Source organism: Capra hircus, assembly GCF_001704415.2.
Source record: "Capra hircus breed San Clemente chromosome X unlocalized genomic scaffold, ASM170441v1, whole genome shotgun sequence".
Taxonomy (NCBI): domain Eukaryota; kingdom Metazoa; phylum Chordata; class Mammalia; order Artiodactyla; family Bovidae; genus Capra; species Capra hircus.
The window spans coordinates 38250121-38394299 of NW_017189517.1; the positions used below are offsets into that span (position 1 = coordinate 38250121).

Genomic DNA, 144179 nt, shown 5'->3' on the forward strand with positions numbered 1-144179 from the left:
GCCAGGGGTTTCCCTGGTAGCTCAGCTAGCAAAGGATCTGCCTGCAATATACGAGACCTTGGTTTGATTCCTGGGTGGGAAGATCTGCTGGAGAAGGGATAGGCTAGCCACTCCAGTATTCTTAGGCTTCCCTGATGACTCAGCTAGTAAAGAATCCACCCCTTATGTGGGAGACCTGGGTTCAGTCCCTGGTTGGGGAAGATATCCTGAAGAAGGGAATGGCTACCCACTCCAGTATTCTGGCCTGGAGAATTCCATGGACTGTATAGTCCTTGGGGTTGCAAAGTGTCAGACACAACTGAGCAACTTTCATTTTACTTTCTGAATAGCCAAAAAAAAAAAATCTTGAAAAAGAACAAAATAGAGAATTCCCACTTCCCTATTTAAAAACTTACTAAAAAGCTATAGTAATCACAGTAGTATGTTACTAGCATAAGGATAGCATATAGGTGAACAGGCTTCCCTCATAACTCAGTCAGTAAAGAATCTGCCTGCAATGCAGGAGAAGATCCCCTGGAAAAGGGAAATGGCAATGCACTCCAGTATTGTTGCTTGGAGAATCCCATGGACAGAGGAACCTGTCAGGCCACAGTCCATGGGGTCGCAAGAGTCTGACATGACTTAGTAACTAAACCACTACCAACCACATAGGTTAATAGAATAGAATAGAATTCAGAGTCCAGAGATAAACTCATAAGTCTATGATCAATTTATTTTCAACAAGGGTGTGAAAATGTTTCAATAAGGAGAAAATATGTTCTCCCCAACAAATGGTGCTGAGACATCTGAATATCCACATGCAAAGAAAATTTGGACCCTAGTCTCATACCATATGCAAAAATTAACTCAAAATGGATCAAAGACATAAATGTAAGTACTAAAGCTCCAAAATTCTCAGAAGAAACCATAGGAATAAATCTTCATGATTTTGAACTTGGCAATAAATATTTGATATGACATCAAAAGCATGAATGGCAAAAGAAAAACAATAGGGAAATTAGAATTCTTGGAAATTTTAAACTTTTCTTAATCAAAAGACAGTATTAAGAAAGTAAAAATACACTTGGAGAAGATGTTTGTAAATCATATTTCTAATAAAGGACTTTTATCTAGCGTATATAAAGAATATTTAATAGTCAGCAATATAAAGACAAGTAACTCAAAATAGGCAAAGGATCAGAAAGACTTTCCTCCAAAGCAAATAAGCAAATGGCCAATAAGCATATAAAGAGATGCTCAACAGCATTAGTCACAAAGGAAATGCTAATTAAAACCACGATGAGATACTACTTCATACCCATTTGTATAGCTACAATCAAAAAGACAGTAACAATTGTTGGTAAAGGTGTCAAGAAAGTGGAAACCTCATACATTATTGGTGGGAATGTTAATTGGTGTAACCACTTTGGAAAATATTCTGGAAGTTCTTCAAAAAGTAGAATATAGAGTTACCATTTGGCCTAGCAAATCCAGTCCTAGCTATATACCCCCTAAACTGAAAAACATATGTTAATACAAAAACTGTACACAAATATTAGTATCAGCATTCCTGTAATAACACAGGGTGGAAAGAATATGAATGTCCAACAACTGATGAATGAAGAAACAAAATGTGTTATATTCATACAATGGAATATTATTTGACCATAAAAATGAGCTAAGTGTTGGTTCATGGTATAATATAGATGAACCTTAAAAACACTATAGTAGTGAAAGAGCCAGAAATGAAAGGCCACAGATTGTATGATTCCACTTATATGAAATGTTCAGTATAAGTAAATCTGTAGAGTCAGAAAGTAAATTTGAATTTACCTTGTGCTAGTGCAGGGATGTAGGCTTAGACATGGGTGATGGTGATGGTTAAAAGAGTGAAGGATTTCTTTCTACGCACATAATTTTATTTAATTTTCACATATACCAAATAAGAAAGTATTGCTGTTCACATTCTACAGTTAAGGGATCAAAATAGTGAACAAAATACTGATCAAAATACTGTAACTTGCTCATAGTTACACAGATAGTATAAGTTCCAAAATGGATTGTGATTTTGGTTGTAGAACTCTGAACATACTAAAAGCCATTGAATTAGAAACTTTATTTTTTTGATAGATAGGAAGTAGATTTATTAATATCCTTTGTAAAGAGGTTGCATGGAAATGGGGTGCAAGATGATGGTCATCATCCCAGGTCTCGGATGAATTCCTGGGACAGGCTACTGAGTAAGTGTCCTTGGCTTCATTCAGTAAGGAGTTTCGGATGAGTCATAGTAAACTGAAAGCAAGAAACACATTCCATAGGCAGAATGCAGTCTCTATCAGAAGGTGAGAGCCAAAGTAGACATATTAAATGAGTGAATTGGTTGCTATGTGAATTCTATCTCAGTAAGTCAGTTAGCAAAAAAAGACCAAACCAAACAAACAAAAAAACCCCCAAAGTTTATGCTTAATAAGTGATACTATATTTATTCTTCCAATGAAAAAATCAGAAGATCTGAGTATGCCAGTAACTTTTAAAAGCTCCCCAATTGATTTTAATATGCACTTATAGCCAAGAGGCTCATCATTAAGGGAATGATTGATTATATTCTATGTAAACTCTGATTAAATGAATCAATCAATGGATGTCTGATAGAGGTCAGCTTTGCTTCTGTTGCCTAGAAGGTAGCCACAGTGTATGGAGTAGAGGGAGCAGGAGGTGTTCATTTTATCCAAAGACCCAGCTCTTTCTCAGGCCCCAGAATGATGTGCAGGATATGACCTTGCCAAGCCCTTCCACTACATACCTATCTGCACCTGGACCACAGGACTATGCAAAAGAGACAGGACACATGTCTGAAGATTAGAGCTCCTTTCAAAGAAGGAGTTCTGTCAACACAAAGCACAATATTATTGCATTTTTCTAAAGCTGTGTGAATTTCCACATGCCATCTGCCTGTTATAAGTTCCTGCCTGAAGTTGGTTTGCATTTATGTTGACAGAATCTGAAGGCAAAATTGTCATGTTGTTCCTCAGAATTAGGATTGTGTTGTTTTACCAGTGGTGATTTTTTTTTTATTATTATGAGTTTTACTTTTCTCCCAGGGAGACCCTACATGAGTGAGTCTAATGCATATAAATGAGGGCACTTAGATGCCATCCTTAGCACAAGGTGGTCAGACTGTCAAACTTAATGACTTAATGTAGTGCTAATCAATCCAGCTTGTATAATTTAATAGAGACAATTAAAATGTTGAATAGAGTAAAATATTTTACATTTTGAACCATTTTTATTCTTTATCCACTTTCATTAAACAGAAGTAAAAAGTGTATTGTTGTCATTTTACACTTTTGTTAGCCATGCTTGCTAACAGCAAAGCTATTGGGACAGATACATAGAACTTTTTACCCAGAGATCTCTAAGCAAGCATTACCACTATTGAGCAGTTAAAATTCAGTTACAGTTTGCAGCACACAGTGTCTTTTTTTTTTTTTTTAATCATAGAACAGTTGTGCTTTGTACAGTCACATGTACAGCCAAGACACCTGGGAATTTTCCTGACCCTGGGTTCAGTATGACCCTTTTGGAAGGGACTGAAAGATCTTTACAGCATTCTGTGCCCCAGACAGAAGCCCTGAGGATAGGACTACTCCCCTCCAAATGCCAAGCAGGATCCCAAGTGCTCTGCACAGCACCTGGCATGATCTGACATCTTCCTTTCTCCAGGTCACTCTTTGCTATTTTACTGCTTTATTTCATTAACAGTCATCCTTCACGTCATCTGTTCTTGGGCCCCTTTGCTCTGTTAGGCCTGCAATTCTCACCCACTTGTCCCCAGATCTCATGGTTCCCTTGACCTGTGTCAGTGCATTTTCTTACAACATTCATGGCACAGTTTCGATCTGCTCAGGTTAAAGCAAGATGCAGGGATCTTATTTTACCAAAATTTGTTTCTTAACCGCATGCATGCCCATGCACAAACATGCACACACGAACACACACACACAGCTTTTCCTTTCCATTCTAACCTCTTAATCCTGTAGAGGCATACACTAAGTTTATAGAGGCAACATAGGAAAACTATCTAACTAGTCACAACCTTCAAATTCCAGCCCAAAGTACTACATTCTGTTTTTTTCTTATTTATAATGATATTATTATTTTGAAGTATAGTTGATTTACAATGTTGTGTTAGTGTCATGTGTACAGCACAGTGATTCAGTTATATATATATATATATACATATGTATATAGTTCAGATTCTTTTCACACTAAGTTATTATTAAATATTAAATATAGTTCCCTGTGCTATACAGTAGGTCCTTGTTTACTGTATGTGTAGTAGTGTGTATCTACTAGTCCCAGACTCCTAATTTATCTCTCTCTCCCCCCTCTTTCCCCTTTGGTAACCATAGCTTGTTTTCTATGACTGTGAGCCTGTTTCTGTTTTGTAAATAAGTTCATTTGTATCATTTTTCTTAGATGCGACATCAGTTCAGTTCAGTTCAGTCGCTCAGTCATGTCCGACTCTTTACAACCCCATGAATGGCAGCACGCCAGGCCTCCCTGTCCATCACCAACTCCCAGAGCTCACTCAGACTCACGTCCATTGAGTCTGTGATGCCATCCAGCCATCTCATCCTCCGTCATCCCCTTCTCCTCCTGCCCCCAATCCCTCCCAGCAGCAGAGTCTTTTCCAAGGAGTCAACTCTTTGCATGAGGTGGCCAAAGTATTGGAGTTTCAGCTTTAACATCAGTCCTTCCAATGAACACCCAGGACTGATCTCCTTTAGGATGGACTGGTTGGATCTCCATGGTGTCCAAGGGACTCTCAAGAGTCTTCTCCAACACCACAGTTCAAAAGCATCAATTCTGCAGCACTCAGCTTTCTTTATAGTCCAACTCTCACATCCATACATGACCACTGGAAAAACCATAGCTTTGACTAGACAGACCTTTGTTGACAAAGTAATGTCTCTGCTTTTGAATATGCTATCTAGGTTGGTCATAACTTTCCTTCCAAAGTATAAGCGTCTTTTAATTTCATGGCTGCAATCACCATCTGCAGTGATTCTGGAGCCCCCCAAAATAAAGTCTTGACACTGTTTCTACTGTTTCCCCATCTATTTCCCATGAAGTGATAGGACCGGATGCCATGATTTTTGTTTTCTGAATGTTGAGCTTTAAGCCAACTTTTTCACTCTCCTCTTTCACTTTCATCAAGAGGCTTTTTAGTTCCTCTTCACTTTCTGCCCTAAGGGTGGTGTCATCTGCATATCTGAGGTTATTGATGTTTCTCCTGGCAATCTTGATTCCAGCTTGTGTTTCTTCCAGCCCAGCATTTCTCATGATGTACTCTGCATATAAATTAAATAAGCAGGGTGACAATATACAGCCTTGATGTACTCCTTTTCCTATTTGGAACCAGTCTGTTGTTCCATGTCCAGTTCTAACTGTTGCTGCCTGACCTGCATACAGATTTCTCAAGAGGCAGGTCAGGTGGTCTGGTATTCCCATCTCTTTCAGAATGTTCCACAGTTTATTGTGATCCACACAGTCAAAGGCTTTGGCATAGTCAATAAAGCAGAAATAGATGTTTTTCTGGAACTCTCTTGCTTTTTCCATGATCCAGCGGATGCTGGCAATTTGATCTCTGGTTCCTCTGCCTTTTCTAAAACCAGCTTGAACATCTGGACATTCACGGTTCATGTATTGCTGAAGCCTGGCTTGGAGAATTTTGAGCATTACTTTACTAGCATGTGAGATGAGTGCAATTGTGCAGTAGTTTGAGCATTCTTTGGCATTGCCCTTCTTTGGAATTGAAATGAAAACTGACCTTTTCCAGTCCTGTGGCCACTGCTGAGTTTTCCAAATTTGCTGGCATACAGAGTGAAGTACTTTCACAGCATCATCTTTCAGGATTTGAAATAGCTCACATGTGTCATATCATATGATATAGTGTTCAGTACTATGGAGAGTGCAACTGCCAAAATTAAGAAGGAAGAAACAACAACAGTGGTGGAACACACAGCATAGTAGATGTTCAGCAAGCATTTGCCTAATGGATTTATTTGTTTCACTCAAAGCTCTGACTTACTTAGTGATTCCATACAACCTTGGAGATAGAAAAATGATAAAAAAACTTAAAGCAATAGGCGTTCTCTCAATAGCATATTTTATTTGAATGTTCAGAGAAAAAGGCAGAAGGACAAATGAGCGCTTTCCCCAGTCATCCAGAAGGTTTGTTTTGGACAATATTTGTTATATTCTAGCATGCATCAGAATTGCCTGGAGGGCTTATTAAAACAGATTGCCAAGTGCCACCCTCAGAGTTTCTGATTCACCATATCTGGGATGGTGCATTTCTAACAACTTCCCAGGTGATGCTGATGCTGTGGGTCACAGGGTGACTATCTTAGCTTGCCTGAAAGTGGGGAGTTTTCCAGAACTTTGGACTCTGAGTGCTTAAAACTAGGACAATCCTGGGCACACTTACTGGTTAGGACCAGACTTTGAGAACCATTAATCTTAAAGGTTGTATGGTAACCAGCAAGGTACTTTACATGTTCAGATAATACCAATCTCCCATGATATCTCAAATCTAGACAGCCAAATGCAGTGATTGAGTCAGTCACAGAGGAGACACTTATAATTGGAAATTCGGTGTAAGTGAACTGGTTTCTAAGCCTTCTTCCCCTCCCCACCCATCCTTCGCCCCAGTCCCTGAACTAGAAGAAATCTCTGGTTCAGCTCTTCCCTGCTCTCCAGGTTGAATCTGCTTTGAAGTAGGGGCCCTAGATCCACCCTGGGAGGCACTGTGTAAGTGCAACTCCTGGGTCAGACAGACCTGTGTTCAAATCTGCCACTTCTAAGCCATGCAGCCTTGCTTAAGGCATTCAAGTTTCCTGAGCTTCAGTTTCATGTAGAAAATGAGTATTATTACTAAAACGTCTTCCTCATGGACTTCCCTGGTGGCTCAGACAGTAAAGCCTACAATGTAGGAGACCCAGGTTCTATTCCTGGGTCAGGAAGATCCTATGGAGAAGGAAATGGCAACCCACTCCAGTACTCTTGCCTGGAAAATCCCATGGATAGAGGAGCGTGGTAGGCTACAGTCCATGGGGTCGCAGAGTTGGACACGACTGAGCTACTTCACTTCACTTTCTTCACAGGTATTGTTATGAGAACTGTTGTGAGGATTAAAACGAAGGTAAGAATTAAGCAATATGTATGGCTTTCCTGCTGGTTCAGATGGTAAAGAATCTGTCTACAATGCAGGAGACTCAGGTTCGATCCCTGGGTCAGGAAGATCCCCTGGAGGAGGGCATGATAACCGATTCCATTATTCTTGCCTGGAGAATCCCATGAACAGAGGAGCCTGGCTATAGTTCATGGGTTTGCAAAAATTTGGACATGACTAATTGAGTAACACTTTCACTTTCTTTCATGGTGCCTAGCACATAGTAGGCCCAAAATACATAGGAAGTATAATCATAAAGCTCCCAAGGTCTAAGGCCCATTAATGGATAGTTTATGAACTTGGAAAAGATGGAAAGTTTGCCCTTCCCCAAAGAGCTATAGTCATTGATGTGAGGTACTTTGACTTCATTGTGTGACTTAAAGACCTGAGTCCTCTGAAACATGTACATTACCGTATGTAAAATAGAGGACCAGTTCAAGTTCAATGCAAGAAGCAGGGCACCCAAAACCAGTGTTCTGGGACAACCTAGAGGGATAGGGTGGGGAGGGAGGTTGGAGGGGTGTTCAGGATGGGGGGGGAATGTGTATACCTGTGGCCAATTCATGCTGATGTATGGCAAAAACCATCACAATATTGTAAAGTAAGTATTCTCCAGTTAAAATTAATTAATTTTCAAAAAAAAAAAGAGCTCAGTGAAAGAATAGAAGAGAATGCAAAGATAGAAATTAAGTGGCAAAAAAAATTCAGAGAAAATAAATTTTCTGCTTAAATAGAGACTAAGCAGGTTAATGAATTAAGAATCATTTAAAACGTTTTCAGTTAACAGACTTTCTCCCTACATCTACCTAACCACTCTCAGCCACATTTATAAGTAGGCAAAGTTTGTTTTCCTCACTGGAATCCTGTGCTTGCCCAGGACCACCTTTCACATAGGGCTCAGTCTAGTGGGGTCTCCTACTACTGGCAACTGGTAGCTGCTAAACATCCTACAGTGCATGGGGCTGCCCTCCAACAACAGAATTGTCTGGCCCCAAATGTCAATAATCCCGTAATTAAGAAACTATTTTATGCCTTCAGTACTCAAATTGTTGACAGAGGACCATGTGTTCTACTTTGTAACCTCTGGGCCAATGTCTTCCTAGAACAAGTTTCATCCAAGATTCAGGACCCTTTTAGAAACATTAAACAAACATGAATATACTATGGTCTGGAATTCCAAACATTTTAAGATACAAATCTTGTTAAAATTTTATAAATATTAGCCACATAGAATTCTCATGAGGGTGAAAAGTATTATGGTGGGCAGGTAGTAATACTTTTTTAATATGGTGAAATATATTCAAAGTAAAATTTAACATTTAACCATTTTTAAGTGTACAGTTCAGTGACATTAAGCCCACACTTATTGTTGGAAGCCCTCACCACCATCCATTGCCAGAACTTTTTCATCTTCCCTAACTGAAGCTCCTGCAGGCATGGCTTGGTTTCAAGAATACACGGAAGAACTGTACAAAAAAGATCTTCATGACCCAGATAATCATGATGATGTGATCACTAATCTAGAGCCAGACATCTTGGAATGTGAAGTCAAGTGGGCCTTAGAAAGCATCACTATGAACAAAGCTAGTGGAGGTGACGGAATTCCAGTTGAGCTGTTTCAAATCCTGAAAGATGATGCTGTGAAAGTGCTGCACTCGATATGCCAGCAAATTTGGAAAACTCAGCAGTGGCCACAGGATTGGAAAAGTTCAGTTTTCATTCCAATCCCAAAGAAGGGCAATGCCAAAGAATGCTCAAACTACCGCACAATTGCACTCATCTCACATGCTAGTAAAGTAATGCTCAAAATTCTCCAAGCCAGGCTTCAGCAATACATGAACTGTGAACTCCCTGATGTTCAGGCTGGTTTTAGAAAAGGCAGAGGACCCAGAGATCAAATTACCAACATCCATTGGATCACTGAAAAAGCAAGAGAGTTCCAGAAAAACATCTATTTCTGCTTTATTGACTATGCCAAAGCCTTTGACTGTGTGGACCACAATAAACTGTGGAAAATTCTGAAAGAGATGGGAATACCAGACCACCTGACCTGCCTCTTGAGAAACCTGTATGCAGGTCAGGCAGCAACAGTTAGAACTGGACATGGAACAACAGACTGGTTCCAAATAGGAAAAGGAGTACATCAAGGCTGTATATTGTCACCCTGCTTATTTAACTTATATGCAGAGTACATCATGAGAAACGCTGGACTGGAAGAAACACAGGCTGGAATCAAGATTGCTGGGAGAAATATCAATAACCTCAGATATGCAGATGACACCACCCTTATGGCAGAAAGTGAGGAGGAACTAAAAAGCCTCTTGATGAAGGTGAAAGAGGAGAGTGAAAAAGTTGGCTTAAAGCTCAACATTCAGAAAATGAAGATCATGGCATCCGGTCCTATCACTTCATGGGAAATAGATGGGGAAACAGTGGAAACAGTGTCAGACTTTATTTTGGGGGGCTCCAAAATCACTGCAGATGGTGATTGCAGCCATGAAATTAAAAGACACTTAGTCCTTGGAAGAAAAGTTATGACCAACCTAGACAGTATATTCAAAAGCAGAGACATTACTTTGCCGACTAAGGTCCGTCTAGTCAAGGCTATGGTTTTCCCTGTGGTCATGTATGGATGTGAGAGTTGGACTGTGAAGAAGGCTGAGTGCTGCAGAATTGATGCTTTTGAACTGTGGTGTTGGAGAAGACTCTTGAGAGTCCCTTGGACTTCAAGGAGATCCAACCAGTCCATTCTGAAGGAGATCAGCCCTGGGATTTCTTTGGAAGGAATGATGCTAAAGCTGAAACTCCAGTACTTTGGCCACCTCATGCGAAGAGTTGACTCATTGGAAAAGACTCTGATGCTGGGCGGGATTGAGGGCAGGAGGAGAAGGGGACGACGGAGGATGAGGTGGCTGGATGGCATCACGGACTCGATGGACGTGAGTCTGAGCGAACTTCGGGAGATGGTGATGGACAGGGAGGCCTGGCGTGCTGCCATTCATGGGGTTGTAAAGAGTCGGACACGACTGAGTGACTGAACTGCACCTCTGGGACTCTGTCCCTGTGGAGTTCCAGAAAAACATCTACTTCTGCTTTCTTCTGCTTTATTGACTACGCCAAAGCCTTTGACTGTGTGGATCACAACAAACTGGAAAATTCTTCAAGAGATGGGAATATCAGACCATCTGACCTGACTCTTGAGAAATCTGTATGGAGGTCAAGAAGCAGCAGGTAGAACTGGACATAGAACCACAGATTGGTTCCAAACTGGGAAAGGAGTATGTCAAGGCTGTATATTGTCACCCTGCTTATGTAACTTACATGCAGAGTACATCATGCGAAATGCTGGACTGGATGAAGCACAAGGTGGAATTAAGATTGCTTGGAGAAATATAAATAACCTCAGATATACAGATGACACCACCCTTATGGCAGAAACTGAAGAAGAACAAAAGAGCCTCTTAATGAAAGTGAAAGAGGAGAATGAAAAAATTGGCTTAAAACTCAACATTCAGAAAACAAAGATCATGGCATCCAGTCCCATCACTTCATGGCAAATAGATGGGGAAACAATGGAAACAGTGACAGGCTTTATTTTCTTGGGCTCCAAAATCACTTCAGATGGTGACTGCAGCCATGAAATTAAGAACACTTGCTCCTTTGAAGAAAAGTTATGCCAGACAGCAAAAGAGACACAGATGTAAAAAACAGTCTTTTGGACTTTGTGGGAGAAGCCGAGCATGGGATGATCTGAGAGAATAGCACTAAAACATGTATATTATCATATGTGAAACAGATCGCCAGTTCAGGTTCGATGAATGAGACAGGTTGCTCAGGGTTGGTGCAGTGGGATGACCCTGAGGGATGGGATGGGGAGGGAGGTTGAAGCGGGGTTCAGGATGGGGAACACATGTACACCCATGGCTGATTCATATGAATGTATGGCAAAAACCACTACAATACTGTAAAGAAAGTAGCCTCCAACTAAAATAAATTAATTAATTAAAAAAAAGAAAATATATGACCAAACTGGACAGCATATTAAAAAGCAGAGACATTACCAACAAAGTCTGTCTAGTCAAAGCTACAGTTTTTCCAGTAGTTATATATGGATATGAGAGTTGGACTCTAATGAAAGCTGAGTGCTGAAGAATTGATGCTTTTGAACTGTGGTGTTAGAGCAGACTCTTGAGAGTCCCTTGGGCTGCAAGGAGATCAAATAGTCAGTCCTAAAGGAAACCAGTTCTGAATATTCATTGGAAGGACTGATGTTGAAGCTGAAACTCCAATACTTTGGCCACCTGATGTGAAGAATGGACTCATTTGGAAAAACCCTGATGCTGGGAAAGATTGAAGGCAAGAGGAGAAGGGGACGACAGAGGATGAGATGGTTGGATGGCAGCACTGACTCAATGGACATGAGTTTGAGCAAGCTCCAGGAGTTGGTGATGGACAGGGAGGCCTGATGTGATACAGTCCATGGGGTTGCAAAGAAGCAGACACGACTGAGTGACTGAATTGAGCTGAACTGAAATGAAAGTTTACACCCATTAAACAATAATTCCTTGCTTCCCAGCCCCTCACAACCACTTTTCTACTTTCTGTCTAGAATTTGCCTATTCTAGATTTCTCATATAAGTGGAACCATACAATATTTGTCCTCTTGAAACTGTCTTATTTCACTTATCATAATATTTTCAAAATTCATTCATGTGGTAGCATGTATCATAATTTTCCTCCTTTTAAAGAATGAATAATATTTTTGTGAATATACCACATTTTTAAAAAAATTTAACTCATCTATTGATGAACATTTAGGTTCTTTCCACCCATTGGCTATTGTGAATAATTTTGATATGAACATGGCTATACAAAATATGTTTGAGACCCTATCTTTAATTCTCTTAGATATATACCCAGAAGTAGAATTGCTGGATTTCATAGTGATTCTATTTAATTTTGTAAGGAACTACCATGCTATTTTCCACAGCAGGGGCAGCAGCTCCATTTTACCTTCCCATCAATAGTGCACAGGGTCTTCAATTTCTCCACATTCTTGCCAACACTTGCTATCTGCTGTTGTGTTCTGTTTTTGTTAATCATCTAAGTAGGTATGATGTAATAGTTCATTTAGTTTTGATTTGTAATTCCCTAATGATTTGTTGATGTTGAGCACTTTTTCTTGTGACTTTTGGCCATCTGTGTATCTTCTTTAGTGAAATGTCTATTCAAGTTATTTGCTCATTTTAAATTAGGTTGTTTGTACTTTGTTGTTGTTGTTGTTGAGTTGGAAATGTACAACCACTGAAGCAAAAACATTCTAGGCGTTCTCTGCTTTTCTGGCTTTGTCCCCGGAACACTGGGGTGGACTAGCTCCCTCACCTCTGTTTTTTTCAGTGAAGGCCCAGAAAAAACCTTGGAGAATCTAGACCCTAAGACCTTGCTCTCAGCTCTTGGTTATCTGGTGATAAATTTCACACTAATAATTTCAGGCTAAAAATGGGCTAATAAAAGCTCATAATTGCATTCCAGAGTGTGGTTCTTGGATAAGATGCCCAAAGAAATGAGTTTCACTTGGCGAAATTTCTGGTACCTGGGGAAAATTAACTTTGAGTAGAGCAACTTTCAGTTTTATCTTCACACTGTTTAGGCAACGCTGTACTTCACTTATTTTTAATTTTCACACATTGCATGTCTTTTTTCCAACTCTTTGAACTTCATATGATAGAAAAAACTAATAACCTTTGCATTTGTGCTGAAGAATAGCCAGGTTCATCACAAAGAGCTTGAGGATATGTTTTTATTTAATTTTCTTTACCAACAGATTAAGAATTTGTATACAATGTGATTTTTTGTCCTTTTTAAAAAATGTGTTTAAATTTACTCATGGAAACTGAGGAGGTTTGGGACAGAAGATTGTGTTTCTGCAGCTCAGAAACTCACTCTCCCCAAAATATGCTGGATTCTGTGCATGGGCAGTTAGTAGTTGCTATGCTGGTTTTTAGAGGTGGGACTCTGCCTCATTTGCACACATGATGTCTGTATTTTTTATGAGAGGATTAATCATAGCTATGAGTTCTATTGCTCTTACTGTGTACCAGGTGCTGTTGTAACCTCTTTCTCTCTCAATCTCTCAAATGGCTTGGAATCTATTTCCAGAGCATTCATGGGTCTCTTTCTAGGGTCTGGTCTCCCAAAGGCAGAATATACTGTTAGTGTGTATACATCTAGGCCCCAGAATGATATTGTGGGATGTGTGAGTGAATCTTTCACACTCAGCCTAGAGTTTCCACTTGTATGTACCAGACAGGATAGTGTACTATGCAGACAGGAGTGGGAAGAGAAGGAAGGTAGGCCAGATTTCCTTGTGTTGCCAAATGTTTATGAAGAGTTCTAAGGAGCTCAAGAATTCTTCAAACCTAGACTTCCAGGTTGTTATGTAGGAATATTTATCAAGCTAGGAAGACAAAACATATTTTATTTAACAGTTTGTTAAACTTATTTGGACACATGGTATATAGACCTCCATTTGTACACTTGTCCCCATTCCACACACATGTTGGGAACAGGCTTGTTTAACACTATGGATATGGTGTAACTGGAAGGTTTAAATAGGTTATCAGTGAGGTGCGGTGGTAGTGGTTGGTGAGGGGCAGGGAAGGGAAGGAGGACACATACGTAACAGGCAAAATTATCACTGCTCCTCAGAGCTATGGACTTCCCAGGTGGTGCTAGCGGTAAAGAATCCACCTGCCAAAGCAGGAGACATTTTTTGATCCCTGGGTCAGGAAGATTCCCTGGAGAAAGAAATGGCTACCCACTCTAGTATTCTTGCCTGGAAAATTCCATGGACAGAGGAGCCTGGTGGGCTATAGTCCATGGGGTTGGAAAGAGTTGAATGTAATTGAGCACACACACACGCACACACACACACAGCTATATACGGATAGCTCCAATAAGATGAGTGGTTTAATACAGAGTATTTTTTGTTCTTTTAGTCAGCAATTGAGGGTCACTTTATTTTTTTAATTTATTTTTTAGTTTTTGGCTAAGCTATGTCCTTGTTGCCACACTCCAGCCTTCTCTAGTTTCAGCGAGTGGGGGCTACTCTTCTTTGCAGTGCACATGCTTCTCATTGTGGTGGCTTCTCTCATTGTGGAGCATGGGCTTTAGTAGTTCTGTTGAATGGGCTTTGTTGTTCTGCAATACATGGCATCCTCCTGGACCAGGGATTGAACTCATGTGCCTTGCATTGGCAGTCAGATTCTTAACCACTGGGCCACCAGGGAAGTCCCAGTACATAGAGCTTTGAACCAGACTCTCTGGGTTTTAATCCTGGTTCTACAATTTGTTAGCTCTATAACCTTGAGCAAGTTGCTTTCTCTGTTTCTCAGTTTTCTTATTTGTAAAATGGGGATGATATTTATTGTATCTTCAGTTTAGTTCAGTTCAGTCAGTCAGTCGTGTCCAACTCTTTGTGACCCCATGGACTGCAGCACTCCAGGCCTCCCTGTCCATCACCAGCTTGAAAGGTTGTTGCTGAACCATGAAGAGACTCCAGGATTCTTGGCCTCCGGATGAGAAGTATTCAATCCGGGGCCAGAGACAAGGCTTGATCGCTCAGAGCTTTTGTGTAATAAAGTTTTATTAAAGTATAAAAGAGATAGAGAAACCTTCTGACATAGGCATCAGAAGGGAGCAGAAAGAGTACCCCCCTGCTAGTCTTCAGCTGGATGTTATATAGTCACTGCTGCTGCTGCTAAGTCGCTTCAGTCGTGTCCAACTCTGTGCGACCCCATAGACGGCAGCTCACCAGCCTCCTCCATCCCTGGGATTCTCCAGGCAAGAACACTGGAGTGGGTTGCCATTTTCTTCTCCAATGCATGAAAGTGAAAAGTGAAAGTGAAGTCACTCAGTCGTGGCTGACTCTTTGTGACCCCATGGACTGCAGCCTACCAGGCTCCTCTGTCCATGGGATTTTCCAGGCAAGACTACTGGAGTGGGGTGCCATAGCAGTTTGTTAATGAAAGGAAGGAATGTCTTAAAACTCAGAATGGCACCAGGCCCCTCATCCATAAGATGTATTTTGGGATAATCTTGGCACCAGATAAGTCATCCCAGGCCATAAAATGATTGACTTGAATCTTGCAGAAGGGCAGATTACCATACAAATAGTTTCATTTACATAGATTAGGGGAACAATGTCTGAGTATAACATAATGGTTTGTCAAGTAGGTTCTGAGCCATTAGGCAGAATCGATGTGAAGACAGTCTGGAGTAAATGCATAGTACATTAATATAGCTTAAGACAAACATTTCCATAATAAGAATGCATTGGTTAACTATTTGAGTTAACCTCAGGTGGAACCAGGTGTCATTATGGCAACAAAGTATTTTAAGAGAAACCTCCTTTTAAATTTGTATAGAGAAGGAAAAAAGATGTCACTAGTTTGTTTCCTCATGCCACTTAAGAGAGATAAAAATGTCTGACACTTGCAGCCTATTTCCTCCGTTTGGAGACCCCTGGCCTTCCTGCATGTTACCCTCTCAAGCTCCTGGAGCCTGTTCGAACTCATGTCCATTGAGGTGGTGATGCCATCCAACCATCTCATCCTCTTCTCCCACCTTCTCCTCCAGCCTTCAATCTTTCCCAGCATCAAGGTCTTTTCAAATGAGTCAGTTCTTCAATCAAGTGCCCAAAGTATTGGAGTTTCAGCTTCAGTGTCAGTCCTTCAAATGAACATTAAGGACTGATTTCCTTTAGCATGGACTGGTTGGATCTCTTGCAGTCCAAGGGACTCTCAAGAGTCTTCTCCAACACCACAGTTCAAAAGCATCAATTCTTTAGCACTCAGCTTTCTTTATAGTCCAACTCTCACATTCATACATGACTACTGGAAAATCCATAGCTTTGACTAGAGAGACTTTGTTGGCAATGTATTGTCTCTGCTTTTTAATATGTGGACTAGGTTGGTCATAACTTTTCTTCCAAGAAGCAAGTGTCTTTTAATTTCATGGATACAGTCACAATCTGCAGTGATTTTGGAGTCCCTCAAAATTAAGTCTGTCACTGTTTCCACTGTTTCCTCATCTATTTGCCATGAAGTGATGGGACAGATGCCATAATCTTAGTTTTCTGAATGTTGTTTGTTTTTGTATTTTTTAAAATGTATTTTAATTGGAGGCCAATTACTTTACAATATTGTGTAGCTTTTGCCATACATTCACATGAATCAGCCATGGATGTACATGTGTTCCCCATCCTTAACCTCCCTCCCAGCCCTCTCCCCATCCCATCCCTCAGGGTCATCCCATGCACCAGCCCTGAGCACCCTGTCTCATGCATCGAACCTGGACTGGCAATCTATTTCACATATGATAATATATATGTTTCAATGCTATTCTCTCAAATCAACCCACCCTTGCCTTCTCCCACAGAGTCCAAAAGTCTGTTCTTTACGTCTGTGTCTCTTTCGCTGTCTCGCATAAAGGGTCATCATTACCATCTTTCTAAATTCCATATATATGCATCAATATACTGTATTGGTGTTTTTCTTTCTGACTTACTTCGCTCTGTATAATAGGATCCAGTTTCATCCACCTCATTAGAACTGATTCAAATGCATTCTTTTTAATAGCTGAGTAATATTCTGTTGTATACCACAGCTTTCTGATCCATTCATCTGCCGATGGACATCTAGGTTGCTTCCATGTCCTGGCTATTGTAAACAGTGCTGCAATGAACATTGGGGTAAATGTGTCTCTTTCAATTATGGTTTCCTCAGTGTGTATGCCTAACAGTGGCATTGCTGGGATCGTATGGCAGTTCTATTTCCAGTTTTTAAAGGAATCTCCACGCTGTTCTCCATAGTGACTGTACTAGTTTGCACTCCTACCAACAGTGTAAGAAGGTTCCTTTTTCTCTGCACCCTCTCCAGCTTTTATTGTTTGTAGATTTTTTTAAAGCAGCCATTCTGACTGGCATGAGATGGCACCTCATTGTGGGTTTGATTTGCATTTCTTGTGATGTTGAGCATCTTTTCATGTGTTTGTTAGCCATCTGTATGTCTTCTTTGGAGAAGTGTCTGTTTAGTTCTTTGGCCCATTTTTGATTGGGTAGCTTATTTTTCTGAAACTGAGCTGTAGGAGTTGCTTGTATATTTTTGAGATTAATTCTTTGTCAGTTGCTTCATTTGCTATTATTCTCTCCCATTCTGAAGGCTGTATTTTCATTGTACAAAAGATTTTAAGTTTAATTAGATAGCATTTATTTTTGGTTTTATTTCCATTACTCTGGGAGGTGGGTCATAGAGGATCCTGCTATGATTTACGTCAGAGAGTGTTTTGCCTATGTTTTCCTCTAGGAGTTTTATAGTTTCTGGTATGACATTTAGATCTTTAATCCATTTTGAGTTTATTTTTGTGTATGGTGTTAGAAAGTGTTCTAGTTTCATTCTTTTACAAGTGGTTGACCAATTTTCCCAGCACCACTTGTTAAAGAGATTGTCTTTTCTCCATTGTGTATTCTTGCCTCCTTTGTCAAAGATAAGGTGTCCATAGGTGCATGGATTTATCTCTGGGCTTTCTATTTTGTTCCATTGATCTATATTTCTGTTTTTGTGTCAGTACCATACTGTCTTGATGACTGTTGCTTTGTAGTATAGACTGAAGTCAGGCAGGTTGGTTCCTCCAGTTCCATTCTTCTTTCTCAAGATTGCTTTGGCTGTTCGAGGTTTTTTGTATTTCCATACAAATTGTGAAATTGTTCTAGTTCTCTGAAAAATACTGTTGGTAGCTTGATAGGGATTGCATTGAATCTATGGATTGCTTTGGGTAGTATACTCATTTTCACTATATTGATTCTGGACATGGACATGATATATTTCTCCCTCTATTTGTGTCATCTTTGATTTCTTTCATCAGTGTTTTAAAATGGCAACCCACTTCGGTACTCTTGCCTGGAGAATCCCATGGACAGAGGAGCCTGGTGCATGGGGTTGACAAAGAGTTGGACACAACTGAGTGATTTCACTTTCACTTTCACATATATAGGTCTTTTACTTCTTTAGGTAGATTTATTCCTAAGTATTTTATTCTTTTTGTTGCAATGGTGAATGGAATTGTTTCCTTAATTTCTCTTTCTGTTTTCTCATTGTTAGTCTATAGGAATGCAAGGGATTTCTGTGTGTTAATTTTATATCCTGCAACTTTACTGTATTCATTGATTAGCTCTAGTAATTTTCTGGTGGAGTCTTTAGGGTTTTCTATGTAGAGGATCATGTCATCTGCAAACAGAGTTTTACTTCTTCTTTTAAAATCTAGATTCCTTTTATTTCTTTTTCTTCTCTGATTGCTGTGGTTAAAACTCTCAAGAGTCTTCTCCAACACCACAGTTCAAAAGCATCAATTCTTCTGTGCTCAGCCTTCTTCACAGTCCAACTCTCACATCCATACATGACCACAGGAAAAACCATAGCCTTGACTAGACGGACCTTAGTCGGCAAAGTAATGTCTCTGCTTTTGAATATACTGTCTAGATTGGTCATAACTTTTCTTCCAAGGAGTAAGCGTCTTTTAATTTCATGGCTGCAGTCACCATCTGCAGTGATTTTGGAGCCCCCCAAAATAAGGTCTGACACTGTTTCCACTGTTTCCCCATCTATTTCCCATGAAGTGATGGGACCAGATGCCATGATCTTCGTTTTCTGAATGTTGAGCTTTAAGCCAACTTTTTCACTCTCCCCTTTCACTTTCATAAAGAGGCTTTTTAGTTCCTCTTCACTTTCTGCCATAAGGGTGGTGTCATCTGCATATCTGAGGTTATTGATATTTCTCCCAGCAATCTTGATTCCAGCTTGTGTTTCTTCCAGTCCAGTGTTTCTCATGATGTACTCTGCATATAAGTTAAATAAGCAGGGTGACAATATACAGCCTTGACGTACTCCTTTTCCTATTTGGAACCAGTCTGTTGTTCCATGTCCAGTTCTAACTGTTTCTTCCTGACCTGCATACAGGTTTCTCAAGAGGCAGGTCAGGTGGTCTGGTATTCCCATCTCTTTCAGAATTTTCCACAGTCTATTGTGATCCACACAGTCAAAGGCTTTGGCATAGTCAATAAAGCAGAAATAGATGTTTTTCTGGAACTCTCTTGCTTTTTCCATGATCCAGCAGATGTTGGCAATTTGATCTCTGGTTCGTCTACCTTTTCTAAAACTAGCTTGAACATCAGGGAGTTCATGGTTCACATATTGCTGAAGCCTGGCTTGGAGAATTTTGAGCATTACTTTACTAGCATGTGAGATGAGTGCAATTGTGTGGTAGTTTGAGCATTCTTTTGCATTGCCTTTCTTTGGGATTGGAATGAAAACTGACTTTTCCAGTCCTGTGGCCACTGTTGAGTTTTCCAAACTTGCTGGCATATTGAGTACAGCACTTTCACAGCATCATCTTTCAGGATTTGAAACAGCTCAACTGGAATTCCATCACCTCCACTAGCTTTGTTCGTAGTGATGCTTTCTCAGACCCACTTGACTTCACATTCCAAGAAGTCCTGCTCCTTGTTTGTATTTTAAATAGTTTTCTTCCTGTAGTTGACATCTAATCTTACCACATTTTGATCAGAAATGATGCTTGAGATTATTTCAATTTTTTTGAATTCACCAAGGCTACATGTATGGCCCAGGATGTGATCTATCCCAGAGAAGGTTCCATGTACACTTCAGAAAAAGGTGAAATTCATTGTTTTAGGGTGAAATGTCCTATAGATATCAATTAGGTCTAACTGTAAATTGTATCATTTAAAGTTTGTGTTTCCTTGCTAATTTTCTGTTTAGTTGATCTATCCATAGGTGTGAGTGGGGTATTAAATTCTCCCGCTATTATTATGTTACTGTTAATTTCCCCTTTCATACTTGTTAGCATTTGCCTTATGTATTGAGGTGCTCCTATGTTGGGTGCATATATATTTATAATTGTTATATCTTCTTGGATTGATCCTTTGATCAGTATGTAGTGTCCTTCTTTGTCTCATTTCCCGGCCTTTATTTCAAAGTCTATTTTATCTGATATGAGTATTGCTACTCCTGCTTTCTTTCGGGCTCCATTTGCATGGAATAATTTTTTCCAGCCCTTCATTTTCAGTCTGTATGTGTCCCTGGGTTTGAGGTGGATCTCTTGTAGGCAGCATGTATAGGGGTTTTGTTTTTGTATCCATTCAGCCAGTCTTTGTCTTTTGATTGAGGCATTCAACCCATTGACATTTAATGTAATTATTGATAAATATGGTCCCATTGCCATTTACTTTGTTGATTTGGGTTTGAGTTTATAAACCTTTTCTGTGTTTCCTGTCTAGAGAAGATCCTGTAGCATTTGTTGAAGAGCTGGTTTGGGAGTGCTGAATTCTCTGAGATTTTGCTTGTCTATAATGCTTTTGATTTCTCTTTCATATGTGAATGAGATCCTTGCTGGGTACAGTAATCTGAGTTGTAGGTTTTTCCTCTTTCATCACTTTAAGTATGTCCTGCCATTCCCTCCTGGCCTGAAGAGTTTCTATTGAAAGATCAACCATTATCCTTATGGGGATCCCCTTATGAGTTATTTGTTGCTTTTCCCCTGCTGCTTTTAATATTTGTTCTTTGTGTTTGATCTTCATTAATTTGATAAATATGTGTCTTGGGGTGTTTTGCCTTGGGTTTATCCTGTTTGGGACTCTCTGATTTTCTTGGAGTTGGGTGGCTATTTCCTTCCCGATTTTAGGGAAGTTTTCAACTATTATCTCCTCAAGTATTTTCTAATGGCCTTTCTTTTTGTCTTCTTCTTCTGGGACTCCTACGATTTGAATGCTGGGGCGTTTCACATTGTCCCAGAATTCTCTGAGGTTGTCCTCATTTCTTTTAATTCTCTTTTCTTTTCTCCTCTCTGCTTTATTTATTTCTACCATTCTATCTTCCACCTCACTTATCCTATCTTCTGCCTTTGTTATTCTACTGTTGGTTACCTCCAGAGTGCTTTTGATCTCAGTTACTGCATTATTCATTATTGATTTACTCTTTTTTATTTCTTCTAGGTCCTTGTTAAACTTTTCTTGCATCATCTCAATCCTTGTCTCCAGACTATTTATCTAGAACTCAATTTTGTTTTCAAGATTTTGGATTGTTTTTGCTACCATTATTCTCAATTCTTTTTCAGGTAGGCTCCCTATCTCTTCCTCTTTTGTTTGGTTTGGTAGGCTTTTATCATATTCCTTTACCTGCTGAATATTTCTCTGCCTTTTCATCTTGTTTAGGTTGCTGTGTTTGGGGTGGTCTTTCTGTATGCCAGAAGTTTGTGGTTACTCTTTATTGTGGAGTTTCTTCCCTGTGGGTGGGGTTGGACGAGTGGCTTGTCAAGGTTTCCTGGTTAGGAAAGCTTGCATTGGTGTTCTGGTGGGTGGAGCTGGATATCTTCTCTCTGGAATGCAATGAAGTGTCCAGTAGTGTGTTTTGAGGTGTCTATGGGTTTGGCCGCCTGTATTTTTGTGCTTGTGGTTATGTTCCTGCATTGTTGGAGAATTAGCTTGGTATGTCTTGCTCTGAAACTTCTTGGCTCTTAGGTGGAGCTTGGTTTCATTGTAGGTATGGAGCCTTTGCATGAGCTCTTGTCGATTAATGGTCCCTGGAGTCAGAAATTTTCTGGTGTTCTCAAGTTTTGGATTTAGGCCTCCTGCCTCTGGCTTTCAGTCTTATTGTTACAGTAGCCTCAAGACTTCTTCATCAATACAGCACCGATGATAAAACATCTAGGTTAATGGTGAAAAGATTCTCCACAGTAGGGGACAACCAGAAAGATTCACAGAGTTACATGGAGAAGAGAAGAGGGAGGATGGAGATAGAGGTGACCAGAAGGAGAAGAGCAGGAATCAAAAGGGGATAGAACAATCTAGCCAGTAATCAATTCCCTATTTGCTCTCCACAGTCTTGAACATCCAGAGAGTTTCACAGAGTTCCATAGAGAAGAAAGGAAGGAGGAAGAAGATAGAGGTGACCAGGAGGGGAGGAGGGTGAGTCAAAAGGAGAGAGGCCAGTCTAGCCTGTGATCAGTTCCCTAAGTGTTCTCCACAGCCCGGAACACCCAAAGACATTCACAGAGTTAAGTAGAGAAGAGAAGGGGGAGGGAGGAGATAGAGGTGACCTGGGGAAGAAAAAGGAGAGTCTAAATGGGAGAGAGCAGTGAAGTCAGTAATCACACTCCTAAGTAAAAAAGGGTACCGAAGATTGGATTCTTAAAAAGTACAGAGTTGATAACAAATACCAAAAAGCAAAGATTAAAAATCTAAAGTAGAGGTTATACTCTCAAAAATACAATATTAAAAAAATAAATAAATAAAATTGCAAAAATTATATATATATATATATATATATATATATATATATATAAGAAAATTGCTTTAAAAACAGGGTCTTTTTTGCTATGTAATAATAGGTTTTAAAAATGAAAATTAAAGGAGTAGTAAAGAACTTAAAAATAAAAAAAATAAAAAATGATAATAGTATAATATATCTAGGAATTTCTCTGGAGCTCCTGAGGCCAGTGTGGGGTCAGTTCAGTTTCAGATAATTCCTTGTTCCAGCTTATACTTCTTCTCAAGATCTATAGGTCCCTTCCAATGTAGCCAATGCTAACTACAGGGTTTTAATCTGTTGCACCTGTCACTTCCAAAGCGGTTTCATCTTATTTGTTTATTTTGGCTTCCTCTGTTTGCAAGTCTCTTCAGTATCTAACTTCTTCCCTGACCTAAGGGAGCAAAGGTGGTCATTTATTTAGGCTCTCTTGTTTAATTGTGCTGCCTGGAGGGAGGAACACTGCAAACAAATATCACTAGCATGTGTGGAGTGCTTTCCATGTCTGGGCCACACTGGGTTTGCCTCCGCTCACGGTGTGTGTGCTTTCCTGGTCTACACTGCTCAGGTTCCAGGTTGCTCTGCAGGGAAACTCTCTAAGGCTGTCCCTGGATTGCGTGCACTTCCCAGGTCTAAGCCACTCAGGTTCAGGTTTTCAGGTACTCCACAAAGGCACAGACTCGGTTGGGCCTGCGTTTTGTGCCCTTCTCAGGTCCAAGCAGTTCAGGTGACAAGGTGCTTGGTGAGTGCAGTCTTCCCAGGTGGGACAGTGCATCTTATCACCTGCCCAGTCCCAGCCGCTCGGTTTTCTGGATGCTCAGTGGGAGTGCCATCTCGGGTGTGCTGCATGTCTCTTCTGGAGAGATGATCTCTGGTTGCAACCCTCCTGGTGGATGTCAACCATCCAGGATCCCAGGAAGACTTGGTTAGCAACTAGGAGCCTGCTCGCAGTTTGGTAGCGGATGCCGTCTCCGGGGCCAGGTTTGCCCCTCGCTTTCCAGCTCTGGCTGTTGCCCACCTACCTCCCTGCCTCTGGCAGGGGATGGGCCAGTCTTCAGCCAGCTAGCTCTTCTCTGGTATTCGCTTAGTCCTTTGTTCTGTGAGCGGCCCTGCAGTGCCTTAGGTTAGAGCTTCTTGTGGGAAAGTTCTCTCTCTCTGTCTCTTTCCTCTTTTTTTTTTTTTCCTCTCCCTCTGGATATCCCACCGTTTGGGTTGCTATCTCACGTTAGCTTCCTCAGATTGCCCTCAGGGCATTCAGGCCTGGTTCTTACCCTAAGCAATGCAGCCCGCACCTCCCTGTTCAGCCCCTGCTTGCTGCTAGCCTACACAAGCGTCTGGGCTACTTCTCCGCTAATAGTTGCAGTTAGGTGTGTAATCTGTGGGTTTTATTTATTTTTTCCTCTCGGTTATATTGCCCTCTGAGATTCCAGAACTCCCCACAGACCCACTGGTGAGAGGGTTTCCAGGTGTTTGGAAGCTTCTCCTCTTTTACAACTCCCTCCATGGGACGGGTCTCTGTCCCTAACTCTTTTGCCTCTCTTTTTATCTTTTATATTTTGTCCTACCTCCTTTTGAAGACAATGGGCTGCCTTTCTGGGTGCCTGGTGTCCTCCACCAGCATTCAGAAGTTTTATGTGGTAATTGTTCAGCGTTCAAATGATTTTTTGATGAATTTGTAGGGGAGAAAGTGGTCTCCCCATCCTATTCCTCTACCATCTTAGGACCGCCCCACTGAATGTTAAGTTTTAAGGCAACTTTTTCACTCTTCTCTATTTTATCTCTGCTCTATCTTTTCCACTCTTCTCTATCACTATATTCTATCTTACATGGTACTAAAATGCTTAAAGCAGTGTCTGGCAAATATTGTGTTGTATGTAGGTGTTCTTAAATTTGTTTCCATCTTTGGCTAGCTGTATGTGGTATATAGATGCATGCATACTCAGTTGCTAAGTCGTGTCTTACTTTTTGTGACCCCATGAGCTGTAGCCCACAGGGTTCCTCTGCCCTTGGAATTTCCCAGACAAGAATACTGGAGTGGGTTGCCATTTTCTTCTCCAGGGGATCTTCCTGATCCAGGGATCAAACCCATGTCTCCTGCGTCTCCTACACTGGCAGACAGATTCTTTACCACTGAGCCATTGTGGATGTCATTGTGGTATATAGATATTCTGAGTGAATTCTTAGCCAAAGCATCCCTATTCTTCTGGCACTTTTCCCAGTTCTCAGGACAATATGCACATCCTAGAAGATGAGCAGAGTGGGAAGAGATATTCCTGAGATGAGCTTCTCTGTGAGGTAAGAGGAGTGGAATTTGGCCTGAGGGTTTTCCTCATTCATATTTGGTCTCACAGAGTAGAAGGAATGCCTGGCTGATGATCCTCTGGGGTGGGTGTTTGCCGTGAGAGTCCCTCAGAGGGTAGTCATATCTGCTTGGAAGCCTGGGTAGTCACTTGCCCTGTCATAGACTGAAAACTATGGAATGAACAGCAGTGGTCCCCTATTTCTGACATCTTTTATTATTGACCTGTGCATGTTGGGAATTAGCTTGACAGAGACTGTGGTAGTAGCCACATTCTACTAGTGGGTGTTCAAATAATATGCCACATAGTGCACTCACATAATGTTTTCTAAGGGTCAGAGCCCCTAGGTGATAGTGACTTCAGCCAGCACAAACTTCAGGTTGAAGTGCTTTTTCCTAGGCACTTTATAGATCTCAGGTTGCAGAATCCTGGCTCAGACATCTGCATCAATAAGAGATGACTAGGAAGGATTTATGGACACCTACAGGTACCCCGGGGGTTTCTAGAAATATTCTGCAAAAGGCTGAACTTTCTACATTGAAACAGGTAGAAGCTGAGAGCTATTGTGACTTTGGTAAGAGTATTAATGTGGCCTCATTTGTATTCAGCGATTGACAAAGGCCAAGACATTTGGGTACTAGAAGGATTTTCAGCAGTGGAAAGACTTGGTTAGATTTAAGACTTCAGATACTCTGGAGTTAGTGTAGAAATGGGATAGGAGTTTTGCAGAAGTAGTAGTTAAGAAGGGATTACAGTAGTGTTCTGGTGCTAAGTGATGAGGGATGACATTAAGATAGTGAAAGAAGCAATGAAATGGAGGGGAGAGATTTGAAAAAATAGTTCTGACAGAGACTCAATAGAACATCATGTTTATTTTGATAGAGAAGATAAAGGAGAAGGAGAGGTCAAAGGTAACTCTCCAGGGAAAAGAGAGTTTTGTGAATGAGAGAAGAGGTCAACCAAGTCATTTCCATGATGAAGTCAAGTAAGAAAATAAGTAATACATGTCCACTGAATAGGGGAGAGTAGGAAGTCAATGGACCTCTGGTGCTTTGTATCTAATGGTCCTTTCACTCCTGGCTCTTATTCTTCCTTTATGTTTACTTTGCACGTTCTAAGCCTCATAGTTGTTCTACAAGTTGAGCCTGCCTTCTTGTTTTGACCTTTCCTAAAACCAATCCAGATCTTCACAACACAGATAATCACTCACCTAGAGCCAGACATCCTGGGATTCGAAGTCAAGTGGACCTTAGGAAGCATCACTACGAACAAAGCTAGTGGAGGTGATGGAATTCCAGTTGAGCTATTTCAAATTCTCAAAGATGATGCTGTGAAAGTGCTGCACTCAATATGCCAGCAAATTTGCAAAACTCAGCAGTGGCCACAGGACTGGAAAAGGTCAATTTTCATTTCAATCCCAAAGAAAGGCAATGCCAAAGAATACTCATCTCACATGCTAGGAAAGTAATGCTCAAAATTCTGTAAGCCAGGCTTCAACAGTACATGAACTATGAACTTCCAGATGGTCAAGCTGGATTTAGAAAAGGCAGAGGAACCAGAGATCAAATTGCCAACATTTGTTGGATCATTAAAAAAGCAAGACAATTCCAGAAAAACATCTATTTCTGATTTATTGCCTATGCCAAAGCCTTTGACTATGTGGATCACAACAAACTGGAAAATTCTGAAAGAGATGGGAATACCAGACCACCTTACCTGCCTTCTGAGAAATCTGTATGCAGGTCAAGAAGCAACAGTTAGAACTGGACGTGGAACAACAGACTGGTTCCAAATAGGAAAAGGAGTGCATCAAGGATGTATATTGTCACTCTGTTTATGTAACTTATATGCAGAGTACATCATGAGAAGTGCTGGACTGAATGAAGCACAAGCTGGAATAAAGATTTCCAGAGAAATATAAGTAACCTCAGATATGCAGATGACACCACACTTATGGCAGAAAGCAAAGAACAACTAAAGAGCCTCTTAATGAAAGTGAAAGAAGAGAGTGAAAAAGTTGGCTTAAAACTCAACATTGAGAAAACTAAGATCATGGCATCTGGTCCGATCACTTCATGGCAAATAGATGGAGAAACAATGGAAACAGTGACAGACTTCATTTTTTTGGGGGGGGCGGGGCGCTCCAAAATCACTTCAGATGGTGGCTGCAGCAATGAAGTTAAAAGACACTTGCTCCTTGGAAGAAAAGGACAGGATATTAAAAAGCAGAGATGTTTCTTTGCCACCAAAGGTCCATCTAGTCAAAACTATGGTTTTTCCAGTGATCATGTATGGATGTGAGTTGGACTATAAAGAAACCTCGTGCTGAAGAATTAATGCATTTGAACAATAATGTTGGAGAAGACTCTTGAGAGTCCCTTGAACAGCAAGGATGTCCAACCAGTCCATCCTAAAGAAAATCAGTCCTGAACATTCATTGGAAGGACTGATGTTGAAGCTGAAACTGCAATACTTTGGCCATCTGATGTGAAGAACTGACTCATTTGAAAATAAACTGTGTGAGCAAAGACGCAAATACAAATAAAGGCCACACAAATAACAACAAAAAAAGAAAAGATCCTCATTCTGGGAAAGATTGAAGGTGGGAGGAGAAGGGGGTGACAGAGGATGAGATGGTTGGATGGCAAAACTGACTCAATGGACATGAGTTTGAGCAGGCTACGGGAGTTGGTGGTGAACAGGGAGGTTTGGCATGCTGCAGTCCATGGGGTCATAAAGAGTCAGACACAACTGAGTGACTGAAATGAACTGAACTGAAAGCTAAACTCCCAACTAAAACTTTTCAGCCCTGGGTCCAATTCCTTTAGGACTCCTCACTTGCTGATTTCCAGTAGTCATGTATGGATGTGAGAGTTTGGACCATAAAGAAGACTGAACATTACATTTAATAATCCATATTTCTCTTGACACTTGTCATTAAGAGAGAAATATGGATTATTAACTGTAACAAAAATTACTGAAAATGGGAAAAAGTTTCAAAAGACTGGTTGTCTTCTTGGGCCATTTTGCAGGGTTCATCTTTTCTCTTCACCAAAACGCAAGGAAGTAGCACAAGTGGGTTTGGGAGTAATCAGTCCAAACCAGAGTTTATAGTGGACCTTACAAACCAGAGTTTATAGTGGACCTTAAGGGAGTGACCATTGTGATGGCTTCAAAAGATAAATCCAACAAAAAGAATGTATTTGAGCTGAAAACCCGTCAAGGAACAGAATTGCTGATTCAGTCTGACAGTGACACTGTTATAAATGATTGGTTTAATATTCTCAGTAGTACTATCAGTAATCAGACAGTAGAACCCAATGAAGCAATCAAACAGGAGATACGAGATTCACCAGGAATTGAAAAGCATGATAAAGAAAAGGACCAGAAGGAGCCAAAGAACTTGCTTTCCATGAAAGTATCTATCATAGATTCTTCAGAACAGAAGAAAAACAAGAAAAACTTAAGATTCTTACACAATGCCCCACTTTGCAAGCTGTTCGTGAAAAAGTTTATATTAAAGATCAGGTATTTGGAGCCAGTCTTGCTAATCTGTGTCAGAGAGAGAATAGCACAGTGCCAAATTCTGTGAAATTATGCATATTGAACATGTTGAGCAATATGGGCTGGATGTTGATGGGATTTACAGAGTTAGTGGCAACCTAGCAGTGATCCAGAAGCTGAGGTTTGTAGTCAAGCATGATGAGAAATTGGACTTGAAGGATAGTAAATGGGAAGATATTCATGTTAGCACTGGAGCCCTCAAAATGTTTTTTTGAGAATTACCAGAACCTCTCTTTACACTTAATCACTTTAATGATTTTGTTAATGCAAATAAACAAGAACCACGACAGTGTGTCTCTGCTGTGAAGGACCTGATCAAACAGTTACCAAAGTCAAATCAGGACACAATGCAAATTCTGTTCAGACATCTCAAAAGAGTTATAGAAAATGGAGGGGAAAACCAAATGACCTATCAGAGCATAGCGATTGTTTTTGATCCCACTCTGCTCAAGCCAGAGAAGGAGACTGGTAACATAGTGGCCCACACCGTCTACCAGAATCAAATCATAGAATTAATTCTTCTCGAGAAAAATTCCGTCTTTGGATGCTGACACTTACTGAAGACCACCTGTGAAATAGAAGCTGGATTTCATCAGATTCCAGATCCTCATACCTGAAGTATTTTACGTTTGGACCAAGCAGTGACTCTTTTCTTTTGCACTTTTCTGAGGGACCAGAAGAGAATGGAAGGGACCAGATGTGTGTTATTTGCTGCTTTGTTGCAAGCTGATAAACCTGTGTGTACTTTTGAATTAATTTTATTCTGAATGTTTGCATTTCACACTCTGAATTTCAGTAGAAAAAAACTTGCAATTCTAACCAGTCATATACACTGGATAATTTGGTAGGAATACATTTCTTTTTTCTCCTCAAACTGGATAACATAGAATTTCTTCTCACTATTTGATAGATTCATTACTTGATAGAACAACACTTACAATCAGTTATTTTTAAAATGCTCCTGGGCATTTAACACAAAGTGAAGTATGTCTGTTTTGAAACCTGTGTATATCTTTTCCAGGGTTTCTGCATGCAGCGGCAGTCTGAGTGCTAGGACCCAGTACAACCCAGACAGCATCCCTTGATGAAGGCTGGCTGTCTTCACTGTGTAACACAGCAGCACACTAATAGTACTTAAAACACTGTGATATACTAGAGTTGAATTTAGCATAAGCCAGTCCAGGGCATTTGGGGCTATCTATACTACACTGACTTGTGGCTAGCAATCCTAATTCTCTCTAGTGCCATATTGAGTTCTTGGTATGACCCTGTGGAGAAATGAACTTTCTCTGATGCAAGTTCAGGCTGAAGACTGTCTTTTAGCTTATGTATATAATTGTGTTGTATAGTCTCAGAGTACATTCTAACCTCTTGTTTCTAATCACGATACTGGTAATTCTTCTCCATGAATATTAGGTTTCCTCCAGAAATAGGCCATTATTTGAGGACGTTAACTGTGTGCACTTTTAGATTTTAATTACATTTACAGCAATCACTGTAATGCAAATAGTACTGGAAAAATGCTGAATAGACTTGCTAAATGATAAACGAACTACAAGAGGAAACTTTTAGATTATTTAATATGTACAGAATACATTAGAAAAATGTATTACAGAATTCAAGTTCTGCAGTATGAATAGTGGAAACCCATATGTAAATTAGATGGAGGTCAGATGGAAAATGACATTGCTAAATCTGAGAATTTCTTCTTTACATTACTAGTGTAGATCGGTTTGTATAATAAAACAAGGTTTGGAAGGTTTTGTTACAGAGAGCATGGTCTGCTGAAGATTTTTTTAAATGTATTTTTCTAGATTAAGTGCTATAAATGAAATGTCTAATCCGAATAAAGAAAACTATAAGAGGTTTAGAGATTTTTTTCTGTTGGAAATGTGCATTTTGGTTTTTAATTTTGTTTTCTTTTTGCATTTACTGGCACATTTTTATAATACCTCATTTAAAAACAATCAAGTGAATCTGACATATACTGTGGCAAATATGTCTCCCTCATTTCAACGCCTTTTCTGCTCTCTACCACACCAGTGCCACCCCCACCCCACCCCCTCTACTCTGTTTCTTCATCAGTATTTGAAAGTGAATGGTTTGTAACCAAGACTCTTTTTCTTAGGACTGCATTTACAATTTACAGATTTGTTTTCTTGGGAACAAATATTTTTTGTATGACCTTTCTAAAAATCTCTTGCCTGAGTTTTGTGATAAAAGCATTGTTTGTTGTGATCTTATTAAATTGATAACAAATTAAGCTATTTTACAGCAAAGCTTCAGATTAGGTGCTATAGCAGATTATCTTGGGCAGGGAGAAAAATCCCCCAAATGAGAATGTTTATATTTGCCTAAAGATGTTCATAACAATATATAGTATGCCCTAGGCCTGGCCTGTGCAGTGATTGTATGCCAGGAAAACAATTAGATGTGAATCAGTGATGTTCTCTCTCTTGGTAGTTACAACATATCAAAGATTAAAATTGTCCTGTGTTTCTTGTTTCAAAGTACACATGTGTGTATGTGAAGTCTTAAATGTTTTAATTGTCCATGGCTAATCAGCTTATTGTAATATTGTATGTACAGTGAGATCAATGTCTTGTGTTTTCATCCTCTGTGAATTAAAAATTCTCACTTGTTTTGTCATAACAAAACCAATAATATTTCCCTGTCTTGACAGCTTGATTTTAGTAGAAAATATATTAAAGGTTGAAATTATTTAAAAAAAAAAAAGAAGTCTGAACGTTGAAGAATTGATGCTTTTGAACTGTGCTATTGGAGAAGGCTCTTGAGAGTCCCTTGGACAGCAAGGAGGGCAAACCAGTCAATCTTAAAGGAAATCAACCCTGAATATTCATTGGAAGGACTGATGCTGAAGTCAAAGCTCCAATACTATGGCCACCTGATGCGAAGCACTGACATTAGAAAAGACCCTGATGCTGGGAAAGACTGAAGGCAGGAGGAGAAGGGGAGGACCGAGGATGAGATGGCTGGATGGCATCACTGATTCAGAGGACATGAGTTTGAGCAAGCTCTGGGAGATGGTGAAGGACAGAGAAGCCTGGCATGCTGCAGTCCATGGGGTCACAAAAAGTTGGACATGACTGAGTAATTGAACAATGACAAGGTGACAGAACAGTTGCTCGTCTGGTTCATACTAATGGGATCATATGTATTGTTCCCAGGAATACAAACGTTTCTAAAGGTATCTTAGGGATACTCATTCAACCTGAAGAATTGAATCTATGACTGTGACAGTTTCTAGTTACATAGCATAAGGGGGCATACCTTGTAGAGAGGATTTTAACTCCCTTATAAAAGGAAAATTAAAAAAAAAAGTCTAAAATCATCATGGATTTGCCTCAAGTCACTGAGGAAGAGATGAAGTCATTTTAATATTTCTTCATTCCAGACCACTGCTCCCTCACTCTCCCTAGTTTCCTTGTCCCTAGAACCCTTGCTACCGAGCATCCCCTATCCATCAGTCCCAAGCACAGGCCCTCCTGATGATTGATGTGATTTTGCTTTGGACTCCAGGTAGTGTGTGCTTGACTGTATCTCCTTTGTCATCTTTCGTGTGATGAGTTTTCCATGGTCAGCTTCCAGCACCTTCTCAGGCCTGCTCCGTCTTGCTGCCAAGGAACTACTCTGACTTGCAGATGAATTCCAAAATGTGGTAATTACCTGTGAAAATAAATGGGATAAAGATAGAACAAGTGACAGCTGAAATGTGTTTGCTCCTGTCTGAGGTCTTGGTTTTGTGTGACAGAAGGTGCATATAATGTTAGGTAGACTGTGAAATTCTGGGTAGGAACATTTGCCTTGGAAAGATAATTAGGATTTGGGAAAGCGGCCAAGAGGTGAAAAAGGAAATATATGGCAGCAAACAATGCCGTTTTATGTGGAAAGGGGTCACAGGAAATCTGGCTTTTTAAATACAAAGTTTCAGACTTTAATCATAATAACAAGAGTAACTACTCTGTGCTAAGCACTTTCCCTGCACTATATTTCATTTTATCTTCACAACAACCTGTAAGGCAGGTTCTGATATTATCCCCATTTTACAAATGAAATAATAGAGGCTTGTGGTGGTGTGTGGTTTAGTTGCTAAGTTGTGTCTGAATCAGCTCTTTGTAATCCCATGGACTGTAGCCCGTCAGGCTCCTCTGTCCATGGAATTTCCCAGTCAAGAATACTGGAGTGGGTTGTCATTTCCTTCTCCAAGGGATCTTCCCAACCCAGGGATTGAACCCACATCTCCTGCACTGGTAGGTGGACTCTACTACTGAGCCACCAGGGAAGCCCCAATAGAAACAGGTAAATTAGCTTGCCTGAGAGCACATGGCTAGTAAGATGTAGAGCTGGGAATAATACTCAGGCCAACTTGTCTCCAGAGCTTACCATTTAACCATTTCAGTTCAGTTCAGTTCAGTCGCGCAGTCATGTCCGACTCTTTGAGACCCCATGAACTGCAGCACGCCAGGCCTCCCTGTCCATCACCAACTCCCGGAGTTCACCCAAACTCATGTCCATCAAGTCGGTAATGCCATCCAGCCATCTTATCCTCTGTCGTCCCCTTCTCCTCCTGCCCCCAATCCCTCCCAGCATCACAGTCTTTTCCAATGAGTCTACTCTTCACATGAGGTGGCCAAAGTATTTAACCATTTGCTACTGACCAAACACTATTCTATCCTTCCCTAGTGGCTTAGACGGTAAAGCATCTGCCTGCAATGCAGGAGACCCGGGTTCGATCCCTGGGTTGGGAAGATCCCCTGGAGAAGGAAATGGCAGCCCACTCCAGTATTCTTGCCTGGAAAATCCCATGGACTGCAGAGCCTGGTAGGCTACAGTCCATGGGGTCGCAAGGAGTTGGACATGACTGAGCGATTTCACTTTCACTTTCAAATACTTTCTAAGCACTTTACACGTACTATACCATTGAAGCCTCACAACAGTGCTATGCCATAGCTGCTATTGTTATCTTGACCTTATAGATGAGGAAACAGACACACAAAAGTTGTCTATTTAATAAATGGTGGAGCCAGTTCTCTTGTCCATTACTCCATAAAATGTTTTCCGCACTAAGTGAGGCAAACAGGAAAATCCCAAAGCAAGGAGATGGTATAAACTATGAAAATGAAGAATAGATCATTGAGTGGCCACCATGTAAGTCACAACTAACAGGGAAGAGTGGCAGTAGATGGGTTTGAGAAGTCCACAGGTGGGTTCTTGAGTTAGCCTCTTTTAATCATTAAGTGAGTTATATTAGCCAACTTAATTTTGAGGTGGATCCCAATATTCCATAGCAGCTTCTGAAGAAGTTGACCCATTTGACTAGTTCACTAATATCTGCTATCACGTCTTATGCAAAGTTCAGTTTATGGCTTTGTCCATAATCTTGAGACACAATGGCAGTCAATGAGATTTTGGCAAACATTAATCATATAAGTCTTTCTATGTTACGGTCCAGCTACCTCTCCCATCTCATATGACTTTCTGATTCTGCTCTACCACTGATAGACTTCGAATTCTACAAGTTCACAGTTGCCTGTCTACTCAAAGCCTTGGAAAAGTGTTTGGCACATAGTGGACACTTAACAAATGTTTGTTGAATGATGAGAGGTTCCTAGTATAAATAGAAGAGATGGGATATTAAGAAGAGTTGGAGGAATTTAGCATTGCTAGAAGGAATGCTACTGCCTTTATTTTAGAAGGAAGGATAATAGTAACACTCAAAATAGCAAATTGTTAAATAGGGCTTACCATGTGCCACACAGTATTCCAAACACTTTACACATATTAACTCATTAACTTTTCAAACCTATTAATTAATAATCAATTATTGCTATTGTCAAAATTTTTATAGAAAACAAAAAGCACAGAAAAGCTATGTGATTTCATAAAGTTCATACAGCTCATGAGTGGTAGAGCTTTCCCTTAATGGTGCAAGAACACATACAAGTGTAGGCCAGCCTTTATGTTTATAATCAAGAAGAGTAGAGCAGTTATGTCTAATGGTTTAATTTTTCCCTGTAATTTGCTAAGACAGAAGAAAGAGGATGGAATCAAGGGGTGGAGCTTTGAAGATAATAGAGACAATTCAAAGCGCTCTGTAGAGAGTGGGAAATGGAATTGAACCAAAGACACATCTTAGGGTTACAGGTGGTACTGGGAACATATATGAGGCTGGAGGTCTTGAACACAGTATTGTCTGGTCTTCCTCATGTGTGACTTTGCCTAGCACTTACGGGCCATGATGATAGAGACCTGATTAAAGTGGACAATAGTGTTCATCCTTGATTAAAGTTTTGCCAGATGGTACAATGAAATGTGAGAATGGCAAGAGAGTTTATAATATTGGCAAGAATTATAGAAAAGATGGACTGAGGGACTGAAGCAGTATAAAAAGTGAGGGAAAGAAAAACTAGCTGATTGATTAGGAGAAAGTAAAGAACTCAATGAACTTGAATATGAAAAGCTGAAAGAGAAGTCATTTTGGACAGATAGCAGAATACTGGAGTTAGTGAAATGGAAGGTGAAACAGATTCAAGAATCTTAGGGATTGGTGGAGTGTAGGTCAAGCCAGTGAGAATTCGGAAGTCAAGGAACTATTAGAAGGTGTTGGGTGAACCACCTATATGAATGTTGATATCACTAAGAAAGAAGTTGCTGTATAACAAAGGGAACCCTTTCTGGTGCTCTATGATGACCTGGAGGGGTGGAATGCAGGGAGGGGAGGGAGGCTCAAGAGGGAGGAATATATTTATAATTATGGCTGACTCGTGTTGTGTGGCAGAAACCAACACAACATTGTAAAAATTTTAAAAACAAACAAAAAAGATATTAAATAAAGAAAGATGACAGGATAGCAAGGCTTGGGTTGCAAGGGATGATGCCAAGATCTGATAAGTAAAAAAATTGTTGACAGCTACAGAAAGGAGGAAGAGTTGTTGGTATAGTCAGATGACATAAGCCAAAGAGAGATTTGCAAAAGTAAAGAGCAGTAGAAATAACAATGAGGAGCAAGGGTGATTTCTAGTCCTGGGATGCTTGGGGTGTGAGAAAATAATCAGCTACCACTTCAGAGTGCTGCCAGGGAAGCAGAATCCACCTTTCACAATTTATCTCAGTTCCCGTATACCTAAGGTTTCTCTTCCTCATTCTTCTCTATTTTCATATAATGATTTCTTTCTCTCTGTGGGTGTGTGAGTGTGTGTGTACTGTGCTGTGCTTGCTTACTCAGTCATGTCTGACACTTTGTGAGCCCATGGACTGTAGCCTGCCAGGCTCCTCTGTCCATAGGGATTCTCTGGGCAAGAATACTGGAGTGGGTTGCCATGCCCTCCTCCAGGGGATCTTCCCAACCCAGGGATCGAACCCAGGGCTCCCGCATTGCAGGTGGATTCTTTATCATCTGAGCCACCAGGGAAGCCCACGAATACTGGAGTGGGTAGCCTATACAAGACTAATTAAGACAATAATTGATTTTTTTTTCTGGAGCCACATCATGTGGAGCTTCCTTGCCCAGGGATCGAACCCATACCCCCTGCATTTGAAGTGCAGAGTCTTAACCTCTGAACCAGCAGGGAGTCCTGATTCTTTTTAAAAAATAAGATCTCTAATTCAGATGATAGACTCTCACCCAGTGTAGAAAGTTTCTTCTTTGATGCTGTCCAACAGTTCTTTTTGGAACTCTAGTTAGAGCAGGGTTAGATGAAAAAAGTTTTTGAAAATAATCCCCTCTAAAAGGCCTGGAGGTCTGACAGCTCTCCTCCACCAGCCTGGAGATGTTAGAGAGCTATAGAGAGAGCTCTGTGAGTGGCTAGAAGCAGAACCTGGTCTGTGGTGTGTGTTTCACACAAAGCTGAGCCTCAAGGGGCCCAGTCAGCTGCTGCTTTCAGTACAATCACTTCAAATAAGTTGTTGAGGAGTTAAATGCCTGAGAGTATTTCCTGGCTTAATGGTGGGAAATGAAATCCTCTTATCTTTGGAAAGGCCATCCAGGGTATGATGGATCAGAGGGAGGGAGAGAAAAGAACAGGAGTGAGCCAACTTATATGCCATTCAAGCAGCAGCCCTGCTCTGTTTAGTCTCCTTCACATTGAACAGGCAGGAAGTCTTGGATTGTAACTAGATCTCATCTCCTTTAATCCCATTCTCCTTTGGGCTCTCCTGGATTAATTAGTTCTGGAGATTTGATCAGTGAAATGACAGTCTTACCTGAAAAGCAAATGGAGAGCCACTCTAGATCTAGCAGGGGGCACTGGCATACTGTTAGGTTTTTTAATCTGTTCTCAGGACCCTTTTCTCTAAGGGCCTTTATGTCGAATTCAGAAACTGGCCATTTTTCATTTTGAAATAGCTGCCATCAGGAGAGCCCTGTCAAACTACAAAAACACTGTTTATTTTTAATCATCAATAATATTCACAAAAAAACATCCTTGACTGACCCTTGAGGCAGCCTAACCCATACCCCAGGCTGAGAGATGTTCATCATATACTTTACTACTTAACATCGTGGAGCTGTGGTTGAGCCAGCTTACTACAGACTGCTTCGGTCAAAGTTCTAGCTCTATCACTTACTAGCCATGTGACCTCAGGAAGGATGCAATAATATCCTTCCTGAAGCTTCAATGTCCTCTTCTGTAAAATGGCGATAATAATAGGAGTCCTACAGGTGTATAATAGTTGACATAGTACCTTAGTAATTGATTAGTCAATATCAGCTCTTATTAGTACTTTATTCTATAGTTTTAAAATTTTATGAGTCCTTTAATTTAATCATCAATGACAACGATAAAGATTTTTTTAAAAGCCTGTTAGAATTGGGTAAGCCTCTGGGCCTGTTTTAAAAATCATTACAGAGAAATGTACTCATATGAAATATCTATATATATAGCAAGATTTCTGCAGAAGCTGTTCAGTCTGGAAAGGAAAATAAAAGATCATGTTGCACTTCACCTGCTTTCCCCATCACATTGTCTAATAGATATCTGATCAGGTAAAATTTGTATACTTAAGAAACCTATAAATATCAGAGGTGGCCATCTTCAAGAGTTTTAGAATGGAAAAATGAAAATTTTATTATCAAGCAATGAATTGATTATTAAAAGGAAATTGTAACTCTAAAAGAACTCTAGAAAAATTTGAGAAGCAGGACTTTCAGAAAGCAGGTGAATTCCCAGGTGCTCTGATAGGAATGCTCTATGGCTTCTTTTGAGATGAGCACATCCTATAACCATGAGATTATTGGTTAAATGCAGAGCAACTGCAAGATATGTTTATCCATGCAGGATATGTTTGTTATGTATGATCCATGACTCCTCCTTCATCTCCATCTCATCTGTGACCTTATTTTGCACATTGAATTGAAGACCAGAATAGATATGCAGCAAAATCAGGAGGTTGATCTTGGTCTCCTTTCCCTCCCCTTCTCTATCCCTTTTTTCCAGATGCCTGTTCAAGGCCTTCATTCCTCATGCTTCCCCTTGTCTCTACTTGGTGGTGCTCCCTCAACACTGACCTCTCTAAAAGTGCCTCTGTCCTTTAGTCCTCCCACTCCAAGGAAACCAAACAGCTCTATCCAATAGCTGATATGATATAGTAATGCATCCTGTTCTGGTAGTGATAGTTTTTTTAAATTTATTTTTATTTAAAAATAAGATTATCACATTATAGAACTTTGTGAATGCAAGAAATAGAGGGAGTGCTATGAAAGTGTATGATGATGGCCCTACCCTGATCTGAGGGCACATGGAAGGTCTGGCTGGGGAAGGGACATTTTGAACAAAAATCTGAAGGATGATTAGGGATTATTCGGATAAAGAAGGGTAACAGTGAAAGGCCTTTCCAACAGCCTATTCAAAAGCCCGCAGGTGGGAAGAAGGGTCCAACCTTTCTTCAGAGAGATTTAGAGAAAGCCAGTGTGAATGGAACACGTAGATGGGGCTGGGGGAGTAGACAGGAGCCTGATGGTTTGGGATTTCATTCTAAAAGTAGTGTGAAGTAATTGGAAAGTTTTGAGCAGTAGAGTAGTATGACAAGATTTGTCTTTTGAAGTGGAGGATTATATCTTTCTTGGGTTCTGCAAAAGCTGATGTTAAATTATGTGATCCTGGTTGCATTTTCTTTCCATGTGGTTCTTGGCTATGAAGAGATAGATGTACATTGTGTGTGTGCTCAGTCACTCAGTCCTGTCCAACTCTTTGTGACCCTTTGGAAGCCAGGCTCCTCTGTTCATGGGAAATTCAGCCAAGAGTACTGGAGTGGGTTGCCACTTCCTTCTCCAGGGGCTCTTCCTGAACCCACATCACCTCTGTTGCAGGCAGATTCTTTATTGCTGGGTCATCTGGGAAGCCCTAGATGGTACACTAATTAAGGGCAATCCAAGAGATAGTTCTTTGCTTCTAGAAATAATCTCTTTAAAGTCTCTTGTGTTTTCCTGTTCGGATAATGCACCTAGTCCTTTTTTTTAAGATTTATTTATAGTGTGGAGATTCCTTAAAAAATTGCAAATAGAACTGCCTTATGACCCAGCAATCCCACTGCTGGGCATACACACCGAGGAAACCAGAATTGAAAGAGACACATGTACCCCAATGTTCATCGCAGCACTGTTTATAATAGCCAGGACATGGAAGCAACCTAGATGTCCATCAGCAGATGAATGGATAAGAAAGCTGTGGTACATATACACAATGGAGTATTACTCATCAGTTAAAAAGAATTCATTTGAATCAGTTCTGATGAGATGGATGAAACTGGAGCCAATTATACAGAGTGAAGTAAGCCAGAAAGAAAAACACCAATACAGTATACTAACACATATATATGGAATTTAGGAAGATGGCAATGACGACCCTGTATGCAAGACAGGAAGAAAAGACACAGATGTGTATAACGGACTTTTGGACTCAGAGGGAGAGGGAGAGGGTGGGATGATTTGGGAGAATGGGAATTCTAACATGTATACTGTCATGTAAGAATTGAATCGCCAGTCCATGTCTGACGTAGGGTGCAGCATGCTTGGGGCTGGTGCATGGGGATGACCCAGAGAGATGTTGTGGGGAGGGAGGTGGGAGGGGGGTTCATGTTTGGGAATGCATGTAAGAATTAAAGATTTTAAAATTTAAAAAATAAAAAATAAAAAAAAAAAGATTTATTTATTTTGGCTGTGCTGGATCTTTGTTGCTTTGCACAGGCCTTTCTGTAGTAGCTGTGGCCAGGGCCTACTCTCTAGTTGTGGAATGTAGGCTTCTCATTGTGGTGGCTTACTTGCTGCAGAGCATGCGCTCTAGGGTGTGGGCTTCAGTGGTTGAGGTACGTGGGCTCAGCAGTTGTGGCTCACAGGCTTAGTTGCCTGCGGAAAGTGGGATCTTCCTAGGGCAGGGATGGAACCCATGTCCCCTGCGTTGCAAGGTGGATTCTTAACCACTGGGCCTCCACGGACTCTCCCCGCTCTGTCCTCTTTTAATCTACTATTCTTGGAGGAGATGCCACACCAAGTCTCCTGAATCAAATTATGATGACTCAGATTAAGCCTTCACACTATGCACTTCTGAATTAGTAAAATGCCTCCCAAGTATTCTCTTGAGAGTCCCTTGGACTGCAAGGAGATCCAACCAGTCCATTCTGAAGGAGATCAGCCCTGGGATTTCTTTGGAAGGAATGATGCTAAAGCTGAAGCTCCAGTACTTTGGCTACCTCATGCGAAGAGTTGACTCACTGGAAAAGACTCTGATGCTGGGAGGGATTGGGGGCAGGAGGAGAAGGGGACGACCGAGGATGAGATGGCTGGATGGCATCACTGACTCGATGGACATGAGTCTGAGTAAACTCCAGGAGTTGGTGATGGACAGGGAGGCCTGGTGTGCTGCGATTCATGGGGTTGCAAAGAGTCAGACACGACTGAGCAACTGAACTGAACTGAAGTGTTCCTCAGACTGAATAGGTGCCATTGGATTGCCTCTAAACTCAATGCTGAGAACACTCAATATCAATACTATTGCTTTTGGCTTTGGGGCTGAATAACATATCAAAATCAGTAATTGAATGATTTACTGTTCTTTAGGGTAGTTACATTTCATGGAGGCAGCTTAAATGGAATTAATTGTGCGCTAATTAAAGTGCTCCCTGCTTCTCTCTCAAGCTCCCCTTAGACATTGACTGCAATGGGTTGTGCAAGCTGCAGAAAACTGTAAATCATGACTGGGCTTAAAGAAAAATGGATTGCTTTTCTAGTACTTATTGAACACTTTAAACAGATGTTTAAATCTTTACAACTTTTAGATAATTAAAATTATAAATCTGTGCCCTTTGAACAGAAACATGAGTAGGGATCAGAAGTATAAATAGCACCATGCTGATGTGATTCATCTTGTGGCTTTAGGTTTATTACTTTAACAAGTGCTCTCCTCAGGCAAAATGGCAAAGTGGAGAGGTTTGTCTTTCCTGCCGTTTTACCTCCCAGAATTCCAGGCTCTTGAGCTGCCTTTGGCTGCCCACTGCTGTAGGACCCGGTCAATGCCAGTTCTTCCCTCTGACATCAAAGGTTCATCTGTCCTCTATTTTTTCCCCTTGAGTCTTTGCTGGAATGTTAGTTAGGGCAGTGGAGCTACAGTAAGAGTTAAACTGCCAACTCTCAGTGATCTCATACAATAGTTGATTTTTCATGCAAAAAAAAAAAAAAAAACCTCAGGGACTTCCCTGGTGGTCCAGTGGTTAAGGCGCCATGCTCTCAACGCAGGGGTCTTGAGTTCAGTCCCTGGTCAGGGAACTAGATCCCACTTGCCGCAACTAAGATGTGATGCTGCCAAATAAATAAATATTTTTTAAAATTCCAAAATGGGTGCTCCTGTTTGGCTGGAGGTTCCTGCTCTAAGGACTCACGCTACTTTCACCTGTGGCTCCATCATCTTTGCTATGTCTATCCCAAGGTTCCCATTCTCTTCTGTGTCAAGTGGGCAGAAGAAAGAAAGGCCTGGAGAATCATGCACGTGAGGCTTTTATGACCCAGGACTGGATGTGTATCTTGTGCTCACAGTCCATGGCCACACCTGACTTCAATGGTGCATAGGAAGTAGACTTACCTGTGTGTTTAGGATGGAAGGAAAATGGGTTTGAAGGATAACCAGTCAGTTTTCGCCACTCTCGATGACTAAAGCATATCTGGTAAGTTTGCAGTAAGGGGTTAGTGGCCTATCCCCCTTTGATATTTTCTTTTCAAATGGGGCTTTCAGAAAAAAAGATATATAGTTGGAAAGTTGATTGCTGTATTAAATTGGGGATTCCTTTTGTTTCATTGTCTTTCTGTTACATGTCAAAAGTTTTCTGACCAAACTTGTACAAATTCTTTATGATGACACAAAAAATACATTTTGTGCCCTACAGAGTGTTATCTTTCTGTGTCTCTCGCTGTCTTATATGCTTTCTCTCACTCTGATATACACAAACATGCACACACAGGATGGTTATGATAATGACGATTATGATTGAAAAAGTAATTAGAAACTTTTCTTGGGCATTTCCCCTTTGAACTGAATTGATATTTCTGCTGAGGACTGCTGTGATCATGATTTCAGTATTGTTTGCCACTAAAGAAGTTGCTTAGATGTTCACTCATTAAGTTATACAGTTCAGTTCAGTCACTCAGTTGTGTCTGACTCTTTGCCACCCCATGAACTGCAGCACGCCAGGCCTCCCTGTCCATCACCAACTCCCAGAATTTACCCAAACTCATGTCCATTAGGTCAGTGATGCCATCTAACCATCTCATTCTCTGTCGTCCCCTTCTCCTCCTGCCTTCAATCTTTCCCAACATCAGGGTCTTTTCAAATGAGTCAGTTCTTCACATCAGGTAGCCAAAGTACTGGAGTTTCACCTTTAACATCAGTCCTTCCAATGAATACCCAGGACCGATCTCCCTTATGATGGACTGGTTGGATCTCCTTGCAGTCCAACGGACTCTCAAGAGTCTTCTCCAACACCACAGTTCAAAAGCATGAATTCTTCTGCACTCAGCCTTCTTTATAGTCCAACTCTCATATCCACACATGCCCACTGGAAAAACCATAGCCTTAACTAGAAGGACCTTTGTTGACAAAGTAATGTCTCTGCTCTTTAATATGCTGTCTAGGTTGGTCAAAACTTTCCTTCCAAAGAGTAAATGTCTTTTGATTTCATGGCTGAAATCACCTTCTGCAGTGATTTTGGAGCCCCCCAAAATAAAGTCAGCCACTGTTTCCACTGTTTCCCCATCTATTTCCCATGAAGTGATGGGACCCGATGCCATGATCTTGGTTTTCTGAATGTTGAGCTTTAAGCCAACTTTTACACTCTCCAATTTCACTTTCATCAAGAGGCTCTTTAGTTCTTCTTCACTTTCTGCCATAAGGGTGGTGTCATCTCTATATCTGAGGTGATTGATATTTCTCCCAGCAATCTTGATTCCAGCTTGTGCTTCCTCCAGCCCAGCATTTCTCATGATGTACTCTGCATAGAAGTTAAATAAGCAGGGTGACAATATACAGCCTTGACGTACTCCTTTTCCTATTTGGAACCAGTCTGTTGTTCCATGTCCATTTCTAACTGTTGCTTCCGGACCTGCATACAGATTTCTCAAGGGGCAGGTCAGGTGGTCTGGTATTCCCATCTCTTTCAGAATGTTCCACAGTTTATTGTGATCCACACAGTCAAAGGCTTTGGCATAGTCAATAAAGCAGAAATAGATGTTTTTCTGGACCTCTCTTGCTTTTTCCATGATCCAGCAGATGTTGGCAATTTGATCTCTAGTTCCTCTGCCTTCTCTAAAACCAGCTTGACCATCTGGAAGTTCACAGTTCACTTGTTGCTGAAGCCTGGCTTGGAGAATTTTGAGCATTACTTTACTAGAATGTGAGATTAATGCATTTGTGGGGTAGTTTGAGCATTCTTTTGGCATTGCCTTTCTTTGGGAATGAAAATTGACCTTTTCCAGTCCTGTGGCCACTGTTGAGTTTTGCAAATTGGCTGGCATATTGAGTGCAGCACTTTCACAGCATCATCTTTTAAGATTTGAAATAGCTCAACTGGAATTCCATCACCTCCACTAGCTTTGTTTGAAGTGATGCTTCCTAAGGCCCACTTGACTTCACATTCTAGGATGTCTGGCTCTAGGTGAGTGATCACACCATTGTGATTATCTGGGTCATGAAGATCTTTTTTTGTATATTTCTGTGTATTCTTGCCACCTCTTCTTAATATCTTCTACTTCTGTTAGGTCCATACCATCTCTGTCCTTTATTGTGCCCATCTTTACATGAAATGTTCCCTTGGTATCTCTAATTTTCTTGAAGAGATCTCTAGTCTTTCCTATTCTATTGTTTTCCTCTTTTTCTTTGCTTTGATTGCTGAGGAAGGCTTTCTTCTTCTTCTTGCTATTCTTTGGAACTCTGCATTCAAATGGGCATATCATTCCTTTTCTCCTTTGCTTTTCGCTTCTCTTCTTTTCCCAACCATTTGTAAGGCCTCCTCAGACACCAAGTTTGCTTTTTTGAATTTCCTTTTCTTGGAGATGGTCTTGATCCCTGTCTCCTGTACAATGTCATGAACCTCCGTCCACAATTCATCAAGCACTATGACTGTCAGATCTAGTCCCTTAAATCTATTTCTCACTTCCGCTGTATAGTCATAAGGGATTTGATTTAGGTCATACCTGAATGGTCTAGTGGTTTTCCCCACTTTCTTCAATTTAAGTCTGAATTTGGCAATAAGGAGTTCATGACCAGAGCCACAGTGAGCTCCTGGTCTTGTTTTTACAGGCTGTATAGAGCTTCTCCATCTTTGGCTGTAAGAATATAATCAATCTACTTTCGGTGTTGACCATCTGGTGATGTCCATGTGTAGAGTCTTTCTCTTGTGTTGTTGGAAGAGGGCATTTGCAATGACCAGTGCGTTCTCTTGGCAAAACTCTATTAGCCTTTGCCCTGCTTCCTTCTGTATTCCAAGGCCAAATTTGCCTGTTACTCCAGGCATTTCTTGACTTCATACTTTTGCATTCCAGTCCCTTATAATGAAAAGGCCATCTTTTTTGGGTGTTAGTTCTTGAAGGTCTTATACATCTTCATAGAACCATTCAACATCAGCTTCTTCAGCGTCACTGGTCGGGGCATAGACTTGGATTACCATGATATTGAATGGTTTGCCTTGGAAATGAACAGAGATCATTCTGTCATTTTTGAGACTGCATCAAAGTACTGCATTTTAGACTCTTTTATTGACTCTGATGGCTACTCCATTTCTTCTGAGGGATTCCTGCCCACAGTAGTAGATATAATGGTCATCTGAGTTAAATTCACCCATTCCAGTCCATCTTAGTTCGCTGATTCCTAGAATGTCGACATTCACTCTTGCCATCTCCTCTTTGAATTCTTCCGATTTGCCTTTATTCATGGCCCTAACATTCCAGATTCCTATGCAATATTGCTCTTTATAGCATTGGACCTTGGTTCTATCACCAGTCCCATCCACAACTGGGTGTTGTTTTTGCTTTGGCTCCCTCCTTTCATTCTTTCTGGAGTTATTTCTCCACTGATCTCCCATAGAATATTGGGCTCCTACTGACCTGGGGAGTTCATCTTTCAGTGTCCTATCTTTTTACCTTTTCATACTGTTCATGGGGTTCTCAAAGCAAGAATACTGAAGTGATTTGCGATTTCCTCCTCCATTAAGTTATTAATCTGTTCTAATAAGGAATCAGTGGCTTAAGTTGTTTTAAAGCCAAGCATCTTCTAACATTTTACATTCTCCAGGAGATACAAAAATAGAATACATATATCTTGTGAAATTTCATTTGTACATGATAAGTTAGGATCCAAGGACATTTGAAAAATGTAAACTGGCAATTTATCCAGAAGGTGTTATATAAGAATCCATTCTACTTTGCTTGAGCAATGATGGGAGATTAACAAATATTTCTGTTCTTTGACTTCTTTATCCATGTATTAGGATACTGAGAACCTTAATAAAAATGAAATAAATTTATAAGCTTTATTTATGTCTTTATTTGTAACCAGTCAGTTGATTTCACTTAAATGGCATTTTATTTCACTCTCCAGAAAATGGCTCTGACCTTTAAACTATCCTTGCTGGGGGCTAAGAATATTTCTCATCTAGAACCAGTGTCATAATATACAGATACAGTGATAGCTATTACCCAGTCACTTTAGGACTAAAAGAGTTTCTTAAAGCAATTGGAGACACATTTTTAGGAGCAAATACTGTAATACTCCTATTGTTGAGCTCGTGAAATTTTAGGAGCTTGACTCATTGGAGTTGTTAAGGATGATTTTTAAAGCTGTGGCCCCATCTTTGATAATGTAGGTTTTATATCATCCCAATTAAGAGCCTTCATGATATGTCAGTTCTATTCTCTTCTCTGGCTTTCCCCCCACTTTCCATGTATTAAAAGACAAAGCTATGAAAAGTTTCAGCCTATAGTGCTATATCTGATTTCAGGGCATGTGAAATCTTTCAGAGAAGATACTTTCTCTGAATCTTCAGATTAAGCCTATTCTGGATATAGTTTTTAAATCTTTTTTTTTCTTTTTCACCTTCCCCTCCATACAAACTTCACTGTCCACTTTATCCTTCAGAATAATGGAAATCTCTGTCAGAATCTGGAACTTGAGTTATTTTAGGCAGCAAACACCTTTCCCAGTATGTACCTGCTGGAAATTTGTATTATTGATTTCTGAATTCTCATGTACAGATGGCATGTGGTCCCTGCCTTCAGGAAACTTACATCCATTGACAGACAATGTCATGGCAAAACAGACCGACTTCTAATGCCTCCTTGGAATTTTTCAATGTGAACTGCCTCCCATGATACCTGTGATGTATCATTTAGAAGTTAAGTCTGGTCATTGTATGGGCTCTGGAATCAGACAAGTCTGTGCTGAAGTTCAAATCAGCTAGTTCCCAGTTGCATGACTTTGGGCAAGTTATCTAATTTCTTTGAACCTCAGTTTCCTCTTTTGTAAAGAATGATGATACTGCCTACCTCATAGGTCATCTTCTGGATGAAATTAAATAATAAATCTAAAGTAGCATGATGCTTGATGAAAGTGAAAGAAGAGAGTGAAAAAGCTGGCTTAAAACTCAACATTCAAAAAACTAAGATCATGGCATCCGGTCACATCACTCCATAGCAAATAGATGAAGAAACAATGGAAACAGTGACAGGCTTTAATTTCTTGGGCTCCAAAATCACTGCAGATGGTGACTGCAGCAATGAAATTAAAAGATACTTGCTCCTTGGAAGAAAAGCTATGACTAGTATAGACAACATATTAAAAAGCAGAGACATTACCTTGCTGACAAAGATCCGTCTAGTCAAAGCTATGGTTTTTCTAGTAGTCATGTATGGATATGGGAGTTGGACTATAAAGAAAGCTGAGCACCGAAGAATTGATGCTTTTGAACTGTGGTGTTGGAGAAGACTCCTGAGACTCCCTTGATCTGCAAGGAGGTCAAATCAGTCAATCCTAAAGGAAATCAGTCCTGAATATTCATTGGAAGGACTGATGCTGAAGCTGAAACTCTAATTCTTTGGCCACCTGATTTGAAGAACTGACTCACTGGAAAAGACCCTGATGCTGGGCAAGATTGAAGGCAGGAGGAGAAGGGGATGACAGAGGATGAGATGGTTGGATGGCATCATCGACTCAATGGACATGAGTTTGAGCAAGTTCTGGGTGATAGACAGGAAGCCTGGCATGCTGCAGTCCATAGGGTTGCAAAGAGTCAGACATGACTAAGCAACTGAACTGAACTGAGCATGATGCTTGGCACAAAATGAACACTCTATAAATGTGAGATACTATACATTTATGATATATATATATATATACACACATACATATATAATATATATACTATATATGTAATACAGATGGTACCTATGAAATCCCTGATTATATAGGTTCCTGATCAGAGAACTGACAGAAGAGATTTTTCCCATGATAAACAGCTAAACGTTCTTTCCCTGTCTACTCCCCTGTTTAGTTCAGATGAGTTCAAGGAAGAATGGTATATTGCCTCATAGCAATCTTCATTCTGTGATTTTAGAATAGGGAAGGCATTATCTCTGAAAACTTCCCAGTGTTCTGCAATTGATTGATTCCTCCTTCTTAGGGGCTGAGGTGGGCCCAGTCTGGGTGTCAGAACCTAGGCCAGAGGGCTTGGTTTGGGTCTGGCAAGGTTTTATGTCCAAAATGACAAGAAGTGGGAGTCTTATACTTATTGAAAGCCAAAAGTGAAAATAAAAGCCAAGGCTCATTTTTTTAAGTACAGAGAGTGAGAGTAGAACCAAAAATAGGAGATAAAAAACAAAGGCTCAGAAGCAGGGCAGAATTTGTTTGGAGCAGGGGAGCAGGAGCAAGAATAGAAGGAAGATGTTAAACACTGAAATAGGGTCAGAGTACCTGTGGCTTATTTTATGAACTCATGGCCACATCCCAGGTGGCTCTAGTGGTAAACAACTCGCCTGCCAATGCAGGAGGCACAAGAGATGCAGTGTGATCCCTGGGTCGGGAGGATCCCCTGGACGAGGGCATGGCAACCCACTCCAGTATTCTTGCCTGGAGAATCCCATGGACAGAGAAGCCTGGTGGACTACAGTCCATGAGGTCACCAAGAGTCAGACATAACTGCAGCAACTTAGCAGCATCAGCAGAAGGAGCAGAGTTAAATACTGAATTAGGGTCAGAGTACCTGTGGCTTATTATATGAACTCACGGCCACATTGGACATGAGATAGTAACCTAGTCTAAATGTTCATGGTTGGTTGCACAACATTATCCAATTTTGCCAAAACTCCACTCCTGCAAAGACACAGGGTTTTTCCCATAGTTCAAACATTCCATTTTCAAAAGGGTACAAGGGCATAATGAAAGGGGAAGTATCTTCTCTGTCAATGACATCAAAACCCTCATGGGTTAGGGGTGTCCTCCAACTTCCCAGTTTCTATTAGTGCCCTGTATTGCATGTACAATTTGCAAATTATTTACATTTTGAATTTTATTATGTATAAATTTCTCTTTTGAGGGGAACAAACTCTTTGAGTTCATTAAAAATAGTGCAAAGTTGTCCTTCCTCTTGTTTGTTTTCACCGTTTGTTGAATGTGATTGGCTGTTTTTTGTTTTTATTGGATGAGGGGCAAAATTCTAATATTACCAGGAAGAAATGACCCAGTTCTTATTCCCTCCAACTTGGCCTTTCATGGTTTTCTGTGCTCTCATCATGTCGCTTCTCAGCCTTTATCTTTCCAGTTTGAAAAATTCTCTTTATCCAGTTTATTTTACTTGGTAGCTCTCCATTTCATTGATCAATCCACAATCAACGTGGCAATGCATTTTTAGCTTTTATTATGTGCCCAACAGAGCCTCAGGCGCTGTTGGGGAAATAATAGAAGGAACAGACATCGCCTCAGCCTATAGAAAGCCTGAGATTTTGTTGGAGTTTACTTGGAGATTGACAAATCTAGAGAAACGTCATACATTTCATACAATCAAATGCAGAGATGGCAAGCCTCCTAGATTAGTGATCTCATATGTTAGTGTGCTTTAGAATCACCTGAGATCTTTGTTAAACACACAAATCCCTGAACTTCAGAGAGTCTGATTCTTTAGGGTATGGGTGATACTCAGTAATCTGCACTTTATCAAGATGCCTAGGCTATTCTGCTGCTGGGAGTGCCTAAGCTATAGTTTGGAAGCAGTGGGATAAAAGTATCTGTGAAAAATGGGGAGACATGTAAAGGCTGGGGGTGACCAGGAAAGGTTTGACTGGAGCCTGGAAGGGTGGGCTGAATTTGGAGAATTCGTGGTGGGAGGAGGTTCAGAAAAGGGGTACCAGAGGTGGGGATGAGAATGTAATATGTTGCAGAGACTGGCTAGTTATTCACCATTTCTATTTCTTCCTAGACACATGGACTACATTTCCTGGCCTTCACACAGTGATTCATGACCATTTAACTGAGTTCTGGCCAGTGGAATGTGGATTTACGTTGTGTGTCATTTTTAGTCCTGGCCCATAAAACCCGCCCATGTGATCTTATACTGTTTCCCTTCTATCCACTGGCTTGATGTTGATACCTTGGGTAACCTTGGAATCAACAAGGTGGAACTGGTACAGATTCCACCAATGTGGGTGCCAAAATAACTCTGAATACCCTTTACCCATAAGGAACATCTGTTTTGGACTTTGCTTGAGTAAGATTTCTATTGTGTTAAGCTCCTGAGATTTCAGGGATTGTCTGTTAGAGCTTTTACTGTCATGTTAACATTGAGGGGACCAGGCTAACTGAGGCAGATAATTTCTGGTAGTGATCATCATTATTCTTCTCAGGAATGTTTTTCAGACTACCCAGAATTAATGCGTGGACACTAGATGTATATGCAGTCATCTAGGTAAATTGTCTCAAGAATCATATAGAAACTTTCAAAATACCTTGTATATATTTCTATGTGACATTTAATTATCTGGGCTCTTAGCTGGACATTCCTTTATCCCTAAATCCCTTGGCCAAACATGAATGGATTTGAAAACAAACATTTCACTGAAATAGGGGGGTTCAATTTCTTTGGACCCTTTAAAGCCTTCTCAGATAAGGCAAAGGTAGCTGAAAGCATATTAGCACGCATTGGGAAGGACTTAATCCATATCACGCCCACATCCTGCCTTTCCCCTGCTCCACGCCTGCCTAACCACTCCTAGGAAGTACTTTGGTTGGCTGCAGTTAAACTCAAGCACCTCCTCAAGCACTTGGTGAAAAACAGCTTGGTATAATGATACTTCTGCTCCTACTCCATAGGAGTGACCTGAAAAGATATTAGCAGTTGACTTAGAAACTTGTGAGGGTGTTGCAATTTGAATTCCCATAGTTAATTGGTTGCTTAATTGTTCCTAGTAATGGGTGACTTATGTAGGTTTTTCACAGAATTTATCGCTTATATTTATTAATCATTTTTTAAAGTAGAAAACACTGACGTTCTTTCAGTGGGACAGGTGAAATTTAGCCCTGTGAATTTCAGAGTTCGTCTTGCCTGGTACCTTCTCACACTGCCCTATTTTTTTTTTTTCAGGGATGGATACAGCAGAATCCTAACATGCAATGGACTTGTGATATGGACCAATCTTGTTAATGGATGCTGATGGAGGTATGATCTGTCCTATCCCCAAATTTTCCCCTGACCAGAAGGATCTCTACCTGGCCTGACAAAGTGTCTGATATTTTCACTATTGAAATAGGTCTGGGGGCCACAACATTATCTCCAAAGAGTATCCAAGTAAAATGTAATGAATTACTATGGCTAAGGACTTCCTTGGTGGTGCTAGTGGTACAGAAACTGCCTGCCAATGCAGGCAACATAAGAGATGCGGGTTTGATCCCTGGGTTGGGAAGATCCCCTGGAGGAGGGCATGGCAACCCACTCCAGTATTCTTGCCTGGAGAATCCCAGGGACAGAGGAGCCTGGTGGGCTACAGTCCATGGGGTCGCAAAGCATTGGACACGACTGAAGGGATTTAACATGCATGTGCAAGAGCTAGAGTAACCCATTACCCACCAACAAAAATTAGCTTATCAATATTGCATAAAAATAGGACATAAATAGAATGGTATTCAGGATGGGAAAAGCTGAATAAATGGAGCACTCTCTGCTTTACTGAATGGAAAACTCCTCAGAATCTCCGGGGCCAAGGGAGAGCCCTGGCAACTTGCAGAAGGTGCACCTTGCACTCCATCTTGAGGAGCTTCAGAGAGGGTGTATTCTCCAGAGAGCCAGAAATGGTGGACAGCTAAGGCAAGGGATGCAATTTGAAATGGGTCATATGGAAATGGAGAATAGAGAAGGAAGGAGACGTTTAAAATGGGGAGCAAGAACAAGGATTTGAAAAATGAGATGTCAACATATCAAGCCCCATCTCTGGAAAGAATCACTGGAGAGAATAACAGAATACCAGAAAGAATAAAGGCATACTTGCTACTCCTTGCCCTCGCATCAGGCAACTCCTACCCTCACTGCCTTACCCAGTCTTGTTAGACCCACATATCATGCAAATATTTAATATTATCATTTGTTAGCTTCTTGATATCTGTCTTGAGCCTTTGCTGTAGCCATTTTGCCATCAGCTGCTGCTGCTAAGTCACTTCAGTCGTGTCCGACTCTGCGACCCCATAGACAGCAGCCCACCAGGCTCCGCCATCCCTGGGATTCTCCAGGCAACAACACTGGAGTGGGTTGCCATTTCCTTCTCCAACGCATGAAAGTGAAAAGTGAAAGTGAAGACGCTCAGTTGTGTCCAACTCTAAGTGACCCCATGGACTGCAGCCTACCAGGCTCCTCCGTCCATGGGATTTTCCAGGCAAGAGTACTGGAGTGGGGTGCCATTGCCACCAGCTAGGTGACCACTAAAACTCATACCATTAGCCTCACAGGCCAGGACATGGCACTGCCTAGATAAGCCATTCAGATACAGTCAGTATATCCTTTCAGTGAATATCTAAGACTACAGGCACTATCACATGCAGTCAGAGATAAAAGTGCATTCCTCACTAATGTCTGTCAGTCACTATGAAATTTATGCTGACATTTCTTTTCTTGTTAGAATTCCTTTTAGCTTATGGTTACCATTGTCAGGGAATACTGGCAACTCGATAAGGTTCCCTGAGCCTGGCCAATGAACTTGGGTAATATTTCCATTTTTGTTTTCAAGGCTAATTTTTAGTATTATTGCTGCTGTTTCTATCTTCTATCCATGCATCCATCCATTTTTAAAAATATAAGAATAGAATATCACTACAAGAAGAGGATGCCACTATAATGCTACTCACTGATGGATAGTAGCCATGATTTATAAGCACATTTTCCTAGGTCCGAGAGAAGCAGAGAGGTGCCCAAAAGGTTCATCTGTTTTCTAGACACTGAAGCCAACTTACGTAACCAGGAGCCCTTTTGTCTTCACCTCAAGATCTACTTTTTCCTTCTATTATAGTTTTGAGTACTTTATTGACTCTTTGCCTTTGGCTTCACTCAAGCAATGTAATCTTGCACCTGGATTAGCACAAGAAATATACCCAGAGTTTATTCTCCATAATTTTTGCCAGGGTAAAGAAACGTTCTTGCCTGTCAGGGGAATATAAGCAATATGCTCCTGTGTGAATACTTATTACTTGCCTGTCAGAAAAAGGTTACAGAAATTTCCCTTTGGGGAGGATGTCATGAAGATATTTTTTCCTTCTGCCTAGTAAATTTCTTGCAGATGTACCTCTCTGGGTACCACAGCTGCAATTCCCTCTGGAAGTTCATCTGGCATAAATGCACCATGGAGACAAATTCCCATCATGGTAAAATGTTGCTAGTATTTTCCTTCTGAGAGGCATACAGAATGTTTTCCTACTGTGTAAGTGTACTTGAAGCAGGTTGAAGCTTTGGGATTTGATTTGGAGAGTCCTGTTCTTTCAGTTCTTGGGCTATCTTCATAACATTCGGGTTGAGAACAGGATCAACATTCCCGTCGGACTCTGAGTCTGTAATGGGAAGTTTTGCCTGGATTCGTTATGTTTTGGGCAACAGGATTTGACCTGTGTCTCTGATGGCTCAAATGGTAAAGAATCTGCCTGCAGTGCGAGAGACCCAGGTTTGATCCCTGGGTCGGGAAGATCCTCTGGGGAAGGGAATGACAACCCACTCCAGTCTGGTGGGCTACAGTCCATGGTCTCACAAAAAGTCACACACGACTGACTAGCATCAACACACACACATCTAAAGTGGAGTGATATTACCTTACCTGTGAGTACTCAAAGTCTTATATCTCTGGCAGACACAGCATCCAAGTAAATGTGTTGGTGCTCAGGGCATGGGGAGAGATTTTGCATCTGGTAGCTAGGTTGGCACCTGCCCTTCATTGCTGATAGCTGTTCCATGAATTGCTGCCCCAGTGACCATCACCCCAAAGGCCTTCCCCAGTTCAGTATTCACTAGAGAGTTATTGCTAGGTCACCAGCATTGCTTCTTTATTGTGTTTTGCTATGCTGTGCACAGCTGACGTCATTGTAAGCTGCCAGGAGGCTTTCATATAGATTTATTGATATGGACAGAACAACCAGTGGAGTGTTCACCAGTGAACAAAGATGCATGACTATAGTTACACTCTGGTGAGCTAAGTTGACCTGAACCAAGGACCAGAAATGATCTTTCCCCCCCACAAAGGGCAGCATAAGACATATATTTTATTTAGTCTATTTGAACTTGATTTTACAGAAGTGCTGCTAATGCATTTTTTCCTTGCCAATTAGTTCAATACTTAACTGATCATGATGTCAGATGATGCAGTTTAGCTAGAAGTAGCAGAAGCAGCTATTTCAATCTGGTGTGAAGTAATCATAAATAGAATGCCTTGTTTTCCATAAAATGTCATGCCAGGACTTTGAGTAACAGTAATGCTGGGGCCATCAGATAAATTATGGGACTGTGAAGTTTGCTAAGACCATACTAGTAGTTAGCATAACTGAAAAGTCAGGAAGCCAAGAAGATTATGCAGAGATAAAGAAAGATACAGACGTGGGAATTCAGAGCAGGCAGTGGAGTCATGTGTTTGAGCGGAGTAAATGGGAGAAATCCATACAAAAAATCATTCTTTCAGGCACCTAGCTTGAACCAGATACTCTTATGTACTTTCTCTCACAGAAAAAATACAGTTATGTCTTCAGCTAGTAGCAAAGAGGGAAATGATATCTGGCTGAGCAAAAGAGACACAGTTATGTCTTCAGCTAGTAGCAAAGAGGGAAATGATATCTGGCTGAGCAAAAGAGACACAGGAATAACTAGCTGGTAGGTGGGAGACAGTACAGTGTGATTAGGCACTCTAGCAAGAGTCTCAAAATGACTATGGTCAAGGTTATGACTGAGAAAATATACCAAGAAGTAGTCAAATTGCCAGCACACAATAGGATCTCAACACATTTTTTTAAGCCCTGCAAAAGAGATTATGCCTAAAAACCAAAGGATAAAAATTTCCAAGTGTATGCAAATTGATCTTTCTAGTCACACAGCAATATTTTTTATAAAACCATATTTTTCAACATATAATAATTTAAAATGAGGGTAAGTTAATAACTAAGGATAACCTCAAAACAGCTTATTTTGGAAATACGAATGTACGCTAATTATTGCCAGCTAGCAACATGTCTACTACAATGACTAATATGCTTTCTGACTTCATAAGAAAGAAAAAAGAATTTCGGTTAAATCTATACCAATTATTCATATTTTGAATTTCTGTGTAATCCTGGCACATTATTAACTGGCCCAAATAAGTGAAGAACAGCAATGTCACAATCCTTATACTGTCAATTGTATCTATCATTCAGGAATATTAGCACATTGATGATTCTGTTCAAATTGTGGTGGAATGGAGAGTTACTTTATATCTCTTTTGAAGCCCTGCCATCCTTTTTCCTTAGATTGTGTGCTTAATAGAGACAACCTGGGGCTAGAGAGAAGCAACTCATTTAGAATCAGAAAACTTGAGACCAAGGCCTAGTTCTACCACTTACTAGATGAGCTAACTTTCTGTGCCTCCGATCCCTCACCTACATAGAATCTGCCTTGACAGAACTGAATCCATAGTGGAAATATTAGGGCCTCAGATCCCGCAATAATAATAATAGCTAGCATTATTGTGCTCTTAGTGTGTTCCAGGCATTGATGTAAGCAAGTAGGTATTACTCATGTAACGCTCACCACAATGCAGAGTGGAGGTACAGTTATTTCCTTCGGTTTATAAAGAGAAAACTAAACTGATGCACAGAGAGGTGAAATCATTTTCTCAGGGTCACACAGCTAGTAAATGACAGTGCTATGATTTATGATTGCAGCATCTTGGGAGTTCAGCTCTGGTATCAAAGCTCTCCACCTCTATAATATACTGCCTCATTGATACTGTCAGAGAGGAAAATGAAAATAGTTTTTTAGGCTAGGATTTTGGACTCCTATTTCGTGTTGCCCATATGGAAACATGCCTGGGTTTAGAAGTTCTTCAACCAGTTTAGAAGCCATAATCTGTTCCACCACTGACTTGCTGTGTGATCTTTGTTCACATGACCTCCCAAGCCCTCATTTCCACGTTGAAAACTGACTAATACTCACCTATTTAAATTGTTGTGAGAAGATGTGAAGTAAATTTTCTTTGAAAATAGGGTCTAAAATGCTAGGCAGCAGTAGAGGTAAAAAATAGGAAAGGCTCCAAGTCAAAGGAAAATGAAGATTAATACAAGTTCAGGATCAGGCAAGGAGGAAGAGAGCTGACCTCTGCATATACCAGGGGGATCTAACAAGCTAGCAAGTGGACTGGCAGGTCAGGGTCAGAGAACAAAGAAGAAGGGCACGTTTGAGAGTGAGCTGGCTCTTGTTGACCTTATGGCTTGCCTTTTCTTGCTTGACAGAATAACATTGGAATGGGGGTCGAAATCAGTGCATCATGCATGAGTCTGAAAGAGTACAATACTAAGCACCCTCAGAACTAGAGACATAAGAGCTCCCATTTTCAGCTAGAACACTCTGATGAAATCCACTCTTCAGGAAAATTAACCAGAATTTTCCTACTGAGAAAATAGTCATTCATGGCATTTGGCCATTGTGGAAAAGGAATAAAGTTTCCAGGACTCAGAGGAGCATCATGGGGTTAGAGGCGTGAAGTACATTAAAAGTATTTTGTCCTAGAGGAAATCGCATTAGTGTATCCAAACAGTGTTTTTGAAAGATAAAAAGCTCAGTATTCATTACACGGGAAAATGTTCTTTGATTCACAGGGCTTTCAGTATCCATTTGTTGTTTAGTCAGTAAGTCGTGTCAGACTCTTTTGCAACCCTGTGGATTGCAGCCCACCAGGCCCCTCTGTCCATGGGATTCTGCAGGCAAGAATACTGGAGAGGGTTGCCATTTCCTTCTCCAGGGGATCTTCCCGACCCAGGGATCAAACTCATGTCTCCTGCATTGTAGGCAGACTCTTCACTACTCCGTCACCTTAGTATCCACTAAGTTCCTTAGTATCCACTACTGTTCATCATAGTTTTATTACAAGAACAAAATGACAATGATGATAATGTTTATGACTCACTTTGTGCTTGTGATATTACAAAGGATATGCTAGATCTTTATGTGTCTTCTTTCTCACTCTCCTTGCAATCTTACGAGGTAAGACTATTTTATCCCTATTTTATAGATGAGAAAACTGACCTTCAGCGATTAGTGACTTGCTACTTGTCATGTAACTACTCACAGGCCTGCTTAAAGGCTTCCCAGCTATTATCTCCTCACAGTCTTTACCACTTAATCATCTGAAATGATTTTTGTTACATGTTTGCTTCCTTGTTCGTTGTCTTTCTGCCACGCTAGTATGGAGATGTCATGAGGGCAGAGATTTTGTTCATTTCATCAGTATCTCAGCTTTAGAATAGCCCAAGGTACATAGTAGGTGTCTGTTGTTCCTAGTTGTTCAGTGAATGGCAGGGTGGCAGAGGTGGAGCTTAATCCCTTATCTAAGCCCCTCCAAAGCCCCAGATCTTTTGAAGACTCCATATTGCTGCTTTCTTTCTATACTTATTTTTTCTTTTTAAAAAGACTAAGAATTGAAAATTACAGCTCTCTGTTTTACCTGTGCTCACTCTCTCCTCAGTAATGACAGGAAAAACAAATAATCAGCTGAGCCTCTTTTTTTTTTTTTGCTTAATTTAACCCCTGAAGCCAAACCAAACCAAAACCCTCTCCCTAAGAAAAATGCCATGGAGAACGAAATGGGGATATCATAAATTAAAAGGAAAATTACTGACTACAATCTGCAGCATGGTAAATTTGAACCTTTGGGGGCATTTTATGTTACTATTATTATTACTTGTGTCACGCTGGGGAAGGGGTTTATTTTTCATTCTTATCAGCAGGTGGCAGCACTTTTCTTAGGCTGAAGGTGAGCTCAACAGGGAGGCTAAGAAGCCTGGTCCAGAAGCTGATAGATAAAGAGATTTTTCAAAAACCAAAGTTCTTAAGTTTACTTCTCCTGGAGCGTGGTTAACTTCTAATTGAAATATAGATTGAAAAACATCATCTGAACATAATGTCAGAGCAGAGAATTTCTAACAGTTACATCCATCAACTCCAGTAACTGTTTTGAGGAGTCTGACATGACTTACACAATTCCATCTTCATCATATACAGCAGAAAAGTGATAAAAAGGGCATTCTCAGTCTGCTTCTGTCGTCTTCATCCTCTACCTCAACTTTTACAAACTTGCTTACCTGGTTTGCCTCATGGGGGTAACTCAGTTGGAACTGTCTCCCCCATGGGGATTTTCCCCTTTTTTTGAAGAATGTTCACATAGTGCAGTGGCAGGCATGTTTAGGTCAAAGCAGACTGGGGTTGGATTTGACTCCCCTTAGGGTTGTGTACTTTGGCATTCTTCTGCAATAAAGCTTTCATATGACTGGCTCCATGAGAGAAGGTCAAGAATTGCTCATTTACTTGTCTGTCTCTTTACTGGTTTGAAAGCGCTTGGAGAAAATGGATCATGTTTTGGTTCTTTTTCTTAACCCCAGTACCCAACACAGGACTCGAAATGTAACAGAATCTCAGTAAAAGTTTTTCCTTGGATGTTTGTTTGTATTGTTCTGAAGCTGCCATGGTAATGGGAACTTTGTTGGACTTTATATATTCTGGTTACATGTTTTTTTTTTTAATCAGTGATATTTTCCGAACATGGCTAAAGAAAATGCCTGAATGTACAATCCTATATACAAACCTGTGGAAATGTAAATTTTTATTGGGGTGATTTTGTTCTCTCTCTCTTTTTTTTTTTTTTTTTACCTCTGGGGGCTTCCCCAGTAGCTCAGTGGTAAAGAACCCACCCACCAATGCAGGAGACATAAGAGACCTGGGTTTGGTCTGTGGGTTGGGCAGATCCCCTGGAGAAGGAAATGGCAACCTTCTCCAGTATTTGTACCTGGAGAATCGCATGGACAGAGGAGCCTGGTCCTAGTGGGCTACAGTCCATAGGGTCACAAACAGTTGTACATGACTGAAGTGACTCAGCAGGCACGCACATTGATTTCTGAGAGGCTTGAAGGACAGACACATCATTCTCAACCATCAGTATCTATTGAGATAAACTTTATACTAGACTCTGGTGATGCAATATAGAGATACAGTCTCTGCCTTTTAAGAGGTGGGATGTAAAATGTGGTCATGCAGTCATGAGGAACAGTATAACTTATCACATATTCCAAGCACTTGATGAACAAGGATAATCAGGAAAAACTCAGGTAGTAAAGATTATAGTGAAGATGTCCTACTAAAGTCTATAAGCAATCTGGCTATTTGAAACACCTTGGGTAACGGAAAATTTTCACTTTTATTGGAATCCTTGTTGTTGTAAAATGTAGCCATGCTGTGCTAGTAGAATGTTAACCAAGATCTCCTAAATATCTTCAATGCATAAATTAGCCCCAAAGAGACAAAAAAATCTAATGGTTTATTTTTTTAAAAGGAATTCTTTGCTGAATCAGTTATTTTTTCATGTGCTAATAATAGGTGAAAGGACATACCAGGAATAGCTTCATAAAATGACTGTGATTTTAGTTTTCATAAATAATTTTAGCCTAAGCTGGCTAAAAAGTAGTGAAAAGCTCCAAGATCAAAACCATGGTTTGCTGAAAAGCAATTGCTTGTGATTATTTGTACAAACAACATACAGAAGAATCATGGTTCTGAAAGGAAATGGAACTATATTTTAAAGATAGTCATTCCTATTTTTTTCTTTAAAATTTCTCACATGTAGTATGGAAATTTGCAAACAGAGGGTATAAAGAAAGAGTAATGCCATTTAGTAATTAAAAAATATAAACTGGAATAAAGGCCATCAAAATGATGATAAAACTAGATAAGCTTCATCAACTTTAAATGATTCATTTTCTTTGAAGGGAAAAACTTTTTAGTGATTTTTCCACAATGTATTAAATAACATTTGGGGTGATTAATGCCCAATACATTTGCTGTTGTAAGGAATTTGCTTTATGCCCCATCCTTCCTCCCCAACTTTCCCACCATTCTTATCCCAGGATCTTATATGTATTGATTTCTCTATCAGTGCTTTCTTCTGAATAGCTAACTCACTCTTCAGTCCTACAAGATTAACTGCATCTCCAACTGCTATGGCCAATTTCTGAAGTTTATGGTCCATTTCATAAAGTCTTGTAAATCAGCCTTTACTTCCTTTTAATTATGTCTCCCTGTAGAATGCTTGTGCCAGCATTGCTTCAGATTTATATGTGAGGCCAAGAACCAGACAACCTGATCATGGGATAATTGTTTTAAATCCTATTAAGGTCTTTTCTGTATTAAAATGACTGAGGTTAGGAACAGCAAGTTTGACAATCAACTGTGTTTCTTTTCAGTTAAGGCCTGGCACAAGACTGATTTATTCTTCGAAAACTTCTCTGTTCAACTTACCTCTCCAAACACACCCACAGCCCTCCCTACATCCATACCCCCTATCCCTTAATATCATTCTACATTGATTTGTATTTCTTGGCATTTAAGTAGTATTCTAACTTTAATTATATGTTTTATATACTTATATTCTGTACTATAGCACAGTGATTAATAGCTTCAGATGTGAAGTGATATTGCCAGGGTTTGAAACTAGCTCTGCCTTATAATAGTAGTGTGATTTGGAGCAATTTACTTAACTTCTTCATGTCTCAGCTTCCTCATCTCCAAAATGGAGATGATAATAATAGCAATTCCATTATAGGATTGTGACAATTAAAAATTTTAAGATGGTACAGCGTTTAGCACCTATTGGCCAATAGTGTTATATGAATGCAGGCTGTTTTGTTACTATGTTTTTGGATATTTCTCATTTCTGAATTATTTTTATGGCTCATTAAGGGGAAGAAGTATGGTCTAAATCTTTACATACCCCTGTGCTGGATGGCATCACCCACTCGATGGACGTGAGTTTGAGTGAACTCTGGGAGTTGATGATGGACAGGGAGGCCTGGTGTGCTGCACTTCACAGGGTTGCAAAGAGTCGGACATGACTGAGCGACTGAACTGAACTGAACTGTGATAATTTTATGTGTGAACTTGACTAGCTCAGGGGATATCTAGTTATCTAGTTAAATTTTACTTTTGTCTATGTCTGTGAAAATATTTCTGGATGAGATTAACATTTGAATTGGTGGACTGTTTAAAATAGATTTTCTTCCCCAATGAGGGTGGGCATGATCCAATCCATTGAGGGCCTGAATAGAACAAAAAAGCAGAGAAAGAAGGAATTCACCTTCTTTTTCCCTGCCTAATGTCTGGAGCTGGGACATCTCATTTTCTCCTGTCCTTGAACTAGGATTTAAATCTTTGGCTTCCCTTGGTTCTTAGACCTTCAGACTTAGACTGAATTAAACCAGTAGTTTTCCTGGGTTTCCAGCTTGCGGACAGCAAATTGTGAGACTTCTTGACCTCCATAATTGCATGAGCCAATTCTTCAAAATAAAACTTTTTAAAATATCCCTTTGGTTCTGTTTCTCTGAACTCTGAGTAATACACTCCCTCTGTGCCCACAGTGCCATGCATACAGTAAGCCTGTAGTATTCCCTGAAATAATGAACAAATGAATAGATCATTGTAGTGATTCCAGGTGTATGTATATAATCCTAATGTAACTGATACATTCAGAAAAATAGTTGTAATCAAGAAAATATTCAAGCAAGTGTCCATATCAAAGCAGGAATTGATCAGACCCCACCTGGGTTCATATCTGGCCATGAAGAGAGTGTTGAGAAGTTTTCCTTGAAGAAGGCTAATTTCAGAATTCAGAAAACCTTGAAAATTGTGTTCTGAGAAGCAGTTTTTGGAGAAAGAAATACTTTGAGGGAAGTAGATATGTTACCTTTCCTCTTTTGCAAGGGAAGAATTCCCCTGACTCTCTGTTGCCCCAGTATACAGAGGTAAGACCAATAAGTGAAAATTACAGGATGGAATATTTGAGCTCAGTGTAGTGAAACACTTTAACCACTTGGGCTGCCCAACAGTGGAATGAATGGCCTTGCAAAGTATTAGTTTGGCTAGATTCACAGGCAGCCAACTTCCTTTCACACTGGTTAGAGGCATAGGTGTCCCTTCTGTGGTGGGGAACTCCTGAATTGCATTCATGGCATTGCACAGGCAAGATCAGCTGTAGAGCCACACTGGAAAAGATAAGAAGAGTACCCGTTTATCCTTTAACCTCACATTCATAGAAGCTAGAGGGAGGGCAAAGATTTTCAGTGCCATAACATACCTGTCCAGGTCATATGCTATGAAAACTCAAAGAAAGGGCAGTATGGTTTATGTCCAGGACCTGGCTCATTCAATATTTTGTGAAGCTGAAAAGTCACCTAGGCTAATGGTAACCAAATTTAGATTTTACCAATTAACAAAATTACCCCATCATACCAAATGGATGGACTGATACAGGATCACTAACATTTTATCTTGCCAAGTGAGGACATTAAAAAAAGAAAACTCACCTACTACCTGTTTACATTATTATTTTATAAAAGAAGGAAATGGGAGATAATATTACAATAAAAATATTAACTGAATTTAGTGTTTTGAAAACACACATGCTGTCCATGTTTTTGTCGTTCCACTATGGTCAGGTAAAATTATCATGGACTGGCTTGAGTTTACAAGCAAGCCCTTGGGAACCACTCTTTTGGCTTTAGTGGTATTCTTTGATTGTTCCGGGTGGGAGTCCCACATCCTTCCCTTCCAGACTTTTTCTAACTCTCTTGTTGTTTTAAGCAGTAATTCCTGAGAATAACATTTTATCCCATAGATCCTACAGATATAAAAATGTAAGCAATATCTCCAAGGGTAGATAGGTCTCAACCAATTTAGGTTTTTCTGGGGTTTGACATCATTGTAGGGATCACAGGAACACTTACCATTAAGTCAGCAAGTTTGTGTCTTTCACCTACTCTAAAGACCCAGAGAATAACATGGTGTATTATTCCTATTTCAAATGCCAAAAGACTAGGAATTATAGAAGCTATTAGGAAAATAGCTTAACCCACCAAGAATAGGGACTTTAAAGCTTTGATATTTTCTGAAAGCCCTTTGAACCTTCCTGGCATAATAGATGAGGTAAAATTCCATTTTCCTGTAATGGATAATGTATTGAGGAAGCTCCTAGGGAAAAATATTCTGAATATCTACTCTGACAAGAGAAGGACACCTATCATTTTTTAAACTTTAATTCCATTTCAGAAACGTTGATATACAATTACTTGCTACTGAGTTGAAATTTGTCTACATACAAAATCACTTTTTTGAAACATATTATCTGCTAATGGAATCATAGGGCATTTTCTGGCGAGGGAAGAAAAAGACTAATCTGTTGGCTGCATGGCATAGGTAGATTACCATTGGGATTAATGGTTTCTATAGTGTAATGTATTGTTCTTAAGGGCTTGGATTCATATTTTAAAATTGTGTTATTCCGAAGTTCATATGATGCTTTTGACATCATAGTTTTTTAAAAAAATGTATTCATGTATTTGGCTGTGCTGGGTCTTTGTTGCAGCATGCAGGATATTTTTTCTTTTCTTTTTTTCTAAGCTGTGGCACATGAACTCTTTTATTTTATGCTGACATATTTTTTATTATTTTTGCTTTTTTAGAATAATTTACTGTCTTAAAGAGAAAAAAAAGAGATTTCCATCCCCTCCCACCTTGCTTTTTTTTTTTAATTTTTATTTTTACTTTATTTTACTTTACAATACTGTATTGGTTTCGACGTGAACTCTTAGTTGTAGCATGTGGGATCTAGTTCCCTGGCCAGGTATTGAACACAGGCCCCTCACATTGGGAGCACAGAGTCTTAGCTGCTGAACCACCAGGGAAGTCCTGACATCTTAGTTTTGAGTAGAAGGAGTGTAGGGGTTTTTATGCCCCTTTGAAAATCTCATGTCTAGTATCATCCCAATGGGGTTTTCCTTCAGACTTAATCCACATGTTCTTAATTGCTAAGGTTCAGGACATATGTCTGGAAGATTTCAAAGCTGGGCAGATTCTGCTGAGATCATTGCTTGGGGTGCTGAGAACATCCTCAGCCAAACCAATCCAGCTCTCACTAACGAACAAGTTTTATTTATGGCCTATAGCCTGAGAAGACTCCAGGAAAAGTCTCCCTCATTGTATGACTCTTTTCCTTTTTTCTTGTAGCCTTTCATTTGAACAGTTGCAAGGGACATTTAACTGATCTCTCAACTTCCGTTTTCCATCGTACTTGGAGTGATCTTAAAACTTAAATCAGATCCAGTCCTTCTCTTGAAATTCTTCTTAAATGGTTCCCATTGTGCACAGAATAAGATGTAGACTCCCAACTACTGCCTGCAAGGCCTTACATGGTCTAACTTCTGCCTGCCTGTATAGTCATGTATTTATTAAATCATTCAACAGGTATTTATAAACTTTTACCATATTCATGTTGAATAAAACTGATCAAAATCCATGCCCTGACATTTTGGTTGAGAGAGGCAAATAATAAGCAAGAAGAAAAGTTAAATATATAATAGATTAGACAGAATAAGTGCCACAGAGAAAAATAAGGCAGAAAAGAAGAATATTGGTAGGAGGCAGCAATTCAAAGCAATCAGGGTCTTGGCAGATGGAGCACTCACGTAGGATACTTTGAAGAGTTATTTACAAAGGTGTAGGCAAGATACAGGTTGAACCATAAATGATAGTGTACAGTGGGACTCAATTATCACCCCAAGATCTTGAAGGGTTAAAAAACAGAGAAGTCACTAGAAGGAGGAGAGACTGAGATTATATGCCTTCTGATGAACTGGTAGCTTAGCTGGTAAAGAATCTGCCTGCAATGCAGGAGACCCCAGTTCATTTTCTGGGTCAGGAAGATGCCCTGGAGAAGAGATAGGCTACTCACTCTACTATCTTTGGGCTTCCCTGGTGGCTCAAATGGTAAAGAATCTGCCTGCAATGTGGGAGACCTGGGTTCAGTCCCTGGGTTGGGAAGATCCCCTGGAGGAGGGCATGGCAACCCACTCCAGTGTTCTTGCCTGGATAATCCTTATGGACAGAGGAGGCCCATGGACAGTCTTTGGGGGTCACAAAAAGTTGGACACGACTGAGCGACTAAGCACAGCACAACACAACTAACATAGTGACCTTAGACCAAGGGATTCAGCCAGCCCTAGATGGCAGGGAGGGAGCTGGGTGAATAAATAGCCCAGCTCTTCATTTCTCAGGTTTCCTCCTGGTCTTCCCACTGGCCAAACATAATAGGAAGCCAGAAGGGTGAGGGAGCCCATTGAGGCAGTCTACCTGGTCAGTCCTGGAGAGAGAAATGGAGGACAGGATGAAGAAGAATGAAGAGTCTGGAGGTAAATAGAACAAATTCAGTATAAGGTTGAGATTTTACATAGGATAGTGAGGGAAGACTTCAATAAAAGTGAGGGGAAATGGATGTACACAACAGTACACATATTGCTAAAACCCATTTTAAAAGTAATGTTGAAATCCTTGGCTATGGAGAAAGGGAGTGGGAATGGGGATAAAAGGAAATATGTAAATAAATAAAGTTAGTGAGCAAATTTGGTACTATATCATGAACCAAGGGATATGATTGATTCAAGTATCTTTACCTGAGAATAAAGCACACACAATACACCACAGATACAGCCACTAGAAGGGACCCAGAACTGGGGCTGAGGTATGTATAGTGTCCCTAGAAATTCTAATGCCACCCTCCCACCCCACCTCTACTCTTGGTTGCCCAACACTACTTTAGAATAATGTGGTTTCTTTACCTCCAGTAGCCACTTCAGAAATCTGTAGATTTGTTGGACTAAACATAGTTGAAGTTAAAGTCTTCTTGCCCCTGCAGAATCCAAAATAATAGAGTATGACATTTGACCTTCACATTGGAGGATTTTCTGTCTCCTCAGAATTTTACTCAGCATCTATTTATGTTCAAGCCAGGATCTTTCTGCTACAAGGTGATGCTTGTCTCAGTCACAAATTCTCAATCGTGTGTTCGGCTAGAGTTGGGTGTACAAATATTGTTGTCTGCCTTTACCAGAATCGTGTAAACCCTTTGCATTTTTGTTGTTGTCGTTTGGTCGCTAAGTTGTGTCTGACTCTTTTGCGACGTTATGCACTGTAGCCCGCCAGGCTCCTCTGCCCATGGGATTTTCCAGGCAAGAATACTGGAGTAGGTAGCCATTTCCTTCTCCAGGGAATTTTCCCAGCCCAGAGATCAAAACTGCTGCTCCTGTTGTGTCTCCTGCATTGTAGGCAGATTCTTTTATTGATGACCCCTGGGGAGAGACAAGGTAAGATATTTCAGTTGCCTAGGCTCTTTCCAATTCTGTTGCTTTACCCCCACCCATATTTTCTTTCTGTAGTCCCCTTGGGTCAGCCTATTTACTTGGATTTTCATCTTTCTACCTTTCTCTTGCCCCTGATGTTTATGACTTCCTGATGCTAATCTATCTACTGAACTTCTGACTTCCTGAACACTCTACCTAATACTGCCTTTGAGATCTGACTCCATTTGGCTTTTTGGTTCTGACTGGCTGCTTTCCTTTGACCTCTTGTTTCTGGCTCCTCACCTTCACTTTACCTTTGGACTGCTCACACCAACCTCTGCCTTGGGCACTGGGTCCTGAGTACTTCCCCAAGACTTCTTGACTCTTGTGCTAATTCCATTTTCTCTGACCTGGGACTTAGCTCAGCATGCCTGATCCTGACTCCACTTTTGCACTCATGACCAACTGCCATATACACTTCCCAAAGCTGACAATCTAGCAGACCTTTCCCCACTTCCACTGCCCAGCCACTACCCCAAACAACCAAGAACAGAAGTTTATATTTTGCAGCAGTATCAGCACGATTTCATGAGCTCTTGGGAGGAGGACATAGGATGTGGCCTTTTAGTCTAGATGGACAATATAGCCACTTAACCAAATGGAAAATAATAACAATAATTACTAAGAAGGAAATTTTTTTTTTATGAGCGCTTAGTGCCCCAGGGGCCAGAAGCCCTTGCTGTCACATGGGAATGAGAGAGAGTGGAGGATTTGGCTGCAAGAGAAGGTTTTAAAGGGTCAAGTCACACTTAGAGTTCCAGTTCTGAGCTTGGTCAAGGAGAAAGAGAGCTGCATTGATTTTTCATAATGAAAAATACATTTTTTCCATTGTGGGGGCAGCAGTGGGGACAAGGCAGTGATTAAAAGGAAAATCAAATAGTTAGGAATCACTGAGAGTTAATAGAATGTCAATTGAAGTCCTCCAGATAGTATGTTTTTTCGTTGATACGGGAGATTTACACAGTTCCAAAACTCACATTAGCATTAATGAGGATTTCACATGTAAATTTCCAGCAAATCCAAAGGAGTATTAATTCTTTACACGTGAATGCTGCTCCGAGAAACTGTTTTTTACCCTTTAGCTTTCCATAATGCAATGTATAATAAAAAGCACAAATTTGGAAATTTCCCATCCAAATGACATAAGTTAAAACAAAGACAAGGTGTTTGCAAGAAGCTCCTTGCTTCTAAGAAGAGGCACTGGCACCAGCCTTGTTATTAGTTGCCATTCAGAGAAAAGGTGTTATGTAAATTCAAGGCACAATCTTGTCATTTCCTATTATTATAACTATATGTTTTTGAATTTGTTAAATTCTGCTGATTATTGGCCTGATATTTTTACAGGAAATGATAGCAAATATCTGCCTTTGGTGATGAAAGGGAGCGGTACCACCTACCTGTCTTTAACATCATCCACATGGAAAATGAATGATTTATTTAATATACTAAAAATCCACAAAAAAAGCTTTATTAGTTCTTTGGAAATGAAGAGTAGGGAAAAATATGAACTGAAGGTGAAAATTAGATGGAGGCAGATTTGAGGTCAATGTAAGGAAACTTTTCAAAGTTTTAGATCTGCTTCTAAATAGCTAGGGTTCCTTTGGTAGGCAGTGAGTTTCCTGTCAATGGAGGTATTCAAATTAAATAATAACATCTTAGGGAAATTGTGCAAGGCACTTCTGTATCATCAAATTTGGATAACTTCTAAGGTCCCACTCAATGTTGAAATGAAAAAAAATATTTTAAAGTATCTGTTTGGAGGGGAAGAATCAAATTTTGAAGAGTTTTATTTTATTTTATTTTATTTTTTAAATTTTAAAATCTTTAATTCTTACAAGCGTTCCCAAACATGAACCGCCTCCCACCTCCCTCCCCATAACATCTCTCTGGGTCATCCCCATGCACCAGCCCCAAGCATGCTGTATCCTGCGTCAGACATAGACTGGCGATTCAATTCTTACATGATAATATACATGTTAGAGTGCCATTCTCCCAAATCATCCCACCCTCTCCCTCTCCCTCTGAGTCCAAAAGTCCGTTATACACAGCTGTGTCTTTTTTCCTGTCTTGCATACAGGGTCGTCATTGCCATCTTCCTAAATTCCATATATATGTGTTAGTATACTGTATTGGTGTTTTTCTTTCTGGCTTACTTCACTCTGTATAATTGGCTCCAGTTTCATCCATCTCATCAGAACTGATTCAAATGAATTCTTTTTAACTGATGAGTAATACTCCATTGTGTATATGTACCACAGCTTTCTTATCCATTCATCTGCTGATGGACATCTAGGTTGTTTCCATGTCCTGGCTATTATAAACAGTGCTGCGATGAACATTGGGGTACATGTGTCTCTTTCAATTCTGGTTTCCTCGGTGTGTATGCCCAGCAGTGGGATTGCTGGGTCATAAGGTAGTTTTATTTGCAATTTTTTAAGGAATCTCCACACTGTTCTCCATAGTGGCTGTACTAGTTTGCATTCCCACCAACAGTGTAAGAGGGTTCCCTTTTCTCCACACCCTCTCCAGCATTTATTGCTTGCAGATTTTTGGATCGCAGACATTCTGACTGGTGTGAAGTGGTACCTCATTGTGGTTTTGATTTGCATTTCTCTGATAATGAGTGATGTTGAGCATCTTTTCATGTGTTTGTTAGCCATCCGTATGTCTTCTTTGGAGAAATGTCTAGTAAGTTCTTTGGCCCATTTTTTGATTGGGTCGTTTATTTTCCTGGAATTGAGCTGCATAAGTTGCTTGTATATTTTTGAGATTAGTTGTTTGTCAGTTGCTTCATTTGCTATTATTTTCTCCCATTCAGAAGGCTGTCTTTTCACCTTGCTTATATTTTCCTTTGTTGTGCAGAAGCTTTCAACTTTAATTAGATCCCATTTGTTTATTTTTGCTCTTATTTCCAGAATTCTGGGAGGTGGATCATAGAGGATCCTGCTGTGATTTATGTCTGAGAGTGTTTTGCCTATGTTCTCCTCTAGGAGTTTTATAGTTTCTGATCTTACATTTAGATCTTTAATCCATTTTGAGTTTATTTTTGTGTGCGGTGTTAGAAAGTGATCTAGTTTCATTCTTTTACAAGTGGTTGACCAGTTTTCCCAGCACCACTTGTTAAAGAGATTGTCTTTACTCCATTGTATATTCTTGCCTCCTTTGTCAAAGATAAGGTGTCCATATGTGTGTGGATTTATCTCTGGGCTTTCTATTTTGTTCCATTGATCTATATTTCTGTCTTTGTGCCAGTACCATACTGTCTTGATGACTGTGGCTTTGTAGTAGAGCCTGAAGTCAGGCAAGTTGATTCCTCCAGTTCCATTCTTCTTTCTCAAGATTGCTTTGGCTATTTAAGGTTTTTTGTATTTCCATACAAATCTTGAAATTATTTGTTCTAGTTCTGTGAAAAATGTGGCTGGTAGCTTGATAGGGATTGCATTGAATTTGTAAATTGCTTTGGGTAGTATACTCATTTTCACTATGGATTCTTCCGATCCATGAACATGGTATATTTCTCCATCTATTAGTGTCCTCTTTAATTTCTTTCATCAGTGTTTTATAGTTTTCTATATATAGGTCTTTAGTTTCTTTAGGTAGATATATTCCTAAGTATTTTATTCTTTTCGTTGCAATGGTGAATGGAATTGTTTCCTTAATTTCTTTTTCTACTTTCTCATTATTCGTGTTTTAAATGGCAATGGATGTGGATTGTTCAATAACATCAGAACCATGACACATCTCCCTCTTTTTAAAAACTTTTAACTTTGGAATAATTAAAGATTCATATAATATTACAAAAATAGTACAGAGAAGTTTCATGTGCCCTTTATTCACTGTCCCCCAATGGTTCTGTCTTCCATAACTATAGTTTCAGAACCAGGAAATTGACATGTCACTTTTATTAAAATAATTTACTTCCCTTGATGAGTGTACAGTCCATAGAGAATATTTTCTTCATTGTTTCATGTATGTATGATTAAATTCTATTTGCATGAGTGAGAAATGTTTTTGGGCTCAGTGTGTGTGTGCAAGGAATGGTAGAAGAGACATACTTGCCAACTTAAATGCTCTACATTTTCCCACCAATATCTTTTTATTTCAGTGTCATAACAAACCAGGTATAATGAGGGTCAATGACTTGGTCATTATCACAAAGCTAGTAAGTGAGGTTGCAGAGAAGGAGTTTAAACCCAGATCTGGCTGACAGTGAATTCTGGATTTTTATGGAGACACTTCTCTGTATCTACTGATATGTGAGTGGCATGATAGTTAACAGCTTTTTAAAATATATCTCTGGTATTCAGTTGGAAGTGAGAAACTAGCCCACAAACTACATTGACTATAAGTAGTGATTAAAGTTTAAATTCAAAATCTTAAGAATACATTTAAAAAATTGTCTTTGGTCTTTTATAAAATATAAGATCACCCAGAGGCAGAAGGAGCCTTACTGTATACAGTTTACATTGGTTTATGCTCATTTTAGAAGAAAGACATTAATAGTTTCTTTTAAACTTTTATTTTTGAGATAACTATAGTCATATGCAGTTCTAAGAACTAATAGAGTGAGATCCAGTATATCCTTTATCCCGTTTCCCCCAAAGATATCTTCTAAAACTGTAGTATAATAATATAGTATATAGTATAGCCAGGAAATTTATATTGATATAATCCATCAATCTTATTCAGATTTCACTAGTTTTTCATGTACTCATTTGTATGTATTTGCATATATGTCTAGCTCTAGCTCAGTCACTCAGTTGTGTCTGACTCTTTGTGACCACCTGGACTGAAGACTGCCAGGTTCCTCTGTCCATGGGATTCTCCAGGTAAGAATACTGGGGTGGGTTGCCATTCCCTTCTCTAGGGGATCCTTCTGACCCAGGGATCGAGCCCGTATCTCCTTTGTCTCATTCATTGGCAGGTGGATTCTTTACCATTTTGCTATGTGAAGTCTTGATCTGGTATCTTGGAAAGATTGTCTCCAGGTCAATTCTCTTCCTACTCAATTTAATTTGGAGGGTTTCAGCACTTCTATAGGGAGAGATGTCAGGTGGAGCTTTCTTTAGCTGTGAGATGTGTACCCAAGGCTCAAATCTCTGAAGTTCTGCTGCCATCTGGGTAGTGAGAAGGACCTGGTATAGTCCTTTCTAAGGAGATTAAAGGGCAGATTTTGTTCTTAGGATTCAAAGTCAGAAGGGTGGGAGAAAATTGAAAATGTTAATTTGGAGAGTTGATTTGTAGCAAAGATATTTGAAAACCCAGGAGAATTCAGGATCCATTCCAGTTTACAGGTATATAATACAATCTCAAAGACAATTAACTGGATACAAATATATTAATAAGATCTATAAAGGTTTGAGTAATATCTACTCAAACTCATGTGTACGATAGTTTTTTCTGTCTAAGATTATCCCTATTTTCCCCTCAAGGATAATCATGGTAAAAATTTGCATAAAATTTGGCTTGCTTATTTACATAAATTCAGTGAGAATAATGATTGACCAGATAAACTCTTTCTAGGATTGTTTTGCTGGAACTGTTTAAAGAAATCTCAAACTAGACCCTTAAAAACCTCCTGAGGCTAGCAAGCCAAGCCAAATTTCAAATAGTTCCTTTAAGCTGTCTGGTCATATCTGAATCTATGCCTCTTCAATTATGATATTCCAGTCAAAGCCTTGGTAATATAGCCAATGTTTCCAATTGCATTCTGTTACAAGGAGAACAGATTAGTGTTGAACTTAGGTGAATAACTAACTAGATTGCCAAGAAAAGAATACTCAAGAGTTTTAAAATTTTGGAGGGCCTGGGTAGGGAGAAAAAGTAAATGCTCATCCTTGTTTACCAAAGTATATTTGACCGAAAGGCTGTCAGCATTAAGATAAAAGAGGAAAAAAAGGATTTCCTTAAATCTGGACAAACAAAAAAATAAAGAACTGTTTTACCTCCTCAGTTTATTCAGCCCCATGTAACTAATGGTCATTCTTCTTAAATATAATTTTTCCATTAGTTCTAGAAATTCTTACCCACTTCAGTTTTATGATCTTAAAGGTGTCAGTAATTGTCTGATCAATAACCTGTAATTGTCAAAAACTCTTCCTATAAATGTTCTGGAGAATGAAGCATTTTGTAGAAACAGTTTTGCAGAAGCATCAAAATACAACTCAGTGTAAATGAAAAGTGACTTAAAAAATGCCTATTGTTAAAGATCTGATGAGAATTCACTAATGGAACTGATAGAGAAATTTGGTTATTTCCGTAGCACCATATTTTAAGGTAATAACTAGAATCACACAGTTTCGAGCAAAATTAGCTCTTTTGATATTGAGAGTATCAGATTTAAATAATCAAAGGCTTGATAGAGACAGCATAGAACATAGGAGATTATTTATTTTTGTCTGTGCTAGGACTGGCTTTCTGCGAGTGAGCCTTCTCTAGTTGTGGTGCATGGGCTTCTCATTGCAGTGGCTTCTCTTGTTGCAGAGCATGGGCGGTAGGGCACAGGGGCTTCAGTCACTGAAGCTTGTGGGCTCCAGAGTACAGGCTCAGTAGTCGTGGCGCATGGGCTTAGTTGTTCCATGACGTGGAATCTTCCCTGACCAGGGGTTAAGCCTGTGTCCTCTACATTGGCAGGTGGATTCTTAACCACTGAACCACCAGGGAAGCCCCACAGGTAGTTATTTTGAAAAGAGACAAGATCTTTGTTTTTTCTGGACAAATTACTTAAGAGGTAAAGGGAAACCTTTAACAATTGTTTATCATAATAGAAGACCAATATTCCAAAAAAAAAAGTTTGTTTTGTTACCAGAGAGAAAAATCAAATTCTAATTTTGCAGCAGCTTATTTTTGACAAAACTCATGTACTGAATTAAATTCATCCCAATCTTAGCCAATCTTGACTACACACAAAGTTTTTCATCAGGTAGAATAAAAGTTTTAGCTTTGCATTATATTCACTGTTACTAAATTTCAGTTCAGTTCAGTTCAGTCTCTCAGTCATGTTCAATTCTTTGCGACCCCATGGACTGCAGCACTCCAGGCCTCCCTCTCCATCATCAACTCCCGGAGTTTACTCAAACTCATGTCCACTGAATCAGTGATGCCATCCAACCATCTCATCCTCTGTCATCCCCTTCTCCTCCAGCTGTCAATCTTTCCCAGCATCAGGGTCTTTTCCAGTGAGTCAGTTCTTTGCATCAGGTGGCCAAAGTATTGGAGTTTTAGCTTTAACATCAGTCCTTCCAATGAATATTCAGGACTGATTTCCTTTAGGATGGACTGGTTGGATCTCCTTGCAGTCCAAGGGACTCTCAAGGGTCTTCTCCAACACCGCAGTTCAAAAGCATCAATTCTTCGGCGCTCAGCTTTCTTTATACTCCCAACTCTCACATCCATACATGGCTATTGGAAAAACATAGCTTTGACTAGATGGATCTTTATTGGCAAAGTAACATTTCTGGTTTTTAATATGCTGCCTAGATTGGTCATAAATTTCCTTCCAAGGAGTAAGCATCTTTTAATTTCATGGCTGCTGTCATCATCTGCAGTGATTTGGGAGCCCCCCCCCAAATAAAGTCTGACACTGTTTCCACTGTTTCCCCATCTATTTCCCATGAAGTGATGGGACCAGATGCCATGATCTTAGTTTTCTGAATGTTGAGCTTTAAGCCAACTCTTTCACTCTCTGCTTTCACTTTCTTTAAGAGGTTCTTAAGTTCTTCGCTTTCTGCCATAAGGGTGGTATCATCTGCATATCTGAGGTTATTGATATTTCTCCTGGCAATCTTGATTCCAGCTTGTGCTTCATCCAACCCAGCATTTCTCATGATGTACTCTGCATATAAGTTACATAAGCAGGGTGACAATATACAGCCTTGATGTACTCCTTTTCCTATTTGGAACCAGTCTGTTGTTCCATGTGTAAGGTATAGTTTGGGCCGAGGCAAAAAGAAGAAGAGACGACCTCAATGGAGGTAGGTTACCTTTATTCAGGCAAGGAGGGGCGACAGTTGGCCTGATTACCAGGTTGAGTGCAAGAGGGATCAGGGAGGCTTCATACTTAAAGGGAGGTTTGTGGAAGTGATAAGGGAAAGTTAGTCAGGAGGGATGTTTTGGGTGTTCTTTACTTGAGATGGCATTTGTCATTGAACAGGGGATGGGAGGTTTTGGGCAGTGGCTGATAAGTCCTCTGGGCAGGGGTGATATGTCCCTGGCAGATGGTTTCTAGATAGGGGGTGATAAGTCCCAGGTAGATGCAACTGGCCAGGAGCATCAGGGCGGGACCTAAAGTTTGGTTTTGTTTTCTCCAGTTAGATGATTCATCAAGGGCCTTTGAGATCATTGTTTTCTTTTCTAGGCCCAAAGACACCTTCACCATCTCCAATTCTAACAGTTGCTTGCTGACCTGCATACAAATTTATCAAGAGGCAAGTCAGGGGGTCTGTTATTCCCATTTCTTTAAGAATTTTCCACAGTTTATTGTGATTCAAACAGTCAAAGGCTTTGGCATAGTCAGTGAAGCAGAAGAAGATGTTTTTCTGGAATTCTCTTGATTTTTTGACGATCCAACAGATGTTGGCAATTTGATCTCTGGTTCCTTTGCCTTCTCTAAAACCAGATTGAAAAAATAAATAAATAAAACCAGATTGAACATCTGGAAGTTCACGGTTCACATGCTGCTGAAGCTTGGCTTGGAGAATTTTGAGGATTGCTTTACTAGCATGTGCTGCTGCTGCTGCTAAGTTGCTTCAGTTGTGTCTGACTCTGTGCGACCCCATAGAGGCCAGCCCACCAGGCTCCCCCGTCCCTGGGTTTCCCAGGCAAGAGCACTGGTGTGGGCTGCCATTTCCTTCTCCAATGCATGAAAGTGAAAAGTGAAAGTCAAGTCGCTCAGTCGTATCAACCTCTTCGCGACCCCAGGGACTGCAGCCCACCAAGCTCCTCCGTCCATGGGATTTTCCAGGCAAGAGTGAGATGAGTGCAATTGTGCGGTAGTTTGAGCATTCTTTGGCATTGCCTTTCTTTGGGATTGGAATGAAAACTGACCTTTTCCAGTCCTGTGGCCACTGCTGAGTTTTCAAAATTTGCTGGCATATTGAGTATAGCACTTTCACAATATCATCTTGTAGGATTTGAAATAGCTCAACTGGAATTCCATCACCTCCACTAGCTTTGTTCATAGTGATGCTTCCTAAGGCCCACTTGACTTCACATTCCAAGATGTCTGGATCTAGGTGAGTGATCACACCATGGTGATTATCTGGATCATGAAGATCTTTTCTGATTGTTCTTCTGTATATTTATTCTTGCCACCACTTCTTAATATCTTCTGCTTCTGCTAGGTCCATACCATTTCTGTCCTTTATTGAGCCCATCTTTGCATGAAATGTTCCCTTGGTATCACTAATTTTCTTGAAGAGATCTCATCTTTTCCATTGTATTTTTCACCTCTCTGCACTGATCACTGAGGAAGGCTTTCTTGTCTCTCCTTGCTATTCTTTAGAACTCTGCATTCAAATGGGTATATCTTTCCTTTTCTCCTTTGCTTTTCACGTCTCTTCCTTTCACAGCTATTTTTAAGGCCTCCCCAGACAGCCATTTTGCTTTTTTGCATTTCTTTCCCATGGGGATGGTCTTGATCCCTGTCTCCTGTACAATGTCACGAACCTCAGTCCATAGTTCCTCAGGCACTCTATCTATCAGATCTAGTCCCTTAAATCTATTTCTCATTTCTACTGTATAATCATAAGGGATTTGATTTAGGTCATACCTGAATGATCTAGTGGTTTTCCCCACTTTCTTCAATTTAAGTCTGAATTTGGCAATACGGAGTTCATGATCTGAGCCACAGTCAGCTCCTGGCTTGTTTCTGTTGACTGTATAGAGCTTCTCCATCTTTGGCTGCAAAGAATATATTCAATCTGATTTCGGTGTTGACCATCTGGTGATGTCCGTGTGTAGAGTCTTCTCTTATGTTGTTGGAAGAGGGCATTTACAATGACCAGTGCATTCTCTTGGCAAAAGTCTATTAGCCTTTGCCCTGCTTCATTCTGTATTCCAAGGCCAAATTTGCCCATTACTCCAGGTGTTTCTTGACTTCCTACTTTTGCATTCTAGTCCCATGTAATGAAAAGGCCATCTGTTTTGGGTGTTAGTTCTAAAAGGTCTTGTAGGTCTTCATAGAACTGTTCAACTTTAGCTTCTTCAGCATTACTGGTTGGGGCATAGACTTGGATTACTGTGATATTGAGTGGTTTGCCTTGGAAACAGAGACCATTCTGTCATTTTTGAGATTGCATCCAAGTACTGCATTTTGGAAGCTTTTGTTGACTCTGATGGCTACTCCATTTCTTCTAAGGGATTCCTGCCCACAGTAGTAGATATAATGGTCATCTGAGTTAAATTCACCCATTACAGTCCATTTTAGTTCACTGATTCCTAGAATGTCAACATTCACTCTTGCCATCTCCTGTTGACCTCTTCCAATTTGCCTTGATTCATGGCCATAACATTCCAGGTTCTTCTATAATATTGCTCTTTACAGCATTGGAGTTTCCTTCCATCACCAGTTACATCCACAAGTGGGTGTTGTTTTTGCTTTGGCTCCATCCTTTCATTCTTTCTGGAGTTATTTCTCCACTGATCTCCCATAGAATATTGGGCTCCTACTGACCTGGGGAGTTCATCTTTCAGTGTCCTATCTTTTTCCCTTTTCATACTGTTCATGGGGTTCTCAAGGCAAGAATACTGAAGTGGTTTGCCATTCCCTTCTCCAGTGGACCACATTTTGTCAGAACTCTCCACTGTGACCCGTCCATCTTGGGTGGCCCTACACAGCATGTCTCATAGTTTCAATGAGTTAGACAAGGCTGTGGTCCATGTGATCAGATTGGTTAGTTTTCTGTGATAGTGGTTTTCAGTCTGTCTGCCCTCTGATGGAGAAGGATAAGAGGCTTATGGAAGCTTCCTGATGGGAGAGACTGACTGAGGGGGAAACTGGGTCTGGGTCTTGTTCTGATGGGTGGGGCCATGCTCAGTAAATCTTGAATCCAATTTTCTGTTGATGAGTGGAGCTGTGTTCCCTCCCTGCTATTTACCTGGGGCCAAACTATGGTGGAGGGAATGAAGATAATGGTGACCTTCTTCAAAACATCCCACTCAGTGCCCCCAACCCTGCAGCAGGCCACCACCAACCCACGCCTCCGCTGGAGACTCCTGGACACTCCCAGACAAGTCTGGGTCAGTCTGTGGGGTCATTGCTCCTTTCTCCTGTGTCCTGGTATACAAGGTTCTGTTTGTGCCCTCCAAGAATCTATTTCCCAGTCCTGTGTAAGTTCTGGCAGCTCTATGATGGGGTTAATGGTGACCTCATCCATGAGGGCTTATGCCATACCCAAGTCTGCTGCACCCAGAACCCCTGTCCCTGTCGTGTAGAGCAGTCCACTGCTGACCCATACCTCCACAGGAGATGGTCAAACGCAGTTCTGTCTCAGTCTCTGTGGGGTCTCTGGGTTGTGGTGTGCACTAGGTTCGTTTGAGCCCTTTGAGCGTCTCTGGCAGGAATGGGGTTTGATTTTAAATGCAAATTCGCCTCTCCTATTGTTTTGCTGGGGATTCTACTTTGCCCTTGGTTGTGGGGAATACCCTCACAGCTGCTCCAGTGTCTACTGTATTACTGGAGTTTCTCTGACCTTGGTCGTGGGGTATCTCTTCATGGCCACTCCAGAAGCATGCTGTTTTAAAGTTACTAACTTTATTTTTCTGGAATTGAGCTGCATAAGTTGCTTGTATATTTTTGAGATTAGTTGTTTGTCAGTTGCTTCATTTGCTATTAATTTCTCCCATTCCAAAGGCTGTCTTTTCACCCTGCTTATCAAATAAAAAAATGGGCCAAAGAACTAAATAGGCATTTCTCCAAAGAAGACATACAGATGGCTAACAAACACATGAAAAGATGCTCAACATCACTCATTATCAGAGAAATGCACATCAAGACCACAGTGAGGTACCATTTCACACCAGTCAGAATGGCTGCAATCCAAAAGTCTGCAAGCAATAAATGCTGGAGAGGGTGTGGAGAAAAGGGAACCCTCTTACACTGTTGGTGGGAATGCAAACTAGTACAGCCACTATGGAGAACAGTGTGGAGATTCCTTAAAAAATTGCAAATAGAACTGCCTTATGACCCAGCAATCCCACTGCTGGGCATACACACCGAGGAAACCAGAAGTGAAAGAGACACATGTACCCCAGTGTTCATTGCAGCACTGTTTATAATAGCCAGGACATGGAAACAACCTAGATGTCCATCAGCAGATGAATGGATAAGAAAGCTGTGGTACATATACACAATGGAGTATTACTCAGCCATTAAAAAGAATACATTTGAATCAGTTCTAATGAGATGGATGAAACTGGAGCCGATTATACAGAGTGAAGTAAGCCAGAAAGAAAAACACCAATACAGTATACTAACACATATATATGGAATTTAGAAAGATGGTAAGGATAACCCTGTATGCGAGACAGCAAAAGAGACACAGATGTATAAAACGGACTTTTGGACTCAGAGGGAGAGGGAGAGGGTGGGATGATTAGGGAGAATGGCATTGAAACATGTATACTATCATGTAAGAAATGAATCGCCAGTCTATGCTCGATACAGGATATAGGATGCTTGGGGCTGGTGCACGGGGATGTTCCAGAGAGATGATATGGGGTGGGAGGTGGGAGAGGGGTTCAGGATTGGGAACTCATGTACACTCGTGGTGGATTCATGTCAATGTATGGCTAAACCAATACAGTATTGTAAAGTAAAATATAGTAAAAATAAAAATTAAAAATAAATAAAACATACCTGTTTTAATCAAACCAGGAATCTTAAAATAGATTTACCAAATATTTTCCTAGATTATGTGAACCTGAAAGTCATTTGGCATTTCTATTATATTTTTGATAATTTTTATGAATCCTAAATTTATATAAATGCTTGTTGATTAAATAAGTTTCTTTACAAATTAACTTTAATAATACCATTGGGAGGTGGAAAATAGTATACATCAACAACATACATATATATGTATCAGTTCAGTTCAGTCGCTCATTCGTGTCCGACTCTTTGTAATCCCACGATTGGCAGCACACCAGACCTCCCTGTCCATCAGAAACTCCTGGAGTTTACACAAATTCATGTCCATTGAGTTGGTGATGCCGTCCAACCATCTCATCCTCTGTTGTCCCCTTCTCCTCGGGCCCTCAATCTTTCCCAGCATCACGGTCTTTTCAAATGAGTCAGCTCTTCACATCAGGTGGCCCAAATATTGAAGTTTCAGCTTCAACATCAGTCCTTCCAATGAACACCCAGGACTGATTTTCTTTAGGATGGACTGGTTGGATCTCCTTGGTGTCCAAGGGACTCTCAAGAGTCTTCTCCAACACCACAGTTCAAAAGCATCTATTCTTCTGTGTTCAGCTTTCTTTATACTCCAACTCTCACATCCATACATAAGTACTGGAAAAACCATAGCCTTGACTAGATGGACCTTTGTTAGCAAAGTAATGTCTCTGCTTTGTAATATGCTGTCTAGGTTGGTCAAAAATTTCCTTCCAAGGATTAAGCATCTTTTAATTTCATGGCTGCAATCACCATCTGCAGTGATTTTGGAGCCCCCCCCCAAAATAAATTCAGCCACTGTTTCCACTGTTTCCCCTGTTTCCCCATCTATTTGCCATGAAGTGATGGGACCAGATGCTATGATCTTAGTTTTCTGAATATTGAGCTTTAAGCCAACTTTTTCACTCCTCTTTCACTTTCATCAAGAGGCTCTTTAGTTCTTCTTCACTTTCTGCCATAGGGTGGTGTCATGTCCATATCTGAGGTTATTGATATTTCTCCTGGCAATCTTGATTCCAGCTTGTGCTTCATACAGCCCAGCGTTTCTCATGATGTGCTCTGTATATAAGTTAAATAAGTAGGGTGACAATATACAGCCTTGACTTACTCCTTTTCCTATTTGGAACCAGTCTGTTGTTCCATGTCCATTTCTAACTGTTGCTTCCTGACTTACATACAGGTTTCTCAAGAGGCAGGTTAGGTAGTCTGGTATTCCCATCTCTTTCAGAATTTTCCACAGTTTATTGTGATTCACACAGTCAAAGGCTTTGGCATAGTCAATAAAGCAGAAATAGATGTTTTTCTGGAACTCTCTTGCTTTTTTGATGATCCAGTGAATGTTGGATATTTGATCTCTGGTTCCTCTGGTTTTTCTAAAACCAGCTCGGACATCTGGAAGTTCACTGTTCACGTATTGGTAAAGCCTGGCTTGGAGCATTTTGAGCATTACTTTACTAGCGTGTGAGATGAGTGCAATTGTGCAGTAGTTTCAGCATTCTTTGGCATTGCCTTTCTTAGGGATTGGAATGAAAACTGACCTTTTCCAGTCCTGTGGCCACTGCTGAGTTTTCCCAATTTGCTGGCATATTGAATGCAACACTTTCACAGCATCGCCTTTTAGGATTTGAAATAGCTCAACTAGAATTCCATCACCTCCACTAGCTTTGTTTGTAGTGGTGCTTCCTAAGGTCCACTTGACTTCACATTCCAGGATGTCTGGCTCTAGGTGTGTGGTCACACCATCATGATTATCTGGGTCGTGAAGATCTTTTTGTACAGTTCTTCTGTGTATTCTTGCCACCTCTTCTTAATATCTTCTGCTTCTGCTAGGTCCATACAATTTCTGTCCTTTATTGAGCCCATCTTTGCATGAAATATTCCCTTGGTATCTCATATTTTCTTGAAGTGATTTCTAGATTTTCCTATTCTATTGTTTTCCTCTCTATCTTTGCACTGATCACTGAGGAACGCTTTCTCATCTCTCCTTCATTATCACGGTAATCCAAATTTACGCCCTGGCCAGTAATGCTGAAGAAGCTGAAGTTGGACGGTTCTATAAAGACCTACAAGACCTTTTAGAACTAACACTAAAAAAGATTTCCTTTTCATTATAGGGGACTAGAATACAAAAGTAGGATGTCAAGAAATACCTGGAGTAACAGGCAAATTTGGCTTTGGAGTACAGAATGAAGCAGGGCAAAGGCTAATAGAGTTCTACAAACAGATCGCACTGGTCATCACAAACACCCTCTTCCAACAACACAAGAGAAGACTCTACACATGGACATCACCAGATGGTCAACACCGAAATCATATTGATTATATTATTTGCAGCCAAAGATGGAGAAACTCTGTACAGTCAGTGTACAGTCAGCAAAAACAAGACTGGGAGATGACTTTGGCTCAGATCATGAACTCCTTATTGCCAAATTCAGACTTAAATTGAAGAAAGTGGGGAAAACCACTAGACTATTCAGGTATGACCTAAATCAAATCCCTTATGATTACACAGTGAAAGTGAGAAATAGATTTAAGGAAATAGATCTGAAAGACAGAGTGTTTCATGAACTATGAACAGAGGTTCATGACATTCTATAGGAGACAGGGATCAAGACCATCCCCGTGGAAAAGAAATACAAAAAAACCAAAATGGCTGTCTGAAGAAGCCTTACAGATAGCTGTGAAAATAAGAGAAGCAAAAAGCAAAGGAGAAAAGGAAAAATATATATGTATACATAAATGTATGCTGCTGCTACTGCTAAGTCACTTCAGTCGCGTCTGACTCTGTGTGACCCCATAGACGTCAGCCCACCAGGCTCCCCTGCCCCTGGGATTCTCCAGGCAAGAACATGAGTGGGTTGCCATTTCCTTCTCCAATGCATGAAAGTGAAAAGTGAAAGTGAAGTTGCTCAGTCGTGTCCGAGTCTCAGCAAACCCATGGACTGCAGCCCACTAGGCTCCTCCATCTATGGGATTTTCCAGGCAAGAGTACTGGAGTGGGGTGCCATTGCCGTCTCCAACATGAATGTATAGATAAATGCAAACAGAGACATTGTAGTTTCCTTTCTAAATTTTAGCCATGAGATAAGTATGATTATGTAAAACTCACTAGCTATGTAAGAAGAGTTGTAGTAAAAAACAAACAAACAAACAACTTACCTGCTCAGATAGCTAAAGTTTTTTCTCTTATTGTTTGTGGAGAAGACACTTAAATTTTGTATTTGTCCTTGATGAGTAATCTTATGAGACTGGAGCTGTTTGTGTTTTTTAAAAAGGCTCTATCTTCCTTTTTTTTTTTTTAAGTCAGAGATTTGTGTTGGTCTAGGTAAGAACAGTTACTTTTAATTCCTTAAGAAATTGGGTTGCAACTTAAACGACTTCACAGGTCATTATCTTCAGTTTGCTTAAGGGAGGAAGATTACAAAAATTCTTATAGGCTCCAAATATCAGCTTCTAATCTCTGACCAACTTTAGGTTATAAAGGTGCCAAAATAAGTCATTTAACATATCTTGCCAGTTTTTCAGTGAATACAAACATTTATAGCGGTATTGAAAAACCCCATGGAATCAAGAGGCATGGAATAAATAAATAAAGTTTATTTATTTTATTTTCCTGTCTCTATCAGGTACTCAATACAGAGACCAGGGGAGCTGATTCTGATAAGTATTTTCACCCTTATTCACCTTCTGCCAGTTTTCCCAGGATCCCATTTGTAGGTTCTGAGTGAATGAGTGAGGTTTAGAGTCAAGATTGTAGCTCTGATATTTACCAGAATTTGTTAAGGTAATTTTAAAATTTTATGTATTTATTTTAATTGAAGAATAATTACTTTACAATATTGTGATGATTTTGCCATACATCAGCATGAATCGGCCGCAGATATGAGTGCCCCCCCCAATCCTGAAACCCCTCTCCCCTCCCTCCCCACCCTATCCCTCTGGGTTGTCCTAGAGCACCAGCTTTGGGTGTCCTGCTTAAAAGCTTTTGCACAATGAAGGAAACTATAATCAAGGTGAAAAGACAACTCTCAGAATGGGAGAAAATAATAGCAAATGAAACAACTGACAAAGAATTAATCTCCAAAATATACAAGCAGCTCATGCAGCTTAATACCAGAGAAACAAACAACCCAATCAAAAAGTGGGCAGAAAACTTACAGACATTTCTCCAAAGAAGACATACATATGACTAATAAACACATGAAAAGATGCTCAATATCACTCATTATTAGAGAAATGCAAATCAACCACAATGAGGTATCATCTCACTCTGGTCAGAATGGCCATCTTCGAAAAGTCTACAGACAAATGCTGGAGAGGGTGTGGAGAAAAGGGAATCCTCTTACACTGTTGGTGGGAATGCAAACTGATACTGCCACTATGGAGACTACTGTGGAGATTCCTTAAAAAACTGGGAATACAACCCAACAATCCCACTGCTGGGCTTACATCCCAAGGAAACCAGAATTGAAAGAGAATTTGTTAAGGTAATTTTAAAACAAATTTTAATTTCCCCCTTGGCTATTTAAGGAAATTGCTAGCATCAGTTTACCTGAGAATCCCTTCAAGTCCTGTCAGCTCTGAGAGGGGCCTATGTGGGGGCCCTCCCTTGGGGGTAGGGATGGGGGCACTTGAGCTGAAGAATTTACTTAGGATCATTAAGGACAATCTTTTATCAAGTGTCCCCATTGATTACAAATGAAACATTGATGTTTGGGCCTTTGTTTTCATAGTGGTTCCCTAGAACAGTGCCCTGTGGGGGACTCAGGTGTTATTTTAAGTCTGTAGCCTAGGAGGTCATGTAGCTGAAAGGCCAATGCCTAGGCAGATTTTTGTTTACCATCTTGCTCCAAGTGTTCCAGAAACAGATCCATTTGCTGGAAGTGTAGCCAGCCAAATGCTGAGACAGTGAGGTTTGCAGCAAAGATAGGGTTTATTCAGCAAAGTGAAGAGATGGGAGAATGAATCTCAAGTCTGTGTCTTTGAAGTAGAAGGGCTTGGAATATTTATGTGACAAAGGTGAAGTCTGAAGAGTATGGGGAAAGGTGATTGGAAATAAGGAAAAGGTCAGATAATCATTCTGCTCAAGCTAAACTGCAGGTTTCTTCATGGGATGCACGTTTAGAAATTTGTGTATGTGCTGTTATTTATGTGACAAAGGTGAAGTCTGAAGAGTATGGGGAAAGGTGATTGGAAATAAGGAAAAGGTCAGATAATCATTCTGCTCAAGCTAAACTGCAGGTTTCTTCATGGGATGCACGTTTAGAAATTTGTGTATGTGCTGTTCTTCTCACTCAGTCGTGTCCAACTCTTTGCAACCCCATGGACTGGAGCCCGCCAGGCTCCTCTGTCCATGGAATTTTCTTAGGAAGAATACTGGAGTGGGTTGCCATTTCCTCTTCCAGAGGATCTTCCTGACCCAGGGATCCAACTTGTGTCTCTTGTGTCTCCTGCATTGACAGGCAGATTCTTTACCACTGTGTGACCTGGCAAGTAGAATTTTTGGCCTTCTGGTGTCAGGAGGTCACTCAGTGCATACTGTTGCTTGCCCAGTTGGAGGATTGGTGATCCTAGCCAGTCTTAAGCAGTTTGATAGCTGACTCCAAGTTCTTGAAAATCCATATAAGTGAACCGCTTATTTTTCAGGCTGTATGATACTTGGAGGACATGCAAGTTTTTGCGGTAACAATTAAAGCAAGCTTGATCATTGAAGGCAGGTTATAAGTTTAATGGACCTTCCTTTCAAAGTGCTCCTCTGTGGTTACAAGTTCAGGCAGACTGGTGACCTCCCACCACATTTTCTGCCTTTATATCAACCCGCTAACCTCAGGAGATAATCCCTTTACAAATTGGGCAGATAGAGCAGGTCATTTAGTCGCTAGGTTGTGTCTGACTCTTTTGTGACCCCATGGATTATAGCATGCCAGGCTCCTCTGTCCATGACATTTCCCTGGTGAGAATACTACAAGTGGGTTGCTATTTACTTCTCCAGGGGATCTTCCCAACCCAGGGATTGAATCTGTGTCTCCTGCATTGGCAGGCAGATTCTTTTACCACTGAGCTGTCAGGGAAGCCCCAGGGCAGGTTGGATGACCCTATTTAATGTGTGAAACCCAGAATATCATAAGAAGAGAGTTTCTGAATGGGCTTTAACATCTGCCACATATTCATCCTTCTTTTGTTTTCATGTTTGAAGGATTTGCCAATCAGTGCAAGTAAGGAAGACTCTAGAGATGGCTTGTAAAAGGTCAGTTGCCATTTTGTGAGCTTTCTCTGGTTGAAGATGTCAAATATTATCCTTCAAGATTTGCCATTTTGTTTCCTGCATACACTTTGGGGCTTCATCAGGTGCCCCAACATGTGCACAAGCTGATAAAGATCTGGCATCCTGGGGTCATAGTCCCCAGTATGACTGTTAAATCCTTCAAAAATGTTTTGGGGATCCTCCCTATGTTTCGGGAATTCTCTAACTATGGCCCTTAGTTCAGTTTTGGACCAAGGAATGAAAGGTACCTGAGAAGGTTCATCTGAAACCTTGGATAGTTTTATAAGGCGACTTTAATAGTCTCTTCAGAGAGGAAAAGCAGTTCAGGTAGAAAATTAGTGAAATGTGAATACGCAGGAAAAGGTGGCTAGAGGGGAGCAGTAGGAGCCATATCAGTCTTACTGTCTTTTGTCTTAGGCACCCCTTGTGTTTTTAATTTTTCACTAGCCTTTTGTAACAGGTCTTTCAGTGAATCTATTTTTGGAATCCTGAAGCCTTTTGGAAACTTCTACATAGGTAACCCATTCTGTTTGTGTAATTCAGAACCCTTACTTTCAAGTATACTTTTTAATGAATGTCTTGTTGAGTTGGGAACAATCCCTATAATGGTAATTATAATGTTAGGTTGTTTTTAGTAAGGTTTTGCTTTTTTGGTAGGTATTTATAGCTTTTCAGAATATAGTTCTTAGTCATAAAATAAGGTGTGCCGGAAGGTGGTGAACTTGACTCCTTAGAAATGAAAAATCCCATCTCTGATAAATATACACAGAACAAGACAAACATGTGCACCTCAATATATTAGCAGTAACCGAGAGATGTTACTGGGTCTTGGCCAAGAGAAGGTCCTAGGTACACCACCATTGCTTCCTGTGAAACCTTGGACTGGGGAAAGGATTGAACAACCAGATCTCAACAAATGGGAAGTGTGGAGTGGGTGTTCCACATGGATAGGGAACACTACCACTAACAGTTCCACATGGATCTTAAGACAGAATCAAGAGCTGGGTGTTTTGCACTCAGAATCTGGGGAATTGCGCTCTAAAAGGCTAGGGGCTTGGCTCTGGGCAGAACTCTGTCAGCTCAGTTGGGCTCTGGAAAAAGCCATCTGCCAGTTCAAGCCAATCCACCCTGCACAGGAAAACCAATTAGGTTGGGAGTTCAATGCAAAGAGAGTGGAGCTCAAAACTGACAGGAACTTCCTCATGGCTCTCAGAGATGGTGAGAAAGTGAATTAAAAAGGGGCACCACACCAGTGTTTTTAGTTGCCCCCAAATGCCATCAGAAGTTTAATTCAGTTCCTGTCACTACCACCAAGTCTGTTACATAACAAAAATTCAGCCAAGTAAAATGCAAACATCTAATTGGCTTTATTGAATGATTCATGAATTGGACAGCATCCCATCTAGCAAGTAGAAAGAAGCTCAGAGGGGCTATATAAAAAGGAAGACTTTTATAGGTGAAAGAGTGGAAAGAGTGGATTTTTTTTTTCAGGCTTAGGTAACCTACTAATGAAAGTAAAGTGTTAGTCGTTTAGTCATGTCTGACTCTTTGTGACCCCATGGACTGTAGCCCACCAGGCTCCTTTGTCCATGGAAGTCTCCAGGCAAGAATACTGAAGCTACAATACTTTGGCCATCTGATGCGAAGAGTCAACTCATTGGAAAAGACCCTAATGGTGGGAAAGATTGAGGGCAGAAGGATAAGGGGGTGACAGAAGGTGAGATGGTTGGATGGCATGAATTTGAGCAAACTCTGGGAGATACTGAAGGACAGAGGAGTCTAGTATGCTGTAGTCCATGGGGTCACAGAGTCAGATATGACTTAGCAGATATGACTTAGCAGCAACTCACTTATGGGGGCCAGAAGTGGGCTATGTGGAAGATTACTGCATTGGTACTGACCAGAAAATTCCAGACTGATTGATTAAGACTGCATTTTTGGGAGTGGTTTTAACTGCAATTAAGTTAGGTATTAAGCCTTTGTTGACTGATGTGGGGCATAGCAGTGGTGACTCCATTCTGGGCCAGTCGTTTCTTTTTTTAACACCATTTTATAGGCCCTCTGCTATGTATTTAACATGCATCATCCAATTTAGTCCTCAAAAAACCCCTCCATTTTAACATATGAGGAAATTGAGGTCCAAGGAGGTAAAGTAGTGTTTTCAAGGTCACACTGCTGGGGAGTGGCACAAGCCAGTCTGACTCCAGAGCCTATATGTTCTCTTAACAATGACACAATCCTATCTACTCCTTTGGAAAAGGATTCCAAGTAAAGCAGATGGCAAATTCTTCAATTTGTCATATAGCAAATAAATAATACAGCATATCCTTAGAAGGTATTGATTTGACATTCAGGCTTAAATTCTCTGCTGTGACAACTTAAAGAAAAGCTGGAAAACCAGTTTCGAAGTTTATAGGAACGTACTGATGCTCCTTTGGTTTAGTGGGAATTGATACTCCTAGTGATTTGGCTGTGGTAAAGCGGGAAGCACAGTAGACATGTAATCAGAATACCTGAGCTCATGTTCTATCTGTGACATTGCCTCCTCCCAGTTTCAGTTGAGGAGTAGTATTACTCTTACCTATGTTACTGTGATTCTCCCTGTAGACTCATCTGTCTTTTCTGCCTGTCTTCCCCTCACAATTTTCCAGGACTGGAAAGGTTCTTTCACCCCCACCAGACTACATTCTGCTTCTCTCATAGCTGTCACAGGAAAATGGATTATTTTTCTGGGACACTCTATGATCTGGTTCCTTTCAACTTAACCCTTGACTTTATAAAGGAAGAAATAAAGGAATTAGGATATATGTACTTTTTTACATAGAATTACATGCAATTTGTGTGTGTATGTGTATATGTATAACTCCTAACAAGATATTAAGAAGAGTAGAGGCATTTAGGCCATAGTAAAAATCTTATTAATTGCACTGTTATTATTGTCATAAGACAAAAAGCCTGGCTTGAAGGCTGTTGCCCTACTGCATGATTCTATTTTGTATGTAAGAAGTGAATATTGCCCTGTCTTTCTCTTCTTTTCTTCTCTTTCTGTCATAGATGCTAATGTCTGTGCTGTTCATACCCATCAACTCTGCAGATGATTACCTCAGGCAGACTAGGGTGAAAGTTAAGTACTCAAGAAGACAAAGGAGAAAAGCACAATAATAATTTTAAAACTGTTTCCTCTTTTAAATGGAAAATACCTCTTGGCAGAGTTGATTTGAATATATGTGGCAATAAAATGTAGTTATCAAAAGCACAGGCTTTGTATTCATACATATCAGGTCTTAAGTTTCAGTTCCACTATTAGAAATTAAACAGCTTCTCAATGCCTTAGTTTTTGAAATTGCAAAATGCAGATGATGATAGCAATTAATGAAGATGAAATGAGATTGAACATGTAAAGTGCTTTGCAACAGTTAAGTAATGAATAAATGATAGCTATTTTTTATTGTTTGCAATAATAGTAAACCCGTTGAACAAATGAGCTAGATTCTGGTCAAGGATCACTATCTCAAGATCTGATCCTGGCATGTCAACCCAAATTCATTTGTTCTCAAAGAAGTATATGAGAAGTTGTGCAATGTAATTTCCATGTAAGAACTGAGGTAGTAGGAATAAATCAGAAAAAGGGGGTTTTCTCATTTTTTTTTCTATTCTAAAACTCATGTCACCTGCCATGATGATAGAAAGGGCAAGCTGGAAGGAGAAAATTAAGGAAGAGGAGGCAATGCAGAGTGGCTTTTCCTTGGAAATCAATCGAGAACACAGTATACATTTCTCCTCCCAAAACATCTTCTCAGCATCCTGGTACTACAATGACTAGGGAAGACCACTGTGATTTTTGCTTAAAATCAAAGCTAACTGGAGTCTGTAGACAACAAGAAGTTCAGACAAGACAGTTGCACATGGCTACATATAGGAATGTGACACAAATGAAGGGAATGTTTGATATTGGTTTGCAAAGAACTGTTTGCCCAGGGAGAGGTTTGAGGTATGTCAGGAAAGGAGAAACTCCTATTGATTTGATCTGTTTCATTACTTATGTATCTTGAAAGGGAAGGAATAACTGGCTTTAAAAGATTGGGCTCTGTTGAAAGTTTGTTACTTACATACTGCTTTGCTTGTGTCTTTGATACTGAGCATTATTTTACAATAGGCAAAAAATAGTGTCTGCATCTTTTTTTTTAATCCAACACCCTTATTTTCATTAAAATTGTCTTTGTATCCTGTGAAGTGATGCTCATCTCTCCTTTCCCTGCTGTAGAGGGAAAAACAAGAAGAGCTGAAAGAAATGAAAGGTGAAATGTCAATTACCTAAGGTATTTCAGTTTAACCTTGGGCAGAGGCCAGCTACTGAACATGGAAGGTAATAAGGCAAAATTCAGAGTGTGTTGTTATAATGGGATGGCTTACAAGTCATGCTGACAGCGGGTTGTACTCTCACAGTTCTGTTTATTTATAGCTCCCCCCTCACCCAAATGCTACAGAACAACAAGTATTCTGACAAGTTGGAATGCTAATAGATTATACAAAAAGCCAACCAACGAGAACCCATTCCAAAATGTCTTTCTCTCCCCAATAATTAGGTAAGAAATTGGAGAACAGGTTTTTTTTTTTTTTCACATCTAGTGAGATTTAGGTGTCATGAGGACAGACAGGGATGAAATCAATGCCATTTGACCTGATCTGTAGGATAGGAAGGATCCAGTTAGATTTATAAGCTCTGGCTGACATTTGGTATTTATACCATTCTATTCTTCTGGCCAGTGCCTTTGTACATTCTAATTCCTGTGGTTGGCTGGTCTTTGAGACCAGCTCTCAGTGTCATGGTCTTGAATTTAGAGGGTCCTGCATGTTCTAACCAAGAGAGCAACTGTGTCCTAGCACTTTAAATATGGGCCTTGATTGGTCTACCTTTCCTCACTGCTTTTTCACTTAGCAAAAGCTCTTCACTGTATATAGATAGATGGGGCCATCTCAGATACATGAGGGTGTATAATAACTAGGGACAGCTGCTTCAGGTAAATGCAGTTTGCAAATAGGAAAGGGAACACCAGATTATGCTAATTTCCCCCAAATAACTGATTTTTTTTAAAAAAAGCTCATAGCAAAGCAGAGTCTTCTATTGTGTTCCTAAAACAATAATAATACCACAAGTAGCAAGAGTAATGGCCTTCGGCGGTGTCTTGTCCCTCCTCCCTCCCCAACCTACTTTTATTGCTTTTATGATTACATTCTTGCAGAATTTTGAAGGATAGTCCAGAAGGCAAAACACACCTCAGTGTGAAGGAGGAAACAGACAGAACAGGCTCCATCTTGAAAGCAGGACTCCATCTTGGGTAGGACTATGGACTTTGAACTATATGCCCAGTATCTATGGAAATGACATAACAACTGGAAAACCAGCCCCCCACCCCCTCTCCCGGAAGGAAGAGTCCCAGGGCTCATACCTAGACTCTCCGTCGCCTAAAAGAATACCCTAATTATCTGTGTAACAGAATAGAATCATAAATTCTGTTATGCTTATTGGGGTACGACCACAGGCCTATTGATGACTGTCTACTGTTAACTACCTAGGCTTAAGGCATATTAATCATGAGTTAACTTTGATTGTATCTTTCTTTTCCTTTGTTCAGACTAGTTTCAGGGAATTTGGGGAGGTGGGTTTGGGCACGTACACTTAGGGTATATAAGGTTTTCACAAAAGCTGGTCGGGGTCCTTGGCTAAGAGGAGACTCTGCCTTGGGCCCGCCGGTGTAATAAACTGCACTCCACTATCTGCATTGTCCTTCTGAGTGAGCTTGTTTCCCGGAACGCGTGGCTACAACAAGTGCAAGAGGCAGTCTACTTGTTGATTCTTGTTCTTGTTAATCAACACCATGTTTTTTGAGCTTCCAGCACAAAAACATGGTGTGGCAACCCAAATGGTGCAAACTTAGCAGACCATGAAGTGTGTTTTTCACGTCTCTTCCTGTGACTTCAGCCTGCCACCACTGACACGTCTCTGCCAGCACTGAGTCCTGAGTTCTAATCTTAGTTCAGTCACTTATCTTGTGCGACTGTGAGAAAAGTGGTCTCTAGGTTTCTATTTATTCATCTGTCAAATGGGGCAAAGTGAGTAAATAGAGGCACTATTGTGGATGTACTTAGTTAATACAAGTACTTTGAAGAAAATGTGTAAATCTTTATGTAAAAGCATTGGATAATTCACTCATTTATCAGTGTCTCATTTAGCGCTGAAGATATTTTCTTGACTAACCAAAACCCCGATTTCTAAAAATCCTAAATGCCATTTGCAGGAAAAAAATCACTCTGATCACTTACTTTGTTAGCTTTCTCTGAGTATGTGGTCTGTACTACATGAAGTGACACTTGCCTCTAGATTTTCTTTAAGCATGATTATGTTCTCTTTCCTATGTGTTTTGCTTTTGTACTGTTAGATTATTTCTTCTCCAAGTGTGGTCTTTATGCCACATGGCCCAGAATCACTCGTTCAAGTGATAATTCCTACGCCAGTGCACCAAGATTCACATCAAGAAGGTCTGATGAAGACTCCTAAATCTAAATTTTCACACTAAAGTTTGAGACCTACAGGATCAATTTTTTTCTAGGGCGAGGTGAACTGGTAAATTCATCATTTTTCTCCTTCATCTCCTTTGTCATAATCAAAAGATCATTGTCTAGCAAACATGGATTGGCTAACTACATGTTATTCCTTATTTTCCCCTTCATTTTTCACAAGTGCAGGCTACCCCATTCTGTGCAAACTCACAGAGTTGTAGGAGAGAGATGGTATAAAATTGTACAGTCCTTTCCCTTAGATTGGCACACATAAACAGAAGTCTTATTTTTCTCTCTTGTCCTGTGCCCAGGGAGCTATTTTTGATCTATGGAGTCAGAATCATGCAGGCTTTAATCAAAAAATGTCAAGCCTCTTCACCACAGATCCCAAGTTCAGTTCAGTTCAGTTCAGTCGCTCAGTTGTGTCCAACTCTTTGCGACCCCATGAATCACAGCACGCCAGGCCTCCCTGTTCATCACCATCTCCCGGAGTTTGCTCAGACTCATGTCCATCGAGTCCGTGATGCCATCCAGCCATCTCATCCTAATCATCCCTTTCTCCTCCTGCCCCCAATCCCTCCCAGCATCACAGTCTTTTCCAATGAGTCAACTCTCCTCATGAGGTGGCCAAAGTACTGGAGCTTCAGCTTTAGCATCATTCCTTCCAAAGAAATCCCAGGGTTGATCTCCTTCAGAATGGACTGATTGGATCTCCTTGCAGTCCAAGGGACTCTCAAGAGTCTTCTCCAACACCACAGTTCAAAAGCATCAATTCTTTGGCACTCAGCCTTCTTCACAGTCCAACTCTCACATCCATACATGACTACTGGAAAAACCATAGCCTTGACTAGATGGACCTTAGTCGGCAAAGTAATGTCTCTGCTTTTCAATATGCTATCTAGGTTGGTCATAACTTTTCTTCCAAGGACTAAGTGTCTTTTAATTTCATGGCTGCAGTCACCATCTGCAGTGATTCTGGAGCCCCAAAAAATAAAGTCTGACACTGTTTCTACTGTTTCCCCATCTATTTCCCATGAAGTGATGGGACCGGATGCCATGATCTTCGTTTTCTGAATGTTGAACTTTAAGCCAACTTTTTCGCTCTCCTCTTTCACTTTCATCAAGAGGCTTTTTAGTTCCTCTTCACTTTCTGCCATAAGGGTGGTGTCATCTGCATATCTGAGGTTATTGATATTGCTCCTGGCATCTTCTCTTGATTCCAGCTTGTGTTTCTTCCAGTCCAGCGTTTCTCATGATGTACTCTGCATATAAGCTAAATAAGCAGGGTGACAATATACAGCCTTGACGTACTCCTTTTCCTATTTGGAACCAGTCTGTTGTTCCATGTCCAGTTTTGGCTGTTGCTTCCTGACCTGCATACAGGTTTCTCAAGAGGCAGGTTAGGTGGTCTGGTATTCCCATCTCTTTCAGAATTTTCCACAGTTTATTGTGATCCACACAACCTGAACATTTATTAGAAATGCAAACTCTTAGTGCCCTCCTTCCCACTAGACCTACTGAATCAAACTAGGGTGTCTTTAGCAATCTGTGTTTTAACAAACTCACCAGGGGATTTTGATTCAGAAGCTGGAGAAACACTGTCCTAAAGCATTTTCTACCCCTAAACTTCATTCTCTCTAAACCTTGGGGCTGCTGGAACAGGAAATGGAGAGTTGTTTTGTGCAGAAAAACATGGGCATTGAAATGTGGAATGAATAGTTATGGTCTTATTTAGTGTTTTTGTGCTAAAGGTAGATCAGATCTTTAAATAGCAACTCTTCTGAAAGTGACTATAAATACTATATACACACCCAATGACAACACTTAACCACATGTGTATATGTGTACATGCCTGAATGTATAAATATGCACACAAACACATGTAGAAATACATAATACATATCTGTTGTGTGTATATATATTTTTGTCTTTAGGAAAAAGAACAAAGAGTGGAGACTTTGAGGCAGTATGAAAAATCTCAGCAATAGTAATCGATAAAAAAATGCAGGCAAATGAACAAACTTGAAATATATCCCAATCAGCAGTCCCAGATGATATGTATTCTTGGGTTTTAGTGGAATTCACGAATGATTTCTTTAAGCCACTGACAACTGGAAAACTTGATAGAACCCAGTTGGGTATGCACCATGATTTGCCTTGTCAGCGTTCTGTATAACAGTGGCATTCTAGCAGGTATATTCACTAGACCCTGTCTGCCTACCACTCTCCTCCCACCAAAGGAAGAAGGAAGAAGATTCCATTTATAGGTGTAGATGATAGCCAGAGTTAACAGAAGAAACTTTTTGAAAAAAAGAATCTTTTTTGTTGTTGTAAATGGATCCTCCTAAGCTGTGCATGCTGTAATTTAAGCCCCTGGTGTGTAACACATGACAAATGTTCCTCCCAAGGCCTACACAGGGAAGCTACACATGTGGCCTTCAGCTGCTTGTGCTGAGATTTACTAGTTCATAGTCTGGCAGCAGTACTGGGGAGAGAAAGCTAGGAGCTTTTCCACTGAGAGGGACTTTGACATCAAAGCATATTCCATTCCAATGATGTTTTCCCTCCTTCATGATTCTGACACTGAAGATGATGCTTAGCTGGAGGTGTGAGCTCTTCAAGGGTGAAAGAAAGCCTCTGGTTTTTGCTGCTTCTGGAACCAAATGGTGGGCTGGGTCAGTCACATGGTCAGACTGAAGGCTTAGGAAGCCAAGACATTGGGACCATTCCTTCTGCAAACCAGCTAATGTCCCCACAGTGCATTAACAGGCCATACTCTGGACCGTGTGTGTGTGTGCATGCATGTTCGTGTGCACACTCAGTTGTGTCTGATTTTTTACAACCCTATGGACTGTAGCCCACCAGGCTCCTCTGTCCATGGGATTCTCTAGGCAAGAATATAAGAGTTCGGTGCCATTTCCCTTCAAGGGGATCTTCCCAACCCAGGGATGGAACTGAGGTCTCTTGAATCTCCTGCATTGGCAGGTGGATTCTTTAACACTGTCCCACCTTGTATGCGTCACTCTGAACCCTAGCCATATGCTATATCTTTATTGCCAGCCAGTCACTTTGGAAGTTACAGGAAACAAGGATAAATGCTTCTCTGAAATCCCTTTCTGGGTAAAGAGGACTCCAAATGCATTTTTTTTTTCATGGACAGCACAGATGTTTTGTGGAGATGAATGATTTTGTGGATTTTTGGATAGGGATTTGATGTGTGGATGTTATTTATAAATGTTATAAATTTACATGCTATTAACTTGCTTTTCTAATATTTCAATGACACCCAGGCTTTTCTCTCATCTTATTCTGATGTGCTGTTTCTACCTCTTATAGAACTTCATGTACCTGTACCACAGAAAGGGGTAACAAAGCCACGTGTATTTAGATGGTCATATGTCAGAAATCATGGACATTAGTGGAAAGATGGCTGATCTAGGAGGGAAGGGGCCTTGTTTATGACTCCAGGACTGTCATTATCTACCTTGATCATCTTGGGGTTATCCTTTTTCCATTCTTTGGCCTCAATTTCTTCATGTATAAAGTATAAGCATTAGATGACATGACCTCTAATATCCACTTTCATCTATAACTATCTGTGACTTGTACATAGTAGATCTTTAACATACATGGTTTTACCATTTGTTGTACTGACACTTTAATGCTTCGGGTCCATTATGGATAAGTGTGTCCTTTTGCTAAGACATGAAACTGAATTTCCTAGTAAATGGTAGAGTGTGTGAGAGAGTCACCTAGTTAGTGAATGAACCTAACCAACCCCCTAGCACGTTTGCTCAACAGGGTTATTTTTCTCTACTTATTAGATACAATTTCATGAGAAAAATTGCATACAGTGGTGAATTTGGAAACAGTTTTTGTTTCTGTCAATGGCCTTTTATACAGTATACAGGAGACTAAAGATCATTGCATATGTAAGCCAGTTCCATGTTACATTCTTTGTGCTTCAATCTCTGTTAAATAGGGGTGCACTGATCAGGGGCTCATTTCTCATTTCTCTCTTATGCAAGGCTGATGTGGAGAAGAAAGACAAGGAGACAGCATACCTGCTCTTATCTACTCGGCCCTCTAAATGAATGACACATCCCTTCTGCTTGTTGTTCCTTGGGCAGAACCAATCACGAGGCCCTACCCTAACTGCAAAGGGCACTGGGAAATATAAGGGAGTACTTGGAATATTTGGTGGGCACTAGTAGTCCTGCCACAATGGACGATTCTTCTTAATTCTTCTTCTAATAGCCTACAAAGATGTTAATAACAACAACTACTATTATTATTCATTTTGAGTCAGATATTGGGTTGGCCAAAAAGTTCATTTGTGTTTTCTATAAGCTGTTATGGAAAACCGAAACAGACTTTTCGGCCAACCCAATACTTTGCTAGGTACTACTGTACATACATTATCGCTAATCCTCATAGCCATATAAGGTAGGACTCATTATAATCATATTTTACATATGAAAAATTGAGGCACAGAGAGATTAAGAGATTATCCCAAGATCACATAACTACTAAGTATTTGAACCCAGGTTGAGATATAACTACATTTGGAATGTAGCAAAACTGTCCTTTCGGGAAACCAGCTGTCTGTTCCATTGCCTTTAGGTAATGGTCCCTAAACCTGTTCCTGGATTAGGATTCTCAATAGGATTACATTGCTAGAAGGGGTTGTTTTCTTGGCTGTCACATGTTGAGGGTGCTACTGGGCAAGAGGAAGTATTAGGGATATTAGATGCTTTGCAATGAGAATGTGTTACATTTCTACACAATGAAGAATTGTTCTGTCCTTGTCCCACAGGACTTTTGAATGTCAGTCAAGGTGTTCAGGTAGGTGTAAAATATACTTTAAATTATCCAAGCCTAGAGCCTAAGTCTGTTTTACTTATAATCACAAAGTATGTTTTGCATAATTTTAATATATATGAAATTTTGTAGGAATGAAATTGTTTATTGAACAAGGATTTTACTTTGTTTTGTGTAAGACTTTAGTAACAATGGGGTTTCCCTAGTAATAACAATAATAGCTCTCATTTATCTAGCTTACTGGGTCTCCCTGGTAGCTCAGCTGGTAAAGAATCCGCCTGCAGTGCAGGAGACCCCGGTTCGATCTCTGGGTTGGGAAGATCCCCTGGAGAAGGGTTAGGCTACCCACTCCAGAATTCTTGGGCTTCCTTGGTGGCTGAGACAGTAAAGAATCTGCCTGCAATGTGGGAGACCTGAGTTCAATTGTTGGGTTGGGAAGATCCCCTGGAGGAGGGCATGGCAACCCACTCCAGTATTCTTGCCTGGAGAATCCCCATGGACAGAGGAGCCTGGTGGGCTACAGTCCAGGGGATCACAAAGAATCAGACACGACTGAGTGACTAAGCACAGCACAGCACAGCACAGCACATCTAGTTTAGTAAGTGCCAGACACTGTTATAAGCATATTATATATTAACTTATCTAATCTTCAGAAAACCACCTAAAAAGTAAATAGTATTCCCATTTTACAGATGAAGAAACTAAGACAGAGAAGTTAAATAGCTTGATCAAGGCCACATAGCCTTAGCAAGTTGCACTCACCATTTTGGATAATTGTTACTGATGCCAATATTTTTTGTAGTTTTTACCTTTTTTAAAAAAAACATTTCTGGTATTTATCACTTTTTTCATATATTCAAGCATTCATCTGATATTGTTCTCCTTTCTTCTGAATAGCTCCCTTCAACATTTCTTGTACTTCAGATCTAGTGACACTGAATTCTCTCAACTCTTGTCTGAAGATGTCTTTATTTATTTTTCAGTTTTGAAAGATATTTTTGCTGGGTATAGACTTACGTTTTGACATCTTTCTTTCACTAGTTTAAAGACATCACTCCATTGTCTTCTGGTTTACATGGTTCTTTCAGTGTTTGAAACACTAATACAGTAGTCCCATATCAATCTGTGTATATAGCTGGCATATGTACAGTAGAAGCTGACTGCTTCATTATGTCTCCCTGTATAGTCACATCAAAACATTTACATATTAAGACACATGTTGTGTGTGTGTACATGTGAGTGTGCTCAGTCAGTTCTGACTCTTTGCAACCCCATGGACTGTAGCCCCCCAGGCTCCTCTGTCCATGGAATTTTCCAGGCTAGAATACTGGAGTGAGCTGCCATGCCCGCCTCTAGGGTATCTTCCCTACCTAGGAATCAAACATGCATCTCTTGTGTCTCCTGCATTGGCAGGCAGATTCTTTACCAACTGTGCCACCTGGGAAGCCCTAAGATACATGTTATTTTATTATTACTGTCTCTTTCTTTTTTATATTCCAGTTACGGTAGCATGGTATTTTTTCCAATTATGTGTATAGCAGAGTTACATTATCTATGAATTTCATTTTGGAATATTAAAGTGAACATGGCAAATGTTTGTTAGAAATAAAGGATATTGAATTTGATAGGTTGAAAATCAGTATCTTAGACAAAACTATTAATTTGGGGAAACTGGTGTTTACTTCTCACTCCCACTTTTGATCTGATCTGTTGCTTAGCTCTCATTAAGAATGGTCACGTCTAGATTGGTATCATATTTTCCAAATTTTCTACAGTGAACAAGCATTACTTTTAATGTAATCAAACATTTTAAAAAAAGGCTTGAAATAAGCCAAAACAAAGAAGATAAAAACAAACAATTTCCCCAGGTCTTATTCAGAAGGCTTTGTGGATAAAATATGTTTTGGATTCATAATTCATATTCATAGTTCATATTTTATAAGAAGTATTAATGGCCAATAGTGCCTTCATGTACCACTCAACTCTTCCCTCAAATAAACAAACATTTGTGATTGGATAATGTTTTTGAGATTTAAGTACTTACTTCAAAAATTTTAGGCACCGTAGAGAGATATTCTAAGGTAGGAGATGTTTTGGAAGCTGTATTAGTTAGCTACTGCTGTACAACACATTTACCCAAAATTTAGCATCTTAAAACAAGTATTTATCTTCTCACAATATCTGAGGGTCAGGAATTCAAGAGAGGTTTAGCTGGCTCTGGATCCCTCAAGAGGTTTTAGTGAAGCTGTCATCTAGGGCTGCAGTTATCTGAAAGGTTAGTTGCATCTAAGGATATACTTCCAAGCTCATTCACGTGGCTGTTAGCAGAAGCTTCAGTTCCTCACATGTGGTTCTTACCACAGTGCTGCTTACAACACAGCAGCTGGTTTGAGAGAGAGAGGGAGAGGGAGTCAGCTTAGCTCAAATAGGGAGCAGGGTTCTGATAATGTGCAATAGAGGATGGAGAACAGACGATGCGGTTTGGGAGTTGGGGAGGGAACAGTTCAGCACCTAGGGCGCTTCCTAGAGGGGACTCACTTTAGGAGGCAGCGTGAGAGGAAATAGCAGAGGCAAGCAGTGGATGCTGGAAGACACCAAATGGAAAGAGTTGTGAGTACAGAAAGGTTAGTTGACAGCCAAAGACAACCTGATCCATTTAACATTTTTTGCTGAAGATCTGTTGAGTGTGTGTGTGCACATGTGCGCATATGCACAGGCACTTTCACACATTTATTGAAAAAGAGAGCCCTTTAGTCTTCCTTCCTTCAGAATGCATTGCAAAGTGCCTCATTTGGACAATAATATTGGAATAATAATAATATTGCAGTTTCCTGTTCAAGTTCAAAGCATGGATGTTTCTTGCAGCTAAATGCTGGGCACTTCCTGCTTGTGTTCTTCAAAGCTATTCCTCCCTTTAGTTGGTGGCAAGTGACTGTGGACATTTCTCAAAATACACAGCCATCTTACCTTTGATAAGAGCTGTTGTATATACCCCTTAAAAACATCATTGGGTGCAAAGAGTATGGTGAGATGGAAATTATTCCTTTTCTTTTTAAGAAGGAGGGGTTTTCATATCATTCTTGCACATCTTGATAACTTACAGTGAAGGACGTTGGATTCGTAATCTCTGAAGAAGAAGATTTAGCTTCGGGACCAGGGACCAGGCTTGATCACTCAAGAGCTTTTGTGTAGCAGAGTTTTATTAAAGTGAAAAAGGGACAGAGAAAGCTTCTGACAGAGACATCAGAAGGGGGGCAGAGAGTGTACCCCTTGCTAGCGTTAGCAAGGGAGTTATATAATTTTTAAATTTGTTATTACAATAAATCAAAAGAATGTCTCAAAGTTGTAAAAGATCTTACTAGACCCACTCCCATAATTTACATTTTAAGATGACAGGATTAGCCAGAAGGTTTTCAGGAAGGAGAAACTGTCCTCAAGCAAGATATATTATTGTAATATAATCCTTAGTACAGAGTTTAAACTGAGTTGTTTGTTGTATAATCATCAGTTTCAAGCTTTAATAAGAAAATGTTTTCTGTGACTAAGACTAGGCAATGTGGAGGGAAAAAAAAAAAAAAAAGATGTTTGTCCTTTCCTCCTCCTTGAGAATTCCAGACCCCTATCCCAGCTTTGAGAGCCCAGGCCCCTTTCTCCTCCTCGGGCACCCCAGATTTCTTATCAATCTGCATAGGAATTGGCTCTTTCAATCTGAGTGACTTCCTTTACACTCTGTTTAGTGTAACCCTGGCTTTCAGGATTGGAATCATCAGGTACTGAAGAAATCCCCATCTCTGTTCCAACAGAGTAATACAGCCCCTATGAATTATGAGCACAAATTCCATGGACACTCAGGCTCTAGGATCTGACATTAAATGTAATGAAAAAAAAATCCATGCTAAATGTAGGATATTTATGTAGATCTGAATTTGCTTCTCACATTCCAATCCACTCTGTATTATTGCTTTAAAGTGATTTCTGACAGAAGGCAAGTCTAGAAAAACAATACCAAGTGCATAAACAAACCTCAAATCCCTCACAAGCTATTAATACTGTAATAGAATTCATTATTTTTCATCTTGCAATTATTGACTTTTTAAATTAGAGAACATACTGCAAGTTGAACTGCACCCAGTACTTTCTGCAGAACTCCAAGCCAATTTTGCTATATTAAAATTTTACCTTCTGCCATAAAGTTTGGAAAATCCAAAGTGACTTCAAAAGAATTTTCAACTCTTCTAGTCTGTGTTCTTTGCTAGGTTCACGGTAAGAAACAGTCACATCATATGTGATAAGATATACTTACTGTATTGATGGTGAGAGGGTCAGTTCCTAAGCAGATTGATAAGAAGTCCAGGGAGAGAGGGATCTGGAATTATCAAGGAGTAGGAAAGGACAAACTTTTTTTTCCTCTCCATTCCTTAGTCTTAGTCACATAAAACGTTTTTATCTTTAAGCCTGGAACTGATAATTACACAACAAACAATTGAGTTTAAACTCTGTACTAAGGATTACATAATCATAATATATCCTGCTTGAGGACAGTTTCTCCTTCTTGAGGGCCTTCTGGATAATCCTGTTATCTTGAAATGTGGATTGTGGGAGTGGGTCTAGTAAGATCTTCACAACCTCCAAACATTCTTTTGATTCATTGTAATAACTAATCAGAGGGTATATAACTCCCTTGCTAACACTGGCAAGGGGGTACTCTTTCTGCCCCTTTCCGATGTCTATGTCAGAAGCTTTCTCTATCTCTTTTATACTTTAATAAAACTTTATTACACAAAAGCACTGAGTGATCATGCCTCATCTCTGGCCCCAGATTGAATTCTTCTCCCCCGGAGGCCAAAAATCCCAGCGTCTTTCTTGGTTCAACAACAATCTTTCAATGGCTAAAAAGTGATCAAAGTTCAGAACTACTTCTCCTTAATTGAGGAATCTCTGATTACATTTTACTCATTTGGCACGCTGAAATTGGAAAACAATAGGCAGTGCAAGATGTTCAGAAACTATGATGAGTGTGATGTATTTTTAACCAATAACACTGGTAATTCTGATGCCCTTTAAATTTGAGAAGCCTGGATTATGTCAGACACTTTCAAAATCTTGGAAAAGTAACTCCAGTGAATTTAATTTGTGGAATGATGAATATATTAATAGGAAACAAATGAGAATGAATGCAGTTTACTAAATGGAAAAGATTTATATTTAAACCTTAAAGTATCTGTGAATAATGTTTTATGTAACATTTTAAGTTAATCATAGGACCATGAGGACCTTATTAAGCGCAGATTCCTGATTTCAGCAGGTGAATGTTTAAATCATCAAAGGCAGATGATATTATGATGATAACAATGATGATGATAATCGTTCATACGTAGCGTCTACCATCCATGGGACTTACGGCAAAGCAAGAAATGCAAACATTGAGTGAATCAGATGTAGGGTGAGAGTTATAAAAGGAAAGCACATGGTGCTATGGGAAGTCTAGCATGTATCCTAATATCCTTCAATGAATATTGGGGAAGGCCTATTCTAGGAAGGCATCTTTACCCCAAATCCTGAAGGCTAGAAGAGGATGAACAAAGGGAATGGGAGGAGTGTGTTGTGTGGAGGGGAAATGTCATGTTCAAAGGTATACAATGGAAGTGAAAAAGGCAGTATGGCTAGAGTGGAGCAAGAAGAGTAGATAGAGGTCTACTAATATGTTCCTGGAGAATAACAACTGTCTTCCCAACTCATTCTGCATCTGTCTTTGGAATGTTCTATCAGAATGTGGCTGCTTCCTTTTCATCATTCAGAACCCACCTACAGTATCACTGCTTGACCACCATGCCTTGTCTTTCTATCACTTTATCATGTTCTTCACTATACTCATCATATCAGAAACCATCTTTCTATTTATATGTTTTCCTGTTTATTACTTGCCTTTCTTTAATAGAACATAAACTCAGCAAAGGCAGGGGCTTTGTCTATCTCATTCACCACTACATCTCCACTGCCTAGAATAGTACTTGATCCACAATTATAATTTATAATTGTTAATTGATACTTGATTAATGATTGGCTGCTTTTAGTTATATTGACCAAGTAGGATGGGGTTCTCATACCACTTTCCCCTGGATTTGTATAGCTCTTGAAAGCTTTGGATATGATCAAAAAGCAAGTGTAAAGCAAAAAAAAAAAAAAAAAAAACAAACACACACACACAAAAAAAACCACCTGGTATTGAATGATTTTGTGATCAGAGTTGTAACTGTACTTCTCAGTACATAAAATTATATACAAAATAGAGACATGACAATCCTTTAAACAATCGGTTAGAACAGTATTTTCATGATAATAGTTAAATGTTTAAATTGTCTTTTGTTTGTAAGATATAGATTGAGATTTGTCATGGCCCTTCATCAGTGATACTGGTGAATTCTAATTCTTACTTTTGCTTAAGTTATTATCCTTGATATAGGTCCACTCTCCCTGTCTCTTTAGGGAGAGTACCAAAAGTTACACTACAAAACTCATTAATTACATTTCACCTACTATTTCCCCATAGTTTCCCCAAGGTTGATTCATATGGGCATTGTTATAATTTGTTCTGTGCTCTGTAGAGGACCATGTTTGTTGCTACCTAAAATCTGAAGCATCTACTGCATTTCCCACTTTGTTCCAGGTGCTAAAGGAGTAAAGGAGGGACATGGGAGAACATAAAAAGGAGTTCATTTTTCAGATTGCAGGGAGTAAATGAGCCACAGGTAAAGTAAATGAACCTTTTGTAAATTTCCTGGTCTCCACCATGTATTCTTCTCAAACACTTCTAAAAGAGATCTCTCAAAGGCTTCACATCTACCAGCTTTTTAAAATGATCCATTCAGAATTTTCATGCTCTTTTCAGCTGGGCTCTTCCTTCCTGTGATCTGACATACCCTCCTGCCTTCACTAGTGACTTTTATTCTGAGTAACTTATCACACCTGTATGTTTTCAGAAAGACCAGGAAAACATCTTTCCTCAGTCACCAACTCTCAACTTTCTCTCCTGATTTATCTGAGGGCCATTGCATTCTTTGGTTCGTCTTTCTTACCTTGTGTGATCTCATAAAGTTTTCTTGTTATCTTTTATGTCTCATAATATTTTTTCCTTCTTAAGGATCTAGCCTGGTTTTCCCTTTTTGTGTCTTTCTTTTTTCCCCTTTTCACATCACTGTGTTACTCTGGGTTTTAGCCAACTTGGCATCTGGTTACCTTTTGAAATAGCCCTGAAATTTGACATAGTAGTGAAATTATGTTGCTGTGTTGTGAATCTTTAATGTCCTATTAAAACTAATTTCTAAATAACTTCTCTCACCAATGAGGATCTAGGTTAATACATGGGAATATCCTTTCTATTTTCCTTATGAGCATTTTATCTAGAGCCAGTGTTTTAAGAGGGCAGAAATATGAGGCATGTTTGTATAGTCCTGTCTTGGCTCTGCTGCTGCTGCTGCTAAGTCACTTCAGTCGTGTCCGACTCTATGCGATCCCACAGACGGCAGCCCACCAGGCTCCCCGTCCCTGGGATTCTCCAGGCAAGAACACTGGAGTGGGTTGCCATTTTCTTCTCCAATGCATGAAACTGAAAAGTGAAAGTGAAGTCACTTAGTTGGTCTTGGCTCGGGTTGCCATAAAAACACCATAGACTGGGTGTCTTAAACAGTGGATATTTATTTTTCATAGTTCTGGAGGCTGGAAGTCCAAGGTTAGGTTGCCAATATGGTCAGGTTCTGGTGAGAGTTATCTTCCTGGCTTGCAGATGGCCCCATTGTAACAGTTTCTTCATGTGGTAGAGTTGTAAAGAATACAGTCTGTGGAGCCAAACTGCCTTGGTTTGTCTCCCAGCTAGCTCTCCCTAGCTGTGACTCTTTGGACAAATTACTCAATATTTTTGTGCCTCAGTTTCTTCAAGTGTAAAATGGGTTCAATAATAGTACTTATCTCATAGATTGTTGTGGTCATTAAATGGGTTAAATATATGAATTTCTTAGAAGAGTATCTGGTACATAGTAACTTCTCAATAATTGTTGCTACTAATGTAACCACTGCATTTGGTAATGTGGTCGCTGTTCTAACTTCATATTGAGTCTGCCTTTGTTCTTGACTCAGAGGTTACAAGTGTGAGGTCATCCATTTTTCCCCAGTCCCAAAATCTTAATCAAGTGGCTGAGGTTGGAATGGAATTTGTCTCATTCCTCCCTAGCAGGGAGCATCCGTGTGGGCTTGGCTGAAGTTCTGGTCAAGTAAACATGGGCCTTAATGGGGTTTCTGAGTTGGTAATTGGACTTAATATGGAGGGTTGGTGGTTACCTGGGCTTCCCTGGTGGCTGAGACCGGCGTAAAGAATCCGCTTGCAATGCAGGAGACCATGGTTCAATCCCTGGGTCAGGAAGATGCCTTAGAGAAGGGAATGGCTACTCACTCTGGTATTCTTGTCTGGAGAATTCCATGGATAGAGGAGCCTGGCAGGCTACAGTCCATGGGGTCACAAAGAGTCAGACATGACCGAGCAACTAACACTTTCATGTGGGGGTTACCTAGTGCTGTGGTCTGAATGTTTGTATCCACACACACCACCATTCATATGTTGAAATTTTAGAATCCTATGTGACAATATTTGGAGGTGGGGTCTTTAGAAGGTGATTATGTTCTGAGAGCAGAGCCCTCACAAATGGGATTAGTGCCCTTGTAAAAGAGACCCAAGAGAGCTGGTTCATTTCTTGTGCCATGTGAGAATACAATGAGAAGTCTGTGACCCAAAAGAGGGCCCTCACTCAACCATTCTGGCATCATTATCTCAGACTTGCAACCTCCAGCACTGTGAGGAATAAATTCCTGTGGTTTGCCAGTCACCCCCTCTATGGTGTCTTGTCATAGTAGCCCAAGCTGACTAAGACACCTAGGGAGGTCAGAAGTAGGAATAGCCAGAGGTGAATGTCTTAAAGCTTGGGAAGCACAATTCTATTTTCTAGGCAGCAAATAGAAGTCCATAAATGAAAAAGCCAAAAGGATTAGAAGTTGGTTGACAATGGAATGTAGCTAGGAGCCAGAGCCTAAAATGGGATGTAAAGCCAGAGTAGATTCCAGAATCATTTCTGTGAGTGGGCTGAAGAACTAATCTCTTTAAAAGGCCCAGAATCAGGTGAACAGAAGTGGATGTTGAGTACCTTCGTAGATGGGGTCAGTTTCAGCAGTGGTCATCCTCATTTATGTATCCTCAATATACATTCAATATCAGAATATATATTGGCAGACATTAAAGGCTTTAAAACCAAACCCAAGTTTTCTTCAGTAAGCAGGCATTGGCCATTTGAAGACAGCCCCGCTGTGAAACTGAGAAGTATACATTTCTAGAGATTTACTTAAGTCAAAATATATGTGATTTGAGACCATTACTTTCTAAAGAAAAGTTCCCATGTTACCATTTTCAAATCAATGTCCCATTCAGCTTTTTAGAAAGTAATTTTTCATTCTAAAGACTTAAAAGATAAAAACATGGACATCCCACTCCCCCTATTCAATTAATTTAAAAAGTAATAGATCTTGTATTAAAACCCATCCTTGACTAGAAATACAATATCCCCTGTTTAAGGAAATTTGACATATTAAAAAAGTATTTTGCATGACAAAGCTGTTATGTGGAGAGGAGGATGACTAACCAAATGAAAGAGATCCCCCAAGAGAAATTATCATATTGACAACACTAGTGAACAGCTTCTACCAAGGAAAGAACCTGTGGAAGAGAGTGGGTTTCCAAAGAGGTTTCTCTTTAGACCATGAACTACTGCATTTACTTCACCCATGAATCCATTTCTTCCAGCAGTGCTCCTTAGCAAGGCCCATGATCAGCAGTTCAGTTAAGGCACAATATTTCTTCACTGCAGCTCACAGTAGTTTCAAAGTACACTCTACGTACAAGTTTATAGAACACAGACTCACTAATTAGATTGTCTGACTAGTCTCCCACAGCTCTTGCAATCCTCTCTTGGTGTCTCACTTAGCTTTTTAAAAGAACAATTATTTACTTATTTTTGGCTGTGCTGGGTCCTCGTTGCTCTGCATGGGTTTTCTCTAGTTGCAGCAAGTCGGGGGTTACTCTTCACTTTCTCTAGTTGCAGTGTGTGGGCTGCTCATTGTGAAGGCTTCTGTTGTTGCAGAGCATGGACTCTAGGGCTGGGGGCCTCAGCAGTTGCAACACGTGGGCCCAGTACTTGTGTCTCCCAGGCTCTAGAGCACAGGCTCAGTAGTTGTGGCGCACGGGCTTAGTTGCCATGCAGCATGTGGGATCTTCGCAGACCAGGGATCAAACCTGTATCTGCTGCACTGGCAAGCAAATTCTTTACCACCAAGAAGCCAGGGGAGACCCCTGCCTCCCTTACTTTCATCTTAGGCCAAACTTATAGCTGGACTCCTCAGGTGGCACGAGTGGTAAACAACCTGCCTGTCAATGCAGGAGATAAAAGAGACTCTGGTTCAATCCTTGGGTTGGGAAGATCCCCTGGAGGAGGGCATGGCAACCCACTCCAGTATTCTTGCCTGGAGAATCCCATGGGCAGAGGAGCCTGGGGGGCTACAGTCCATGGGGTCGCAAAGATTTGGACATGACTGAGCGACTAAGCATGCACGCACGCAAGCTTACAGCTGCTTCCCTCTCAGCGCCCATTCACTCTGACAAAGCAAGCTCTGATTTTGCCCTACCTCTCTGTGCAAGATGGAACCTCCTCTCTGTAGAACTGTCCAAACTCCAGCTGAGGAAAGCTGCCTTTGTGCCTTAATCCCACCCCAAGAGCTTTGCCTAGCAGGCCCTTATTCCTGTGCACAGATAACTCAGTTAGTTAGCTGTTCTATTCCTGCCCTTAGGCTTTCACAATAGTCCCAAAGGTGGTCTTCTGTAACCATTTGTAATAGCTATTCACTCCTTTTCTTATCCTTTTTCTCCTTTACAATCCGGGCAGCTTCCATGTGGCTTTATGGCATCAATATCCCCTTGAGTGACCATGTCCAGGCAGAGGGTCACACATTAAATAATATGGTTAGCAGTTATGAGAACAGGCTATAAAGTTAAATCATTTATTCATCACTTTATTCGACAAATACCTTTTTTATAGAGAACTATAACTAAATTTTATATTTTTATGACAGTTTAAACATTAATTGTTATCAGTTTTATTTTGAGTTAGTTATAGATTCAGGTACACTTGTAAGAAATAATACATGGAGATTCCATGTCTCCTTTACTGTGTGTCTCCCAGTGGTAATATCCTAAGAAATTATAGTAAAATCTCACAACCAGGATTAGACATTGATTTCGTCAAGAAAAAGAATACTTCCATCACCTCAAGGAACCCTCCTGTTGCGCTTTTATAGTCACATTCATCTGTGGCAATGTGTGGCCCTGTTATAGCTATATAACTCCCTGTCCCTCACCCTGGCAACCACTCTATAATTTTTTAATTTTAATAATGTTACATAAATTGAATCACATGCCATGGAATCTTTTAGTATTGACATTTTCATTCGGCATAATTCCCTGGAAATTCACCCTGGTTGCTGTGTCTATTGATAGTCTGTTCCTTTTTATTGCTGAGTAGTATTCCATTGTATGAGTATATCACAGCTTATTTTACTATTCACCTGTTGAAGGACATTTGAGTCATGACCACTTTTTAATTATTATAAATAAAGCTGCTGCTACTGGCTGGATTGTGTTCTTCCAAACTTTATGTGTTGAAGTCCTAACCTCTAGTATTTCATAATGTATATTCATTTGGAGATAAGGTCTGTAATGAGATAGTTAAGCAAAAATAAGGCTGTTGATGTATAGCAAAGACTACCACAATATTATAAAGCAATTGTTATCCAATAGATAAGAAATATTATTCAAAAAAAGTGAGGCTGTAAACCCAACATGTGTGGTGTCCTTATAAGAAAAGGAAGAGAAACTAGGGGTGCAATGTGCATAAAGGGATGAAGGAAAACCCTGTGAAGAGCTCGCAAGAGGGTATCAACAAGCCATGGAGGGAGATTTCTGAAGAAACTAACTTGGCTGACACCTTGATCTTGGATTTCCAGCCTCCAGAACTGAGAAAAAAGTTATTTCTGTCATTTAAGCCACCTAGTTTTTGGGGGTTTTGTTATGACAGCCCAAGCAGACTCATACAGCTGCTATGTACAGGTTTTTGTGTGAAAACAACTTTTGTCTCTGAGATTAATTTCCAAAGCATGCTATCGCTGGGTTATATGATAGTTAGATGTTTTAGTTTTAAAAGAAATTGCCAAACTATTTTCTTATTCTCTAGGGTAACTTACCATTTTACATGAGTGAGTGAAGTTGCTCAGTCGTGTCCGACTCTTTGTGACTCCGTGGACTGTAACCTACCAGGCTCCTCCATCCATGGGATTTTCCAGGCAAGAATACTGGAATGGGTTGCCATTTCCTTCTCCAGGGGATCTTCCTGACCCAGGGATTGAACCCAGGTCTCCTGCCTTGCAGGCGAACGCTTTAACCTCTGAGCCACCAGGGAAGCTCACCAGCAATGTATGGTATGAGTGATGATATTTCTTGTTGTTCAGACACTAAGTTGTGTCTGACTCCTTGTGACCTCATGGACTGCAGCATGCCAGGCTTCCCTGTCTTTTAATATCTCCCAGAATTTGCTCAAATTCATGTCCATTGAGTCAGTGATGCCATCCAACTATTTCATCCTCTGCTAACCCCTTCTCCTCCTTCCATCTTTCCCAGCATCAGGGTCTTTTCCAATGAGTCGGCTCTTCGCATCAGGTGGCCAAAGTATTAGAGCTTCAGCATCAGTCCTTCCAATGAATGTTCAGGGCTGATTTCATTTAGGATTGGCTGGTTTGATCACCTTGCTGTCCAAGGTACTCTAAAGAGGCTTCTTCAGCGCTATAGTTCGAAAGCATCAATTCTTCAGTGCTCAGCCTTCTTTATGGTCCAACGTTCACATCCGTACATGACTACTGGAAAAACTATACCTTTGACTATATGGACATTTGTCAACAAAGTGATTTGTCTGCTTTTTAATATGCTGTCTAGGTTTGTCATACCTTTCCTTCAAAGGAGCAAGCATCTTTTATGTCATGGCTGCAGTCACCATGTGCAGTGATTTGGGAACCCAAGAAAATAAAATTTGCCACTGTTTTTACTTTTTCCCCATCTATTTGCCATGAAGTAATGGGACTGGATAACATGATATTAATATTTTGAATGTTCAGTTTTAAGTCAGCTTTCTCATTCTTCTCTTTCACCTTCATCAAGAGGCTCTTTAGATCTTCTTCACTTTCTGCCATTAGAGTGGTATCATCTGCATATCTGAAGTTGGTGGTATTTCTCCCAGCAATCTTGATTCCAGTTTGTGAGTTATCCAGCCCAGCATTTTGCATGTTGTACTCTACATAGTAGATAATAAGCAGGGTGACAATATACAGCCTTGACGTACTCCTTTCCCAATTTGGAACCATTCTGTTGTTCCTTGTTCGGTTCTAACTGTTGCTTCTTGACCTGTATACAGGTTTCTCAGGAGGCAGGTAAGGTGGTCTGGTATTCCCACCCCTTAAGAATTTTCCAGAGTCTGTTGTGATCCACACAGTCAAACACTTTAGCATAGTCAGTGATGCCAAAGTAAATGTTTTTCTGGAATTCCCTTGCTTTTCTATGATCCAGCAGATGTTGGCAATTTGATCTCTGGTTCCTCTGCCTTTTCTAAATCCAGCTTGTATATCTGAAGGTCTCAATTCATGTACTATTGAAACCTGGCTTGAAGGATTTAGAGCATTACCTTGCTAGCAAGTGAAATGAGGTCAATTGTGCGGTAGTTTGAGCATTCTTTGATATTGCCTTTCTTTGGGAATGGAAAGAAAACTGACCCTTTCCAGTCCTGTGGCCACTGCTGAGTTTTCCAAATTTGCTGGTATATTGAGTGCAGGGCTTTCACAGCATCATCTTTTAGGATTTGAAATAGCTCAGCTGGAATTCCATTACATTCTCTAGCTTTGTTCATACTAATGCTATGATGCAAGCCTCATCAGAATTTGGTATCATCACAATTTTTAAAATTTTCCAATAAGTATGTAATGATATTGTAATTTTAATTTGCATTTCCATAATGGCTAATGGTATTGTACATCTTTTTATGTGTATATTGGCAATCTTCATATCCTTTTTGGTGAAATGTCTGCTCATGTCTTTTGTCCATTTTCTAAAAGGATGGCTTGTCCTTTTTATTGTTGAGTTTTGAGAGTTCTTTAAATATTCCTGCTACTAGTTCTTTGCTATATAAGATGGTTTCTGCTGGAGTGGCTGTGAGGAGATACCCCACGTCCAAAGCCAAAGGAGAAGCCCCAGGAAGATGCTAGAAGGGGCGAACTTGCATTTAGAATCAAACCCTATTCACACCAGAGATGCTCAGAGGGCTCAAACAAACCTTGTGCACACCTGGACCCAGGAACCCCACAGAGACTGAGACAGAACTGTGTTTGACCATCTCCTGTGGAGGTATGGGTCAGCAGTGGACTACCACAGGGACAGGGGCTCTGGGTGCAGCAGACTTGGATATGGCATAAGCCCTTTTGTAGGCGGTCACCACTAACCCCATCATAGAGCTGCCAGAACGTACACAGGACTGGGAAATAGACTCTTGGAGGGCACAAACAGAACCTTGTGCACCAGGACACAGGAGAAAGGAGCAGTGACCCCACAGACTGACCCAGACTTGCCTGGGAGTGTCCAGGAGTCTCCAGAGGAGGCGTGGGTTGGTGGTGGCCTGCTGCAGGGTTGGGGGCACTGAGTGGGATGTTTTGAAGAAGGTCACCATTATCTTCATTACCTCCACTGTAGTTGGGCCCCAGGTAAATAGCAGGGAGGGAACACAGCTCCACTCAACAGAAAATTGGATTCAAGATTTACTGAGCATGGCCCCACCCACCAGAACAAGACCCACTTTCCCCCTCAGTCATTCTCTCCCATGAGGAAGCTTCCATAAGCCTCTTATCCTTCTCCATCAGAGGGCAGACAGACTAAAAACCACAGTCACAGAAAACTAACCAATCTGATCACATGGACCACAGCCTTGTCTAACTCATTGAAACTATGAGCCATGCTGTGTAGGGCCACCCAAGATGGAAAGGTCACAGTGGAGAGTTCTGACAAAATGTGGTCCACTGGAGAAGGGAATGGCAAACCACTTCAGTATTCTTGCCTTGAGAACCCCATGAACAGTATGAAAAGGCAAAAAGATAAGATACTGAATGAGGAACTCCCCAGGTCAGTAGGTACCCAATATGTTACTGGAGATCAGTGGAGAAATAACTCCAGAAAGAATGAAAGGATGGAGCCAAAGCAAAAACAACACCCAGCTGTGGATATGACTGGTGATTGAAGGAAAGTCCAATGCTGTAAAGAGCAATATTGCATAGGAACCTGGAATGTTATGGCCATGAATCAAGGCAAATTGGAAGTGGTCAACAGGAGATGGCAAGAGTGAATGCTGACATTCTAGGAATCAGTGAACTAAAATGGACTGGAATGGGTGAATTTAACTCAGATGACCATTATATCTACTACTGTGGGCAGGAATCCCTTAGAAGAAATGGAGTAGCCATCAGAGTCAACAAAAGCTTCCAAAATGCAGTACTTGGATGCAATCTCAAAAATGACAGAATGGTCTCTGTTTGTTTCCAAGTCAAACCACTCAATATCACAGTAATCCAAGTCTATGCCCCAACCAGTAATGCTGAAGAAGCTGAAGTTGAACAGTTCTATGAAGACCTACAAGACCTTTTAGAACTAACACCCAAAACAGATGTCCTTTTCATTATAGGGGACTGGAATGCAAAAGTAGGAAGTTAAGAAACACCTGGAGTAACAGGCAAATTTGGCCTTGGAATACAGAATGAAGCAGGGCAAAGGCTAATAGAGTTTTGCTAAGAGAATGCACTGGTCATCGCAAACACCCTTTTCCAACAACACAAGTGAGGACTCCACACATGTACATCACCAGATGGCCAACACCGAAAACAGATTGATTATATTCTTTGCAGCCAAGATGGAGAAGCTTGATACAGTCAACAGAAACAAGACCAGGAGCTGACTATGGCTCAGATCATGAACTCCTTATTGCCAAATTCAGACTTAAATTGAAGAAAGTAGGGAAAACCACTAGACTGTTCAGGTAGAACCTAAATCAAACCCCTTACGACAATACAGTGGAAGTGAGAAATAGATTTAAGGGACTAAATTGGATAGATAGAGTTCCTCATGAACTATATACAGAGGTTTGTGACATTGTGCAGGAGACAGGGAACAAGACCATCCCCAAGAAAAGAAATGCAAAAAAGCAAAATGGCTGTCTGGGCAGGGCTGACAAATAGCTGTGAAAAGAAGAGAAGTGAAAAACAAAGGAGAAAAGGAAAGATATAAGTATTCGAATGCAGAGTTCCAAAGAATAGCAAGGAGAGATAAGAAAGCCTTCCTCAGAGATCAGTGCAAAGAAATAGAGGAGAACAATAGAATGGAAAATACTAGAGATCTCTTCAAGAAAATTAGAGATACCAGGGGAACATTTCATGCTTCGATGAGCTTAATAAGGGACAGAAATGGTATGGAAGCAGATGATATTTAGAAGAGGTGGCAAGAATACACAGAGGAACAATCAGTTAAGATCTTCATGACCCAGATAACCACGATGGTGTGATCACTCACCTAGAGACAGACATTTTGGAATGTGAAGTCAAGTGGGCCTTAGGAAGCATCACTTCGAACAAAGCTACTGGAGATGATGGGATTGCAGTTGAGCTATTTCAAATCCTAAAAGATGATACTGTGAAAGTGCTGCACTCAATATGCCAGCAAATTTGGAAAACTCAGCAGTGGCCATAGGACTGGAAAGGGTCAGTTTTCGTTCCAATCCCTAAGAAAGGCAATGCCAAAGAATGCTCAAACTACTGCACAATTGCACTCATCTCACACACTAGTAAAGTAATGCTCAGAATTCTCCAAGCCAGGCTTCAACAATACATGAACCATGAACTTCCAGCCATTCATACTGGTTTTAGAAAAGGCAGAAGAACCAGAGATCAAATTGCCAACATCCCCTGGATCATCACAAAAGCAAGAGAGTTCCAGAAAAACATTTACTTCTGCATTATGGACTATGTCAAAGCCTTTGACTGTGTGGAACACAGTAAACTGAGGAAAATTCTGAAAGAGATGGGAATACCAGACCACCTGACCAGTCTCTTGAGAAATCTGTATGCAGATCAGGAAGCAACAATTAGAACTGGCATTGGAACAACAGACTGGTTCCAAATAGGAAAAGGAGTACGTCACAGCTATATATTGTCACCCTGCTTATTTAACTTCTATGTGGAGTACATCATGAGAAATGCTGGGCTGGTTGAAGCACAAGCTGGAATCAAGATTTCTGGAAGAAATATTATTTATCTCAGATATGCAGATGACACCACCCTTATGGCAGAAAGTGAAGAAGAAAGCTTCTTGATGAATGTGCAAGACGAGAGTGAAAGAGTTGGATTAAAGCTCAACATTCAGAAAACTAAGATCACGGCATTTGGTCCCATCACTTCATGGAAAATAGATGGGGAAACAGTGGAAACAGTAGCAGAGTTTATTTTAGGGGGCTCCAAAGTCACTGCAGATGGTTACTGCAGCCATGAAATTAAAAAACACTTAGTCCTTGGAAGGAAAATTATGACCAACCTAGACAGCATATTAAAAAACATTACTTTGCCATCAAAGGTCCATCTAGTCAAGGCTATGGTTTTTTTCAATAATCATGTATGGATGTGAGAATTGGACTATAAAGAAAGCTGATTGCCAAATAGTTAATGGTTTTGAACTGTGGTATTGGAAAAGACTCTTGAGAGTCCCTTGGACTGCAAGGAAATCCAACCAGTCCATCCTAAAGGAAATCCAACCAGTCCATCCTAAAGGAAATCAGTCCTGAGTATTCACTGGAAGGACTGTTATTGAAACTGCAGCTCCAATACTTTGGCCACCTGATGTGAACAGCTAACTCATTAGAAAAGATCCTGATGCTGGGAAAGATTGAAGGCATGAGAAGTGGACAACAGAGAATGAGATGGTTGGATGGCATCACCAACTCAATGGACATGAGTTTGAGTAAACTCCGGGAGGTGGTGGACAGGGAGACCTGGGGTTCTACAGTCCATGGGTTCACAAAGATTCAGACACGACTGAACAACTGAACTGACTGACTGACTGACTGACTGACTGACTAATATATTGCATACGCACACACACACACATATATGTTTTCCATAGATAGGTTGTATATAGCAGGGGAAAATTTTTACTTTTTAACTAGGTAAAGTTGAAATTAGATGGTCTATTTCTTCTTGCATGAGTTTTTGTAGTTTGAGTCTTTTAAGAAATTGGTCTGTTTCATCTATGTTTTCAAATTTTCAGGCATAGAGTTGTTTATAGAATTCTCATTATATTTTTAACAATGACACTTTCTTAGTCATTTTTTCATTCTTGTTCCTCTGTTTATCTTTTCTTACCTTCCCATGGATTACTTGAACATTTTTTTTTCAGAAATTCATCTTGATTTACTTATAGTTTCTAAAGCACGTGGCTTTGTATAGTTTTTTTAGTGGTTGCTTCTAGACATTACAGTATACATATAACATCACAGTTTACTGGTATTGACATATTATAACTTTGAGTAAAATATAAAAACTTCTGTTTAGATTCCTTTATCTTCTCTTTAAGACATATTATAACTTTGAGTAAAATATTAAAAACTTCTGTTTAGATTCCTTTATCTTCTCTTTAAAATATAGTTATTTTTCACAATTATACATTGTACACCATATCAAGGGCATTATGATTTTTGCTTCAACTATTAAACATGGTTTCATAAATTCATGCAAAGTGGGTAATTTTTATATCTATCCCCATTTTTACTCATCTTAATCGATATTTTTTTTCCTTTCTGAAATTCCAGTTCTATTATTGTTTCCTTTCTGGTCAATAAATTTCATTTAGTTATTCTTTAAAACTATGTTTTCTGGTGACACATTTTTTTAGTCTTCTGCTGTCTAGAAATGTATTTCCCATATATTCCTGAAATATATTTTTGTCATATTTAAAATTTGCAGTAGACAGTTCTTTTCTTTTAGTATATGAAATATTATACACCATTTCCTTTTGGCCTCCTTGGTTTCTGATGAGCAGTTTGCTGTCATTTTAATTATTCTTGTTCTATAAGTAATATATTATTTTTTCTGGCTTTCAAGATTCTCTCTGTCTTTTGTGTATGGACATTTAATTATAATGTGTTTCAGCATGGGTATTTGAAAAATTAACCATTTTGGGGATTTGCTTAGCTTCTTGAATTTATAGAGTTTTTGGGCCAAATCTGGGAAGTTTTCATCTTTTTTAAAAAAGTTTTTTAAATTCCACTCTCTTAATCCTCTGCTTTGACATTACAATGATATGGATGTTAGCTCTTTTGTTTTTGTTTAGTAGACCCCAGAGCTATTCATTTTTTCACTCTATTTTACCTTTGTTGCTTAGATTGATAAATTCTATCAGTCTGTCCCCAGTTTCACTGATTCTGTCCTCTGTAATCTCCACTCTACTTTTGAACCCACCTGTGAATTTTTAATTTCAGTAATTTTATTTTTCAATTCTATAATTTGGTTCTTTTTTTTATGACTTCAATTTCTTTGCTGAAATGTTCAAAATTTTTTGGTTTTTGTTTGTTTCAGATAATTTATAATTGCTTGTTCAGTCATTTTTATGTTGGTTTTATGATGGTTTGAAAGAATTTTCAGATATTTCTAACATCTGATTTATCTTATTTTTTTTGGCAGTTCATTTTTTCTTTTATTTTATCCTTTTTTTTAAAATTTTATTTATTTTTTTATTTTTTAAATTTTAAAATCTTTAATTCTTACATGCGTTCCCAAACATGAACCCCCCTCCCATCTCCCTCCCCATTACATCTCTCTGGGTTATCCCCATGCACCAGCTCCAAGCATGCTGTATCCTGCATCAGACATAGACTGGCGATTCAATTCTTACATGATAGTATACATGTTAGAATGTCATTCTCCCAAATCATCCCACCCTCTCCCTCCCTCTGAGTCCAAAAGTCCATTATACACATCTGTGTCTCTTTCCCTGTCTTGCATACAGGGTCGTCATTGCCATCTTCCTAAATTCCATATATATGTGTTAGTATACTGTATTGGTGTTTTTCTTTCTGGCTTACTTCACTCTGTATAATTGGTTCCAGTTTCATCCATCTCATCAGAACTGATTCAAATGAATTATTTTTTACGGCTGAGTAATACTCCATTGTGTATATGTACCACAGCTTTCTTATCCATTCATCTGCTGATGGACATCTAGGTTGTTTCCATGTCCTGGCTATTATAAACAGTGCTGCGATGAACATTGGGGTACATGTGTCTCTTTCAATTCTGGTTTCCTCGGTGTGTATGCCCAGCAGTGGGATTGCTGGGTCATAAGGTAGTTCTATTTGCAATTTTTTAAGGAATCTCCACACTGTTCTCCATAGTGGCTGTACTAGTTTGCATTCCCACCAACAGTGTAGGAGGGTTCCCTTTTCTCCACACCCTCTCCAGCATTTATTGCTTGCAGATTTTTGGATCACAGCCATTCTGACTGGTGTGAAGTGGTACCTCATTGTGGTTTTGATTTGCATTTCTCTGATAATGAGTGATGTTGAGCATCTTTTCATGTGTTTGTTAGCCATCCGTATGTCTTCTTTGGAGAAATGTCTAGTAAGTTCTTTGGCCCATTTTTTGATTGGGTTGTTTATTTTCCTGGAATTGAGCTGCATAAGTTGCTTGTATATTTTTGAGATTAGTTGTTTGTCAGTTGCTTCATTTGCTATTATTTTCTCCCATTCCGAAGGCTGTCTTTTCACCTTGCTTATATTTTCCTTTGTTGTGCAGAAGCTTTTAATTTTAATTAGATCCCATTTGTTTATTTTTGCTTTTATTTCCAGAATTCTGGGAGGTGGATCAGAGAGGATCCTGCTGTGATTTATAATGTTGCTGTATTTTCTCATTCCTGTTAGGATTTTCCTGGTCCTTGGTATTATAAGTGATTTTCTATACTATCTTGGAGATTTTGGATATTATGAGACTCAATCCTATTTACTTTCTTTTTTCTTCAAGCAGGTAATCCCCTATTGAAGTGTAGAATGAGAGTTGTGTGTGGGGTATAGGTTCAGTTTCCCATTTGGCCCCATGGATACCACCTGGAAAAAGTGGATTACTGACTCACAGTGCCTCATTGCAGATGGCTTGGGTGAAAGATTAGTTCCCTGTTCAACCTTGCTGGCACTTTCTGGCAAAGGCGGGACTCGGACTTGCCATCTCTTCACCTCCAGGTGGGGGGTATAAAATCAGCTTGCTGCTGGGCCACACTGTTGGCCATCACTGAGGGAAATACACTAGCTAACTCACACTGCTTTGTTGCTGCAGGATAGGGGGCAAAAATATCAGCTCTCACTGGGCAACACCAGGGGAGGGAGAAGAGGAAGTGGAATACCAAATAACCCTGCCTACCACTGCCGTATTCTCTCTTGTTCATGCCTAGGTGTTGAGGCTAGGTGTTGAGGCTCAGGTCCTCACTAGTCCTGCTGTCACCAGGGCAAGCAGGAGGTGGAATGCTAACTAGTCCGGCATCACATCACCTCATTTAGTCTTATTGCTATGAGGTGTGTGTGCAAGGTCAGCTCCCCACTGGGGGTTGCAAGCAGCAGGGATAGGCTAGAGAGGAGTACACTGTCATTGCGCTCAGTTGCGTCCGACACTTTGTGGCCCCACGTGGCCTACCAAGCTCCTCTGCCATCAGATTATCTAGGCAAGAATACTGGAGTGGATTGTCTTTTCTTCTCCAGGGGATGATCCCTACCCAGGGATCGAACCTGTGTCTCCTGCTTGGCAGCCTAATGCTATACCACTCAGTCATCTGGGAAGTTCCCAAGAAGAGTGCTTACTAGTCTTAAATCATAGCACCTCCTTCAGTCCCACTGACGTTGGCTGTGGGTAAAGGTTCAGCTGTCCACTGGACTCCAGTAATACCACTGTGGCAGAGCACCACCTGCTTCTCCTGGGCAGGGCACAGAGGAAAATCTCCTCACTTCACTTGCCATCACTGCCAGGTGGGGTAATTGGATTTGCCTGCCTGGGTAAGAGATGGAAGATTAGTTCCCCAACCTGCCCCCACCAATACCACTGAGCACAGGGGTCAGAATCCTCAATTTTTAATGCCTTTTTTTTTAACGTAGAGAAGACTTTTCTTCTTTGTAAATTAAAAAACATATATATATATATATATATATATATATATATATATATAGGATCCTAGTTGATTAACAATGTCATGTTATTTTTCAGATGTATACCAAGGTGATTCAGTTATACAGATACATATGTCTATCCTTTTTCAAATTTGTTTCCTATTTCAGTTCAGTTCAGTTCAGTTGTTCAGTTGTGTCTGACTCTTTGTGACCCTATGAATCGCAGCACGCCAGGCCTCCCTGTCCATGACCAACTCCCGGAGTTCACTCAGACTTGCATCCATCGAGTCAATGATGCCATCCAGCCATCTCATCCTCTGTCATCCCCTTCTTCTCCTGCCCCCAATCCCTCCCAGCATTAGAGTCTTTTCCAACTCTTCGCATGAGGTGGCCAAAGTACTGGAGTTTCAGCTTTAGCATCATTCCTTCCAGAGAAATCCCAGGTCTGATCTCCTTCAGAATGGAGTGGTTGGATCTCCTTGAAGCCAAGGGACTCTCAAGAGTCTTCTCCAGCACCACAGTTCAAAAGCATCAATTCTTTGGCACTCAGCCTTCTTCACAGTCCAACTCTCACATCCATACAGGACTACTGGAAAAACCATAGCCTTGACTAGATGGACCTTAGTCCGCAAAGTAATGTCTCTGCTTTTGAATATGCTATCTAGGTTGGTCATAACTTTTCTTCCAAGGAGTAAGCGTCTTTTAATTTCATGGCTGCATTCACCATCTGCAGTGATTTTGGAGCCCCCCAAAATAAAGTCTGACACTGTTTCCACTGTTTCCCTATCTATTGCCCATGAAGTGATGGGACCGGATGCCATGATCTTCATTTTCTGAATGTTGAGCTTTAAGCCAACTTTTTCACTCTCCTCTTTCACTTTCATCAAGAGGCTTTTTAGTTCCTCTTCACTTTCTGCGATAAGGGTGGTGTCATCTGCAAGGTGAGGTTATTGATATTTCTCTCAGCAATCTTGATTCCAGCTTGTGCTTCTTCCAGTACAGCTTTTCTCATGAGATATTCTGCATATAAGTTAAATAAATAGGTTTTCCAAATTTGTTGGCATATTGCGTGTAGCACTTTCACAGCATCCTCTTCCAGGATTTGAAATAGCTCTACTGGAATTCCATCACCTCCACTAGCTTTGTTTGTAGTGATGCTTTTCTAAGGCCCACTTGACTTCACATTCCAGGATGTCTGGCTCTAGATGAGTGACCACACCATCGTGATTATCTGGGTCATGAAGATCTTTTTTGTATAGTTCTTCTCTGTATTCTTGCCATCTCTTCTTAATATATTCTGCTTCTGTTAGGTCCATACCATTTCTGTCCTTTATCGAGCCCATCTTTGCATGAAATGTTCCCTTGGTATCTCTAATTTTCTTGAAGAGATCTCTAGTCTTTCCCATCCTGTTCTTTTTCTCTATTTCTTTGCATTGATTGCCGAAGAAGGCTTTCTTATCTCTTCTTGCTATACTTTGGAACTCTGCATTCAGATGCTTATATCTTTCCTTCTTTGCTTTTTGCTTCTCTTCTTTTCACAGATATTTGTAAGGCTTCCCCAGACAGCCATTTTGCTTTTTTGCATTTCTTTTCCATGGGGATGGTCTTGATCCCTGTCTCCTGTACAATGTCACAAACCTCATTGTATAGTTCATCAGGCACTCTGTCTATCAGATCTAGGCCCTTAAATCTATTTCTCACTTCCACTGCATAATCATAAGGGATTTGATTTAGGTTATACCTGAATGGTGCTACACTCAATATGCCAGCAAATTTGGAAAACTCAGCAGTGGCCACAGAACTGGAAAAGGTCAGTTTTCATTCCAATCCCTAAGAAAGGCAATGCCAAAGGATGCTCAAACTACGGCACAATTGCACTCATCTCACATGCTAGTAAAGTAATGCTCAAAATTCTCCAAGCCAGGCTTCAACAATATGTGAACTGTGAATTTCCAGATGTTCAAGCTGGTTTTAGGAAAGGCAAAGGAACCAGAGATCAAATTGCCAAATCTGCTGGATCATGGAAAAAGCAAGAGAGGTCCAGAAAAACATCTATTTTTGCTTTATTGACTATGCCAAAGCCTTTGACTGTGTGGATCACAATAAACTGTGGAAAATTCTGAAAGAGATGGGGATACCAGACCACCTAACCTGCCTCTTGAAAAATCTGTATGCAGGTCAGGAAGCAACAGTTAGAACTGGACATCGAACAACGGACTGGTTCCAAATAGGAAAAGGAGTACGTCAAGGCTGTATATTTTCACCCTGCTTATTTAACTTATATGCAGAGTACATCATGAGAAATGCTGGACTGGAGGAAACACAAGCTGGAATCAAGATTGCCAGGAGAAATATCAATAACCTCAGATATGCAGATGACACCACCCTTATGGCAGAAAGTGAAGAGGAACTAAAAAGCCTCTTGATGAAAGTGAAAGAGGAGAGTGAAAAAGTTGGCTTAAAGCTCAACATTCAGAAAACGAAGATCATGGCATCCAGTGCCATCACTTCATGGGCAATAGATGGGGAAACAGTGGAAACAGTGTCAGACTTTATTTTGGGGGGCTCCAAAATCACTGCAGATGGTGAATGCAGCCATGAAATTAAAAGACGCTTACTCCTTGAAAGAAAAGTTATGACCAACCTAGATAGCATATTCAAAAGCAGAGACATTACTTTGCCGACTAAGGTCCATCTAGTCAAGGCTATGGTTTTCCTGTGGTCATGTATGGATGTGAGAGTTGGACTGTGAAGAAGGCTGAGTGCCGAAGAATTGATGCTTTTGAACTGTGGTGTTGGAGAAGACTCTTGAGAGTCCCTTGGACTTCAAGGAGATGCAACCAGTCTATTCTGAAGGAGATCAACCCTGGGATTTCTCTGGAAGGAATGATGCTAAAGCTGAAACTCCAGTACTTTGACCACCTCTTGCGAAGAGTTGACTCATTGGAAAAGACTCTGATGCTGGAAGGGATTGGGCGCAGGAGGAGAAGGGGATGACAGAGGATGAGAAGGCTGGATGGCATCACAGACTCGATGGATGTGAGTCTGCGTGAACTCCGGTAGTTGGTGATGGACAGGGAGGTCTGGCATGCTGCGATTCATGGGGTCGCAAAGAGTCGGACACGACTGAGCGACTAAACTGAACTCAACTGATCTGATCTGAATGGTCTAGCGTTTTCCCTGCTTTCTTCAATTTCAGTCTGAATTTGGTAATAAGGAGTTCATGACTTGAGTCACAGTCAGCTCCTGGTCTTGTTTTTGTTGACTATATAGAGTTTCTCCACCTTTGGGTGCAAAGAATATAATCAATCTGATTTTGGTGTTGACCATCTGGTGATGCCCATGTGTGGAGTCTTCTCTTATGTTGTTGGAAGAGGCTGTTTGCGATGACCAGTGCATTTTCTTGGCAAAACTCTATTAGTCTTTGCCCTGCTTCATTCTGCATTCCAAGGCCAAATTTGCCTGTTACTCCAGGTGTTTCTTAACTTCCTACTTTTGCATTCCAGTCCCCTATAATGAAAAGGACATCTGTTTTGGGTGTTAGTTCTAAAAGCTCTTGTAGGTCTTTATAGATCCATTTAACTTCAGCTTCTTCAGCATTACTGGTTGGGACATAGACTTGGATTTCTGTGATATTGAATGGTTTGCCTTGGAAACGAACAGAGATCATTCAGTTGTTTTTGAGATTGCATCCAAGTACTGCATTTCGGACTCTTTTGTTGACCATGATGGCTACCCCCATTTCTTCTGAGGGATTCCTGCCTGCAGTAGTAGATATAATGGTCCTCTGAGTTAAATTCACCCATTCCATTCCATTTTAGTTCGCTGATTCCTAGAATGTTGACGTTCACTCTTGCCGTCTCCTGTTTGACCACTTACAATTTGCCTTGATTCATGGACCTGACATTCCAGGTTCCTATGCAATATTGCTCTTTATAGCATCGGATCTTGCTTCTATCACCAGTCCCATCCACATCTGGGTATTGTTTTTGCTTTGGGTCCATCCCTTCATTCTTTCTGGAGTTATTTCTCCACTGATCTCCAGTAGCATATTGGGCACCTACCGACCTGGGGAGTACATCTTTCAGTATCCTACCATTTTGCCTTTTCATACTGTTCACAGGGTTCTCAAGGCAAGAATACTGAAGTGGTTTGCCATTCCCTTCTCCTATTGAAGTTATTACAAAGTATTTTGCAGAGTTCTCTGTGCTATAGTGTAAGTCCTTGTTGGTTCTCTATTTTAAATGTAGTAGTATGTACACCCACTTTTATTATCATGATGCTTATAGTCTAGAGGGAGAGACAGACAATAAAGTATATTCAAATAAGTATATAAATATAGCTGTGATATGAGTTATGAAGGAAGAGCACAGAGTTCTACAATAAAGAAAGGCTTTTTTTGATGAACTCATATTTAAAACATTGAAGGAAGGGAAGAGGCCAGTAATGTGAAGTGAAAAGTGTTTCTAGGAGAGGAAACAGCAAATGAGATGACACTATGGCAGGAAGTTCAGTTCAGTCGCTCATTCGTGTCCAACTCTTTGCGACCCCATGGACTGCAGCACGCCAGGTCTCCCTGTCCATCTCCAACCTCCAGAGTTTACTCAAACTCATGTCCATTGAATCAGTGATGCCATCCAACCATCTCATCCTCTGTTTTCTTCTTCTCCTTCCACCTTCAATCTTTCCCAGCATTAGGATCTTTTCAGTGAGTCAACTCTTCACATCAGGTGGCCAAAGTATTGGAGTTTCAGCTTCAACATCAGTCCTAATAAACACCCAGGATTGATCTCCTTTAGGATAGACTGGTTGGATCTCCTTGCAGTCCAAGGGACTCTCAAGAGTCTTTTCCAACACCACAGTTCAAAAGCATCAATTCTTCGGCTCTCAGCTTTCTTTATAGTCCAGCTCTCACATCCATACATGACTATTGGAAAAACCATAGCCTTGACTAGATGGACCTTTGTTGACAAAGTAATGTCTCTGCTTTTTAATATGCTGTCTAGGTCAGTCATAACTTTCCTTCCAAGGAGTAAGCGTCTTTTAATTTCATGGCTGTAATCACCATCTGCAGTGATTTTGGAACCCCAAAATAAAGTCTGCTACTGTTTCCACTGTTTCCCCATCTGTTTGCCATTAAATGATGGGACCGGATGCCATGATCTTAGTTTTCTGAATGTTGAGCTTTAAGCCAACTTTTTCAATCTCCTCTTTCACTTTCATCAAGAGGCTCTCTTCTTCACTTTCTGCCATAAGGGTGGTGTCATCTGCATATCTGAGGTTATTGATATTTCTCCCAGCAATCTTGATTCCAGCTTGTGCTTCATCCAGCCCAGTGTTTCTCATGATGTACTCTACATAGAAGTTAAATAAGCAGGGTGACAATATACAGCCTTGACACACTCCTCTCCCTATTTGGAACCTGTCTGTTGTTCCATATCCAGTTATAACTGTTGCTTCCTGACCTGCATATAGGTTTCTCAGGAGGCAGGTCAGGTGGTCTGGTATTCCCATCTCTTTCAGAATTTTCCATAGTTTATTGTGATCCACACAGTTAAAGGCTTTGACATAGTCAATATGACAGGAAAGAAACTGGATATTTAAGAAAGTGAATGCACATTGGAGAAATTGAGGTGTGTAAGTAGTGAGAGGATAAGGCTAGAGAGTCAGCATTACGTGATCATGAAAGGATCATGAGGGCTTTGTTAAAGATTTTGTATGTTGGTCCTAAATGCAGAGAGAGGGAATTAAAGCTTTTTAAGAAGAGCAGAGATACGAGACGAAAGACTCAGTTCGAGTAGAAGCAAGGACAAGATGGGATGGGGAGGGTGGTGGGAGGGGAGTTCTGGATGGGGAACACATGTGCACCCGTGGCTGATTCATGTCAGTGTATGGCAAAAACCACTACAATAATGTAAAGTAATTAGCCTCCTATTAAAATAAATAAATATTTTTTTAAAAAAAGAGCAGAGGTATGATTGATTCAATTGTTAAGAAAATATCACCCTGGCTTCTGTGTAAACAGACATAGGAAAGGAATTGTAGAACAGAGAGACCAATTACAAAGCTGCAGTAGAAATCAAGGAGAGAGATAATGAAAGCTTATAACTGCATAGTAGCATGGAGATGGAGAGAGGTAGAAATATTTGAAATTAAATATGCACCTCATTCATCAATGGGGATCTAGATTTTAGAAATTAATGTATTTAACTGCATTAGCATTGTATGAATTCCCTATAGCGCAGTGCCTATGGAGAGGGTCTATATTTCTTACTAACAACAAGCAAGTTAAGGGTATATTGCCTTCTGAATTTCTTTTCTCTGTATTGTTAGTGATACTTACAATGGTAATATAGCTAGGCCTAGAAATGAACCCAAATAGAAGACTGTACCTCTTCAAGCTGCAAACATACTTATGTATGCTTTAACCATTAAAATAATCCTATGTTAGTATTTGCAAAAGAAGACTATTTTCTGGGGATCAAAAGATCTCTGGTAAGGAAGAAAAAAAAGAAAAAATTAGTATAATGGAACACTGCTTAGCTCAGAATAAGTCCTCAATAAATACGAGCTGATATTAGATGAAGCTTAATTCAATTTATTTTAGTGAAAATGCATATATTTTAAAAGCTTAGTTTAAATGACAGGAAGAATTTACAAATCCATAAATGTTTGGAGCAGGGTTTTTTGTCATGTGGTTAATTATTTATTTTATGAAAACATGTTTACATATATAATTAAAAGCTTGATAGATAAGCTGGGCATTAGAGAAAGTTAAATTTAATATTTTATAAGCCAAACATCCCCTGGAATTCAATCAAACTGAAGCTAGGGCCTTATACTATTCTCTTCAATAAGCAAAAAAGGATTTTTTATAAAAATTATTTTCAAAGAGTGCCTCTGTATCAGTCAGGATTCAGTTGTAGAAAACAAAAACCACTCTCCTTTCTAGGTATGTAATACATGGAAGATGGACCTCCCAAAATATTGGGTGGATTAGAGGAATGCGCTCTGAACTGGACTTCCAGAAATGAATCTGAGAGTAACACTAAAGAACTAGTCTTTCAGAGGATAGGCTACCTCTGCTCACATCAGACAGGCAGAGAATCAGGAACTTCCCACTGGAACTGTTGAGTTCAAGGACACAGCCATGACTATGCTTAAGGGATCTGAAAGCCACCACTACTGCATCTATCTCTTCGCCTCGTGAAACTGATGCCAGGGTGTCCAAGGCTGAGCCTATCCTTTATCCCAACACAACTGCCTCTCAACGCCAGCTAAGTTAATGGGAGCTAGAATGCTGCTGCAGAAAAGTCCAGGGTCTTCAAGACTCCTTGCCAGCAACAACCATCAAAGCAGTAGGAAAATTATCCTCAAATCACTTCTGCCCTCTAAATCTCATGAAAGTAAATATAGTTCATGGAACCTCATTTACATTTACTAACATACTGTGGGAGAGGCTCAGAAAGATGGATTTTATTCTTCCAGGCTAAGAAGTATGGGAAAACATGCTGGAAGGAGGTGAGAATGGGTGCTGAATGCAATTCGCCATGTTCATCACCATTTTTTGCTGGTAAACATGCTACACATTTGTCTTTCCATACTTACAAAAACAATGATGATAATACGGTAATATCTAACATAATGCAACTCTTTCTGGTAAAAACAAAACTGCATCCATCCCCTTCCAAAAAGGAGGAGATCCATAGTCACATCAGTAATGCAATCAATTTCTGCATGATATCCATTCATCGTATGCTTTTGTCATAATCCCACCTGGAGATAATGTGACTTAAAGGCTATTATAAGTTTAATTAATACCAGTATGTTTTTGCATAAAATGTTTGGGAAAGAGAAAAGGAAAGGAAAAAATGTGTGTGTGTGTGTGTGTGTGTGTGTGTGTGTGTGTGTAGGATGACTATAGCAATTCTCATTTTGAATCTGGTTTATAAGTCATGGTCGCCTAAGTATTTGTAAATTGCTTCTTCCTCTATCTTTTCTGTGTTCTTTTGCCTTCAGCCAGCACCTCTGCAGTTTGGGCTCTTAACTGTGTGAGGTGACCTAAAGTTGGTCCTAAGGGGCATGAGTCCTTCATGGTTCTGCTGGCTTCCGTTGCTACAGTCGTCCATTAATTCCATTTCCCCCCTGTACTTCAGGAGCACAGTTTTATCACTGGTTTATATAGAGCCTGCTTTTATTTATTATTTTGGTTATTTAATTAAATGCACTTATTTTCAATAATGTAATAAGCATTCTCATCTCAGCCACTCAAAACAAAAGCTGGTGCCTTAACAGTAACCTCTCCTGGCGCCACATTTTCCTCCCTCTGAAATAGCACCAATCTGTTTCTGCTGTTCATGAGTTCTTTGTTCTGTTTTTATATAGTTGTGTTTTATGGAATGGATATCATGGTGCATGTAGTGTTTAGGATTGATTTTGACTTCATATTTTTCTGAAATAACATACCTATTGCTGTGTACTACTGTAGTTCATTCATTTTGATTGGATTATAGTAATCCATTATGTGTATTCCACAGTTTATTTATCCTCTTATTTATTGTAAACATTCTCATACATATTTCTAGTTGTATACACAGAAAAACTTGTCTTTGTTATATACCTGAGAGTGGAATTGCTAAGCTATAGGCCATGTGAATGTTCAGCTTTAGAAGGCAATGTGAAACTGTTTTTCATAGCTGTTGCAGAAATTTTCATTCCCAGAGGCAATGTATAAGTCATATGATGGCTTTACATTATCTCCAAATTTAGCTATTGTTAGACTTTTACTTTTTTGCTAGTAGAATGTGTATACACTGGTATTTCAGTGAGGTCTTGAGTTGAATTTTCTCAGTTACTGTTGATGTTAAACATGTCATACGTTTTTGGTCTTATGTGTCTCCTCTTCTGTGAGATATCCCGTGCCCATTTTTTCTACTGGGTGTTTGTGCCTCCCTTATGGTTATATGGAATTTATGTATTTTTGATGTATTTTTGATACTCTTTCTTGATTGTATCTTCTGTGAATATAATTTTCCAGTTTGTTGCTTGTCGTTTTCACTTTTTTTAGGTGTATTTTAATAAGTTTCATTATAGTCATAATTATCAATATTTTTGTGTTTTTTAAAAAAATTTCCCTACATCAAGGGCTGAAAGAGTTTCATGAATTTTTTCTACAAAGTATTTTAAAATTTTATTCTTGACTTTTAAATCCTGATCCATCTGAAGTTGTTTTCTGGATGTGGTGTGAGGTAGGGGCTGATTTCATCCTTTTACATATGGTAGCCATTTTAGCAGCTTCATTTATGGAATGGCCACTACTTTCTCCACTGAGCAGTTATGCCATCTCTGTCTTATATCAGAATTTATTCATGGGTGGGTCTGTTTCTGTTATTTGCTATTCCATTTGTCATTTTATCTGTCTCTGCTCTAATATTACACTGCTTTAAATATTATAGCTTTATAAAACACTCTAAACTTGCTCTTCATTTTTACTTATGTTCTGGCTATTATTGACCCTTTTATCTTAAATATTTTATAATATCAAGCCATATAGAGACAGTGTTGGAATATAAGTTGAAGTTTCATTGAATTTATTTCTAGGTAAATTTGAGGAAACAATATTATTTATTTTCTTCCTATTCAATAATGAAGCATATTTTATTGAGATCTTTAAAAATATATCTTAATAACACTTTATAATTTTCCCTATAGATGTCTTATACAACTTTTATTAGATTTACTCCCAGAGAGTTGATATTTCTGATATTATTGTAAATTGTATCTTCTCTATAAGTACATTTTAATGGTTTGGTACTCTTGAACAGAAATGCAAAATACTCTTTTATGTTTATCTTATAGAAAGCTACTTTGCTAAACTTTTCTGTTAGTTTTAATGATGTGAGTTACTTGGGTTTTCTAGAGACGTCACATCATCTATAAGTAATCTTCAAATTAAAGAAAGAAATCACAATTTTATTTCTTCTTTTCCATCCCTTATTTTTCTTACAGTATTACTATACTGGATCAGACTCCAAATACAACATTGATTAAAAGTGGTAATAATACATTTCCCTGCCTTGTTCCTGATTTGAAAGAGAATGCTTCTAATGTTTGCTCATTCTAGGTAATGTTAACTTTATGATTACTTTACAAATATTTTTATCAGGTTAAGACATCTCTTCTTCCATTTATAGTTTAATAACTTTCCTTTTTATCCTAAAAGGATTTTTAATTTGTTGATAGATTTCACATCTACTGAAATAATCATGTAGTTTTCCATATTGATCCACTAATGTAGTAAGGTGCATTTAGATTTTTCTGATACTAAATTGTCCTTGCATATCTGGGATAAATTCATTTGGGTTATGATAAACTGCCTTTTCTATACACCATTGGGTTTGATTCACTAATATTTTGTTTGCTTTGCATCTGTATTCATGAGTGAAGAGAATCCATAATCTTCATTTCTCATAATTTCATTGTTCTTGTGTCAAACTATACTTGCCTTGAAAAATAGGTTGGGTAGTATTCCTTCATTTTCTGTTATCTGAAAGTATTTGTATAAAACTGGTATTATCTATTTTTTGAATGATTGGTAAAACTTATCTATAAAACAGTTTTGATCTAATATTTCCTTTGGTGCAAGAGTTTAACCACTGCTTTAACATTTTAAAATAGTTACAAGATGATTTAAGATTTAAAAAAACTTTTTTTGAGTAAGTTCTGATAAGTAGTATTTTATCTAAGAATTCTATTTCTCCAAAGTTTTCAAAAGTGTTGGCTTTTGATGCTGATAGCATTATTTTATTATCCTTTATAACACTATGTTATTTGTATTTACACTTCCCTTTTCATTCATATATTATGTCTTCTCTTTTTTTTCTCTCCTGATCAATTTTGCCAGAGGCTTGTTTATTTTGTTACTTTTTCCAAAGAAAGGGTCTTCTGTTTTTGTATGTTTTTAATTTTATTAGTTCCTAGTGTCATTTATTATATATTTTCTAGTATTAATACTTTCACTGAGCTTACTCTCTTGGGCTTTTTTAAGCAATGTCTTAAGCTAAACAGTTATCTCATTTATCTCATTACTTTTTTACTTGCTTCCTCTTTGTTATAGATATTTAAGGCTATAAATTTCCCTCAAAGCACTGCTCTTATTATAGCATGGAAGCTTTGTTTTATAATGTTTTTAAATTATTTTCAGTTTTAGGTATCTTTACATTTCCATTGATTGTTTGACCACAGGCCCAAGTGACTGAGCTGCTTGCTCTGGAGCCTGACCATGCTGGAGAAACTTCTTTTACTGTTTCAGGCCTCACTCAGAGTTGACAGCATTATGAGTTACTTGGTGATTGAGTCAAAGTCAAGTCTGGTGTAGGTTGACAACCAATTGCAAGGAAGTGTCCAAGTATTGTGCCTCTTTAATGGTAGGAGCTATGAGATGTATAAACTTGCTTTTCTCTTTGGAGAGGATACCCCAGTATATCCCTGGCCAATGAAACTCTAGAAACTTCACGGATCTTATCTTTGAAGCACCAAGATGTTTGGAGTTCCAGCTCACCACATTCTTACCAGCATGATGTCCTCAATAATCATAGACCGGCAATATGTCCTGTCAGACAATCAGGGTTCCAGTGTTCTAAATTATGAGAAAAAAAAAATTAATGTAATGTTGAAACAAAACAGTGTCAATCTAAGAGCACTTCTTGTTGGATTTGAGGCAATTGCTTCTGGTCTTTCATGCTGAATGGTTCAGTTCAGTTCAGTCTCTCAGCCGTGTCCGACTCTTTGCAACCCCATGAATCACAGCACGCCAGGCCTCCCTGTCCATCACCAACTCCCGGAGTTCACTCAGACTCACGTCCATCAAGTCCGTGATGCCATCCAGCCATCTCATCCTCAGTCGTCCCCTTCTCCTCCTGCCCCCAATCCCTCTCAGCATCAGAGTCTTCTCCAATGAGTCAACTCTTTGCATGAGGTGGCCGAAGTACTGGAGTTTCAGCTTTAGCATCATTCCTTCCAAAGAAATCCCAGGGTTGATCTCCTTCAGAATGGACTGGTTGGATCTCCTTGCAGTCCAAGGGACTCTCAAGAGTCTTCTCCAACACCACAGTTCAAAAGCATCAATTCTTCGGCACTCAGCCTTCTTCACAGTCCAACTCTTACATCCATACTTGACCACAGGAAAAACCATAGCCTTGACTAGAAGGACCTTAGTTGGCAAAGTAATGTCTCTGCTTTTGAATATACTATCTAGGTTGGTCATAACTTTTCTTCCAAGGAGTAAGCATCTTTTAATTTCATGGCTGCAGTCACCATCTGCAGTGATTTTGGAGCCCCAAAAATAAAGTCTGACACTGTTTCTGCATCTATTTCCCATGAAGTGATGGGACCAGATGCCATGATCTTCGTTTTCTGAATGTTGAGCTTTAAGCCAACTATTTCGCTCTCCTCTTACACTTTCATCAAGAGGCTTTTTAGCTCCTCTTCACTTTCTGCCATAAGGGTGGTGTCATCTGCATATCTGAGGTTGTTGATATTTCTCCCGGCAATCTTGATTCCAGCTTGTGTTCCTTCCAGTCCAGCGTTTCTCATGATGTACTCTACATAGAAGTTAAATAAGCAGGGTGACAATATACAGCCTTGACATACTCCTTTTCCTATTTGGAACCAGTCTGTTGTTCCATGTCCAGTTCTAACTGTTGCTTCCTGACCTGCATACGGATTTCTCAAGAGACAGGTTAGGTGGTCTGATATTCCCATCTCTTTCAGAATTTTCCACAGTTTATTGTGACCCACACAGTCAAAGGCTTTGGCATAGTCAATAAAGCAGAAATAGATGTTTTTTCTGGAACTCTCTTGCTTTTTCCATGATCCAGCGGATGTTGGCAATTTGATCTCTGGTTCCTCTGCCTTTTCTAAAACCAGCTTGAACATCAGGGCGTTCACGGTTCACGTATTGCTGAAGCCTGGCTTGGAGAATTTTGAGCATTACTTTACTAGCATGTGAGATGAGTGCAATTGTGCGGTAGTTTGAGCATTCTTTTGCATTTTCTTTCTTTGGAATTGGAGTGAAAACTGACCTTTTCCAGTCCTGTGGCCACTGCTGTTTTCCAAATTTGCTGGCATATTGAGTGCAGCACTTTCACAGCATCATCTTTCAGGATTTGAAACAGCTCAACTGAAATTCTATCACCTCCACTAGCTTTGTTCGTAGTGATGCTTCCTAAGGCCCACTTGACTTCACTTTCCAAGATGTCTGGCTCTAGATTAGTGATCACATCATCATGATTATCTGGGTTGTGAAGATCTTTTTTATACAGTTCTTCTGTGTATTCTTGCCACCTCTTCTTAATATCTTCTGCTTCTGTTAGGTCCAGACCATTTCTGTCCTTTATCGAGCCTTTCATCCTTGCATGAAATGTTCCCTTGGTATCTCTAATTTTCTTTAAGAGATCTCTAGTCTTTCCCATTCTGTTCTTTTCCTCTATTTCTTTGCATTGATCGCTGAAGAAGGCTTTCTTATCTCTTCTTGCTATACTTTCGAACTCTGCATTCAGATGCTTATATCTTTCCTTTTCTCCTTTGCTTTTTGCCTCTCTTCTTTTCACAGCTATTTGTAAGGCCGTCCCAGACAGCCATTTTGCTTTTTTGCATTTCTTTTCCATGGGGATGGTCTTGATCCCTGTCTCCTGTACAATGTCACGAACCTCATTCCATAGTTCATCAGGCACTCTATCTATCAGATCTAGGCCCTTAAATCTATTTCTCACTTCTACTGTATAATCATAAGGGATTTGATTTAGGTCATACCTGAATGGTCTAGCGATTTTTCCTACTTTCTTCAATTTGAGTCTGAATTTGGTAATAAGGAGTTCATGATCTGAGCCACAGTCCGCTCCTGGTCTTGTTTTTGTTGACTGTATAGAGCTTCTCCATCTTTAGCTACATAGAATATAATCAATCTGATTTCAGTGTTGACCATCTGGTGATGTCCATGTGTAGAGTCTTCTCTTGTGTTGTTGGATTAGGGTGTTTGCTATGACCAGTGCATTTTCTTGGCAAAACTCTATTAGTCTTTGCCCTGTTTCATTCCGCTTTCCAAGGCCAAATTTGCCTGTTACTTCAGCTGTTTCTTGACTTCCTACTTTTGCATTCCAGTCCCTTATAATGAAAAGGACATCTTTTTGGGGTGTTAGTTCTAACAGGTCTTGTAGGTCTTCATAGAACCGTTCAACTTCAGCTTCTTCAGTGTTACTGGTTGGGGCATAGACTTGGATAACTGTGATATTGAATGGTTTGCCTTGGAGACGAACAGAGATCATTCTGTCATTTTTGAGATTGCATCCAAGTACTGCATTTCAGACTCTTTTGTAGACCGTGATGGCTACTCCATTTCTTCTGAGGGATTCCTGCCTGCAGTAGTAGATATGATGGTCATCTGAGTTAAATTCACCCATTCCAGTCCATTTTAGTTCGCTGATTCCTAGAATGTCGACGTTCACCCTTGCATCTCTTGTTTGACCACTTCCAATTTGCCTTCATTCATGGACCTGACATTCCAGGTTCCTATGCAATATTGCTCTTTGCAGCATTGGATCTTGCTTCTATCACCAGTCCCATCCACAACTGGGTATTGTTTTTGCTTTGGGTCCATCCCTTCATTCTTTCTGGAGTTATTTCTCCACTGATCTCCAGTAGCATATTAGGCTCCTAATGACCTGGGGAGTTCCTCTTTTGGTATCCTATCATTTTGCCTTTTCATAGTGTGGTTCTCAAGGCAAGAATACTGAAGTGGCTTGCCATTCCCTTCTCCAGTGGACCACATTCTTTCAGACCTCTCCACCATGACTTGCCCGTCTTTGGTTGCTCCGCAGGCATGGCTTGGTTTCATGCTGAATGGTACAGTGGTAATAATTTCCCAGGTTGATAACTGCAAACTAGGTGCTGGGGACTGTGTCGATTTGCTTCAATCTCTTTAAGGGACTACATGTAGAACAGAAGCTGCAAATTGGAGTTTCTCATTGATTAAGCTGAAGATAATTTCCTGTGGGTCTCTAAGACATGACTTGACAGCAAAGGGAAAATAGACCACTGGGATGGAAAGTGACAGGAACCGCAATCCCTGCACATGTCTTTGATGATGTCACTACTCTTTGTGCTTCTCCCAGTAATACAATATTCTGTTTGGTTTATTGTTGGCCGAGAGGGAAGTTTCAAGCTTTCACCTAGCTCTTTTTTTTTCCCATAATAGCCCTTGTTGTACAGGTTAGGGAGGCAATGTAGGGGTTTTAGCAGTTGCTAAATAATAATTCTATACAGTCCATGGAATTCTCCAGGCCAGAGTACTGGAGTGGGTAGCCTTTCCCTTCTCCAAGGGGATCTTCCCAACCCAGGGATTGAAGCCAGGTCTCCCACACTGCAGGCAGAACCCAGGTCTCCCGCATTGCAGGTGGATTCTTTACCAGCTGAGCCACAAGGGAAGCCCAAATAGTAATTCTAATTTATGCATGTGAGACCTGGAAGAATAGCTATATGATTGGTTCAGAGACCTATTGAGCCCTCTGTGAGATGGCTAAAATCCCTTTTTGTCATTGGACTCTTATAAATCCCTGCATTTACCAATAGACCGCAATGACATTTTAGACCTCCAGGATTTAGCATGTCTCAAAACCAGAATCCCATGATCCCTAAAGGCTTTAGGTATTTCTCTTCCCAGTATGCAGTTTTCCTGGTAAATGACTACAGCTTCCTTTTGGTAAATCTAGGAATAAAGGGGCATAGTACATACTTATGGTCCTATTAAAAGATTCTCTTAAAGGAGCTTTTGTTTAATCAACTGTCTCAGGCTTGGGAATTGGGTAAGGGCCCATGTTATATACATATAAATACAGTAGGTATTTAGTCAGTTGCTCTTCTATTTTAGTCCAAGAGCATCATAATTAATTAGCTACTACCTAAGTTCCTATGCAGGTCCAGCCATTCTGAATGATACTCTAGCTCTGCTGCTTATCACAGTAAGCATGCTGACCTTGCCTCTGGTGGTTCAGTGCTACCACTGATACCATCATTCCCACTGAAATAAGGAAGACCATTTCAATAGTGGACCTCCCACCTTCCTCTCCAAACTTCAGAGGACAGCCACTATAGCCATTACTTTAAAAATCCTCCTTTTTAGTGAAATATAACACACACTCAGAAAAGTGCAAAAAACAAAAATGTACAGCTTTGTGAAAAAGTGAAATGTTTGTACAATGAAAGTGAACATTTGTGCAATAATCATGCAGATTACAAAATGAGGTATTGCTTGTGTTTGTGTGTTTGCGTGCACACTTAGTTGCTCAGTCATGTCCAACTCTTTTGTGACCCCTTGAACTGTAGTCTGCCAAGGCTCTTCTGTCCACGGAATTTTCCAGCCAAGAATGCTGGAGTGGGTTACCATTCCCTTCTCCAGGATATCTTCCTGACCCAGGGACAGAACCCATGTCTTCTGTGTCTCTTTCATTACAGGTGGCTGCTTTACCTGCTCAGCCATTTCTATAGGGAAGTCTATAGAAATCCTCTGTATGCCACTTTCAAGTCAAATATTCTCTCTCTTTCCAAATTATGACTATTACCCTGATTTTTATGGTAAGCGTTAAATTACATTTATATATAATTTTAACACCTTAACATGCATCCCTCATCACACAATATTTGGCCTGTCTTTGAACCTTGTTTAGAAAACATATATAGGGGGTATATATTCAGTGGGAATATACATAGTTTATCTGGTTTGTTTTTCCATCATTATAGTTGTGAGATTTACCCAAGTTGTCACAGGTAGTTATAGCTCATTTTGATTGTTGTATAGTGTTCATTCTATGAATATACTACATATACTATCCATTCTGATGAAAAATGTCTGGGTTATGTTTGGTTTGATACTGTTATGATAATGCTGTAATGAAATTCTTACATATATCTTGCTATGCACATATATCTTGCTTGCTTTTCTGTTGAGTATATACCCAGAAGCAGAATTGTCCTTCCTTCTATTTACCCATACTTCATATTGTCTCCATGAATTTTCTGGAAATATATTTTTAAAAATGTTGGCTCTGCTAGATCTTCATTGTTATGAGTGGGCTTTCCCTAGTTGTGGAGAATGAGGGATATTCTCTATTTGCAGTGCACAGGCCCCTCATTGTCCCTGCCTCCCCCTCATCTTGCCCCTCTTCACTCCCCCATTGCAGAGCTTGGGCTCTAGAGAACACACGCTCAAACAGTTGCAGCTTATGGTCTCCAGAGTATGGGCTGAATATTTGTGGTGCATGGGGCTAGTTGCTCAGCGGCATGTGGAATCTTCTGGAACCAGGGATTGAACCCGTATCCCCTGTGTTAGCAGGCAGATTCTAAACCACTGAACCACTGATGAAGTTCAGGATATTTTCTTCCTAACTATATTTTATTTCATGATTTCTTTCTTCCTCTGCATCTAATCTCTGTTTGACTCAACTACTAATTCTTATTCTCAACTATTGCAGTTTTTACTCCTAGCAGTTCCACTGTTTAAAAATCTGGTATATGTTTCTCTGTTCTTTTTCTCTGTTTAAATTTTCCATCATTGTCCTTATCTCCTAGAAGCTAGTAAACAAAGTTATTTTAAATTTTATGTTTGAAAATTTTAGTACCTAGCAACATAGTTCTGTTTCTGTGCTCTGCCATTGCTTTCATTTCTTGTTCATATTGCTTGGTTTGGTTTCTGTTTCATGTATGCCAGGTAGTGCATTTAAATATTTGCTTTTAGAAATAATATGAAGCTTTAGATAATTTTATCTTTCAAAAGTATTGCTTCTGCCAGGTACCTGGGAACACTAGCAATCTGGGATCATCTTAATCTAATATTAGGACTGAGATTTTTCTGACTTGCCAAAATGACTCAGAGCTGAACTATAATCTGTGTGACAGCTTTTTTACTTCTAATTCATTCTGAATCCTACAGCACAATTCTGTAGCTGTCCAGCTCAAATTACAGGGGTTTTACCAGGACTTCTACTCTTGATTGGCCTTATTGATAAATCATGTGTCATTGTCTGAACTAGTGCATTGAAATCAGGTATTAAATTAACCATCTCTACAAATACTGGTTTTTCCAGTGGTCATGTATGGATGCGAGAGTTGGACTGTGAAGAAGGCTGAGCGCTGAAGAATTGATGCTTTTGAACTGTGGTGTTGGAGAAGACGCTTGAGAGTCCCTTGGACTGCAAGGAGATCCAACCAGTCCATTCTAGAGGAGATCAGCCCTGGGTGTTCTTTGGAAGGAATAACGCTGAAGCTGAAACTCCAGTACTTTGGACACCTCATGTGAAGAGTTGACTCATTGGAAATGACCGATGCTGAGAGGGATTGGGGGCAGGAGGAGAAGGGGACGACAGAGAATGAGATGGCTGGATGGCATCACTGACTCGATAGATGTGAGTCTGAGTGAACTCCAGGAGTTGGTGATGGACAGGGAGGCCTGGCGTGCTGCAATTCATGGGGTCGCAAAGAGTCAGACACGACTGAGCGACTGAACTGATTGATAAATCCTATCAAAAAGTATGTTCTTCCTTTGTGTAGCAGTCTTAAATCTATTCATGCACATATTCCTCATGTTTATTCAAACAACAGAATCTTGGAATACTTTTGCACATGATTCTTCTCCTTGCTCCAGTCAGACTTTGATGGGTGGTAGCACTATGGGGTTGGATGGTTGGATGACATCACCGACTTGATGGACATGAGTTTGAGCAAGCTCTGGGAGTTGGTGATGGACAGGGAAGCCTGGCGTGCTGCAGTCCATGGGGTCACAAAGAGCTGGACATGACTCCGACTGAACTGAACTGAGCACTATGGGGTATTTCAACGAGGCATGACTACATTCATCAACTTATGAGAAGGGACTTCTGCTGCTGGCAAAGGAAATTCAGTAGACTTTGGAGGGTCAGAATATTCATTTGTTGTGAATTGTTCCAGTTTCTATATTCAGTAATTTTTCCAATTGTTTTGTCAGAGTCATTGACCAATTAGAATGGACATCTGATCAATTAGTATGGATACTCATCAATTTCAAGTCTTTCATCAAATATTTCCCTCTTACTGAAGAATTATATGATGACTTCATTTAAAATTTCATCCTGCTCCAAACCCTGGCACTCCCCTCTCTCTTATTTCACTTCACTAGCACTATCACTTTCTAGTATATGATATTGTTTTAACATATTTAGTTGTTAAATTATACTTATATATTTTTATTATTTATTAAATTTGTTTATATAAATATATTTATCTTGCATTTCTGTATTCTGCCACTAAAATATAGGCTATATAAGGGTAGGGTTTTACTTTTCATATTCACTGCAATAGCTGCTTAATAAATATTTGCCAAATCTTTGAATGGCACCTAATACTGTATCAGGTAGCATTTATTTATTAAAAAACAAGACCACTTAGGCTATTTTAAGCCTAAAATGGTTTAATACAGGGAATTAGGGGCTTATAAATTACTGGTAGCGAAGTAGACTCTAGGCTAGGCTTCTAGGAAAGACTAACTGACCCGTTAGGGTACTCTTAATGCTGCTTCATTCAAGAAGGTGACAGCAGTGAGGAGCCCATGACTAAAACATTAAAGTTAACCTTAAGACCACATTGCCATATCTGCAATCCAACGATAAAGAATTCACTGCTGTTACTACAATTACCTCTCAATACTCACAGCTCTAGTGACTGCACCCTGGAATATTGGTGCAGCGAGATCCAAGTCTTCCAGATCTTGCTTTTGGTGATTAGCAATGGCCAAAGCTGCAGGAAGATGTCTCTACCTTATTGAAATTTCTCTAATTTGTATTCAGAAGCATGGAGTTTTCAGCCTCCTAGTATCTCCGTTACAGTCAGGTACACTAGAAGGAGGTGGGAATGGATAATGTGTGCCAGTTCATTATATCTACTACATCCGTTGCACAATTCAGGATGTATGAATATTATTGGGTTGGCCACAAAGTTCATTTGGGTTTCTCTGTAACATCTTTTGTAAAAAAATTATTAATTTTTAATTGAAGGATAGTTGCTTTACAATATTGTGTTGGTTTCTGCCATACATCAGCATGAATCAGCCATAGGTATTTCTTGTACGACTGAGGGAGCTCAAACCGGTGCTCTGTGACAACCTAGAAGAGTGGGATGCGTTGGAGGTGGGAAGGAGGTTCAAGAGGGAGTTCAGTTCAGTTCAGTTGCTCAAACGTGTCCAACTCTTTGCGACCCCATGGACCGCAGCACGCCAGGCCTCCTTGTCCATGACCAACTTCAGCAGTTTATCCAAACTCATGTCCATTGAGTCGGTGATTCCATCCAACCATCTCATCCTCTGTCGTCCTTTTCTCCTCCTGCCTTCAATTGTTCCCAGCATCAGGCTCTTTTCAAATGAATCAGCTCCTTGCATCAGGTGGCCAAAGTATTGGAGTTTCAGCTTCAACATCAGTCCTTCCAATGAACACTCAGGACTGATCTTCTTTAGGATGGACTGGTTGGATCTCCTTGCAGTCCAAAGGGATTCTCAAGAGTCTTCTCCAACACCACAGTTCTTTGGCACTCAGCTTTCTTTGTAGTCCAACTCTCCCATCCATACATGATTACTGGAAAAACCATAGCTTTGACTAGATGGACCTTTGTTGGCAAAGTAATGTCGCTGCTTTGTAATATGCTGTCTAGTTTGGTTATAACTTTCCTTCCATGGAGTAAGCGTCTTTTAATTTCATGGCTGCAGTCCATCTGCAGTGATTTTGGAGGCCAAAAACTAAAGTCAGCCACTGTTTCCACTGTTTCCCCATCTATTTCCCATGAAGTGATGGGACTGGATGCCATGATCTTTGTTTTCTAAATGTTGAGCTTTAAGCCAACTCTTTCACTCTCCTCTTTCACTTTCATCAAGAGGCTTTTTAGTTCCTCTTCACTTTCTGCCATAAGGGTGGTGTCATGTGCATATCTGAGGTTATTGATATTTCTCCCAGCAATCTTGATTCCAGCTTGTGCTTCATCCAGCCCAGTGTTTCTCATGATGTACTCTGCATATAAGTTAAATAAGCAGGGTGACAGTATACAGCCTTGACGTACTCCTTTTCCTATTTGGAACCAGTCTGTTGTTCCATGTCCAGTTCTAACTGTTGCTTCCTGACCTGCATATAGGTTTCTCAAGAGGCAGGTCAGGTGGTCTGGTATTCTCATCTCTCAGAATTTTCCAGTTTATTGTGATCCACACAGTCAAAGGCTTTGGCATAGTCAATAAAGCAGAAATGGTTTTTTGGAATTCTTTTGCTTTTTCGATGATCTAGCGGATGTTGGCAATTTGATCTCTGGTTCCTCTGCCTTTTGTAAATCCAGCTTGAACATCTGGAAGCTCACGGTTCATGTACTGTTGAAGCCTGGCTTGGAGAATTTTGAGCATTACTTTGCTAGCGTGTGAGATGAGTGCAGTTGCGAGGTAGTTTGAGCATTCTTTGGCATTGCCTTTCTTTGGGATTGGAATGAAAACTGACCTTTTCTAGTCCCGTGGCCACAAGAGGGAGAGGACATATGTATCCCTGTAACATCTTATGGAAAAACCGAAATGAAATTTTTGGTCAATCCATTACATTGAACCATACATTGTGTTTTCTTATTCAAGTCTCCTGCATTGCAGGCAGATTCTTTATTGTGTGAGCCATCAGGGAAGCCCCTGAGCCACAAGGGAAGCCCTCAAACATCACTATTCTTTTGCAAAGAAAGAGAGGCTTATTATTCAAATCTAGTATAAAGAATGCTTTTTCTCCCTAAATTGCTTTAACAACTCTGGAAGATTCTTTTTACAGAGATATCTTTCTTGTTCTCTCCATTGTGAAATTATAGTTGAAACCAACTTATAGCAATTACACTTCCCCTACCTGGTTATAAAAGTGATTATTGGTTAGCAGAGGCATACTAGGAGGGGAGGGCAGTAGGAGCAATCTGCCTTCTAAGTAGGTTTTTTTACTAACATTGTTTAGAAATGGTGGCACATGGTGACAATAAAAAGCAAACCCACTTTTAGCTGATTTTATTATTATTTTAAAATTCTTTACAGAAAATATACCCCTTATTGTCTGCACTCAGGACAGTTGCTCCACTGCCCCATCCTTGTTACATCACTATTGTTAGCATTATTAAGGTTATTATTTCCTAGAGTAAGAGATTTTCATCTTGCACCCTAGGTACACTCTAGAAAACAGATTTGAAAACAGTACCATGAACTGTAAATTTAGAGGAGTGATATTAAAAGCACAGATGTAGAATAGTGATTATCATGGTATCGGGATATCATTATCATTATCAGTGATTATGTGGCTGTACATTTGAAAGAGCTGGAGAGCTTTTGAAAAAATGCTGATCCCTGGGTTCCACCAACACTATATTCTGATTAAATTGGTCTGGCAGGATGTCTGAGCCTGGGTATTTTTTAAAAAGCCTTGTGATTCTAATGAGTAATCAATGTTGAGAACTACCACTTTCATAATAGTAAAGCACTTCTAAGGTGTGTTCTCTAAGTGTGAATGCTTGCAGATGGGGTAGGGGAGCATTCTGCTGCTATACTTTAAGTAATCAAAGCTTGCTAGAAGTAGCAGCCTTGGTCTATGGTATAGCATAGAGCAGCACGAAAAATTGTTAGCATGGCAGCTTCATCTGGGTTTGGAATTGGATAGCTATGTGAAAGCAAACTTCATTGGAAGGCAAGGAAATAACTGGGAAAAGGAGCCTGGTGGTAAGTAAGTTTGGGATTTGGAAGTTCCTGATTTGTGGCCACATTCTGAGGTTATGTATCACATGATCAAGACAATGGATTCAACTGACCCACTAGGATTCCCAGGAGTGGAACCCATCTGGAGCTCTTTCTAAAGTTGAGGGGCTGGGCCAGACTTGTATCTAGGTCAGTGGTTTTCAACCTTGGATGTATTTTAGGATTACCTGGGGAGTTGTAAAATATATTGATACCCAGGCCCTAACCCTCACATATCCAACTTTAATCAATCTGGAATGGAACCTGGGGAATTAATGCTTCCTGTTTTTGTGCTGTAACACTTAAAAAAAAAATCTTTCCAGGAGTTCCAATGCACAGATAGAGCTGAGAACAGTAACCTAGATGAATCATAAAGCCTTGTAAGGATGTCTGCCTCAAATCAATCTTCTGTATGTTTTTCCACAATGCTGTCTTCTATGAGCATCAGACTTCCTGACAACCTTACACTGGTCCCAACAACATTTCCCTCTTATGCTAGTTTTCGTATTCTTCCAAGCATTTATCACCACTTGATACAGGTAAATATAACCATTCTACTTCCCTTCCTCTACACTGCTACCACTCTAGTCTTATCCACCATCATCTCTCTTTTAATTTTTAACAAAGCAAGAGACTTTATTGGGAAGGGATGCCTGGGCAGAGAGCAGCAGGGTAAGGGAACCCAGGAGAACTGCTCTACCATGTAGCTCACAGTCTTGGGTTTTATGGTGATGGGGTTAGATTCCAGGATATTTTTAGCCAGTCACTCTGACTCAAGGTCCTTCCTGGTGGTGTACTCATTCTCAGCCAAGATGGATTAAGCCACCATTATCTCTTGGTTGGATTTGTACTTCTATTCTTTGTTCCCTTTCTGGCTCTCTCAACACAGCCACTGAGTGACTTTTTTATATTTGTAATTGGAATAGAATTTCTTTGCAAAATTGTTTTAATTGCTGCAGTACAATGAAGTGAATCAGCTCTAAGTATACATATGTCCCCTCCCCCTTGATCCTCCTTCCCCCTGCCCTATCCCAAGTTGTCTAGGTCATTACACAACACTGAAGTGAGCTTCCTGTGCTATACAACAGTTTCCCACTAGCTATCTATTTTGCACATGGTAGTATGTATATGTCAGTACTGAGTGACATTTAAGATGCCTCTCAGATCATGTTACTTCTCTGCCTGAAAACCTGCCAGTGGCTTTTCATCTCATACAAAGAGCCAAATTGCTTGCTATGACCCATGAGGTCTACATGATCTGACTTCACAACTTACCTCTGTGAGATTCTGTTACTCTTCCGCTCAATAATACTGTTCCAGGCCCCTGGCCTCCTTGCTGTTCTCTGAGCATACCAGGCATACTCCCACTTGACAGCCTTTGTCCTTGTTTTCTTTGCCTGGGATGAACTTCCTGCAGATAGCTATATAGAGCTTCCTAACTTGAGCACTCTATTTTATTTTTTAAATATTTATTTATTTATTTTGGCTGCACTGGGTCTTGGTTGCTGCATGCAGGCTTTCTCTAGTTGCAGTGCATGGGCTTCTTATTCCTATGACTTCTCTTGTTGTGAAGCATGGGCTCTAGGCACATGGCCTTCAGTAGTTGCAGCTCATGGGCTAGTTGTGGCATATAGGTTTAGTTGCCTGGTGACACGTGGAATCTTCCTGGACCAGGGATTGAACCGGTGTCCCCTGCATTGACAGGCGTACTCTTAACCACTGGATCGTGATGGAAGCCCCACTGAGCAATGTATTTTAAACTGCAACTCTGCCTGCATACCCCACACAATATATTCACTTGCCACTCTTTTATCTCTTTTCATAGCACTTACCAACATCTGACATGTTATATACATACTTATTTATTTCTTAGGATGTATATCTTTACACTGGAATAGGGCTTCCCTGGTAGCTCAGCTGGTGAAGAATCTGCCTGCAATGCAGGAGACCCTGGTTCAATTCCTGGGCCAGAAAGATCCCCTGGAGAAGGGCATAGCAACCCACTCTAATATCCTTGTCTGGAGAATCCCAAGGACAGAGGAGCCTGGTGGGCTACAGTCCATCAGGTTGCAAAGAGACAGACATGACTGAAGCAACTGAGAACGTGCGCGCGCGCACACACACACACGTAGCAGTGAGGGGAAGAGTCAAGAATAGAAAGAAATATAGATTTGATTGGCTATTGAACTTCGATGGAGCAGTTAGAGACAGTAAGTTCTGCAGGGGACAGGCATTCTTGGGGAAGGGCCAGAGTTAGGAGTGTCATAAAAGAATCTTCTTCACAGTCATACTAATCATTTTGGCTTACATTGACATATATCCCAGAAGCAAAATAGAGGCATCCCTGGCCCTCTAATGAGAATGAAAGAGCGTGAAACCATTAAAAGGGCTAGAGTCAGAAAGAAAAACACCAATACAGTATATTAACGTATATATATCGAGTTTAGAAAGATGGTAAAGGTGACCCTATTTGTGAGACAGCAAAAGAGACACAAATGTAAAGAACAGACTTTTGGACTCTGTAGGAAGATGCAAGGGTGGGATGA

At 40.1% G+C, this 144179-nt stretch overlaps 1 pseudogene; it reads left to right on the top strand.

Annotated features, from left to right (window-relative positions):
* The first annotated feature begins 24841 nt into the window (after nucleotides 1-24841).
* LOC102188751 lies at nucleotides 24842-29008 on the top strand (annotated as a pseudogene).
* The last annotated feature ends 115171 nt before the right edge of the window (nucleotides 29009-144179 follow it).